Source organism: Rhinolophus hipposideros (assembly GCF_964194185.1).
Source record: "Rhinolophus hipposideros genome assembly, chromosome: 6".
Lineage (NCBI taxonomy): Eukaryota > Metazoa > Chordata > Mammalia > Chiroptera > Rhinolophidae > Rhinolophus > Rhinolophus hipposideros.
The window spans coordinates 62,614,447-62,758,625 of record NC_138052.1 but is presented as its reverse complement, the minus strand read 5'-3'; the positions used below and the strand labels follow the sequence as shown (position 1 = coordinate 62,758,625).

Genomic DNA, 144,179 nt, shown 5'->3' with positions numbered 1-144,179 from the left:
ATACAAGGGCATTATAGACTGTGTGGTTCGTATCCCCAAGGAGCAGGGAGTCCTGTCCTTCTGGCGTGGTAACCTGGCCAATGTCATCAGATTCTTCCCCACCCAGGCTCTCAACTTTGCCTTCAAAGATAAATACAAGCACATCTTCCTGGGTGGTGTAGACGAGAGAACCCAGTTCTGGTGCTACTTTGCTGGGAATTTGGCATCAGGTGGTGCTGCTGGGGCCACCTCCTTGTGTTTTGTGTATCCTCTTGATTTTGCCCGTACCCGCCTAGCAGCTGATGTGGGCAAAGCTGGAGCTGAAAGAGAATTCAAAGGCCTCGGTGACTGCCTGGCTAAGATCTACAAATCTGATGGAATCAAAGGCCTGTATCAAGGCTTTAATGTGTCTGTGCAGAGTATAATCATCTACCGAGCTGCCTACTTCGGTATCTATGACACTGCAAAGGGAATGCTTCCAGATCCCAAGAATACGCCCATCTTCCTCACTGGATGATTGCACAGTCTGTCACAGCAGGGCCTGGCTTGACTTCCTGTCCGTTTGACACTGTGTGCCGCTGCATGATGACGCAGTCGGGGCGCAGAGGAACTGATACCATGTACACAGGCACACTTGACTGCTGGAGGAGGATTGCTCGTGAGGAAGGAGGCAAAGCTTTTCTCAAGGGTGCATGGTCCAATGTTCTCAGAGGCATGGGTGGTGCTTTTGTGCTTGTCTTGTATGATGAAATCAAAAAATTCACAGAAGTTATTTCCTAGTCCCCTCCCCCGCCCCGTGAACAGGCATGTTGTATTATGGAACATACCTTGAGCGTTCTTGACGGACTGTTGACTGCCTATATTTATCAATGGCAACTATTTTACCGCTTAAAAATGGGAAGCAATAATATTCATCTGACCAGTTTTCTCCTAAAGCCATTTCCATGATGATCATGATAATGATGGGACTCAATTATATTTTTTATTTCAGTCACTCCTAATAAATAATACAATTGAAGAAATAAAAAATATCTGAAATATAAAAAAAAAGTAATTGCAAAAACCACACTTACTTTTGCACCAACCTAATATACTCAACATCTCCCACTTTAGTAATATTACTAAGGCCTTTAGTCCTTGTGAACTTTAGCATGTGAATTTAATGACATCTATTTGCCTACTCAGGGAGCTTTTTGCGTAATTCTTTGTAGTTGTGTTTCAGATGGGCAAACTAGCTGGAGAGCTAAGTTGTGGATTGTTGGAATAAATAATTCTTACATTTCTATTATAGTTTAAAATGTACGGTAGGACATTAGTTACTATCTGTTCTGAGGTGAGAAACAGGGTGGAATCTAATTATTTCTGATTCATTGCTGCAAAATAAATAAGTGACCATTCAGAGAATGGTTAACAACCTTAGCTAATTTACGTCCTCAAATGTCTTTTCTTTGAACCAAGTGATCCTACGACCTTCTCAATCAATGAGTTAGAATGAGACTGAGACCCTTCTTAGGACTCTTTCCCACACTGCCACTTATCACTCCTTTTATCATGGCTAAGATCAGTCTGTAGATGAAGCAAAAGTCTGTTAAGCCTTCCTATCAAAATAATCTTATTCCTGTGTTAGGATCTGACATTTGGCTGATAGAACTGTCCTTTAGTGACTTGAAAATCTGGAGTCTTAAAGAATTCCCTGAGAAGGGTCACATCTTCAAGTCTTTACTATCTGATTTCTTAGAGACATTAGGACGATTAATTGAGGTCAAAGTCCTGATAGAAAAGATGGAAGTTCTCTTTTAGGAAAAGGCTTGTTCTAAGAAGGGAGAGACAAGCAGGTGAGAGAGGACTAAGACAAACTTCATCTACTGGACAGTGTAGCCTGCAATTCCAAGAAGTCCCTGGCATTTATTATCACCACCCTAAGGAGACCCCAATCCAGCCTACACACATTTCACGTTCCCTCACATAAACCAGTGAAAAGAGCCAAATTATGTTGTTTAGATCTCATAGCTCCTCTCCTTTTATACCATTAATTATGTAATTCCACGGATGGGATAGTATTGAATCTTATCCGCTGATGCAGTGTGAGCCCTTGCCCAGTACCTAGAATTCCCTAACTGCTGTCATCTACAGCCTTGTTTCTTTTAGTGGCCTATGGACAAGTATCATTAGCATTTCTTAGAAATATTGAATCTCAGACCTCACCCCAGGCCTGCTGAATCAGAATCTGCATTTTAATAGGTCCCCAAGTGATGAGAATGCACATTAATGTTTGAAAAGACTTATTAACAGTTCTTGGAAAGCTAAGGAAGCTCTAAGGACTTCTGTACCATCTCTCAAACGAGCACCTAGTATATATATATATATCTGAACTTGGTGGTCAACAAACATTTGAAAGCTTTTATCACTGAAGAGTGAACTTCTAGCATTCCTTCAATACTAAACAAAATTGAATTGGATCACTCATAGAAATACAGGCTATTCAGGAATGATTGATGAGAGTTCTAGCCTGTTTTTATCGAATACTTCTCCCTTGTGCACAGCACAGCCTTCTTCCCTATATTTAGTTTGTTTCGCGGTTACAGTGGAAGACTGAGCCTCCAGCTCTCTCTGCTTTTATATGCTATACATCCAGGCTGCCCAATAACAGTGCTAATTACACAGACACAGTCTTTGTTAGTTCATCATTGAATACTTTATTTCATATCTAAGGGACTTTAATATTTGAAATAATTCTGTATTGCTTAAAGCACTGTGTAGTCCTAGAATCCTAACATCTCAGAGTTTTGCCTATCTCTTCAGGGTATGTGTTAAGTACACCTCTTATTTGCTGCTGGAATTTCCACCCAAACACCCAACAACTGGTCATCTTTCTTCTGTTTGAATACTTCTAAAGACATGACACATACCTCCTCTTGCATCAATCTCTCCTAGGTTTGAACAATTCTAATTAGTAGAAGTTCTTTCTCATACTGGATTAAAATGTGTCAACCATCGGTTTTTATAATTATTTATTTATTGCAGTTATTAATTCTGCACCATATTTTCTTTAACTGATTAATGTATTCTTTCTTGTTACTAGGAAAATTAGGAACCAAGACACAGAAATATTACAGTAGAGTTCCAAAGCCATCAAAAAGCACATGAAGAAACCAAGACTAGAAAAGGGTTCCTTTCTATGTAATTTATAGTTCTGTTCACTAGACTGTCTGCCAAGAAATGCTGTTCTGTGACCAACACTATGATAATACAAAAGCAAAAACATCAGTCCCTGGGAAAGATCATGGATCAGGGTGTGGTAAAAATCCAGAAACTGTCCCTCCCTTCTTGGGTCAAACATCTGGCAAACATCCTGGGGTAGGATCTATTGCCAGAATCCACGATGGGGAGCTGAAACGTTCCCACAAAGGAGATTTGACTCTCTGGCAGCCGGCAATTTTCCTTTGTGAAATGGGTGTTCCTGGCACTCCATAAAATTCCTCCCTCCCTCTGCACTCTTTTTTTTTCTCTCCACTCCCGTACTCCACACCCTACTGCACACACCCTCCCACTCCTACATCAATAAAACCCCTCCCTAACGTACATTCTGCACACACACAGGCCCCCACAACTTCCTCTGCAAACACACCCACACCTCTCTCAGACGCACACCCAGACAGCACAAAGCTTTCTGTCTCATCCCTTATCCTTTCCTCCACTCAGCCTTGTCATAGCACCTTAAGCCCATAGCCACCACCCCTACTTCCTCCTCTTCTCATTATCTCCTCTATTTGATTTTATGATTTTCCTTTCCTTCATCCCAGCCCATCCCACGTTGCTCCCTGGGCCTGGGAATGCTGGCACTGTAATCCTGCTCTGCATATTTGTAATCTGGAGCTGTCACAAGCAGGAAAGTAGTCAGCCTACGTGTGCCTGCCTGTTCTCCCACAGCTAGGCTGAGACGGAGGATGATGGAAAGAAGCTGGCAGTCAGTCCTATTTCTGGGAACTACGAAAACTCTTTTGTTTTCCCTCTTTAAATTCCTGGAGGAACCGGTGTAGGCCCTACAGTAGTTACCAGCATTCCTCCTTCCCTCTACCTCTGTTGCACATTTTCCCATCCTTTCTTCAGATACCCAGGCAGTATGGAGCCTGTGATGGCATGGCTCACATCCTGTCCATTACGACAATTCACTCAGGGCTAGGAGACCCCGCAGAGGATATAAAGGACAATGAAAGAGGGAAATAAGATTGATTATATTTAACTAGAACATTAGGTAATGTAAATATATGCTAATCCTCTGGAATCTACCTATGGATGTAATGCTGAAAAAAATACTGAACCTCTGAAATACAGAAGATCATCAGTTTATAGTATTGTCATGCACTGTAGCACCTGATAGCTTCACTAGGATTTAAAAGTGGTCTTCCTGGGCAAATGATTTGCCACAGTTGCCTGGGTTTCTTATTTTTCCTTGGTGAGGCAGATGGTAGTTTAACTAAATAAATATTAGGAACAATGGGGGTCCTTTTTTCTTTCCATACTAAGAACACATGAATTTTTAATAACAGCTGCTGTTTACATGAACTGAATATTAAGCATAGCCTACCACATTGCATTGGACATTAAACAAGCAAGACAGATACTGTTTTTTTTTCACTGAAAATTTACCACCTAAAAAAAGATCATATCAATGGGACAAGACAAATGTAATAAATAGCCAGGAACAGCTTTGATCACTTTCTTTTCACATTAAATAGAAAAAAAAATAACCAGTGAGTCCCTGCTTTCCAAAGAATAAAGTCCTAACATACAAATTTGGCAATCAAGAGCCTGCTGGGAGTCCTGTACTCCTTTTCAACTCTGGCTTCCATTTTTCCACCAGCAGAGTAGTCCATACACTGGACTCAATGATTCCCAAACAGTCTGGGCTTTCCCACACAAGGTCGAGGCCAAGGGTCCTGGCATTTCTAAATGGGACCCCTCCCTCCCAGTTCCCAGCCCAGTGAGTTATGCATAATTTTGTAGTTGCTGAATTAACATTTGCTGAAGGTAAGCTTCATGAGAACAAGGCAGTTATAAATAGTGCAGAATTAAAATTTGCACAGCTCATTAAAGAGAAGGTATGTCATATCCTCTTTGCCTATAAAGTGCCTGCCTTTTCCTAAGCCATCGCCCTTTAAACATTCTTGTTCACCAACACTGTTTTTCCGTTGTCATAACTGCCCAACAATGTTAATAATATATTTCGTGGCTCTAGGATGTGCTTATTCAACTTCACATGTCCAGGCTTCACATATCTTTGGACTGGATTTTACCAGAGACTAACAAGTTGCTATCCCCACACGTATCCAAAACACACAGAAAACAAGTCAGCACAGCACAGGTAGAGACTAGAACCAGACCCCCATAAACTAGTTAATTCACCATCAATTTAGTATGCTGTAGAAATACCACCTTCAGGTGTGCATAAACATTCACGTTTCGTTAATTTTGTCTTCCTAGGGAACAATTTATCTCTCCCATCCTCTTAATGTTTAGCTGCATTTTTTTTGCTTCCTGTTTTATTTAATATCAGTAAAATTTATTAATATCAGGACTATCTTCCATCAACAAACCTTGGAAGTTTGTGCTAGTTCTAGGAATCATTATTTCTAACCCTATGGTTCAGTTAATATAAGGGTTTTATAGTAACAAATGCAACCTGGTTAAACAAGTTGTCAATAATTTTACATGGCAATTAGCATTATAAAAAATAAATCAGAAACTCTCCACAGTAATTGTGAATATAGGTCACTAAAATTCACAGATGATCCTTTAATACTCTTTTTAACCATTCATTTCAATTTCTGCATTTCTCCTAACCAATACTTTTTAAAAATCAGATTCATATAAAAGAGCAATTTTAATTTAATCTCACCTATTTGACCACTTTATATAATGAGTTAGAGGTACTAACAAGCTGTGAAATGGCCTATAAGAGAACAATGAAAGAGAAGATTTTTGAATGCTTCATAAACTGGATAATAAGATCATGTACAAATGACAGTTTAAAAAAATTAAACTTTTTTTTTAATCTTTAGTATTGAACTGTAAAGTAATTCTAAGTTTAGTAAAGTAAAAACATTTTTTAGAAAAAGTAAGTTATTTTATTACACCGGATATTTCAGAATTTGGGCTTTGAATTAAATTTTTTTGCACAAAAGCTTTGCAGAGTTGGGGCTAGAGTGGGAGGGAGGAAGAACCATTTGTTGGGCATGATGGGAAACTGACATTCTGGGAGCTATTGTGAAAACAGAGTACAGAAAATAAATTAGTAGTTGCCTAGGGCTGGAGGTGGGGTGAGGGTGGGGTGGGGAGGTTGGGGGAATGGCTAAAGGATGTGGAATTTCTTTATGAGATAATTAAAATATTCTAAAATTGATTGGGTGATGGATAAACAACTCTTTGAATATACTAAAAGCCAATGAATTGTAGCTTTAAATGGTTCAATTATATGGTATCTGAATTATATTGTAATAAAGCTGTTAAAAGAAAGACAGACTCAGTAAATGTTGGGTTTGAGAATTTACATAATCTCATCTAACGCTTTCTAATCTGACTCATTCCACTCCAGTTTTGAAACCACTTTTTTTTCCCCTTTCATAAGCATATAAATCTTAACTGCTCAGGTATATTCAAGCCAAGAAAAATGTAAAAGGTACTTGAGTTCATGAGATTTCCTCTGGGGAACAAGCAGGGGCTTGAGTAGCAAGCCACTGTAACTTTGACCCAATTTCTATTTATCTTGCAACAAGTTTAAGAAAGATAGAAGTTTTGTTGCAGGAATAACTGTGAACTCCATAAAGAAATTCACACAATGATGTAAATAATTTAAAAATAATGCTATAAACTTTCAAAGACAGCAGAAAAATAAAGATGGGAAGAAATGCACCAGGTTTGAATCCAGCTCTGCAACTTCCCAGCTCAATCATGTTAGGCAAAACACTAACAATTCTGAGTTTTGTTTTTCTCTTTTATAAAATGGAGGCTTTCATAGTATTCAAGGTTGTTCTGAAGATTTAGAGGTAATGTATACAAATGCCTGGCATATAGAAGGCAGTGAATGAATCATAGTCATCATTATTGTAAAGGACATATATTGAAGCTCTAACATTGGACCAATATCTTAAGCATATTATTTTATTAATCCTGAGAATACCTGCAGCAGTCAGGATAGGCGAGGTTATGTTGCAGTAACAGACAATCCCAGAGTCTCAGTGGCTTAAAAAAAACAAACCCCAAAGTTATTTCTTACTCAGTGTACATATCTATCACAGGTTGACTTGGGACTCCACTCTGTGCCGTTGTTATTTTAGGAGTCATTTAAAGAGCTGGTGTGATCTGGAATGTTTCTGATCACATGGCAAAGGGAAAAAAGAATGTAACAAATCACACACAAATTGTAAAATGTATGCCTGGAGATGACACATGTTACTTTTGCTTCTATTTCACTGGCTAAAGCAAGTCATGTGTCCATATTTATCTTCAAGGGATTAGGGAATTACATTTTTAACGTGTACATGGAAAATGATAAAACAGACTGTTTGTGAACAGCCTTAACGATTACCATGCAACCTTGTGATGGAAATATACTTGTCTCCTATACAGCTAGGAAGTGGCAAACTAAGAGATTCAAACCTAAGTCTTGTGTTGTCTCCTGATCATTCCATCAAAACCCTGAAAACTGAAAATATTCTGCCCACAAAGACGTGTGAATATGTCTCCCTCCCCACAGTCACAGAAAAAATGTGCACATTTTCTTTGGGAACAAATTGGTACTGCCTTCTCAGAAACCAATTTGGAACAAAAACATTATAATCATAAACTGTTCACACACCCTTTGACCCAGGAATCCTAGTTCTGGGAATTTATCCTAAGGGAATCATCCCAAGAAGATGAAAAAATTATACTCATGAAAAGATCTATAGTGACATTGTTTATAATAGGGAAGAACTGGAAAGAATCTACATTTTTGACAATAGAAAGAGTTAAAGAATGCATTGATTATATACTCTATTACTGTATAATTATGAACACTACGTAGTAACATGAAAAAAAGCTTTTGATATGTTAACAAAATAAAGTTTTTACTACATTGCAACTACATGATAGATTTGTGTGGCAAAGATTGCTTACACCCTCCATATTTGTTCTCCCCTTTTTCCTTTTAGTAGAACCCATATCCAGTGTAAGCCACACAGGGACACCTAGCTACAGACCACATTTCCCATCCTCCTTTGAGTCCAGGTTCTGCCACATGTCTAGGTTCTCGCCAATGGAATATGATCAGAAGGAATGTGTGCAACTCCCCGGTGTTGCCAGAAAAGTGGTGAGACCTACGTTCGCCATGCCTTATTTCCCCCTCCCTCTAGAAAGGAAATGGCAATAACTGAATCAGTTACCTTAGCTCCAAAGGTGAAAACCACGTATTAATGGGAATATGATTTTTAAATTTTTCCTAAGACTTCCTTAATATAATTTTTATTATTTAAAGAGGTGAGAAAGTATTTTAGCTCTAGTTTTAGTGCAATGAACCACCAAAATTTTACTTAAATATTGCTTTCCTAAAAGAAAATTAGATCCTCTCATATTGTGAAGACATTTGAGGAAAACCTCACACACACACACACACACACACACACACACACACAAAACAAACAAACAAAAAAACGGAAAATAATAGAGAACCACATGTAAATGACACTTTTGCCCCAATCTGGGAAATATAATTTTGAACATCCAGAAGTGATCAGGGAGCATGACTGAGAAGGCTGTGGATGGGCAAGGCACCCTGCAGTGCTGGCAGTTGAAATACCAGGAATCTGTACAGCCCTGGGGCAACGGGAGACTGTCAGACTGGGGGAGAGGGATGATGTCATCGTTACAGTCTATTAAAAGGAAGAAGTGGGAGAAAGGAAGGGAAAAGAGACAAACCAGTTATTGTTCAATTTTACCAGTGCCTAATTCCTTTTCTTTTCTTAATGCTACTATGGAACATAATAACATGTATTAGCTCAAGTAAAGCCCTATGGTGATCTGGGAATCAGCATAATTCTAAGTATCTACAAATGCAAAGCCAGGAAAATATTGCATTCCTGGAAATTCTTAATAGAGACTCAGATTCTCATGGCTACCTGTGATTTTAAAGGAAAAGGGTTTCACTTCAAGTGAAAGATATATGAATAAGTAACGCTTATTGAGCACTTACTATATGCCAGACACTATTCTAAGTATACATTACATGCATTAACTCAACCCTCCAAAATCCTATTAGACACATACTATTATTTTTATCCCCACCTTACAAAAAAGAAAATTGAGCTACGAAGTACTTAAACCATTTTCTTAAGGTCACACAGCGAATAAATGGAAGCCAGGTAGTCTGCTTCAGAATTTGAATTTTTACCCGCTAGCTACACTGCCCTAATCATGAATTATTAAATCCAACATAAAATCAAGACTTCAGATAATGAATTTGCTAATTGGTCTTCTTTAATGCTTAAGTCAGCCTTTCTCGGAGTATATATAAAATAAGTGACGTATTGATTTTGTTTGAAATGAATTACATGGTTGTTACTTAAACATGTTGTAAAGATTGCTGTTCACTCTCAAATATTCATTGTCCTCTCTCAGATTAATAAAACTCTCATTTTAAGCTGTTCACCTAGCTAAAAGGCCACCATTTGCAGCCATGCTTGCAGCTCTGTGGTCATGTGACTAAGTTCCTCACAATGAGACTGAAATGGAGATAGGATGGTGACTTCTGGGGAAGTCTCCCTAAAAGGGCACTACTTTCTTCTCCCTCTCCTCCATCCTGCCGCTTGGGGTGTGCATGTGCTGGCTCGCACTCCCTGATCTGGACTCTTGCCTCAGCAAGGTCAGAGCAAAAGCAGAAAGCAGCCAGATCTTTGATGATGATGAAGCCACCGCTAGCTTTGGCTTGCTTTTATTTTTGTTTTTTTTAAAGAGTGTAATCTAGCTGTTTAAACTACTATCTTGGGGTCTCTGTTAAGTTACTTATAGCTGAACTTAATCCAAATTCATATATAAACCTAATGTTACCCAATTTCCATTCAGATTTGGGGGACAATATCATTTAAAGACAGACATAGAAATTTAACTACTTGTAAACTTAATAAGGAAGCAACTGAAAAAGACTTTCCCTAAATGGCTATCAGTCCTTATAATGGATTTTTATGGCACCTGTTTAAAAGGCTGTGCTTCCCAACCTTTTTCTTGACATAGCACTCAAAGAAAAATCATAATAATTGTACAGTACTGTGTAAAATAATTAGATGGCTCTTGGCTAGAGGCTACTGATCCAACGGGTTTGCTTGCCCCAAGAAATGTGGGGGTCAATTCCTCAGCCTCCCACTTCCCACCCATTCACCACAGACTAGCTTTAATGGCATTACACAATGGGCAGATTGGTTTTCATTACTATTAGATACTTGTAAAATTTGAATCTGGAACCCATTCAAAAATCATTAAGGCTTAAGAAAAGTCAAGTGAGTAAACTATGTATTGTACTTTATTGTTGGAAAAAAGTGGACTCATTACAAGTCTAGTCAGATTACACAAAGGGCATTTCTTATTTCACATAGAATATTTTTTGGATGATTTTTTTATTCACATGTACATTGAGTTTTCCTTTTATATCCCAAGAGTATTGGAAGGGTACTTGTAAGTCCAGGGAAAGAAAAGGGTTTCAAAGAATATCATGCTGCTGAAATCTTTTATCTGTAAGAGGAGAGAAGGGAACTTTTATTGATCATTTTCAAACTACCAGGAACTTCCATGTGTTTTTTTCATGAACTCGTTGTAAGGAAGATGTTAAAAAAATTTAAAGATAAAGAAGGTGCAAGCTGCACAGCCAAAATTCCAAGACCTTTCTAAGTGTCTACATGCCTCGATTCATTCCTGCTAATTAATTGTTTTTATTTTTATTTAAAAATTTTCTCAAGTGTAATGTCCTCCCAAGTCTACAAAATTAAGTGGTTTCATAGTGCTTACAGTGGCTATCAACTCCAGTCCTGCTCCCCAAAGGAAACCACTCTTAAGCTTTTCCCTTGTGGTTTTAGGGTGGTTGTCTCCATATTTCAAAAATAATATGCGGATATTATCATTTTTCTTTCCAAAATTGTTTACATTTTCATCTAAGTTATAAATGTATAGAGTTTAAAAGCCAAACATAACTCTTTCAAGTCTGTAAGAGGAGCGCCTTTCCCTGCACAATATGCAAGCTCTAGTTCTGTTTCCATTCCCCAAAACAACCACGCTCAGCTCTTTCAGCTGTCTCTTCTGGTATTTATCTGTACATTTCTAACTGCTGTTTCTTGATTTTTCAAAGTTCTAGATATTATCTACGGCTCCCTTGTATGGAAGATATGGATTTAGTCTCTTACACCCTCCTTTTAGTTTCCCAATAAGTTACATCACAACGTTTTTCTCAGATCACTGTTTAGTTTTTACATAGTTATGATGATGTAAGTATTATTTCAGGCTGAGGCATGTACAAATTAGTTTTCCCTGGAATTGATGACTATCTCATTGTATCTGTATGCTTGCTTTTCTATGTACCTGTCAAAAATTAATTCCCTATTCTCTTCCAGAAATGTAAATCTCTCAATACATTCAAATTCATGAAGCATTATACTGGTATAAATTTCTTTATTTTCTTGGAGACATCCTTCCTGAAGCCCTGCGTCCTCCTGCATCAATCTGAACTTGTTGCTCTGTAGGCTTTGTGCAGAACTGCTATGCTGAAATTACCTTCACAATGATCACATGGATTCCCTTTTCATCTCCAATGTGATGAATGCCCTATTTCTTGGATCTCATGTCTTCCTCTTTCCTTTCTTTCCCCTTATTTTTCCAGATCATATTCTACAGTAGCTTCCTACAAAGATACATGAGAGGTAAATTTTCTGTCTGTTCTTTTATGTCTGAAAAATATCTTCATTTTGCCTTCACACTTTATTGACAGTTTGGCTGGATGTTACAGTCTAGGTTAAAAAAAAATTATCCGTTATAATTTGTAAGGCATTGCTCCATTACTTTCTCGAGTTCTATATTGTTGTAGTTGAGAAGTCTGATGCATTCTGGTTTCTACTTTTTAGTATAAAACTCATTTGTTTTTCTTTTTCTGGAAGATTTTGAGATTCCTTCATTATTTCCAGTGGTCTGACTTTTTTATTTATTGTACTGAGTACTTGTTAGGCACTTTATTTATTGTACTGAGTACTTGTTAGGTACTTTCAATTTTGAGATGTATACCTTCCAGTTCAGGGAACTTTTCTTGTATAATTTGTCCTCCATTTCTTACTGGAGCTCCTTCCAGTCAGATATTGTACCTGCTGGACTGAATTTTTAAATCTCTTTTGTTTTATATTTTGGTTCTATTTTTACCAGGTTTTCTTTAATTTATCTTCCAATTCTTCTACTGAAGTTTCTTTTATTATTATATTTTTAATTTCCAAGAGCCCTCTCCTGTTTTTATCTCCCTCCCTCCCTCCTTCCTTCTTCCTTTCCTTCCTTCCTCTTCTCCTCCTCCTCCACCTCTTCCTCCTTTTCCTACTCTCCTCCTTCTCTCTCTCTCTCTCTGTCTCTCTATCTCTCTGTCTCTCTCTCCTTTTTGTCTAACAACATATCTTTTTCCCCTCAGTTTTATTGAGAAATAATTGACATACATGACTGTATAAGTTTGTCATATAACATAATGGTTTGATTTTCTGTATTTCCTTAAGTGTTCTTTTATCATAGCATTCTGCTTTTATTTTATATATAAAATTTTATATTTTTTGAGGCTATAAATTAACATAGAAATAGTATTTTTTCTATTCTCTATAGTTCCCTCTTGTATTCTATTTTCTGTTTTTCATGTTGAATCCTCTCTTTTAGGTTAGAGGTTGCCTTACTTACTTTTAACCATTTTTTATAATAAGAATTGATTTTCCATCATGTCACAGTCCACACACACATACAGACAAGTTTGCGACCTCATCCTAGAAAATGTGCTATTATACATAGCTCATTGCTGAATATCAGTATGGTCACCTTCCAGGTACTCCCCTTGGGAAGCTATACACCAATGCCAATGCCTAGTCCACCCTTCAAAGCAATGTTGGAACTTTTTTTCTGGAATGGCCATCAGAGCTGTCATCGTATTACCCTTGATGTCCTGAATGTCATCAAAATGTCTTCCTTTCAATATTTCCTTTATCTTTGGATAAAGGAGTCATTGGGGGCCAGATCAGGTGAGTAGGGAGGGTGTTCCAATACAGTTATTTGTTTACTGGCTAAAAACTCCCTCACAGACAGTGCCATGTGAGCTGGTGCATTGTCATGATGCAAGAGCCATGAATTGTTGGAGAAAAGTTTGTCTAACTTTTTCATGCTGCCTTTTCAGCACTTCCAAATAGCACTTCCAAACTTGGTTAACTGTTTGTCCAGTTAGTACAAATTCATAATGAATAATCCTTCTGATATCAAAAAATGTTTGCGACAGACCTGTGATGCACCAGTCAGATCCCCTTCAATGAAGAAATGGTTGCCCCAGTCACTGAGAGTGTAGCTGGTGGGCAATCTTTACTGTCAGGCCCTTCAGGGGCGCCTCAGTGCAGAGAGCTGCCAGGCCGAAAGTCACATTTCCCAGGATATCCACATCTAGTAAGGGGGAATGTATTAATTTGCTAGGGCTGCCATAACAAAATACTACTACAAACTAGATGACTTAAAAAACAGAAATTTTTTTTCTCACAATTCTGGAGGCTAAAGCCCAAGAGCAAGGTGTCAGCAGTTTGCTTTCTACTGGGCCCTCTCTCCTCGGTTTGCAGATGGCCATGTTCTTATCCTGTCCTAATATGGCCTTTTCTCTGTGTGTGTTACCCCTGGTGTTTCCTCTTATAAGGACACCAATCACATTGGATTAGGGCTCCACCCCGAGAGCCTCATTTTAACTTAATTACCTCTTAAAGACCTATCTCCAAATAAAGAATAAAGAGGATAAAACCCTGGCCATCTTGGCCTGACTTGGGATGATTCTGAAGAGCCATTCTAGCTTTAGTATTTCCTATGGGCTTGGCTAAAGAGGTCATTGGGCCTTGACTCATAGATCCATTTCTTCCTTTGCTAATGCCAAGGGCATGACTAAATAAACATTCTAAACTCTCAGCTCTGTCTCAGAGTCTGCTTCCTGGGGAACCCAACCCATAACAATGTTCTTATGACCCATTAAACTGATTCTAAAATCCACTAATTGTAACTGATTTCATAACTCACCGTTTGAAAAACACTGGCCTGGGGGTTAGTTGCCTGATTAACAGTGATTTGTGTGGCAGGGGGCAAAATACAGATAATCCAGCCATTATCACTGCAGACTTCCAATTCATTTTGCTATTTATATCCCCATACCTACCCATGTCTTCTCTCAGGCCTGATTCCTCTGTTACTCAGGTCTTTCCTACTGAGTGTCTCCAGGAAATAATCCTTCAATCTCCTATTCTCTTGGGGCAGGAGAGAGGGAGCTGCTGCTTTTCTGTGCCTCACTGTATAAGAGTAGTTGACTATTCTATATATAAACCTTCAACTTATCTCGTGCTATATGCTCCATATCTCATCCCCACTCTGCCAAATCTGGTGACTCCAAGTCCTGAGCCTTATTTCAGATTCTTCAAGGTGAAATATCTTGCTTATTTTTCAGTATCCCCCACTATGCTATTCTTTTTCCATAAATATTTGTTGAAATCTCTCGTCCACGCTCATAACCCCTCTCCTGGTCTTTACTGAGAGGAGCTATATGCCTATGTTCATTCTACCATCTTTAGCTAGAAGCCAGCAACTAGAAATTTCATAGCAATCATCACCACTGTAGCTGTGGAATGGCCTAGGAGGTATTTGTTTCTTGCATTTTGCGCTTTGCTTGCATCTTTTTGTGCAAGGAGCTTTTTATGTAAAGAGCTTTGCTTCATACAAGGATATAAAGTTAAATAATATAGAAATCCAATTTAAAAGTTCTTATGAGTCATGAAGAGCTCTAAGATTAAATACGATACATGAGAAAAAGTGATAAATGCATAAGGGAGCAAATCCAGCATTGTGGAAATTTAAAGGAAAGAGTAGTTGTATTCAAAATGAAGAGTAAAATACTGGTGGATAAAAAGTAAACTAAAAAGGGCCCTAAGGCTTAGTGCTGACAAGAGAAATTGCCAGGGATAGGAATCAATTTTCCGGTCATGGCCTGAATGGCACTATATGTGAGGCATGGTACTATACCTTGGAGAGATAAATGAGAAGAAATGGTGCCAGCTTTCTTTTGAGGAGTTCCCATCAATTATAATACTGAGAAAGCCAAACAACAACAAAAAATATCAACACAAATTCAATTGTGTACTCCTTAAAACCCACTATTATGCTCATATTTCCCATTATGCTCATACTTCCGAAGAGTGGATTTGTAATATTGCAGAATAGATTCTGTTCACATTATGTGGCATGTAATCTGAGCTCTTTGAAGAGATAAAAATAGTTGTCATGAATGGGAAGAAACTCCAATGATATCTTTCTAATTCTTCATACTTTGCAAACTGAGAAAGTTTGGGAATGATTCTCTAATGCTGAAATTTTAGGTATACCAATATCAGGGTGAGGATGATTTGGGGAAGGCCTTTCTGGTGGCCTTAAAAACACCCACAAGTAGCAGAGGCTGGCCTCCCCTGCTTCCCTGGAGCCAGCCCCACAAAATGGGAAGGACTTGGCAGGGCTCTGTTGAGTGGGCTGGCCCTTGTTTCTGATGTTGGCTCTGGAAATTCTTTGGCATAATTCACAGCCAATTAATCTTGTCAGGCAGACTGTTGATTCCAGCTATAGCTCAGATGCTGTCATTACAAACATCCATCTGAGTGAGCCATTGTCTTGTTGGGGCACCCATTCACTTCAAAATGTGAATAAAACATTTCAATTTGGAGAAAATATAAGGGCATCTGTTTTCACTGCAAAAAGTTACAACACTCAAAAGTGCACATACATTTTGGTAGCATTTTCATAAATAGAAAATCCAATTGTGTATGAGGGAATATTGAAAAACTAATCATAAAAGAACTGTTTATCAGCTACTCATTTGTGGCTAGAGCCTACTAATTAAAAAAAAATCATAATGGTCATTGGAAAAATTGTTCTTTTTTCCCCCCTAAGCCATTATTGTGCTTTGGCTGCTGAGCAGTAGGGAGTGTGAGTACGTCTGTCTATCTGTGTGAAGGAGAGAAGATGAGTGGGTGGATTTGTGGGAGAACAAAGGCGAGAGTAGATAGTGGGTGGCAGGTCACTGAGTGTGTGTGAGCAGGCCGGGCCGTGAGTCAGCCGGGAGTAGGAGGCCAGGTGCACAAGGGTGACGAGTGGGCCAGAAGAGAAAACGGTATAAAGCCATTTTGTGAAGGTTTTAAGAAAATATCTATGGAACCGTACAAAAAAGAATTAGAAAACAATTCATTAGCGATTCTAATTCTAAAAATCAAAAGTTGCTGATGATGCCATCTGAGAGTCATTTTGAATTTTTAAATTATGTTTTTCAGAATTATTTTTGTTGTTATTTAGCCTGATAACTCATGATGAAACTGCCGATGTTGAATTGATGAAGAATGTTTCAACTTCTGTGCAGTTTTAAGAGTGATCTCAGAATTGCCTCCATAAACAAAGTGGCCCAAGGCGGTGCAAGGAGATGAGCTGAAAACTGATGGTTGAAGTGAGCTTCAATTTTGCATCTAAAATAAAACTTACAATCTCAGGTAGAAAGGGGTACTTTTTTTCCCTGTTAGCCAATGGAATTGATAGTAAGTTTCTTGTGTAGCTATAAATAGGATTTTAAAAATCTGCATTAACGTGTGAAACTGACTCATAACATTAGGGCTCTTTGAAAGAGGGATCATAGAGATCATTTTGTTGAACAACCACATCTACAGAATGAATTAAACTGAAACTCAGAGACAGAAAAGGACTTGGCCAAGGAGTGTGGTGGTGAGTCCATAGAGTTTGGCAAATGAATGAGTCAGGCAGTCAGCAAACATGGATGGGATACAAGGGCACTGGTCCCCACCTACAGCAGCCTCCTGGAATGAATGTGAAGGAGAAACTAGGAGACAGAAGCCAAGGAGTGTTCGTGACTCCACTTGGACTGGCACAGCTGAATTCAGACTAGGAGGAGCCCCGCTCCGGTGCTGCAGTGCATATTTATGGGTAGGTAGATGGGAGGGAACTGGGGACGTCTCGTCAGCTATGTAACAACTGAACTTCCTGGCTGGCATGTGGCCTTATCAGACTGGAGCTTAGCTAACGAGTTCATGTCCCATTTCTACTGGGTGTAGCCTGTGTTTTCCCTTTGAGCTGATTCAGACCTGCCACGCTTCCTGCGTGCTAAACTTCCCAAAGAGGGAGCGGGTCGTCTCCTTTCAGTCAGCCCAGTGAATCCCAAACCAAGGATTTCTTGTCTTTCTCTCCCCTTTTATGGAAGTCCTTTATTACCCTTTTAAAACTAGCTTTCCAAGCAAATGTTTTCTGTGCATTGAGGACATACAATCAAGGGCAAGATGAAACAGTGGGCAGCAGTAACTACACAGTAAAATAAAAAAAACTAAGGTTCCATTATGTTTAAAAAATAAAATTGGTGGCCTCTGAGACTCTTCTAGGGGCCACCAAAGTAGAAAATCTATCTATCCACAATATAATTAAGTAACTGAATTCATTATATTATGAGCTGTGATGTTATTTGTAATACTGGTATTTGGGCATTTGTTTTGCAGAATACATAAATGCCTGTATTTGATTTTTAAGAAATAGACACATATGGTGCTATGGGCTGAATTGTGTCTTCCCCACAAAAATAAATAAATAAATAAATAAAAAATTAATATGTTGAAGCTTTAACCCCAGTACCCCAAAATGTGATTATATTTGGAGATAGAGTCTTCAAACAAGTAACCAAGCTAACATGAGGTCTTATGACTGGGCCTGAATTCAACCCAATTGGTATTCTTATAAGAAAAGATTAAGACACAGACAACACAAAAGGAAGACCATGTGAAGACACAGGAAGAAGTCAGCCATCGAGAAGCCAAGGGCAGAGGCCTCAGAAGAAACCCTGTTGACATCTTGATCTTGGACTTCTAGTCTCCACCACCTTGAGGAAATAAAATGTCTCCTGTTTAAACCACCCAGTCCATGGTACTTTGTTATGGCAGCCCTAGCAATTCAATACATAGTTTTCATTATGTCCCACACTTGGCCCTCAGGAGTTCTCTATCTCAGAGAGGGTTAAGGTTCAAGACAGATTACCCTCTCCTACTTCTTGAGTCTTCTCAGGTAGGATGATTGGAGAAGGTCCTGTTTGAAATACATCATCCTACGTGAGAAGGGGCGGGCCAGAAGAGAATGAGTAGTACTGAGGAGAGCAGAGAGAATCTGGCCCCCAAGAAAAGGGTGTGCGGGCTCCTGGAAAAATGGCGGTAATGGGGTCTGGGAAGCTTCCTTCCTCCTTCTGTCCAATAACATTAAAATGCTTCTTAATGAGTACAGCTCTTTTCCATATGAAATATTAGTTCACTGTGTAAATTCTCTGGATACCTTTCACATAAATGATTTAGATTTCTGATTTCTAAAAACACTAAACTAATGATATTGTACCAACACAAATACAGTTTTTCAGTACTTAAAAATAGCCTGGAATATGAAAACTAGTATTTGGATTCCTAATGCTACCCAGAACTCAGCCCATTAAACTTACAGTTGACAGGTTTAAATCAAAGTGGTTATACCTCCTACATACCTGGAGGATCAGCTATGTGAATGAACTGAATTCACAGTAAATTCAAGGCACTATTAACCAAGAGCCAAATTTAACATTCTTTTTGTTAATAGATGTAGACTTCTTGCCCAAAGTAAGCTCTCAGTAAATATTTCTTGAATTAAAGAGAAGATATCACCTAAAATCAAGGTATCACCAACAAATGGCATATTTGTCCAGAAGTTCAAAGATTTATGCAGGTGTCCATCTTGTTTTTGAAAGAAGGTGATCTCTAATGGTTAGAGCAAATGTCATATTTTCTTTAATTTTGGGTCATATAGGCTGTTAGACTATAACTTTTAAAAAGATAAAATTGACTAACATGGAAAATAGTAAACGAATACGAAGGATGATTTTGTTACATTAAAAATAAGAGAGCAAGTACAGCATTAGGAATATCGTAGTAACTTTGTACAGTAACAGATGGTTATTAGACTTACCATGGTGATCACATTGTAAGGTATATCCATGTAAAAGTACACTATGTTGTACAGCTGAAATTAATACAATATTTTATGTCAACAGTAATTTAATCTTTTTAAAAAATGAGAGAACCATAAGGTGTTAAAACCAGTTCAGTGAGTATTTAAGGACTTAGGAGTATGAGTATATCAGCAGTTGACTAAAGGAGGGGAGAAGTGTGATCTGGAGATGGCAGTTAGCCTGCAGCCACTCTGTTTATTATTTACCTCTGTCCACTGCTCCCAACCCTCTGAACCATTCCTGTCCTGGCAACGGGAACTGCTTGACTCCTGCCTGCAAGCTCACACCTTAATTCAGTATTCCTTCCAGGCTGGAGAAATGGAAGCAATTCTTGCCTAAACGCTCTAGGACTCAGCAACTAAGACACCTGACTTTTCATTTTGCCCTGAGCTTAGGCATCCGTGCTTTCCAGTGGCCTTCTGCCCTAGGTCTTGAGTCTGGCCCACATAATATACACCCGAGTTGGTAGCTGCCTTAATCCCTTTGTCTCAGTTGCAGTCTTAGACACCTAGCTAGAACTGCCACTCCCTTAGGATTGAGCTCCTGTCTCATTCTCACCATCCTCCTTTCCGGAAACTGGTGACTTGTCCCTGAATCCCAGAACAAAGGCAATTCTGCAACTCCCTGACAGCTTTCTCCGTGCCAACTACCTCCCTGGAGCAGCCAAACCTCATCTACTCCTGGACCCTCTGCCAGGGATCAGGGTACCCCACCCCACCCACCTCCCCGGACATTCGTGTCATTTTTTATGACCCTTTGCCAATAACCACTTGCCTAAATCACCCCCCTCCTTTTGTTACAATTTCTCAAGATACAGTTGTCCTCTTAATTGCTAAATCTTAGTAGACTTTCCTCTGGCATTGGACACTGCTGATTACTTTCTCCTTGAAAGTCCTCTTCCCTTGGCTTATGTGACACTCTCCTCTCCTGGTTTGCTTCTCGGTTTCTGTTGTTTCTTCTGCCCTCCTCTTAAGTGAAGGTGCTCTTCATGGTTGTGCCCTTGGCCCTCTTCTCCTCTAACTCTCCCCACTCACCTTGGCAATCATAGCCCCATCCCTTGGCTTCCATTAGGACCTATTTCCTTAAGAGCCCCAAATCTTCCTCTCCCGCCCACATCTCCTACCTGAGTGCCAACTCTCCTATGATTGTATGCATAACATGTCTTGCACGTGCTTCAAAATTGCTTCCATACAAAATTCATTATTTTTCTTTCTAAGCTTGTATTTTTTGTTGTTGTTTTCCTACTCTCAGTAAATAGAATGGACATTCGCTCAAGCCAGAAACCCCAAATCACTTTTGTGGGCAATCGGTAACCAATTCCTATGGATTCTAGCTCCTTCCCCATTGCCACTGCCTTGCTTTTTATACCCTAATTACTCTGACCTGTCTGTATTTAACTGGTCTTGCTGCCTCCCTTCCACTATCTTTCCTCCATACTGCCACCAAAATAATTTTTTAAAAACTGTTCGGTGCAATCCTTTAGGGATTGTTCAATCAACTTAGTGGATTGCATTAACTTTTTCTGGATGAAATAGACCAGAACAATAATGATAAGTATAAGAATAAGTAAAGGTTCATCAAATTTTTATTCTATATATATGGAGAGAGAGAGAAAGACAGAGAGAGAAAATGAGAATGATTTGAAATGACTTTTGATGAAAGAGAAAGAAGAAAGTGCCAAAGCAGGACTGCATTTGAACATCAAGAAGACAAAAATCATGTCTACAGAAGAAATACATAACTTTAACACAGACAATGAAGACATTGAAATTGTTTTTAAAAAATCAATTTTGCTTACCTTGGTCATCAATTCAAATGGAGACTGCAGCCAAGAAACCAAGAGAAGGCTGAGACACAAAGGGCAGGGATTGAATAATTAGGAATGGTCACCAAAAGCGAAGCTGTGTCATTAGAGACCAAGGCTAATATCATCCACACCCTCGTATTCACAGTTACTATGTGTGGATGTGAAGTTGCATGGGAAAAGAGACTGATAGGAAAGACATTGATTCATTTGAAATACGGTGTCAGAGGAGAGCCCTGTGGATACCCTGGACCCCCAGAAAGATGAACAAGTGGGTCCTGGAGCAAATTAAGCCTGAAATACCGCTGGAGGCAAAAATGACAAAACTGAAGCTATCTTACTTTGGGCACATCAGGAGAAGGCAGTATTATTTGGAGAAGACAATAATTCTGGGAACATAGAAGGCAGCTGGAAAGGGGGAAGACCAAGTATGAGATGGATTGACTCCATGAAAGAAGCCATAGGTGTGAGCCTACAGGAGCTGAGCAGGGCTGTTGAGGACAGGACACTGGACATCATTCATTCATAGAGTCACCAGGAGTTAGAGCCGACTCATTGGCACATCACACACACACACACACACACACACACACACACACACACATACACAGACATATGTTTGCGAGTATATATTACATATATATAAAATCTGTGCATGATTGCCATGTAAAATGTATTTCTTACTATAGATTATGATCCAAGAAGTTCAAAGCCATTCCTCTAAAACACAAAACTGATCAAGTCACTTTCCTCCTTGAAATGCTTCATTGGCTCCTCAGTGTCTACAGACTGAAGTCCAGATATTTAGCAAAACCTCAAACTCCCATGATGGAGCCACAGCTTACTTCCTTCCATTTCCTCTGCCACTTTAGGAGTACATGGTAATATACCAGGAGGTACTAAAAGCCACTGGAGAAATAGTCTAGGTCTCCCTATAAAACAAATTTACTTGCTGGAAAGTATGGAAAATACTCTTTTTGTATTCAAATAGCACAGATATATTGCAAAGTAGAATTTAAAAGTTGCCTGTGTGGTGAACACACAATGTGATTTATAGATGATGTATTACAGAATTGTACACTTGAAACCTATGTAACTTTACTAAGCATTGTCACCCCAATAAACTTTAATTTAAAATAAAGAAGTTAAAAGTTGAATGAATTTTAAAGTAAAATATTAGAATGTACTGAAAGAATCCCTGGAGATATGGGACAGGATTCTCCTCTCTGCTGTTCAGCATTGGCATTGGAGTGGCACTACGACAAGCACCAGAAATGCTTTGCCACTGTCCTTTCACATCTACCATGAATCCAAGCTACTCATGTCCAGAAACATGAAGGTATGGGGAGACCACATGGAGCTACTCTGTAATGTGGGTCACACACAGCTCACTGCTCAAGTTGACGTAGCTCACAAGAAAAAGCAAACCACAGGGTCTAGAGTCTGAAAACCAAGGTTCAAATGTCGCTCTGTCACTTATAGTCTCTAAGGAGTGAGGCAAGGCTCTTAACCAAACTGTGAGAGAGCTCTGTCTGCCTGCTTCAGCTGTCACCCCATGGGTTTTCAGGAAATATGAGACTGATAGAGCTGGCTAGGCAGGTTCCACTTCCTCCCACGCGCTGTGCAAGATTCTCTCCAAAACTGACCCTCACTGAAAGAGTAAGCAGTAAGTCCTCCCTGCTAAAATCTTATATCAAGTCATTTAAGTCCTCTAAGCTCAATTTCTTCTCCAAAAGAATGGACTCATAATATGGACTCACTTATATTATCTCATTTCATCATTTTGAGGATGAAATGAGATAATATATGTGAAAATACTGTGTAAACCACACCTCCTCTATTACAGTAAGGTTATTCTTTTTATAATCGTCAGTTTATAATCCGTTTTGTACCAAAGTTTTATATAAACTTGGATTCCATTAATACTTAGAACACCTAATTTCTTTAACTGGTTTGAGGACACAGAAATTTTCTCTTTTTAATTGTATCAGGAGTAGAGTGAAAATACGCTGCTCTAAAGTTCTCAGAGGATTTTATAACTTATAAAGAGAATACGTTCCCGAAACCTTGTTGAACTTAAAACAAAATTATCAAAGCTTAGGAAGTTATTAGCAGTTTACCCTTTCCATTATTTGTGAAACTGTGGATTCTACTTAAAGAAGAGAGTATTTTAAATCTATGGTGCGGTTTCTGGGAAGATGACTACAGCAGCAGTGTAATTTTGAATTCAAATCTCAATATAAAAACACAGAGTAACAATGTAGCAAAATAAAAAACCCATGGACAACAGGTACACTGACACTAGGTTACAAGGCATCCACACAAACTTCAAAATACATGTGAGTGAAGGCAAACCATCAATAGCCAGAAGACCTGAATCCTATCAGCAGCTGAGCAGGAAAGGCAGAGAAGCAGCGAAGCGTGACAGACTTTGACAGACTTGAGAAGGGGAGATGCCCCGAAGAGCAATGACTATTTCCTGGAAAGCAAATGGGTAGGTTTTGCCCATCCAGTCAGTGGTGAGTGCAAGGGTCTGTGACAAAAACTGAGGGTGCCTAAGCAGTCTAGGCCTGTGAACTCTCTCTAGAAACTGACCTGCCAGAGCTCTCTTCCAGGACAGAGTGTTTTCAAGAGATTGGTATGAAAACTGAGCTGGACAGATAAAATACAACAACAGAAAGAGAAGGCCCCGATAAAAGTCAGGGAAGGGAACGGAACCAGGAAATCTCACCAAGCAAGCTGACTCCTCTTAACAGTACATGAAAACAACAGAAGAGGGAGCTTATGAAGTTAGTACTCAAAACCATATCGCCTACTAAAAGTTTTGGTAAACCATTTCAACATCAAAATGAGAAACATAAAAGTATTGAAGCCAAATACCTTGCAAAGTTATTTCTAAGAAAAATAACGAACAGAATAATACCTATACCAAAAACAAAAACAAAAACATGTTCACAGAAAGAATCAAAACTGTAATCTTCTATCTCCAAAGAAGTTAAAAAAACACTGTAAAAAATGATACAGGACATGAAATGAAAACACTAATCAAAAATTTAAAAATTCAGACAATTTAAAACTCTGCCACCGAGGTAGTGGAATTCCGGAGACAATTGGACATTAAAAAAAGAAAAGTCATTTCAAAAGTGACACTAAACTAGAAAGAATACAGAGCAAACACAATAAAATAGATTGTGCCTGAAGAGAAACGATAAAAAGAAGGAAATTTTTTAAATAAAAAGGAAAAAGTAGAAAACATTTGAGAGAAAGTAAAAAATATTGAAGATTGACAAAGACAATTCAACTGCAAATTACCAAAATCCTTAAAGAAGAAATGCTAAACAAAGCGACAAAACAAATACTGAAAACTATAATTAAAGGGAACTGCCCTTAAATAAAACAATATGAAACTACATATTGAAAAACCACACTATATAGCTGAGAATATTGACCCAGAATAATCAACACGAAAACATATTTCTAGTAAAATGAATAAACTTTAAAGAAAAAGAAAATATTCCATAGAATATCCTGTCAAAATTAGCAAGTGACTTATAGGTAAGAAAAGTTCTTTTTGACAGCTATACTTTACAGAATAACATATTTAAGAGACACAAGGAGTGAAATGGGAACCAAGGATGTTATATCCTGAAAAACTGACTTTCAATTGTAAAAGTCACAGAACAACATTTGTCAATAGGCAAGAACTCAGAGAATATTGTTTTCATTAGCGATTCCTGAAGAAACTTGAAAATATGAATTTTAGACAATCAAAATGATTAAAGAGACATCAATGTAAAGACTGGTGGTATACATTAAAGCATAGTTATCTGAAGAACTAATATTTAATGAGTTAAAATAGAATATGGTATATAAAGGCTATATTCTCAGGTAATGTCAATATAGTACAACTATAAAAAACATGGTAGGAGTGGAAAGAGCATATGAAAAATATTTTAAGCTGTTCTCTGTAATTATATTGCTGGTGGTAATATGTATATTGTTATTCTGAGCTTTTTTGTACCATATGGAATAATGTAAATGTCTAATTATGAAATATTCTAATTTTGTCATCTAATGTATCCCTGAGAACCAGAAATCTTGTTATGAAGGAAAAGAGATATAGTTGTAGTAAAAGTACAAAAAAGGCTAAATAAAAACCCCCATAGTCCTGAATTTTCATTGGAAATACCAGTATAATCATCAGGTATTTTATCTGTAATATTATATCTACATGTATAATTATCAATAGATAGGTAGATTTCCTAGCTATGCCACTGAAAAGGCCCCAAAACAATCATCAACCCAGTGGCAATAAGCATTAGTACCCAGATTGTGGTCTTGAAATTGTAAAAGAAATCAGGATTTTTGGAAACATGACTGATTTCATGTCTGTGGCAGGACATGTACAAAATGAACCTGGACATTTGGTATTAAATACCAAGGAAGTTATCAGAAATTTCTAGTGTGTTTCAAAAGGGCTCAGAAGCCAACCTGAAAAGAATCCTGCTGGCCAAACATATGACAATTTGAGCTTAAAAAAAAAAGTTGCTATTGATTGAAAACTTATCAAATATGTTGAAATTATGAGTTCATGATAATATTTTTTAAAACAAAAAATTGGTTATCGTTAGGGGAGAATAAGGAACCAATTTATTCTCTTGAAAACTAGTAAATAGAGGGAAAGAACCAAGCACTTATCCTGCCTTTTCTGTATGAACTGTACTGCTGGGTAACCACATAGTAGATGAGGAGCTGTGTCTCATAAAAGGATTCCAACTAATACGTGAAAAAGACGTAGTGAAGTTTGAATATCACCACTTGGTAACCCCCAGTTAATTAATGGATCTAAACTTCAACTGTTAGTGATACCACAAAAAGAGAAACTTCATTCCTCCGAAAAAACACAACACAACCCATAGTCCTGCCCAAAGGGATAAAACCCAAGGCCAGTGAAGCCTCTGAATTCAGCTGCCAGTTTGCAGGAAATACTGAGGATAGAGGAACATGCCACAATGCACCATGAGTATGAAAACAGCAAACTCCAGGTTGTGGGAAACTCTACATAAATCAAACAGCTTAGGTTCTTCTCTAGGTAAATAATAAGAAAGAGAGAGAGTGGAAGAGTGAACATGTAGAATGAGAGGGATTTAAAAGACATATCCAAAAACCATTTTAATGGGCAAAACACAGTGTCTGTGGAAGAGCACTGGGGTCGTATAACTATAAAGAAACACACGGAAATGATTGCTGGAAATCAGGATCGCAGGTACTTTGTGGGGAGGGAGGGAGTTTCAAATTAAGACGAGACACATGGAGAGCTTCTGGAATAGGTGGAAGATTCTGTTTCTTGATTTGGGTGTTGGCTATGAGAATGTTTGCCTTATAATAACTCATTAGGGTATGCATTTGTGTTGTATTGTTTTCTAAATCTTTAATTTTATAATAAATATGATTAAAAGTAACAGAAACCTATTTCACATAAAGGATAGCTATCACAACAAAGAGAATTTCAACAAGATTCTCTCATGTGTGTTATTCAAGACTGATAAAATATTAAAAAGAACCTATCATATTTCCAGTGATTATTATACCTGACAAAGAGTAGAAAGAGGGAAAACTAGAAAAGGCAATAAAGAACCTGATGAAATGGAAGGTAGGAAGAAAAACCTCTTAATCCTAAAATAAATCCAAAAAATATTAATGGGTTTAGGTGAGCTTTTTTCTATAAAGTGGGCTTAGACTTTACATAGAGGAATAAATCTTTATAAAGCCTCAATCATGGGGAAGGTCTGGCCCTTTGAAACTCAGAGCCTAAAAATTTTCTTGATTTATTCTAACCTTGTGTTAATTATTGCTAAGAGAAATTAAGATCCTTAAATATTTAATGGATTATTTTAAACATCATTGTTAAGCAAATTATCTTTAAGTGAGGAAAAAAAAGGAGTGCCACCTTCTCATGAATGTGCATTTCTAGGGACACACCTGCAGAGTGGTTAGGACAGATGGATTCTAACCTTAAGAATGCAGGCTTGAAAAGGACTTGACTTTCTCCCCCTTTCCTTCTATTTTCTCTAGTGTGTTAATGGCTTCTCCTGCCCATCATTCCAAGTGGCAAGTGACCTACTTAATTGAACTCTCACATTAGACCATCCAGATTAGTCACTGCTCATTCTTCTCCACCCCTCCTTTTTTCCCTGCAATTCCTATCCTCTCCTTACTTTTCACATTATAACTCATACTCCTTTGTCTGTTTCTTCTCTTTCATTATTAAAATAGAAAAAATTGCTATTTAGGAAATTGAATACTTTAGAATAAAGATGTTATGTAAATCTATTAAACAAGATCAATAGAAGAAAATACGTACTTGGTATAGAAGCAATTCCCATTCTGAGTCAATGTGTAAATTTCAAAAAAGAAAACACATTTATCAAAGTTCAGAATAAGGAATAGAACTCATTTATCAAAGTCAGCATAAAATTTTAGATTACCATTTTCAGACTCTGAAGGCTTTAGGAACGGTCAAAAATATCACCATAGTGATTTTTCCCTCCCTGTTTATTGCTATTCCAGTTTTTGTCTTCTATGAAACCACCTCCAACCATGGAGGCTGAAAATGCCAGACACCTACTCCACCACACTTAGCAAGGACCTGGGCTAGTCACCTGCTTATGGGATCTGCAAGGGAGTCAGTCTGCTGACAGGATGAAGGTGAGAGCTCCTATACTTCTCTAATCAAGGAAAGGAAGGGGAGTTAGTGCCCCCTCTCTACCTTTGGTCACAGTTGTATGAGGACACATACAGTTGTATGAGGAGCCTTTTTCATTTAGGAGGAGAACAGCTTAAAGACCAGCAAGCTCTGGTGGTGGAGCAGAAAGCTGCAAACCCTCCACAGCTTTCATATGATGCTTTAGCTGCTGAATCAGCCTGCTCTGGGACTTACTTCCCTGGGACATAATAAATGTCTTCATTGATTAAGACACCTTTGGTTGGAAATTCTGTTACTTGTAGTTGGAAACATCCTAAGACACACTCTGATGACACAGGTAGACTTCTTGACCCTGTCGATAAGGACATGGCCTGTAAATCACAGCAAACAAATGTAATTGGTGGGGTGGGGGGGGGATTACTGAAATGTATTAATAGTCAATAATGATTATTCTTTTTCATCTAGTTTTACAGACTTTGCTTAATGCAAGCAAAAATATATCTCATTTCAGGCAGATAGACTTTAGAGGCAAAATATGATTAATAACATTAGCAAAAATTAGAAGTATGTTAGAATTATTATTACTTCCCACTTTCCATAATCTCCATTGAAACATGACTAATCTAGAAATTATGATTTTATTATTGAAATAGTTCAGAACAGATAGACTTTCTTGTGTCAATTTTCTTCATAAAATAAAATATTATGTTTATTACAAATAAAACGTTATAAATTACTTCCCAACAGTTGCTTACACTTTCTTTCCACTCCTATGATCAACAATAACATCCTGGAAAATAAAGGAGTCAAAATCTGTATAACAACTCTAAACTACTCTTGGGTTTATGCAGATACAGAATACAAATAGACCGCAATATTGGAAATAGAAACTAGTGAGATGAGAGAGAGAGAGAGAGAGAGAGAGAGAGAGAGAGAGAGAGAGAGAGAGAGAGAGAGAGAGAATACAAGCAGAAGAACAAAATATGAGACTCTGTTATATTTATCTCCATCTCACAGCCCCCACATGCCTTTTTAAAAAAATATTTGAGTTCTTTCTAAAAACACATGAAAGAAAGTAGGTTGAAGAATTTTTCTGGATAACTGTGACCAATGGGGACATTCTGAAGTATGTGATCAGGCACTGAAAGCAAGAGGAGAAAAATCCCTGTTTTAACTGAATTGAAGGGCTCCTGAATCATACAAAAATCTTTGTCATTGTCAATAAATGACTAATAAAAGCAATTAAAGAACTTAAACAAAAAGAACATCGGCAGTTTATAGCTTTCTCTGAAAGAAAAGAGTTTCAAATATAATTATCTCACTATAAATTGTTTTAATAGAAATTATTTTGGTTAAGGGAAGAAAACCCCTAGATTATAGAGAAAAACAAGTTAAGAAAAATGAGTCCTAAGGGTGTGTTTGCAGCAAAGAAAACTTTGGCAGAAGTTCTTTAGGAATCAAGTGAAGTGGAATGGAATTGGATGGGGTTCAGGTAAGAGAGAAACGATGCTGGGAAAATGTATTTACAGTGTAAGCCTAAGATGACTCACGGCAATTTAAACTTATTTCCTTTTTACTCTTTGAAAATGTAACAATTAACTGGTGACTGATTTTCTGTATCCTAATTCCTTAAATTAACTCTTACAAAGAAAGCTGTAACTCTTTAACCTTCTTTGCTTCAGAGTAACCAAGCACATCAGTCTTTTCCCATATATACTATTTTCTAGCCATCATTGAATAATCATCAATCACTTTTGAATATTTTTTCCCACTACTAATACTATGGTCAAAAGACTATTTGCCTCAGAATCATAAGACATATTTCTAGTAAATATTATATAAATAAGCTTTTGCTTATTTATCCATTATGACAATGTTTGCCTTTTAATTAGGTATTTGAGACCTTTTATATTTAATGTAATTATTGGTTTGGTTGGATTTGAATCTACCATCTTTAAGTTGTTTTCTGTTTGTCACTTTTTTCTTATTTTCTTGCCTTCCTTTGGATTTTTATTGTTTCATTTTACCTCCACTATTGACTTATTAGTTATATCTCCTTTAAAAAGATTTCAGTGGTTGCTCTAAGGTTTACAATATACATCTTTAATTCATCACAGTCTAACTTCAAGTACTACTATGTTACTCACGTATAGTGAAAGAACTTTATGATGGTATACTTCCATTTCTTTCCTCTCATCTTTTGTGATATTGTAGCCATTCATTTAATTATACATAAAATTCCCATGGTGCATTGCAACTATTTTGCTTTTATATTTACTCTTGTTTTTATTATTTCTAGAGCCATTTTTCTTTGTGTAGATTCAAATTTCCATCTGCTGTCATACTCTTACTGCCTGAAGAACTTCTTTTAACATTTCCTGTAGTGAGCATCTGCTAGAAATGAAAAAGGAAAATGAGATATTGCAGCTGGGTATAGAATTCTGGATCGACAGTATTTTTTTCTTTTACTACTTCAAAGATGTCACTACATTATCTTCTGGCTTACATGGTTTTTGACAAGAAGCTTGCTGTAAGTTTTATCCCTCTGTTTGCATTGTGTCATTTTCTCTGCCTTCAAGATTTTCATTTTATATTGTTTCTATTAATTTTGGAAAATTCTCAGCTTTATATCTTAATATATTTCCTCTCCCTCATCTTTTCTCTCCCCTCCTTCTGAGACTTCAATTATATTTGTGAATCCAATTGATGTTGTCTCACAGTTCTTGCGTGCTCTGATTTTTCAAAAAAATTATTTTCTTGCTTTGTGTTTCAGTTTGTCTAATCTTTATTTACCTCTTTTCAAGTTCACTGCTCCTTTCCTCAGCTATGCCCAGTGTTTTGATAAGCATATTGAAGCAATTCTTCACATCTCATAATGCATTTTTAGTTCCTAGCATTCTCATTTCACATTTTTAATAACTTCCGTTTCTCTGCTGAAATTCCCTATATGTTCACAAATGTTTTCCACCTTTCCCACTAGATCCTTTAACATATTAATCATAGTTCAACATCTGGGTCATTTCTGAATCTGGGTTTCTTGATTGCTTTAGCTTTTGATAATGGATTTCCCCCCCCTGCTTGTTTTGGTGTCTTATAATTGTGATTGTATAACGGATATCATGTGTAGAAAAACAGTAAAGACTAAGGTAAATAATATTTATACCCAGAAATGGGCATGCCTGTTCTGTCAGAAGAATAATGTGGGTGATTGAGTCAATCTAGGCAGGAGTTAAGCTGACGTCAGGTTTTATTGTTGTTATCATTACCTTAGGTGTACCACAAGATTCACATTTTCCTGCCGTTACCTTGTACCGTGTTGGGCCTGGAGTACTGGAGAGTTTTTCCTCAGTGTCCCTCAGCTTTCACCAGTTTTTTTTTATACAGTGTTATAGAGGGGAATCTCTTCCCACACTCTTTCTCCTCCTCAGAAAAAAACTAGTGTTGCTTATTACTGATGCTTGGCTTGTAGTAGGGCAAAGGGGCATAGTGCTGGTCCAGCCTTGGTCTTTGGTAGGTCCTCTGTACCTGAGCCTTAGAGGTGAGGCTTTCTCAGCATTTCTGACCTTCTGACCCATTGCTGCCAAATCCCGCTTTGTGTCTGGTGTGTGGAGTGAGAAAGAGTTTCCTAGCAATACCAAATCTTTATATCAGTTCAGGGCACTGAGCCTCAGTGTTTCCTGCTGCTTCCCCAGAAATAGAGGGTTTGTGGTTCTCTCTCTCTCCCAGAAGCAGTGGATATTTGTCATGGCCCTGTTGGGGTAGTGTTTTCTGCCTCTCTCCTGGTGGCTTAAAGTTTTCATATGAGAGAATGGTTTAGACACATTAGGAGAGGTTTCTTGATTGTCCCCTAAAGACAGAATTGTCACTTTCTAATATTCTTGTCATATCTGGAAAAATATTTATTGCAATCCCACAGAGAGTAATGGTGTTTCAATTTAGTTTCTTTACTGTTATTTATTAAGGATGTACTACATGAAAAGCACTTTAAATGTTAACTTAGTACATTGTTGCCTGTTCTTTAGTTCTCTACATCTTCAGGAAACCACATTTGTCATTCAAGAACTGTTTGTATTGGCCACTTTCCATAGTACCATGCAAAATTAAACTAAATCAAAATGAATGTGGTTGGGGGCGGGGGGGACATTGTGCAAGTGCAAGAGGCAAGTGTACACCTCACACTTCGATCCAGAGTTCTGCTGTTTCTCTGGAGACAGTCTGCAGGGCCAGACAAGATGGGAGTTCAAGTAATAATAGTGTACTTGTAAAACATCATTCCCCAGAAGACTCCCTAACAAGGAGATTTCTGAACTTTCTAAAATCCATATATGGGTGTACACATGGTGCCAGGCGTTTGAGAGCAGTTGGTTAAACCTTATTTTGAAGACAGGGCAAGTCTAGTGAGTCCTACTCAGACTTTCAGGGAAAATGAGGCTGAGCTATATTTAGATGATTGCTGTCATAATTGGGTTGTCTGAGGTACATCAGCAGACCAGAATTAGAAAAGGGATATGACCTATTATTCTAGTAAATGTTTAGTGTGAAATATTGAATCATATTAATGGATTTCCAGGGCCTGAGGAGGGTCTGTACTTAAAAATAAATAAAATACAGTATAACATTATTTAAGCCTCCAAGTTTTATACTAATCAATAGTAAGGCCATTCAAGATATTTTCCCGTTCTACTGAAATTTTGTATTAGTTTTAAGTATACAACATAATGATTTATGTATATATTGCAAAATGATCACCAAAATCAGTTTAGTCAAACATCCATCCTCTCACAGTTACAAATTTTTGTGTGTGATAACTTTTAAGATATGTTCTTAGCAACTGTCAAGTATACCACGCAGTATTGCTAACTTTAGCCACCATGCTGTATATGACATCCCCACAACGTGTTTATCTTGTAACCAGATGTTTGCTCCTTTTGATCACCTTCACTCATTTCACCCAACTACTCCCGCCCCCCTGCAACTACTAATCTGTTCCTTATTATTATTATTTTTTTAACTGCAAGGTAATTTTAAGGGATATTTTATATTAGTGAGGGGACATTTTCCAGCTTCTTTATAACGAAATGTGGTGTTTATGAGCTTAGACGTACAAATCAATGTTATTTAAGCAACCGAATCGCCAATTTCTTATTGCTTGTTACAAACAGAAATAAAATGAAAAAAAAAAAAGGAAAAATAAAGAAACTGATCTACACACTAGTGAGAACTCTGAAAATTGAGCCCTAAAACCCCTCAAGTCATCGGTATGGCAAGTTTTAAGCAAAATTCAGAGGAGTGGCCCCTCCTAACCCACAACCTCCCTGGCGCAGAAATTGGTGGGATGTGTCCCAAGCGTCTGGAAGAGAGAACGAGGCCCGAAGGGCTCGGAGGCCCGGAGGGGCCGGGAAAGAGCTACCGAAGCCTTAGAGACCTTGGCCAGCGGGGCCCAGCTGGCGCGGGCGGAGGCGGAGCATCAGACTGACTCCTCCTTCTCTGCTCAGGGGAGGCGGGGCCTCACCCGTTTCGCCCCGCCCCGTCGACCCCTCCAGACCACGCGCCATTTCTGTTACTCCAGACCCTACCGGCCCCCAAGGGCTCTTGGCGCGGTGGGTGGCGCGGAGCTGACCCCGGGGCGGAATGAGGCCACCCCCAGGGCTGTGCTGGCTGCTGCTCTGGCTGCAGCCGGTGGCCACACTGCACGCAGGCGCGGTGCGCGGGGAGGCGGCGGGCGCGGCGGCGTTGTCAGGTAACCGCGGGCCCCGGCGGCGCGCGCGCTCGCGTTCCCGGGCTCCCGGGCTCCCGGGCTCCCGGGGCACCGCGCGGTGGCTCCCACTGCTCGGGGCGCGAGCTCCAGGGCGCCGGGTGGGCGCTTGTGGTCTGGCGGAAGGCTCACCCCGCGGGCGCGGCCTGTACTCGGGGCAAGCCCAGCCTCCGTGTCCGCCCGGGCTTCCCCGATCTCTGCTGACACGGGACATTTTATAATTTTAGGATTAGAAGCGATCGCCAAATTCAAAGCCTGGCCCAGTGCCCTAGTTTTACAGACGCAGCATCCTAAATTCAGAAATGTTTTGATTTGTCCAAAGTCACTGGCACAGCTTTGGTATGGTCACATCCATTTATGTTGAAAACTTGATCACGTCCCTGTTGCTTTGGTCTCACGACTAGAGAAGGTGAGAGCTTCAGCTTTGGAATCGGATTGAAATTCCCCTGCCCCCGACCAGCGCTGTGAGCTCGAGCAAGTCACATAAAACAGATAATTATACCCCACAGGACTATTGTGGTGTTTAACGTGTACAATACCTGGTACATAGGGAATAAAAAATTGTAGTTGCTCCCAGTGTTGTTTTGGTTTATCTGTGCGGTGCCCGCAAGGTCCTGGCACAGAAGGGGAAGTCGGGACTTGTAACTCCAGAACTGCTACTCGTTTGCGTGAGTTTTTACATTTCTATTTCATTTTCCCCCCATAAAATCATTTACAGTATTTCCTGGAATCACAGTCCACCAATTTCTCTTCAACTCATTGGCTACCTCTGACTGCAAGGGAGGCAACCAAGTGTGGTCTTTCAGCCTGGTAGCTCCCCCCCCCCCCCCAGTAAAATCAGGTTTCTTTGTTTAAGGATGAACACAATTAATTAGATTTTGCCACAGTTGCCAACTCGGGAATCTTGGGGAATTATTTCACACCAGTTTTAACTGAACATTTGTTGAGTGTGTACTGGGTACTAAGCAGTGCTAATAGTACTTCAACTTCATTTTTATTTAATACCCATAGTAGCCCTGTGGGAGGGTGGGTAGCTTTTATAAATCCATTTTTACAGATGAGGAAATGAAGGGTTAGTAGTAAGAAATGTGACCAGTATATACTGATGAAAAAATAAACCACAGATCTGTCTAAGAAGGAAGGTCTCTGAGCATGGCAAAAACCAGAAAATTGTAAGTAATCCTGGAGGAACCTCAGTCATTACATTCAACCACCCACCTGTAGAGTTACCATGATCCAGGCAATACTCTTTATGTATCATACAGGTGTAATCAAACAATACAGTGAATGTTTAAATAAAAAAAAAATTATTACAGTAAAAGACACATTGCCATTAATCCCCATAAAAATAATCCCTTTCGCTTTGAACACCTTATCCCATCATTCTTGTTCTTGCCACTTTCTGAAGCAGTTCTGGACGTCCTCTTTTGTGAGTGTCTTTAGTTGCACTGTCATGGCTGCCTCAATGCCCTGAATCAATTAAAAATGTTTACGTTTCATGGTCAATTTGACTTGGGGAGGAGCCAGAAATCACATGGTGCCAGATCCAGTGAATAAGGTGGATGAGTTTACACCGTAATGTTTTTATTTGACAAAAGTGATGTGTGACATGGAGCCTTTCCATTGTGATCACAAAATATGGTGAATGCTCCTGCTGAGTGCCATCCAGTATAAAGGCAGAGATCTTCAGTATGGGAAGCGGCATGTAGAATCTTAGTAGCAGTGTGTGACAAGTTTCAAGTTGTTCAGCTAAGTCAGTCGGGTGTGAGCTATGATTGAAAGTGTGTTTTAAAGTGTACCTTAAATCATCCTCCATCCTCCAGCTCTGTGTCACACATTACTTCTGGTATATGGCAATTTCTGTCAAATAAAAACATTACGGTGTGTCCTCATCCACCTTATTCACTGGATCTGGCACCGTGCGACTTCTGGCTCTTCCCCAAAGTCAAAATGATTCTGGACATTGAGGAGGCAGCCACGACAGCACAACTAAAGACATTCACAAAAGATCACTTCCAGAACTGCTTCAGAAAGTGGCAAGAACGATGGGATAAAGTGTGTTTGAAGCAAGGGTGGGGGGGTATTTTGAGGGGGATTAATGGCAATGCATCTTTTACTATAATAATTTTTTTTTCAATTTAAACATTCACCGTATTTTTTTATCATACCTCTTAGTTTTCTCATCAATAAAATGAAGATATTCTATTGCTGAATAGTTCCTAATATTTTCCTCACCTTTTTGTTTGCCTCAATGAACCCAGTGTTTTTCAAGTTTTTGTGTTACCAGATTTAGTGTTAACAGTTCACTTCTCTATTTTGTTAATCAAAGGCAAACATTAATGCCTATATTCTGCCTGCGACATGCGTGATGCCCCTGATATGATAAAATTCTAGCCTACAGCTAAAAAAAAAAAAAGGGCAATTTCTGAGCCATATAGCAATAATTGCCATTCCAGATAAGCTTTACAACATGAAGCATCCTGGATCACGTGGTATGCCAATGACACTGCTGAAACCTCTGGAATACACACGATATAAGAATCATTGCTCCTCTTAAAAGTCTCACTTTTAACAAGGAACCCTGAGATCAAACAGCTGATACTTTTTCTCATAAAATAGGGTCCATCTATAATGTGAGAGGCCTTGATTGGCTGACACTTCCTGTTCTAAATTTCCATCTTGAACACACACACTTCCTGCCATGGAATGGAGAACATCCAGTCCAAGACCAGCTTTCTGTCACCCCGTGTCACCCTATCTGGAGAAAAGTCAGAGGCAGTTGACACACAGGAGGGGCAGGTAGTTGTCTGGCTAAGAGGACGGAAAACTTCAAGCCAAGAGTCACCATGGTTTGCAACCAGTGGGTGAGGTTCCTAGAAACCATGTGTTGTCCTGTGAGGAAATTAAGGCCTCTGCATTGAATACCCAGGCTTGACCTAGAGCAATAGGGCATTTGAAACCACAGCTTTCAGATTAATCTATGGAAAAGAAAAATCAATGCTTGAAGTTGAAATCCTACCTGAATATGCATTAGCATGGGCTGATTTCAGTTTCATTCTCTATGCATGTTCTTAGAGAAATAAAAATCAAGGTTTATATACAAGTCATGTTAAAAAAAAAAAAAGAAAAAACTAGGGTTAGTAGAATAGAGAAATTACTGTTGTAACTGGTGCTACTTGCTAACTCCTTTGACAATGAATTTACAAAATAATACCCAGAAAAAACCTTTTTCCTTTTGAATTTTCAGGAGTTAAGGTATGTTTGTGTTTTGCTTTTTGTTTTTCCTATTCTTCTCCTTCCCGTTCCTTGTCCTAAAAGAAAAGCAGTTATAGGAGAAAATGGCAATCTAATTTCATAAGCGATTTTATTATTCTGTTATAGTTTCACCTGTAGATAATATTTTTTCCCATATGACGGCCATGTAAGGTTAAATTATCAGGGGAACATTGCTGAATTATTTTTATGTTGGAGTTTAAGATCTGCTAATATTCAAGCAGTGTTGGTGCTTTTTAGTTTTAGCATATTCTATAAGTAGGTTTGTCGTGCGGGGCGGCCTGCGTGGCCTCCTGTCCTGCTCCCCACAAAGGAACGCAGGACATGGTGAGGCCAAAAAGGAACACCCACGGAGCCATGATAGGGGAGTCATACCAATATATTCTCGCTGGCGGCATCCGCTCTCTGCAATCCGCTCTTGCTAGCCCCCATTTTCCTGCTAGCGTAGCCATGGCAGTTATACTAGTGGCCAATGGCTCACTGGTTACAGCTGACGGCCAACTAGCCACAGCTGATGGTCATCTGATCACAGTTGATGGCCATTTACTACCCGAGCCAGCACCTTTCTATGTGAGGCCGAGAGCCTGGAAACTGCTTTCTGGGGCCCTGTCCCCACAAGGCTTAAGTTTTATCTGCCCTTTTCTGAAGTTTTGACTGAATATTTTTACCTTATGTTTAAACTCTTGAACTTAAGTATATTCTTATGCATTTAGGAAAACTAATAAATGACAAAAGAACTACAAAGGAATAGTTTTGAATATACTAGTTAAAGCAGATTATATGCAGCTGTACCTTTTTAAATACGATGTATAGTCTTAAATTAGATTAATTCAATATTTATAAATTGAGTAGTATTTCAAATGAACTAAGGGATCACTTTGGTTAAGGTAACCCTGACTTGAATCGTTTGGTAATGTAAATAATTGTGCTTTGTCTTAGCAGTTGGGGCACAACTGTCCAGAAATAGACTGTTCTCCAGAAGACAGGTTTATTGAAATGATCAAGAGAGCCTGCCAAGGATGGCAGGGAGTTAAGGAAGGGCTGCTTAGAGACGCAGCCTTGAGGAGGTAGCCTTAGTAAGGATGGCATTCAGGATTGCTCCCCAGATACTCCTAAGTGCATGGGAGATGAGCCAGAGCTGGGATAGCCCACACTTCCAGATCTTTCTCCTGATTGGAATCAAATACCTAAGTTATGGGGCACCCTCCAGGGTGGAGACATATTTCAGCCCTACGTAGTAGAAGCAGTAGCTCTCCCTAGGCAGCTATTCTCTTTCGACCAAATGAATGATGATTATTGCATTTTTATGACTCCCTAGAAATCTTTGTTTTCTGGATTGTATTGTAAGGAGATTTTTGATACTGTGATGTATTTGTGTTTACCTACATCTACTACCAGGAAGTTCTGTCCTAGAGGAATGAACCAGCAAAGATTGAGGCCACATGAATAAAATGACACCTGCAAACAGGCGTTCAGGTTCACAGCTTTCAGTGTCCCGTCTTGAACAGGTGACAGGGTGCAGATGAGCAGTTAAGCTGGCTACATTTTCTACTTCCCACCCTCAGGTGGCGATAGAGAAAGTAGAAACTGAATAATGAAATGTCTCTAGAAGAAGATTGCTGAAGGGAGAGAGGCCTAGGAAACACATAACCTTTATAAATAATCTAAGATAAAAAGATCCGGTTCTCTCTAGGAAGGCAGTAGTAGGCCAGCTGTGATAACAATCTTGGTTGTCACAAGTCACTGTCTTACGCCTCCTCCAACTAGCCTATGGCTTACGGTTCACATGAATTCGCTTAGAGCTAGGCTTGTGGCTTCTTGTGGCTGTGAGTTTCTAGTTTCTTAGATATTTAGGAATTCTTGCGTGGGTTGATTGAAATGCATTCATCTCAGGAAAGAGGTGATAACAATGAGGGCAGCCAGAGGACACCATGAAATGTTGACACCTTGTCTATAATGGCTCATATATTGTATAAATTCTATATCAACTTCATCTCAAAGCCAGTGGCCACTCTGGAGAATTCCAGGGGAGACACTGTTTACAACATGCTTTTATTAGTGTTTCTACAGGTATCAGTCAGGGCAGCCTGTCTCTATTCATACTTTCCTTAATCTAGTTGTGGACAGGTGAAATTCAGAGCCAGTTCTTTTCTTCTAACTGGGAGATCCCTTACACAGCATACACTGTGGTACCATATATGGGTAAAACAAAAACAAGCTTAATGCCACCTCTTGCTTCTCCCTGCTGTCCTCTATCAGCTGAGGAGTAAAAAGAGGGTCCCTCGCCCAGGGGGATAGTAAGGGTTACAGCTCTCAACCCTGTTGTTCAGGTAAGGGGGAGGTGTAGCCTGTGAGTTCTATGGGTGGGGTGGCACTGTCACAGGCTGGACGGGGTGGGGTGCCCTGTCCTGTCGGGTTGCTTCAAGGAGTGCCAGAGGCACTTCCTTTTACAGTGCTGACTGGCACTGGACAGGCTTTTGCAAAGATTGGTGAGGCTTTCACTGGCTTGGTTACACAAGAAAAATATTTAAGTGCTGGGAATCCTGAGTGTCCCTAACCATGGAAAGACAAGAGTTAAATTACTAAATACAAATGTAATATGAAGAAAACATAAAGCAGAATAAGAAGAAAGCAGGTGAAAAGGGTTGGAGTGTGCCATTTTAGACAGTGAGGTCAGAGAAGGCCTTCCTGAGAAGGTGACTTTTGAGCAAACAAATTATCGGAAGGAACGAGCACTGCTAAGATCTGGGGAAAGCAGGTTGCACGTTGAGGAAACAGCAAGTAGGAAAATTTGAGGCAGGGGTGGCACGGCATCTTGAGGAAAGGAGGGTTGGTATGGCTGGAGCAGCCACACAGGGTGTGGGGACAGAGTCCCAGAGAGCAGTTTCCAGGCTCTCGGCCTCACGTGGAAGGGTGTTGGCTCGGGTAGTAGATGGCCATCAGCTGTGACTAGTTGGCCATCAGCTGTTACCGGTTAGCCATTAGCCACTAATATAACTGCCGTGGCTACGCTAGGGGGTTGTTGGTTGGCTGGTTGGCAGAAAAGCGGACGGCAGGCTGCGGATCGTGTGGCTCCTGCTTCCTGTGTCTCCAACTTAGCCGCCAGCGTGAATATAGTGGTATGACTCCCCTATTTATGGTTCCATGGGTGTTCCTTTTTGGCCTCACCATATCCTGCGTTCTTGTGCGGGGAACGGGACCAGAAACCCTGCAAGACACAGGAAAAGTGGAGGAGAGAATGTCAGAGGTACCTGGGTCCTTGGAGGGGAGGGTGGGTTTTATTATGGGTGCGGTAAGAAGTGACTGGAGGGTTTTGAGGAGGGCAGTGATGCGCTCTAATTGATATTTTTAAAAGATGTACGTGCTGACTAGAGAATAGGTTGTGGGGAGAGTTGTGTGCTCAATTCTGGAAGCAGGGAGACCAGCCCGAAGGCCATGATGGTAATCCAATATGCAAGAAGACTGTGGCTTGGACAACAAAGAATCCTTTACTCCTAAATTCAACCTACTGCAGGAAACTGTACTGAAATTGCATCATCTTGCTCTTAAGAGTCACAAATATCTAATGATTTTGGAGACAGTCTTAGGACCAAATTGGAGAAAAAAATACAATTTGAAGGTAGCATTTGTTTGCAAAGCTCAGGCCCCAAAGGGGATATTCCCTTAGGCCGCTAACAAGTGAGAGGGTAGTTCACCTTGCTTGTGGGAATTGATTCAACCCTTGAAGTAATGAGCGCAGTAGGAGAGGGGAATGCAGACACCTGCAGGAAGGCCCCTAGCCCAGAGCACAGTGTGGTATGAAGAGTAACCCTGATGAAAGAACTGGCTGGAAGTTAAGGGGCTGCTGGGGCCTGTGGACCGGAGACCTCATGCTGTTCACCTGCCCCACTGGAATGTACCGCTTTCCAACAATGGGTAGGAATTCCTCTCTTAGGAGGGACCCCAGCATGAAGTTCTCAATTCTAGCTGCCCAGTTTAGCCCTGTTGCTGCTCACATCCCCACAGGAAGCTGGGCGGAGGCAGAACATGGGATATGGAAGGCGAGTCCGGAGCCCTCCCATCCCAGCTCTGCTGCTCACGAGCTGTGAGGGCTTTTAATGTGCCTGAGTGTGTTCTCATCACAGTTGCTCAGGCTGCTCCAGGGTCTACACTGCCTTCTTGGACATGCCGTTTTACACAGCCAGCCGCAGCCCCTTGATGTCCCTGTGGTGCCCTCTCCCTGCTGCAGCCCTTGGCCAGGAGTCATTGCATCTCACATACAGCCAGGAATGCACCTCAGCACCCGTGGCCTTGTGTGTGGCTTGCACCAGTTCTGCATTCTCCTTTTGGCTCTTGCATATAAAGAGACCATGCAGGAATGCATTTTTAATTGTTAGTATCCGTATTTAACAGAAAGCCTCTAAAGCTTCCTTCTCGTGCCTTTTTGAAACCTGCCTCTTAACCTGGATTCTTGTATTTGCATCTCACACTCTCCAACTCTGCAAATTTGTTGGTATATTTAAAAACATGCGTTTCCTCAAAATGTTAAGAGGAAAGATGAAATGATTTGACAATGTCACAGTGGAAGATACTGGCTCTTCGTGTCAATTTCCTGCTTTGGTAACGGTGATCTCCATGCAGTCGTTTCGGGAGGTGGTGGACACTCACATTGTCCTTTCTCCAAGTCTGCCTTCACTTTCTCGAGCTCAGTGCTAAGGACGTTTCTAGCCAGGACGGACCTACCTGAGCTTCGTCAGCTTTATTCCAAGTGGGTGTAATTGTTGCCAAGTTAATGCTGGTTATCCACTCTTCCCCACCCATGGGGAACAGGTTGTTCTGGCTTCATTTCAGGTTTTTCTGGAGAAACAGCTGACCCCTCTTTAAAGGAATGTGGGGGGGAAGGCCCATTTCTCTGTGTGCCCATTAGTAGTCCGTGTTCCTGGTTCCTATTGACAGATGTGGTGATATCCTGGATCTAGAAGAATTTATGACTTTCATCTCACTTCATTTAAAATTCAAATACAGCAGCAGAAGAACCCCATTACTTTATCATTTTCTTGTGGCATTTACTACATTTACCATCTATAATAGAGCACCTGTCTCTTTCTGTATATTATGTTGTGTTGTATTATGTATTATTTGTATATGACGTATAACACATATTTATACACACACGGGTGTATCTTCACCTGCCTCCAGTCAAATTTCCCCTGTACTGCAGACCTCTCCATCTTCACTTAGTCTCACCAACCTAAACTCAGTCTGTCCAAAATCGAACTCATCACCCTCCCCATTTCCTGCGCACCCTTGCTTCTCCAGTATGCCTTATCTGGGTGGAGGGTGTCCCTCCCCATCTCCCCACTCACCAGAACCTTCACGTCATCTTCTTGCTCTCCCTCATCTAGTGAATCTCTAGGTCTGGGGATTCCACTTCGTAAGTGCTCTTTAACCTGCTCTTTCTCCCTCCTACTGAGGTTGTTCATTTCTTGCCGAGATTGCTTCAGTAGCCTCCTTGGTGGTTCTTCTGCTTTCAGTCTTCTTCCCCGCTAACGTTTCCTATAGCTTACAGAATGTTCTTTCTAAAAGATAGCTGTGTTCCTGTCATTTCCTTATTGAACTGGTTATTCTCTCTGTTCCCGCAGATCCATTCTCTGCCCTTCGCTCCCCTGGGCTTGTATCTATGGATTGTATCACCTGGGCTTCTTTGTCCTCTGGCTTCCCTTTGGGTTTGGTGCTGTCAGGAGGGCAGGAGAGAGAGGCTAAGGTACCCATAGTGTCACCCCACCATTCCACTGTAGTTCTGGCAGGGATTGCATTCCATTAGACTACTGTCACCCATCCCCCAGTAGCTCCGGTAACATTCTGTCCCCCCCTTTGCCATTGCAGGTCTAGGGGTGTTGAAGGCTTCCTGCTCATATTGGTGCTTTATTGTTAGTGCCTTAACCCTGCTCACAGCTTCATTGAACTCTTTTCAGTTAAACCCTTTTGAGTGGCAACAGTTTCCTGCTGAGGATTTGATACCTAAAATCCTTCAATGCTCTGCTTTCAGCACGAAGTCCACACTCCTTAGTGTAGTAGTAACCACTGCTTAGCTCTCTAGCTGCAGATGTTGAAATGTCCTCATGTATTCCCTGCACTCCATCCGCATGATTGGCTGAACCACTTCCCTAATTTCACTCATATCTGTAGTTTTGTACATATTTGCTACCCCTACAACCTAACTCCTGTGTTGTTGCCTCCAACTTGATTCTTCGGTGCTTCGCTCACATTTCCTCTTACCTGGGAAGCTGCCCTCCATTCTTGTTCTCTACTTCAGGATGGAAAATGAGCCTGTTCTTTGTGTTCTTTGTGCATTGACATTGGACTGTCATTTGTAGTCTGTCTCCTGCTCAGTTGGGAAGAATGGGGGACTACTAATTGCCATGAAGAATAATTTATTGGTCATGGAATATAACAATAGTTACCATTATTCCTGTGAATAAAAACAAACAAACAAAAAGATAAGACTCTGGGCAATTACATATTTGGGAAATATATTCTCTTTTCTATTTCTCAGTTTCAAGGTGTAAAGCTTTGAAAGAAATGGATTTAATTAAAACTTCTAAGTCAGACTGTTACTGCTACAATCAAAATTCCCAAATGGAATGGAAATACATATGGTCAACTGTGGAGGTAAGAGCATACTTTTAAATCATGTCTTAGGAACAAGGAATTAAAATGTACTATTTCTAGAATACAAAGTAGCTTTTGTATGAGTTAGAGCTGTGTATCAGTTGAAAGCTGATTTGGGATCATGCATAGGGGCTCAAAGGGAGGGGTTTTTGGGAGGGGACATTAACGCTGCTGCATGCTCTTCATCAGCCTTTACCAAACCACTCAAATAAATGTACTAAGGGCGTACAGTGTGCTTGCTGTTTAGACACAACTCAAGACAACACTTTCTCACTTTCCAAAATAATTACTATCCCAAGCCCCTCTATATAGAAATTCTGAAGTAACCTCTGATCCTAGGTATGGCCAAGATAGTAGTTACTCTTGATAGCCTAGTACTTGCCCTCATTCAACATTTAACAAATATTTCTTGAGCACTTACTAAGGAATTATTCTAGATTCTTAGGATACATTAGTGAACAAAACAGATCCCTGTTCCTGTAATGTTTACACACTCAGGGGTGAGGGTAGGGTGGGTAAGACATAAATGTGAAATAAGAAAATTACAAAACTAGTAAGTGGTATGCAAAAAGGAAATGTAAAGATAACGTGGAATGAGGGAGATGAGGGGCAAGTTGCAGTATTGAAAAGAATGGTCAGGGTAGAAGGTGACATTTGAGTAAGATGTCAGTGAAGTGAGTGAGTTACCCAAGAAGGTATCTGGTGAAAGAGTATTCTAGGCTGCGGGAATAGCTAGGACATGATATCAGTAGACTCATGATGTTGATTTATACCATTACTAATAATTTATACTCCCTTGGATCACTTGGTAGTTGGCATCTGTCAATTTACAGTTTCATCACTGTAAGATGAGTATTTTCACCTCTGTTAGGAATGAATATTTCCAGCAGATAAATTAAGACTTTGTAGAAATCCTATTCTTCATCAAACTTTTATCCTCCTGTTTTATCATCCATTGATGATGCTCGCGTAAATCAATTATCATCATGATGTTTGTCAAAGGGTGATTTTCCAATTCCATTATTCCTTCTACATTAATTGGCATTCTCCTATAAAGAAGACTTTTTCCTCCAGTTCATTTATATCCGCATAGCTTCATGGATTGCCAGCTCATTCAATAGACTACAGTCCATTGTTTTTATTATTTATTTTGATATTCACATTGTCCTAGATTTGCCAGGAGGAGCCTCTTCAAACTAGCTCCAATGGCCTTTGAACTTGTACCCGTCATTTGGGCACTTCTTTACGTTTTGGCAAATAAGATGTTCCAGGCTTAGCTCGTAATTTCTTAGAGCCACCTCTGGAATCATACATTTTGCCAAGGAGCATTCAGTGTTAGTTGTGTTTAGTTCTACTGAGATATCATTGTCATGTGTGTACACACACACACACACACACACACACACACACGCACAACTGCACACATCTCTATTTGTATTTTTTTGAAAACCATGTGTTCTAATCTTCGGTACTACTAGGTTTATTCTAATCTCTCTCCTTTCCATATTTGTAACTTCCTTCTCTGAAAGTGAGAAACCTGGTTCCCATTATCCTCAATATATTTATTTGCCTAATCCTAGAATATACTGAAAATAATTTCAGATCTGCTAAGCCATACCATAGTGAAAAACAAACCTACTAACAGGTTTACAGTGTGTTTTATCTTTAGTTCAAGGGTACATAGTCTAAATATTGTGCTCAAATGTTACTTGGGTTAATTCATTTTCACACATCCCCCTTCGATATGGTTATGTTATTTATTTGAAATATATTTGTTTTTATTTGTTTCCATTTCAGGGTTCCCCCACCTATCCTGGTTGATTTTATTATATTTTTTTAGTATGTACAATATTATTATGGCTGGAAAACTGTGCAAAAGTATTCTCAGAGACATGTCTCTACCCCTTATATTCCTCTATCCATGCCTATCAGACCTTTGTAGGTCGTCTTATTAGTTCCTGGTATATCTTTCCTATGTTTATTTTTGCAAGGTAAGCACTGATGCATATTTATAAGTCGTACTTAAAGCCAAGTCTAAGAAATGAGTTTAGATGGAGAAGAGAAGAAAACCAATACTGAGCCTGGGTCAGTCTTATAGGAAGAGGTCAGGAACAGGAAGGGGCCAGCAGAGGAGAGGGAAGGAGCAACAAGTGAAGAAGCTGTCCGGGACAAAAGTGTAACAAGGAGAAGGGAATGATCGGGAAAACCGAGTAGCGCTGGTGGATCAGATAAGGTGACTGAGACGGAATTGACCCTTCGCTTTAGCAACATGGAGGGTCCTGGTGATGTCAAGCACAGGATGTTGAGAATGAAAGCCTGATGGATGTGGGTTAAAGAGAGAATGGGCAGAGAGGAACCGCAGGTGGCAGGTATTGGCCACTTTGAAAAAGAATTTTATTGCAATGGGAAGCAAGGAAATGGGGTGATAGCTGGAGGAGAAAGTGGAGTCAATAGGAGGCTTTTTTTTTTAATGGGAAAAATATCATATAGCATATCATATCAATAGCATATGTGTATACTGACAGAAATGGTCTAGTAGAGTGGGAAGAAGTGCTGGAGGGATGTCTCTGAGTAGGCAAAGGTGGATCAGATCCAGGGCACAAGTCAGGGGCTTGCCTTCAGAATGGAGCATGGAAATCTCAGGCAGAAATTTCCTCCCCACAGGCCAGAAGCCTGATGGAGGCTTCCTACGGATACTGATGGACGGTTAGGGGGATAGGAGCCGGTCAACATTTTCTTCTGTTTTTTTTCCATTTTCAGTGAAGTAGGAAGGATCATGAGCCAAGAGTGAGCGGGGAGAGAAGGTGTGAAATCATTGTGTAAGAGAGTGGAAGAATGACTAGATAGGAATGTGTGGTGTGATTGCCTGCAGCTTTCAAATCCTACTTCAGGTTCACAGTTCCGGGTTTGACGTGAGACCACTGTGTGTTTCTCCAGCACAGTCAGTGACACAAGTGCAATAATGGAGTCAGTGGAGGGTTGGATTTTTTTCAGGTGAGTGTGACAAAGGAAGAGGGGTGCAAAGGAGTCAAGGGTACATGTAAGAGAATGATTTCTAATGATGAGTCATGGAATTTAGCTGGATAAGAAAGGGCTGAGGACATCAAGAGGGTTAGGAGCAGGATAGAGATGCTTGATCTGTGGTGGGGTCAAAGGCTTGCTGGGGTTGGGATGCTAAAGGGGGCACGCTGGCAACATAGGAGGTGGTGGTCAGTCAGTGAGATGCATGAAACGCAGCCTGTATTGGGAGCTTCAGTTTGGGATGGACAAGGTCAAGAGAGTGGCCGTGAGAGCGCTTAGCTGAGGTGGGTGGAGGGCAAGAGCTAAGAGGGGAGGATCACGGGAAGCGAGAGGCGAGTATCAGAAGGAGTTCGGTGTGTATACTGTGTATGTTGAATCCCCATGATGTATGACAAGAAGTAGTATTGGAGAGAAAGCAACAGTGAGCCAGGGCCTAACATCCAAGAGAAATGAAGGGGTAAGTAGACAGACAGTGGGTCATCTCACCTGGTGCCAGAGAGTCAAAGCTAGTGCCCTCACTACGCTTTTCCAAGCTTGCCTTAGTCTTGGACAAAGAAGAGAAATAGAGAGGGTCAGACAAAGGCAGCAGCAGAGTGGTCACTTAATGATAACTGTGTTGTCACAGTCTGCTTGGCACTGTAGCTAGGGCTTTGTTGTGAGACTTGAGTAGGACGTGCGGTTGGGTTCTGGTCCTTCTTCAGGAGGCCTGGTGAGAGGAGCCGGAATCCCATCTGGTTAGCTGATCTAGAAGAAGGGCTCACTTTTTCTCAGTCACAGTAAAAAATGGTAGAGATATAAACCCTATTCTCATTATGTTTATAACCAGATAGTTGCCACCGATTACTTACTATCTCATCTGTTTTCACATGTCCCTTGGCCACAGTAACCTGCCAGAAGAGGGAGTTATGCCAACCACAACTCATGGGAACTAACATCCACTTTCAAAAATGTCTGTGCTCCAGTGTGTGTAGGTCTGTCTCTGGCGTCAGAACAATACCACGTGCATTGGAGTGTGCTTTACTCGACCAGTCTTGGGGTCTTTGTACTCCTCTGCTTATGCTTTTAAGAAGCGTTTAAGAAGTTTTAAACTTGTGTTTATGGAGGTGTTCATTGTTATTTTATAGGTGACAATGACCAGTTCCAGCCTGCTCAGCGTTGTATATATCACAGAAAGATACAATTGCCAGTATCCAGAAACCTTTCTATCTTTTATCAAATGTGTGATTCATAAATTTTGGACACCGAAGGAGTCTAATGAAATAACCATAATCATCAATCCATATGGGGAGACTGTGTGCTTCTCTGTGAAGCCAGTCAAGAACTATACAATACGCGTGAATCGAAACAGTAAGTCTGTTTTTGTTATACTTGACTTTCTGGGTTCCATTTTTCTGGAGTGACTTTTCAGTATGTTGACTTTCCTCTTTATTCACCAACACTATATTGACACAAAATCTTTGTTTTTTCCAGTTGTAGATTTCAAACTCTTCCTTGTGTTTGTGGCAGGCATTTTCCTCTTCTTTTATGCAAAGACCTTGAGTCAGTAAGTATTCATTTTTACTTTCTTAACTTTGTGAATCAGTATAGGACATTTTTGATGCTATGCTAAATATTCCCACACTAGTCTGTAGTTCTTGCTTTAGGTTTTGCAAACAATAGGTCTGACGATCATGCTTTAAAAGCCCTTAAAACCAGTAAATTATTTGTATAGTGTATGTAAATATTACAGAGTGCTTTCAAATGCATGATTGTGTATTACATATTAATATACATTATTTTATTTGATTCTCTTACAACTATGTAAGCTCTGTATTATTGTTCTCATTTTATAGATGAGAAAACAACATCTATCATCACATGACTAGTTCTGGCCCCGGCTAAGATTTATACTCAGGTTTTCTGATGCCAGATGCCTTCCTCTCTCTATTACATTCAGTTTACCTCCTAGATTTGTGGCCCTGATACAGAAGGTTGAATTTAACAAATATCTGAAAAACATATTATCCTGATATTTTGTTTCTTATAATTTTGCATGTGAAAAACAAATCTTTCCAATAATATTTTACTTCTACTTCTTAGCTTACTCTTCTTAACAACATCGTTCATTTTTGAACTTTTTCTTGTGTTTAATGTCATCCATGGTCCTTATAAATGGATGTTGCTTATATAGCTTGAAGAGTAAAGCTTGGACTCAAAGAAGCTGGGCTGAAAGCCTGAATACTCCAGTTAACAGATACTAACATGGGGAAGGTCTTTAACTTCTTGGTGCCTTAGTTTCCTCCCTTGTAAAATTTAGATACAGATAACTGTTTCATAGGGCTGTTGTGGACGCATGTAAAGCTCTCAGACAAGTGGCTGCTACATGATAGGTGCTCAATAATTATTGATGGATCCGATTCTGAACGGAAGATAACTGAGACATTCTGTTTTGAGTTAGTGGCAAGCTATTTACTATAAATTTCAAAGAGATACTTCATTTTTAAGAGTATAGGATGTAATGGAAGCTGTCATCTGAGTTTTCTTCTTGGCATTCTTTATGGCTACTGTGGTCAAGTCAAACATGATTTTAATACTGAAAGTGCAACTTGGCTTTTAAATGGCTTTTATCTGCTTGCCTTGACAGAAGCCCTGCTTTTTATTACTCTTCGGGGACTGTGCTAGGTATTCTAATGACATTAGTCTTTTTCCTGCTGCTGGTGAAAAGGTTAATTCCTAAGGTAGGTATACTATACAAATGAATAAAAAATGGAAATTAGGAATTTTATAAAATTGATCAAATTAATTCACCTTGATTATTACATTTCCTAATTCAAACTATATTTCTACATTGCATAAACTGGCTTTAAAATGTACCATTTTCTAGAGATTCCATTTTTATTTGTTACTATATGTAGGCTTAAGTATTTAGTCTTGGTGATACTTTGTACTTGAGAGACATTTATTTTCCAGGTAATGTGTTTTCCTTACAAGTGAAGAGGGGCTGGTTGTATGCTAAGTGAATATTTCTTTTATCTCGGCATAGCTGAGGAATCTCATGATGCTGAACCATCAGAGCTTTGAATAAACAGCATTGCTGCATCGGGGGATTTTTTCGTTATGAATAGTTCCCTGGAACAGAATGCCCTGCTCTGAGTTCATGACAATAATGTTGCAGTTACTCTGGTTAAAGCTTGCTATGCCAGCATTGTTCTGAGATAAATTTATTCTTTAGAATAGTGCTTCTCCAGCTTTAATGTACATACAAGTCACCGGAGGATCCTGCTGAAATGCAGATTCTCATTCAGGGGTCTCTGGTGAGGCCCGAGACTCTGTATTCCAGCAAGCTCGCAGGTGATGTCAAAGCTGCTGGCTCATAGACCAGTCTAACCTTAAGTGAGACTCCGGAGAATACTGAATGGACTTCAGTGCAGTTTGATGTAGAAGTGTCTCATAAAAAGGCTGTGTTTACTTCTATTTTTATGAGAGTCAATGACCCAAAAACTGTGTCATTTATTTTCTTCCACACACAGTATAGCACCTTTTGGGCTTTAATGGTTGGTTGTTGGTTTGCTTCAGTTTATGTGGTGTGCCAACTGATGGAAGATCTGAAATGGCTGTGGTATGAAAACAGAATATATATATTAGGTAGGTAAATTTTTTAAAAATACATTCTATGATTGGTAAAGCTGGAAAGTACAACTGGAGGTCTTCTTTTGACGTTTCTCTCCAACATCTAAATTTTCATTTTGAACTAAGAAGTGCTGTTAAAAATAATATTTTATTCCCGCAGTTGGTGATTTTAGTTCATTCGATCTCATTTGGACTATTTCCCTATGACATCCTTCTTAGTTTTGTATACCAAAGATCAAAAAACTATTTGCGCCTGCTGGCTGCATATGCTTTTGAATTGTGCTGAAGCTCTGACCACATCTAACTTTAATGACAAAAATCCTGTAAAATGTAGCTCTTTATGTCTTTTTCATGATACACGAGGTCAGACAATTAAGTTCGAGAACTCATCCTAGAAAAAGTGCTACCTACCTCATTGCTGAATATCACTCCAGTCACCTTTGAAGTCCTCCCCTTGGGAAGCTATGCACCGACACCAATGCCTAGTCCACCCTTCAAAGAAATTTTGGAATTCTTTTTCTGGAATGGCCATCAGACCTGTCATCATATTACCCTTGATGTCCTGAATGTCTTCAAAATGTATTCCTTTATCTTTGGGTAAAGAAAGAAGTCATTGGGGGCCAGATCCGGTGAGTAGGGAGTGTGTTCCAATACAGTTATTTGTTTACTGGCTAAAAACTCCCTCACAGACAGTGCCATGTGAGCTGGTGCATTATCATGATGCAAGAGCCTTGAATTGTTGGTGAAAAGTTCAGGTCACCTAACTTTTTCACGCAGCCTTTGAGCACTTCGAAATAATAAAATTGGTTAACTGTCCAGTTGGTACAAATTCATAATGAAAAATCCCTCTGATATCAAAAAAGTTTAGCAACATCATTGCAACAAGTTCGTGAATTTACTTGTCAGACCTCGTTTTCAGTATGAAAGATGAGAAATCTTAAATACAAATGGTATTTCATTTTTAAGAGTATAGGAAAACTTGACCTTCAGAAGCAGAGAGGCTAAGAAATCACTTGTTCTTCTAATTTCATATAACCAAAAAACTCCCACCTTTTTCTCATTGTTTTAATTGGAAAATAATAGAGAAAGGGAGAACTGATTTTCTTCTAACTTCTAACCCCAAATTTCTCACATAAATTCTTCCACCCAAAACAAAAGCAATAAATAATTTTTTGTTTCACTTTAAGATTTTGTTTTTAGCTCATTTTTCTTTTGATGCTAAAGTATTTTTAAAGTAAATTACCAATATCATGGTAAGTTCCCCTAAGTATTTCAATAAACATTTCTAAAAAACAAGCATTTTCTTGTTTTTAATAGTTATATAACTATTAAAAATTAATAATTACGTAAAATCATCTGTTACCCAGGCCAAGTTCAAATTTCCTAAACGTTCTTGATGGTTTGTTTGTATAAGCTAGGATATAGTGCAGAACCACATTTTGTATCTCTTATGTCCTATAAGTCTCCTTTAATCTGTAACAGTTCTTTTTCATCACAGTGATATGCTGAAGAGACCAAGCTAGTCCCATAGAATGTCCCACTTTTTGGATTACTCTGATTATTCTTTTGTGGTATAATTTAAATTTTTCTTTCCTCATTTTCTATAAACTAGAAACTAGATATTGAGGCTTGCTTAGAGACAGATGAAATGCTTTTGATGGAATACTTAAGAGGCGACGTGCACTGCACATTGGATCACAATAGGAGACGCAGAATATCTTATCGTCCCTCCATTAGTAGTCCTGAAACTGAGCACTGGATTATAAGGGTGATAGCCTGATCCCTCCACTGTAAAATGATGTTTTCCTTTTGTTACTAGAAAGTAAAAATAAAAGATAGGGTTTGTAGCAGACTGTGACATTCTGAGGTTTATTCTTGAATAAAGCAATCATGATAATATTTGCTCTTTTAGGATCTGGACTAAAAAAATAGACATATGTTATAATAATTTATTATTGTAAAAGTCTGCCTTGTATCTCACATGGAAGGAATAATTAGACTTAAGTGACCTTTTCAGTTTTACTTCATTGGATAAAGAAAACAGAAATGAAAGTTTTCTGGTATGTTCTTAGCTCTAAGTCGAGGCTCTGGCAGGTTTTTCACATAAATTTTCAAGTTCAGATTTGTATTAGTTTACATTCTTCTGCTTTTACAGGCTATGTCTTGATAGTTGGATTTCTCAGCTTTGCTGTTTGTTACAAACATGGGCCCCTTGTTGATGAGAGGAGCGTGAATCTCCTGACATGGACACTGCAGCTCCTTTCCCTGCTTCTGATCTATTACGGGGTCACCATGCCTCAGTTCGCGTATGCAGTTATGTTCCTCATCCTGTTATCCAGGAGTCTGTACTACCCCATGAAAGCGTTCAGTTATATGAGGTGGTATGTATCTTTTCTTTTTCCTCATAAATTTGACATTTTGAGCTCTGGCTTTATTTATTGTTTTAGGGAATTTTTGTGGACATATCATCTTTAATCTCATAATTAACTGCATTTCATCTGGAGATTTCCTTCTGAGAGGGGGAGGATAGAGACCTTAAGCATCTGTTTAATCTCCATTGCAGTCTTTCAGAGTATACCACCCATTACTAGGTAATTATAGCTCACCCAGAAGTCACTAAAATACGTGGCAAAATTACTTGGGTGCTGGGTTGCCTAAAATTTCTACTTTCATTCTACATTTCCTTTCATTAGGGCCAAACACTGCTTTAGAGGTATTTGTTTGCTTATGAGATAAGAGTTAGGGAACAGAAATGAATCATAAATGATTGAAAGATATTTATATTTAGGACTGTATTTGCTCTTAGATTTTAAGGCTTAAGCCTTTTGAAAGTGCAGAAAGATGAGGTAACTTCTGTCACTTTCTGTCATCAGCTTTCTTATGTCTCTCCTCATTCACTGAGTCTTAACACCTGCTTTCATGTTAGGTACACAGATAAAGGAGATGGTCCCTACCCTTGCGGTGTACTTGTTGAGACACACATACATAATCATATCTTTGAAATGTTAAAATAGGCCAGCTTAGGGACCATGGCATATAAAGAAAGTTCAGGAAGGTTTCTGATGAATCTTAGTGAATCAAAACAGCCAGATGAATAAATATGCAGGGAGGACTTTCCTGACAGAAAGCCCCGTTTGTACCATCGTGAAGCAAGCGAGATGGGCATGAGATGGGTCTTAGAGGCATCACTAGGCCGTGCTAAGGAATCTGATCTGATCTTGTATGCGGTGAAGGAGGTAACCATTATGCATTTTAGTCAGTGCCCTCTGACTGCTTCCTAGGCAGGAGTTGTGTGCCCAAATGCTTGGGGCCCTGGCAGGTACTGAGGGAGTGATGCCCAGCGGGGTAAGGCAGTGGGGTGATCAAGACGACTATGGGAAATTTCATAATGTAGCTTCATCGAATAGGGGGCAATTACCACTCAGCTTGAACTGATTGTTGCCATGTGGAAGTATGGGCCCTGCCTTGCCAGATCTTCTGGTTTTCTAAAAAAGCTGGGAATGTGCATTAGAATGTTAGTTCATATGATTTTTAAATGTTGGCAACTATTCCGAAACTAAAAATACATTGAGTAAGCAAAAATCAAAGCAGCGGGATTTGGCCCATCTATGTTGTGGCAGAGGGTGGATGTAATGCGGAGGCTCTGGGGTAGACCAGTCATCAGACATCACCGTGGTCCAGGCAAGAGAGGATGAGGGCTTGGAGTAAGGCATTGAGACCGAGGCTGGAAGAGGGCGTTGATAGATATTTCTCATGTAAGCTTGGCTGTGAGGAAGGAGACTGTGGTAACTGGTAGTTATGGATCTGGTGACTCCATGTGTGGCAACATCAGGTTAAAAATACGCCAGTGACATGACAGTGCCCCTAGGCAGAGGGGGTTGGTTTGGTGAGGCCAAAAGACAGCGGGGCCAGGTTGGAGGGGCTGATGCTGGCTGCTTCTCTGCCCTGGCTCAGAGGCAGATGGTGACTGGGATTCCCAGAGGTCCCTCTGCCAGGACGCTGCTGACCACTTACCATCCTCCAGGCCTCTGGTCATTTACCAGGTTGCATCCTGAGGAACCCAGGACACAGTTGCATCCTCTCTCCCCTTAAACATCCAACTGCCTTGCCAAGAGCAAAGTGTGTTCTGTCACCTGCACGGTGGTTCATTCATGCACTTGCTGTGCATTCCATTAATATGAACATAACAATCAAAATGTATTATAACTTCAACGTTTTATTTTGCTAGTGAATAAGTCTATGAAGAACCAGGAGATAAAGCAGGAACTATAGGTTAAATAATATATCAGAGAAATAATACCTTAATTTGTAGAGTACTTTCTAGTTTGCAAAGAGCTGTTTGAGTATATTTTAATAATATATGGTAGCTATTTTTTTGGTTGTCATACTTGTTGAACACTTACTGTGGGCCATTCACTGTGTTAAGCATTTACACAAAATATGTCATTTATTCCATACAGTGATCTCATCAGGTAGATATTAGTGCTTTTATTTTTTTATATAAGCAAATTGAGGCTCAGAACCATTAAGAAATTGCCCCAGTTCACACAGTGGGTGAACTTCAAAGCTAGGACTGTGCCCCCATCTTCTGCTCAGAGGCCAAGGCTTTTCCTGTAGGACGACCAGGCTAGGTGTTCAGAAAAGGAGAAGGATATAATGTCAGTGGTTCAGTGAATCCAGCATATCAACCACTAGGCGAGCTTTAAGTTAAAAGATTTCTCAGGTCCTAACCTTGAAGAAAATATATGTTTAAGACATCTGCTGGTAATTATGATGCTCATTCAGATTTGGGAATCTTGATTAATTAATTAAATAAAATTAATTAAAATTAAACTACCCAACAAAATTTTTAAAATCTTAATATATCAAATAATATTAAAACCTTATCATCATTACCATTTTCATGAGATTCTTCCCTTTAAGACTTTCCTGGTTGGAAAAAAATTCCAGTCATGAACCCTTCAGCATGTAGCAAAGGAAGGATTATTATAAATTATTGAATATACCTGATTTACTCCCTCTCTCTAGGAGTAGTCAGAATCACCGCCACTAGGTGGAGGCGATAGCCCACCAGTCGTCCTTTTCTGTCTAAAACAAGGGGTGAGTGTCCTGCTGGGTCTCCATAAAAGGACATCTCAAAGGCTTGCTTCTGTCAGTGCCCAGGAAAATCAGCAGGCCAAGCATAAAGAAGCCAAACTTTTAACTTTCTGATTGTGTGGTTAGAAATCACTGAGGAAGAAAAACACAACATACCTATTGGAAATTGATCCTCAAATGCCTTAGGACATTATTTAGGATGGTTTCCAGAAAAGCAGAAATGTTGGGTCCAAACCATGTTCCAAGTACCTCGGTTACAGTAACAACAATAAAAAAAGTATAGTGTGATATAAAGGAAATAAATAAGTATTACTATTACTGTCAAAGAAATGTATTGTCAAAATCTGAAGGGTTGAATTGAATGATCAGACGTGGCCACGAATCTAGCAACCCAATACCACATGTCTTAGGAAAATGAAGAAATGGTTTACGTCAGAAAAGCTGGCAGTTTCGTATCTTACTGAAGATGAATACAGGGAACAAGCTGATGCTGAAACAAGCAGTGCTCTGGAGGACCTGCGCCGAGCCTGCCGCAGACCCGACTTCCCGACGTGGCTGGCCATCTCCAGACTTCAGACTCCAAAAAAGTAAGCCCTGGGCAGCTCCTGGGACCACAACTCGGGTTAGAATTATTGGGAAAATACTATAGTGGTTTAGTACAGATATTTCAGATTAAAAACAGACTACTTCCTGGATCACAGATGATGTAGAGGCTGTCAGAGGTTCTTCTTCAGTGCTCTGACTTGCACAGTACAACTGCTAATGTCAGAATAAATATTGATCTGATGTAGAATTTCCAGGTGGGAATTCCCGCCCGTTCTCAGGAATTTTTTTTCACTTTCCCATTCCCAAATCCCAAGAAAAGTTGGTCAGGAAATTGGGAAAATCGGCTCCTTGAACCCAGGTGGTTGGTAGTATCAGCTGTCACTTTGTGGAAACGATTCATTGTGGAGAACAGAAAACAGTTTATATCTCTGGATTCGGGAACAGGAAAGCAAAAAAAAATTCCTGAGAACGGGTGGGAATTCCCACCTGGAAACTCTTAATCTGATATGTTTTACAGGGAAGGCCACAAAGATAGCTTTCATACGAGAAGGAGAAAGATGGCACGGGATATGTCATCTGCTTCTCATTCTACTGATGTGGGAAATAATTTCTAAAGTTCACCAAGAAAGGCATCACTGCTCCAACATCTTTCCCTTACTGCTTTCTCGTCTTCATAGCTTAATTCAAATGACAGTGCACTCAAAGATTGAAGGGGGGGAAGTATGACACTAAACTAATGAATAAATAATAAATCTAAACTAAGAAGAGAGGAATTAGGAAACAGCATTGGGTGTGTTTAGCAGCACTCAGTGCATGTAAGTCTGGTGCCCACTTCTCTACCCTTTCCATGAATATCTGGAAAAGGATCACATAAGCCATTCCCGTTTTTACACCCACCGTGTAAATGCCATTCTTCTATTGCCACAAAGTCCAATTTAATGAAAGAGGATGCGTAGTAAGGGAACATGTTCCAAGTAAACCTTTCTGTGATAACATTAACTTTATTTAAAACAAACAAAAAAACTTAATAGGTTTGCAGAATTTGTTCTTGGAGGAAGCCACTTGTCTCCTGAAGAAATGAGTCTTCATGAAGAACAGTACGGCCTTGGAGGTGCCTTCTTGGAAGAACAGCTCTTTAACCTGAGTACTTCCTGACGGTCTACCGCTCATGGACTTCCTTCGGGACATGGAAGTGGGTACAGGGCAAGGAGCCTGTTCAAGTGGTTCTAGGGACCAGTGGCAAAGGCTTTTGCTATGGAGAAAAATCAGATTGCACTGGAAAGGAAAACTAAACTCTATTGAAGATAACTGATCATTCTTGGCCAGTTCTGCTATTTATTGTACAGTAGGTGGCCACCGAGATTCTATGACAGTATTCCAACTTTGCCTGAATGAAGACTTTCATTAGGAACAAGGGAATTCTGTTGATCTTCAAGGGGCCAGTAAGTATGAACAGGTGCTTCGTCAACTCAAGGGCCTTAAATCCTTTTAATCCCCCGAGCCTGTGTCAAAAGACTGCATTGCTCTTCCTGTATGTTATTCATAAAGGTGCTGGCAGAGACCTGAGATATGCGGGACCAGTGTTTTCCAAAGTACAGTCCACAGATGCTTATAGGCTTTAGTCATAAAGGGATTCTGGTCAACTAAGATTGATACAAAGTTAAAAAAAATGTACCGTAGGACTTCTCAGAACCTTTAATAACACTGACGCACACTGAATCTCCTAAAGAAGAGAAATTGTGTGTAGCAGTTTCTGACTCAATTTGACCACAGAACTATTTTTCATGAGATAAATATTCCTTGGAACACATGTTTGGAAAATGCTCATGATGGAGAAATTGAGGTTCGGGGAGGTCGAATAACTTATCCAAGACCACAGAGCGATTTAAAGGCAGCACTGGGTCTAGACCCTCAGCCCTAGCATTGCCTACGCCTCAGGCAGAAGGGACCTTTAGAGGTGAGGCAAGAGATCATCTCCCTACAGCCTTGGGTCTCACAATATTGGTGACTTTATTTTTTAATAATGGCAAGCGAGCTATTTGATAATTGTGACAAAGAAACATTTCCTAAGATTATATTTTAAAGTTTTGAGAAGACTTTTGTAAACATATATAAGGATTAGAAATTAGAATTACTTTCTATATATTTTTGTATGTTGAAATCGAAGCCATTAAACCTCTTGTGGCATTTTGAGTTGACTGGTCCATTTTTAAAAGTTGCTTAGTTTTATATGTTTGTAACTTTCCTACAAAACAGATTTATGATCTTTATTTCCCTATTGAACTCTATTTAAGGGTGTATGGATTTGTGATCTTTCTTGCAGAGAACAAATCTTTTCTTGATTCATGATGATAAACTCCAGAGTAAAGTGAGGGACCAGCTGAGCTTTGACCCTGAAGAAAGGAGGCCTAAACATAGGTCTAAGAAAAGATCTGAACATGCAATCTAAGGGTTAAGTGTTGCTAAACTGATTCTCAGTAAGAATCAAACCCAGGATTTTTTTTTTTTTTTTTTTTTTTTTTTTTTTTTTTGCTGCAATCGAATCATAATAGAGGCATAAAGAAGGAGGAATCTCAAGAGAGGTTAGGCACTGCTTTTCCTGGGCCAGATTTAGTAGAGTTGTTTACTCATTTAAAATTTTCTAGATTGATTTTTAAATATTTCTTCTTTAAGCGGTGTGTGTTTTACAGGTCTCTGTTTTTGCCAGATACCTTTTCCTGTTAGGAGCTTTGCTATTTTTGTGAAATGCACCAAATTCAATCTGTGTTTTCACATAGACTCTGATTTTAAAAATCAAAGAAAGTATCTTTTATTCAGATTTATGATGATGATGTTTTATAAGTGTAAACAGTTCTAACATCATTTTTGTTATAGCTCAATCTGATCTTTTTTTATGTTTATTGGTGATATATTATAAATATATCAGATGCGTCAGTGGTTGTGCTCACCGTGTTCGTCTCCCCAAGAGGCAGTTTGTGTCCTACAAAATGTGTGTGTGTGAATCACAGAAAACAGTCTGCTGGAGTTCCCAGGGCGCACATCCCAGCCAAGACAGCTACTGGGTTTCACCTGTGTCAGGGTGAAGAGGTGCTGACAATAGAAGGAAGCAGTTTTTAGTGGGCCAAGCTGGGTGTAATCATTACAATAGCCAAAGAACAAAGAAAAGAGCAACAGTCTTCCAGGATGTTGTTTTGGGTGTTCAGTTTTAGAAGAAATCATGGATTTGTCATTGTCTGTTATACAAGTACTGTAAAACGCGAACAATTAAAAGCATTACTTGAAATATATTTGGCATTATTTCTGTTGTTAATTTGATTTGGGATTTATTATAGCACTAATCACAATTCTAATCCCCATCAGCAATAAGACATGCCATGTTTCCCCGAAAATAAGACCTAGCCTGACCATCAACTCTAATGCATCTTTTGGAGTAAAAATTAATGTAAGACCGGGTCTTATATTAATTTTTGCTCCAAAAGATGCACAAGAGCTGAATGTCTGGCTAGGTCTCATTTTCGGGGAAACATGGCAGATAACTCCCATAATAGATCTTTTTCCCCTCCTTTCTCCTTTTCTCCCTCTCCCTTCCTCTTTCCTTTCTTTATTTAAAGGCCTATAAACAGTTTAAATGACCTTTCTATAAAACAGCTCTGCTCTTCACAGGTGGTTGAAAGTTGGCTTTGTGCTTCACACCACCAGAGGTGGGCAATTAAGGAACCTAGCAGAACCCTTTGTTGTGTTTTGTGTGTTTTTTCCAGGATTTTTTTTATTAGTTTCAGGTGCACAAAACAATGTATTAGCTAGACATTTATCATTTATATCCCTCACACTGTCAACACCCCTCCCCCATCCACTATCCCTCTGACATCGTACACAGCCATTACATTTCCACTGTCTCTATTCCTAATGCTGTACTCCGCTTCTTGTAACTATGTATATATAATATATACACACACACATATATGTTTATATAAATATAGTTGACAGTAACTAGGTGAATGATGGTGTATTTACTGATTAATAGAAGACCAGTGAAAGAAAAGAGTGTGTGGGGAGAATCCAGAGCTGTCCTTTGTTGAGTTTTATTGCTTATGCTGCGTTCCTCACAGAAGCTTACTGTTGTTAGCTAGTTGGACTATTGGATACCCAAATGTGTGGGTGAGATGTAGTGTAGGTAGCCATGCTTAAACAATTGTATCATTCAAATGGTATTTTTTAAAAGATTTTAAAACACGTTTTACATATCACAAAAAATTCTTTGTGAATTAGTTGTATGGTTTGCCAGTAATACTTAGGGCTGAAATTATAAGACAGTGTCCATCTGACATTTAGGACAATATTTAAGATGTTTTAGATAGTATGAAATTTGGAATAGATAATGGATTACATCAATGTATCTAAACAAGTGGATGAATTAAGACCCCTGAAATGATGTCAAGAAAAAGGATCTTATATTATTCTGTATGTGATTATTCCCCAGAGTTAGAGAAGTATAATTTTTTAAGCCAGCTTTTTTTGTCCAACTGATAGAAGGATTCTGGGCATAAATAACACAATGGATGTGGAATTTCGAAGAAGCCTTCAGTGAGCAGTATTTTTAGGTGATTCCAGGAGCAAGCTGCCTTCTGAGAGACCCCACATAGTGGCATGACATTGACGAATTAACCATATGGATGTGACTCTTGGCCTTACTGATTGAGAACTTTGATTTTTGTTACTGCACCGTAAGACCTGTCTTACATTAGCCAATTCATATAGTCTGTCCATTTAGTGATTCACTGCCAACCATGTAACTGGCATAAGGATAAAAACAGTTGAATTGATAACAACCAGCACATATTCTCTCAGAAAACAGATCCAAGAGGGGTCATATTGTAGTAAGAACATTGCATGGTGAACAGAAAGAAGAAAAAGGAGTTTGCTATATAATTCACATTTAATGTCATCAGACCAAAATGTCTAATGCAAACACCCCACAATGGGACTAGCCTTGCTAAAGTGATGGGAGAGCCAGTCTGTTGGCAAAGATTACCCCTGCCAACTTTTTCCTCTCTGTGACTGCTAGTTTTCTAATCTTTTGTTATTGATCAATAGCCATATCCTCTTCTAGTGGGCATGTTTTTCATTCAGATAGGTTAAAATCTTGTCTTTCTCTGGTCTGGGAATTGAGTTATCTAGTTGCATATTTTTGCTATGATCCCTGAATGTGCTATCTTAATAGGTCACCAGAGATTTAGGATGAGTATATTACTTACCAGGATAAATCTTAGAGGTTCATTTAATGGGATAGCTGCTTGTGTTGTTTTAATAATTTGGGGAGGGGGATGTTTGTTTCTAGATTTGGTCCATTAAAAAAAAATAAGTGATCAAAAGGAGAAAGGGGAAGAATATCCGTATTTATTGGAGATCTATCAGCTACTACACTAGCTAGTTTCTGTGTCTCTTCATTTGAACCTCATAACCACTCTGTAATGTATTGTAGTATTTTTCCATTTTACAGTTGAAGAAAGACTCAGAGAAAGTACAACAAGGTTGCCGAAGAAATATAGCTAGAGATAGAATGAGAATTTGAGCCCCAGTGGGTCAGTGCCTATAGACTCTCAACTTCCTTGATTGCCATCTTTTTAAAAAAAAGTTTGTCAAGGAAGTGGCCCCATGGCTAATCCATTCAAGAGATACCACATCTGTTGTTCTGCACATGTCAGTCATGTGTCGTGTAGTTCTGTGTACAGGAGGTCCTGGTCCCCAGCAGTGCTTCTACACTATCCAGCAGTGGGCCAGTGCCCCCGCCTCACCCAGTCCATCACACACGATACTTTTGTAAAATACACTAAAAATCAATTAGAAAAATTAAATAAAGTTTTAAAATACGTACCAAATATAAGCCCAGTGCCAATGTGATGGGACGTCATGGCAATGTCAAATTGACTTGCATGTTTCAAAATGCTTAATTTCTATTTCGTCACACTCCAGAAATAGTTTATGGACAGCACCAGCCCACGACCACAGCTAGAGTAACACTGGTCTAGATGTTATTTTTCAAGACCCCATTGATCTTTTTAGGGAAAAAAAAATTCCTAACCTTTTTAAAGTACAATTTTACAGTTGAAAAGAATGGTACCCTCAGCTATTGGGGAAAGAGCATGATATATAATTTGTTAAATGATTATATAAAGTTCTTGTTTACACTTGTTGACACCTTTTAGAAGAAAAAGAAACATTGCAATTGTAGAACAAATGTCATAACCTCTCTGCATTCTTGGCACACTATGGAATTGTCAGTTAGTTGACATTTTTTTCCCATTCTCTTTCACTTACGTTTTGCTTAATTTTGTCTCTTAACTCATATCTCCAACCACTTAATGGTGGGAACTGAATGTTTTATTGCACAGCTTACTAGGTATAGGTAAACATATTTAACATAGCACTGTAGTTTGAGAGAATGTCGTATCATAGGTTTAAATGTTAACCAAATACTAAGAGAGCTAGGCCCTGGTTGGGGAAATGAGACAGCAGTCCTCTTGCCACAGACTATGCCACACAACAATGGTGGTATTTATGGAGTGTACATTATGTGTCAGGTATGTCGTTTAAATATCAAAACAACCTGTAAGCAGACACTAATCACCTTAATTTTACAGAGGAGGGTCCTGAGCCCCAGAAAGGTTATGTGTGTATGTAACTTCTCACTGGCAGAGGTGAGGCTCAAAGCCAGACAGTGGGACTGCAGAGCCAGCACTCCTACCCCCAGCACCATAAGGTCCCTGGGTTGCCATCTAAAAACTGGGACCTCCTTGGAGCCACAGTGGGGCAGGTGCTGCCTCAACCACCTGAAGCGGTGGGAGCTGAGTGAGAGTTAGGGCCCATCTGGACTGGTCCATTTCTACCCCATTCTAACTTTCCAGTTACTCTCTTAAGCCACACTTTGTCCTGGCATACGGTAAATCACTTGCTGATTTGAGAAACCACCCCTTTTCTCTCACCCCTTTATTCTGTCCCTATGCAGGTACCAACCTCTCCCATCTCCCCAATGGTTTGGAATTCTTGAGCCAGGTATTTTCAGAGCTTTGCTGAAACAACAGTAGTGGTTTAGGGCTTTAAAAGTAGCTTTGTCTTGTCCCCATGTACTAAAGGACAGAAGAATTCCCGAATGGAAGGTCACCTTTGACTTCCCTACTGTCAACTCTGTCACAGCATGCCCTCATCTTCACAGAATGTTAACTTAAGGGTCTGTCTTTTCACACTGAAGATGAGGAAACAGGCCCTGAGATCTCCCAAAGGCGATTTCGTCCCCTGTACCTTCAAGGTTCAATATGGTAGCCATGAACCACATATGGCTGTTTAAATGAGAATGCTATTTCCTCAGGTGCACTATCTACACTGCAGGGCTGACAGTCCCCTGCAGCTAATGGCTACCATTCCGGACGGTGCTGCTCTACAAAGTTAGCTTTGGTCCCATCACTAAGCTGTGTTCCCTCCAGAATCCTATTGAAAGTGGGGATAGTGATAAGGACAAAATGATCTCAGCACATAACAAGCACCCAGTAACTATGTAACTATGGGTGTGGTTCACTGCTGAACTCCAGATCGGCTGTAAGAAATACTGCTGAAGTGATGTCCCGGCGCCTGCAGCAGCTCCACCCCCAGCAGTATTGGGAGAACTGCAAATCCGAGGGAAACGCTTAGCTAACTGCTTCATGTGGCCAGTAAAGCAGCACTGTTCTTCCTATGATTTGTTTAGGCTTTACATGAGGTTTACTGGCTAATGGAGATATATGTATTATAATGTATTAGTCTACTTACGGCTTTGAGTAATAGTTTAATAATTACCAACTAACTTCTTTGGATCCACACAAGCTTAGCACTTTGGGCAGTTCACTTTTTCTACAATCATAGGGGAAAGAGTATGAAATAAGTCATTAAGGCAGTGATTACCAGCCTGGGCTTTGTGACACCCTGGGTATTTCCATGGAATCTCAAGAGGGGTTATAAAATTCTCAAATCGAAATTTAATTTGAATTCACTTTAATATTTTTTAAAATGCCACTTGGAAGAAAGGAAGAAAAAGTCACAAAGTCCACAAACCCATGAATGTGTCTAAAAGGCTGGAAATTACTGCATTATTGAATCAGCTTTCACAGTAAACGTTGCATAACAAAGCCCTGTTGAATCTGGTCTTATCCATTACAGAGTAAAGTACTTCTATTTTTCTGGTCCCATCTTTATCATTTAAGAAATGTTTAAAAATGGTATTTATTTTTATTTCAACATATCAACTGTGCATTTCCAAAACAGCAGGCTTTTCAAAGGAGTAAATCAGAACTGTAAACACAAGATACAGTATAAGTTTTTGACTCCCTACAGGTCAGTTTCACAAATCCACATACTGTACATTCATAGGTGAGGTTCAGCCTGTCACCCATTTCTTCATTTCTATAATTACATAAGCATAATAAATACATCTGATTTTTAAAGGTCACTTAAAATGAGTCATGATAATTTATAGTACAGTACATTTCAGTTCAAGTGCAAAAGTAACTATTTGCTTAATTCAATTTCTTTCCGTTATTTTATTTTTAAGCTGTGTTTTGTGGTGAAGCTAGAAATCCAAGTGTAGAATTTCTTCTCCCAGATGCAGTTTGGGGCAGAAGTATAGTATCATGGAGAAGCCCTCACTTTACAACTGATCCTGTTTAATCAGGGTCAGAGGGTAAAGTGAGTTGCTCCTTTTTAACTCCGTTCTTTCCTCTCTCCTATGCTCATCCACAGCTATTATACACACTATAATTGACCTTCATTCACTAAAGCAGTATTCCCTTTCCATAGCCCTCCCCCAAGGCTTCCTATTAACCTTAGCTTTCATTTTTAGCAGCAAGCGTAATGTGTGATGCACCCAGCCATTGTTCTGACAGTAGCTGTCATGTTTACAGTAGCATACCCACATCTGAACTGTCCAGTGTCTGACTGTGTCCTCAAGGGAAAGAATACACTGAGATGTGTTTCTTTAGTCATTGGAAAGTACAGTTACTTCTTATTCCTGTCCTTTCCATTCCTGGTTTCCTATTCAACACCTTTTACCCCTCACCAAAAACAAAACAAAAACTGACCCACTATGTAATTTTTAAAAATTGCATCCCTTTCCCAGGCACTTAAATCTTATACTGTTATTTGTAAATAGTACTGCTAAATTAAAGAAACTCTTAGGAATTCAGTGATTTTTTAAAAACTCCATCAACTAAGTAGAGCCTGAATCACTATAAAATTATAAATAGTGATATCGGCTATTTACAGTATCAATATATTTAGTAAACCCTCGTCTACCAGGCCACAGGATACTGAGTTGGTTAGTTTATTTGGAATATTCCTTCCTCTGATCTTAAAGCCCATTTAAAACAAAAGGCATTTTAAAGCTCAGCTTAGCTTGCAGTTGTCAATAACAGCTTTTGCTCAAAGAATTGACTATTTTCATTATATACCATACACATATAAAAATATATTTGCTAGAGATATGCCAAGTTTCTGATTATACTTTTTCCCTTTTTTAAACAAAAGCATATACTCTACTTTTATCTGCTTACTGTATTTAAATCTTTTTAAATGGTTCTCATTAAGAGGAACAAAATTATAAGTGTATTCTGTTTCTTCCCAGTTTGCATTAAGAACCAAATAATTAGAATAAATAATCAGAATAGGGATTTATATCAGCACTTACCTTGAAACACTTTCTTTCCCTCCACTTACTTAGTGTAACTGCTGGTTTCAACTCTCCCTGCCCTGGCAGAGAAGTCCTGTAGTCCTTAACCTAACCAACCAAGTCCTCATTGAACTCCATTTCCCTTCAGTGATTCCGGTGGGAGTATGGAAGGTAAACTGTTTCTGCCAATATGTACTGTAGCTCCTATGTGTGTGTTTCCATGTTAATGAGTTCAGGTATTTAGAAGCGTGTGTGGTGCTATGCTCCTCAAGGTGAGGCATGTCCGGGGTTGGGGGCACCTCTGCCTCTGTCCTGGCAGAGGAGCCCTGTTCCATGCAGGGTGTGAAATGAGCAGAACCCCTCAGTGTCCCCCAGAAACAGGCTGAGCCTGCTGGTCCTCACTTTCCTTTGCAGTCTGGTCCACACTGGGGAGAACAGGGCTGCTCTGCATCTGAGATGCTGCTGCTTGAGGGGATGGCTGATTTCTGGATGGGTCAGAGGAAATCTCACATGGGACAGGCTGTGCTCCACCAGCTGGAGAATCTCTCCGATTCTCACTGGTCTCCTGGAAGGAAAAAAACAAGAAATGCCTCATGGTCAGTGCTAGCAAATAAATGCAACACTTTTTATATACTTCCCAATAAGATATAGGAAACATGGGGAGATCATCATCAAGTGACCACTCCAGGGAACAAGTAATAGAAGAATAAGGATAGAATGAAGGTCTTACCTTTCATCTCTTTTCCTACGTGCAACTGCCAAAGCCGCATGAAAAATACAAACACTGTAAGCACACATATCTTGTGGGTAAAGGAACATTACTACCAAAGTGCCTGTTACTACTAGGCAAACAATTTACATTAACAAATATGTACTGAGTCCCCACCAGCCATTGTGGCAAGTCACTGGGCAAGCAGCATGGCATGGAACTCAGGCCACTTGCTGAGACCACAGAATTCAACAGTTGCTAGGCACCTTGTCTAACAGGAAGTAATGCATTCTCCATCTCAGAGACAGGGCCACAAAAGAATATCCTGAAATTAAGAGCCCTATATACATTTGAGATTTTAAAGTATACAGTGAAAATTAAATAAGACAGAACATCCACATAAAAAAAGGGAATGTAAACAAGCACTTATGTAAGCAATTGTAAGGAACTGTGAGTACACACTCCAGCAATCACCCCATGGCATCTCTGTAAAATGCCACACTGCTGTATTCCATGCCACAGTCATTTTTACAAATCAGGAAACATATTTTTAAAATGCATTTTCCTCTGAATCAGTACCTATCATTTCCAGTAGCTAAGCACCAAAAAACAAATGTTATTTCTGTGATTGATTCCAAAATGTAAAAATAAATAAATAAATAAATCTTACTATAACAGCTTCTTAATAAAAAATAACTAAGCCATACCAGCCAGTGTTAAAATTAACATACCAGAAAAAAAAATTAATGATAACTAAGCCCGACAGGCTTCTGTGAAAATAAGGATGAGTGCCCAAAGTAGTGAAAACATTGCTATTCAAGCAAGAGATACCATCTTTTCTTTTGCTTCACCTCCCTGATTCACATCCTTTATATGCCCCTCTCACCTTGATATTCTCCTTCATGACTAAGCAGAGGATTTGTGTGAGTTTATTATCTGGATAAATAAATAGGATCATGCATAGACCAGAATGCATTATGGTTATCAATGAAGAATGAGATTTAGTTTAAATTACAGAAACATTATGTTAGTTTACAAAGTCATGATAAAGGTAGTTCAAATTTTCAAAAATAGAAGTTACCCAAATTACTTTTTACGTCTTTCCCCTTTATTTCCCCCTGCAAACTACTCTAGGAATAGAGCTGACATGATGCATCAAATAAAAGGAAATGATTAACATAAACACAAGGAAGTGGACTCATTACTTTAGCCAAACTGTTCATAGAAGTCACACTTAATCATTTTCCAAAGGCAGAATATAGCTTTAGTTACAATTACCCACACTTTTATCAACATGATTTACTTGGAGAGATCACACCTGTTCGGACAAGAAAAACTACACTTTTTATTTTTCATGTAGGGCCTCCAGCAAAACCACACTTCCACTGAGTTAGGTGTCATTATTAGACCCACACAGTGGCTCAGGGTACTCATTAATTCATCAAATATTTATTAAGATCCTATTATATATAATGTCCCCACTAGAATTTTAGAATCACAGCGATTAGTGCCCCCAAAGCAAGAACCATATATTTTTGCTTTGCAACTGCAACTTGTATCTGACAACACTGAAATTTTCAAGAAATATACAAAATTAGAATAGATATATTCAACACTTTCAAGAAGTGTTGTCTTCTCTGTGAAACCTTCCTCAACTCCATAAGGTAGGATTTTTCCTCTGTGGAATCCTGTACACACCCCATAATGCACTTGTCACAGAGTACTGACATTATTTGTCTGCATGTTTGTTTCCCCCAGCAGACCTTCCATAATCTCACTGAGTGAATAACTGATGACTGAAACACTGGGCACACTTAAGGTAGGCCAGCAGAGGAGCTTTACCTGTAACGGCTGTGTCTCAGAAGCATGGCTGTCTCTTGTGAGCTGTATCATCTCTTTAATTTGGTAGAGTGCGTAGACAAAGGTCACCCAGGGAGAGGAACTGACCCCCCAGGCTGGCTTGTTCACATCCTCTTGTTCTTCCTGGTGCTTGGTTTTCTTGGGTGGAAGTCTGGGCTCAATGCGTGGCATGATGTCTTCTGTCTGTTGCTGTACCAAGTCGATGGTTGCTATGGGAACAGGACTTGATGGAACAGGAATCCTTTCTGCCAACATTGTCTTGTCTAGAGAGAAAATCATGTTTGAATCATTTTTTAGTTTTCTACACATTTAAAAAACATAAAAATAAACAACGAAACAAGCATACAATCCCACAAGCCCATTCTAGTGTGGTTGGCAACGTTAATAAATTGCTGTATACCAAAGGCTTCTTTACTTGATCCAAGTACTGAGCAAGTGAACATGAGGTTTCTCTTCCAGGGTCTCTTTACAGGATTTAATACACATTAACTAATACTTATTTATAAAATGTATTGTTCATTTTGCCCCACATCTGTGGGGCAAAGGTTACAGTGAATGTTGCCTTAGGCCCACTTACAGTATGAGATTTTAAAGATAAACATCAAAACAGGAAAAGCCATGTGATAGCTGTTTTTATTGGCCTTTTACTGAAGGCAAGGAGACGGAGGGTATATGAGAGATATGATCCAATTAAGATTATAAAAGAATAAGAATGAGAAAAACCAGTATTGGTCTTTCTTTCTGAGTGACTTGTTGGGATTAAAATCTATCTCTAGGGTTTCTGTAACAGGCTAGTTTTCCTAACAAAAGCATTTCAGGTACTTGAGGCAAACGCCAGTCAAAGGACAGGACACAAAAGAAAATGAGCTCCATTCTGGAACCTAAGACCTCAGCAGGAATATTTCTATTCTACTGGTTGCCCTTCTTCATAAAACTAAACAAAACGAAAAGTTCATTTAAAAAAAGAGTTCATTAAAAAAAGAGTTGGAAATTTGTTCTCATTTAAACATCATATTTGATATAACCTTCTTTCTCTATAACAACTTTAATGAAGGCTATGCCTAATTGATGGAAAACTTCAAATTTAAAATTTAGACATTTTTTCAAAGGAAGGTATAATAAAAGCATGCAGATTAATACCACTGCCTATCTCTAGTAGTGAAGTTACTGTATAGTCTTATACCTATTTAATTTAAATTTTAAATCCATTTAGAATACCAGAGAAATTTAAAACCAATACTTCCCCCAGTACCTTATACCATAAACCAAAACAAGAATATCCCAAGCTATGTAAGACAACAATCTTCTTTTCAATACAATAGATAGCTCCTCTCGAGCAACAGTACACGAGTCCGCTGATACACCAGAGAACATCGAGCCAAGTAGTTGTATACTCTGCAGTTGTATACTCTGTTGTATACTCTGTCGCCATCTCTGGTTTCTGAAGGATATGCATGGAATTCCCCACGGCTTCAAGCTTTCGAACCACTAAGAAAGAAGAGATATGTTTACCTTCTTCTTCATCTGGCACTGCCAGCCACTGGATCAGGGCAAAGAGGAGCAGGATGACCAGGCAGGCCATGCCGATTCCTCGGAAGGTTGCAGCAGCCCCTGGAAAACAAACAGCACTCTATAGAGTGATTCCAGGAAATGCAGGTAGCGTTCATCCAAAACAGTCACTGTGCTAAAGTTCAGTACAAAGGCAGCAAAGCTTGGGATGACCCAGAGAATGGCAAATGGCCATTAGCTTCATCGAGTGAAACACACACACGGCAGAGTAGGTATCAGGAGACCCAGGTGCTACTACTGGATGTGTCATTGGTCACATTTTAAAACTGCATTTATAAAGGACTGTATCTGGGTGTGTTTCACCATAGAATTCAGTGGTACTCTCTTTTTCATAAAAACCATTTACCTAACTATTAAACAGCCCTACTAATGTGTAATTGGAGCAGCGGAGCTCAAACAGTGCTGTCAATTTAGACATTCCTGGGCCCACCTTCCACAGATGGCTGAGCAGTTAAGAGCCTAGAGCAGAATAACCTCATCTTCACCTCAGCCCCTGTAATTCCAAAAAGGGAGATCTGACAGGGCTGACAGACTGTCGTCGTAGATGTAGTGACATTACCAAGGCCAGCATATTGCTGGATTTTTCTGCTTCAGGATCTCATGATGGAATACCAATGATGTTTTCTTTCCTCTAAAATTATTACCAGCAGGTTTAGGGTAGTTTATGTCAAAGCAAAAGCCCATTTGTTTACCTCGTTTGTCTGGCTCCTTTGAGGTATCTTTAGCATCTCACTAAGCTGTTGGTCAGAGAAGTGTACACAGTGACAGGCTGGCTGGAATCACCTTACCTGAAGCACACTGCTTTACAGTTATGACTACCATGAAAGGGAGAAAGAGAATATGACTACTGGAGTTGAGCTTCTGGCAATCTTCAGTAATAATCTGAGTGCTTACTGAGGTGTTGCTGAAAAATCATTAAGTTTTTGTCACAGTAGAAAGGGAAAAAGAGAAAGCCATTCTTACCAAAATAATTGACTAACACGCCCCCGATCATGGCACCACAGCCTCTCCCCAAACCCAGGTGAAGGCCCTGCAGGATGCCCTGAGCAGACGTCCTCAGCTCGGGGGGAACAGCTGCACTCAGGTAAGAAATGCAGGCTGCCCAGATGGCCGCGTGTGTCACTCCTGGAGAGGAGGAACAGGAAGGATTGTCTGGTCAGCACTCCTTAGGTTATTCTTTTTTCAAACATGAGCTCTTCATTTAAAATACATGTATATATACACATATATCTATACAATAAAGATGTTTATTTATGGTAAAATATACATAATATTTAGCACTTTAACCATTTTTAAGTGTACATTAATAGTTTAGTGGCATTAAGTACATTCACAATATTCTGCAACTATCACCATCACCCATCTCCAGAACTTCTTTATCATCCCAAACTGAAACTATCCAATAAACAGTAACTTCCCCCATGCTTTGGGAACTATCATTCTACTTTCTGTTTCTGTGAATTTGAGTACTCTACCATGTTTCCCCCAAAATAAGACCGGGTCTTACATTAATTTTTTCTCCATTAGGGCTTATTTTCAGGGTATGTCTTATTTTTTTCATGTACAACAATCTACATTATTCAAATAGTCATATCATCTTCTTCTGGAACATTGTCATAACGTATTAAATGTGTCCGTCTGGCTGACAATCTTAATGGGGGCTTATTTTCAGGGTAGGTCTTATTTTCGGAGAAATACGGAAGGTGCCACATATTAAGTGGAATCATGTAGTATTTGTCTTTCTGTGTCTGGCTTATTTCACTTAGCTGAATGTCTTTCAAAGTTCATCCATGTTTCAGTACGTGTCCAAATTCTTCCTTCTTAAGGCTAATATTCCCTTATATGTAGATAACACATTTTGTCTATCCATTCATCTCTTGATGGACATTTGGGTTGTTTCTACCTGTTGGCTAGTATTGTGAATGCTGCTGCTGTGAAAATTGGTGCGCAACTATCTGTTTGAGTCCCTGCTGTCAATTCTTTTGGGTATATACCTAGAAGTGGAATTAATAGGTCATATGGGTAACAATATATCTAACACTTTGAGGAATGCTTAAGTGGTTTCCACAGTAGCGACACCATTTTACATTCCCACCAGAAATGCACAGGAGTTCCAATTTCTCCACATCCTCACCAGTAGGTATTTTCCATGTTTTTCATAGTAGCAATAATGGATATGAAGGGTATCTCACTGTAGTTTTGATTTGTATCCTTAATGACTAGTGTGACGCTGAGCATCTCTTTTTATTGTTGTATTTATTGGCCATTTGTATATCTTTTCTGGACAAATGCCTATTCAAATCCTTTGCCCATTTTTAAATTGAATTGTTCGGTTTTTGTTTTCGTTGTTTTTTTTGGCTGTTGAGTTGTAGGAGCTCTTTATACATTTTGTGTATTAACTTCTTATTGGGCACCTATTTTGACATTAAGATTATTTCCAATTTTTTCCATTATAATTAGCACCATGATTAACACTGTTGGAGATACTGCTTTTTACATATCTTAGATTATTTACATTGGTTATAATTCTACAAGTGGGGTTAATGATCCAAAAGATATAGCTATTTTTATGCCTTTTAACACATAGTTCCAATTTGTTTTCCAAAAGAGTGTAGAGACCATTTATAATTATTCATTACCAGTTTCATTATTTCTTCATTATTTATTAGGAAGGAGGGAAGGATAAAGATAGCAGGCTATTTTAATGTACAGCAACTGTGCATTGTCTGAATTTAAATATTTATTAAAGCACTGCTCTAACTGTATTAAAAAGATAATGACACAAGATATACAAGAAATATAGAGAAAGGAAGCCAAACACAACACTGCAGAAAGTCATCAGCATACAAGAGAAGAGAGCAAGAGAATAAAGGAGAGAAAAACTGTAACAATCAGAAAACAATAAAATGTCAGTAACTATATACCTATCAATAATCACTTTAAATGGATTAAATGCTCCAATCAATGGATGAATAGATAAACAAGATGTGGTACATATATACAATGAAATATTAGTCATAAAAAAAGAACGAAATCTTACCATTTGCAACAACATGAATGGACCTAGAAGGTATTATGCTAAGTGAAATAAGTCAGACAAAGATAAATACAATACGATTTCACTTTTATGTGGAATTTAAAAAACAAAATAAAACAGACTCATAGGTACAGAGCACAAACTGATGGTTGCCAGATGGGAGTGGGGTTAGGGGATGGGTGAAAAAGGTGAAGGGATTAAGAAGTACAAATTGGCAGTTACAAAATAGTCATGGATTTGTAAAGTACAGCATAGAGAATATACTTAATTGTAATAACTGTATATGGTGTCAGGTGGGTGCAAGACTTACCGAGGGGAATACCTTGTAAATTCTATAAATGTCTAACCACTATGTTGTACACCTGAAACTAATATACTGAATGTCAACTGTAACGTAAAAAGAAAAAAAAAAGGAAACATCTTGAGTAAGATACTTAACACTTCTGGATTTCAATTTCAATAAATTATAAAAAACAAAAGATAATGACACAACAGGTTTTACAAATGGAAGGGATTAAGAAATCATCTGGTTCTGCCTAGATTAGTCATGGACTTGCTCCCTGAAAAATAATCTCATTTGGAGATAATATCATCAGAAACTTTTTTTTAAGTGCAAAAACAATTTTTATTTATACTTAGCATTAGTTGTTAACATTCTAAACTAATCTTTAATGAAAAAAGAAAATTTTACTGCTTGATCTTATGCAGACTATGCTAGTTTTGTTTTTTTCTTTTGTTTTTTAGTTACAGGTGTACAAAACAGTGTAATAGATATTTATCATTTATGTCCCTCACAAAGTGATAAGCCCCCTCCCCCAATCTACTACCCCTCTGACATCACACACAGCATTGCATTTCCACTGTCTCTATTCCTAATGCTGTACTCCACTTCTTGTAACTATATATACACACACACATATATATATACATTATATATATATGTGTGTGTGTATATATATATATATATATATATATATATATATAAATATAGTTGACATTCATTATTGCTCAGCTTCAGCTTCAGGTGTACAGTGCAGTGATCAGGCATCTACATCATCCCTGAGGTGGTCTCCCTAATGAGACAAGTGTCCATCGGATACCCTACAAAATCTTTACAACATTATTGATTATATTCCCCAAATTGACTTTTGTATTCCCATGGCAATCTTGTGGTTACTGATTGTGCTTTCTAATCCCCTCACCTTCCCCCTTATCCCCACCCCCATTCTCATCTAGCAACTCTCAGTTTTTCCTCTATCTCTCAGACTATTTCTGATTAGTTCATTCATTTTTTTCTTTTCTTTAGATTCTACATATAAGCGAAATCATATGGTATTTCTCTTTCTCTGTCTGACATCTTCCACTTAGCATAATGTTCTCTACGTCCACCCATATTGTTGCAAATGGTAAGATTTCATTCTTCTTTATGGCTGCGTAATACTCCATTGTATAAATGTACCATGGTTTCTTAATTCAGTTATCTACCAATTGGTTGTTTCCATGTTTTGGCTATTGTGTATAGTGCTGCAATAAACACAGGGGTGCATAAATTTTTTCGAATTAGAGTTTTGAATTTCTCCGGATAGATACCTAGGGGTGGAATTGCTGAGTCATAAGATAGTTCCATTTTCAGTTTTTTGAGATACCTCCATACTGTTTTCCATAGCGGCTGCACCAATCTGCAATCCCACCAACAGTGCACAAGGGTTCCCTTTTCTCTACATCCTCGCCAGCATTTGTTGTTTGTTGATTTATTGATGATGGCCATTTTGACTGGGGTGAGGTGGTATCTCACTGTGGTTTTTATTTCTATTTCTCTAATGATTAGTGAGGTTGAACATTTTTTCATGTCTGTTTGCCATCTGTATATCCTCTTTAGAAAAATGTCTCCATGTCCTCTGCTCATTTTTTAATTGGGTTGTTTGTTTTTTTGGAGTTGAGTTTTTTATAAATTTGGGATGTTAACCTCTTATCAGATATATCATTGGCAAATATCTTCTCCCATTCAGTAGGATCCCTTTTTGTTTTATTGATGGTTTCCTTTGCTGTGAAAAAAAACTTTTTAGTTTGATGTAATCCCACATGTTTATTTTTTCTCTTACTTCCCTTGCCCAAAGGGATATATCCGTAAAAATCTTACTCCAGGTAATGTCTGTAATTTTTCTTCTAGGAGTTTTATGGTTCCAGATCTTATATTTAAGTTTTTAATCCATTTTGAATTCATTCTTGTATATGGTGTAAAGACGTGATCCAGCTTCATTTTTTCACATGTGTCTGTCCAGGTTTCCCAGCACCATTTATTGAATAGACTGTCTTTACTCCACCGTAAATTCTTGCTTCCATTGTCATAAATTAAATGAACATATAGGCATGGATTTATTTCTGTATTTCTGGGCTCTCTCTTCTGTTCCATTGATCTATGTGTCTGTTTTTATGCCAGTACCATGCTGTTTTGATTACTGTAGCCTTGTACTATAATTTGATGTCAGGTATTGTTGTACCTCCCACTTTGTTTTTATTCTCAAGATTGCCGAGGCTATCCAGGGTCTTTTATGGTTCCATATAAATTTTTAGGATTATATGTTCCATTTCTGTGAAAAATGTCCTTGGTAGTTTGACAGGAATTGCACTGAATCTGTATATTGCCTTAGGCAGTATGGAAATTTTAACGATATTAATTCTTCCTATCTATGAGCATGGTATGTGTTTCCATCTATTTGTATCTTTTTTAATTTCCCTCTTAAGTATCTTATAATTTTCTGAGTACTGATCTTTTACTTCTTTGGTTAAATTTATTCCTAGGTATTTTATAGTCTTTGAAGCAATTATAAATGGGATTGTTTTCTTAATTTCTTCAGATATTTTATTATTGGTATATACAAATGCAACTGATTTCTGCATATTAATTTTGTATCCTGATACTTTACTAAATTCATTTATCAGTTCTAATAGTTTTTTCACGGAGTCTTTAGTGTTCTCTATATATAGCATCATGTCATCTGCATATAATGACAATTTTATTTCCTCATTACCAATTTGGATGTCTTTTATTTCTTTTTCTTGTCTGACTGCTGTGGTTAGAACGTCCAGAACTATGTTGAATAGAAGTGGAGAAAGTGGGCAACCTTGCCTTGTTCCTGATCTTAAGGAGAATGGTTTTAGCTTTTCCCCATTGAGTATGATGTTAGCTGTGGGTTTTTCATATATGGCCTTTATTATGTTGAGATATGGTCCCTCTATTCCCACTTTCTTAAGAGTTTTTATCATAAATGGTGCTGGATTTTGTTAAATGCTTTTTCTGCATTTATTGATAGGATCATATGATTTTTATTTTTCATTTTGTTAATGTTGTGTATCACATTAATTGATTTGTGGATGTTGAACCACCCTTGCATACCAGGGATGAATCCCACTTGATCATGATGTATGATCTTTTTAATGTATTGCTGAATTCTGTTCGCTAATATTTTGTTGAGGATTTTTGCATCTATGTTCATTAGGGATATCGGCCTGTAGTTTTCTTTTTTTGTAACGACTTTGTCTGATTTTGGGATCAGGGTGACAGTGGCCTCCTAAAAAGTGTTTGGGAGGCTTCCCTCCTTCTGGATTTTTTGGAATAGTTTGAGGAGAATAGGTGATAATTCTTTTTTGAATGTTTCGTAAAATTCACCTGTAAAGCCATCTGGTCCAGGGCTTTTGTTTGTTGGGAGCTTGTCGATTACTGTTGCAATTTCCCTGGTGGTAATCAGTCTATTCAGGTTTTCCTTTTTTTCTTGAGTTAGCCGTGGAAGGTTGTATGCTTCTAGAAAATTGTCCATTTCTTCCAGATTGTCTAATTTGTTGGCATATAGTTCCTCATAGTAATTTCTTAAATTTTTTTGTATTTCTGTGGTGTCTGTTGTCACTTCTCCTCTTTCATTTCTGATTTTATTAATTTGAGTCCTCTCTTTTTTTTGATTAGTCTGGCTAAAGGTTTGTCGATTTTGTTTATCTTCTTTAAAAACCAGCTCTTGAATTCATTGATCTTTTGTATTGTTTTTCTGGTCTCTGTTTCATTTATTCATCAGAAACTCTTAATCTATGTTTTGGAAAATTAAACTAAAAGATTAATATAAATTTAAGATTTAATCTGGCTTTAGTCTGCTTTTAGCCAAAATGGAATTAACAGCGACTGGATTTACCTTCCTTCCTGAAACAACCAAAACTTGGACAAAATATATGAAACAATAGTTCCCAAGATACGGGACATCAGCAACAAGGACAGTAATTATTTGAGAGACAGAAAACAAATGAGGAGCCCCAGTTTACTACCTGCTTAGAGTTTGAAAGCTGGAAGGCATAGAGGAGGATCCACTGAGTTGAGGAGGTGGAGCTGTCAGTCCGGGGAGACCAAGGCAGCTAGAGTTTCAGGTGAGAGTACCAGAGAGGAGAGAGCTTCACAGAGACGGACTGCAGAAATCTGCAGATGATTTCCCTCAATATTCAGCAGAGTACTGATCAGCAAAAGCATGTGTAGAAACTCTGTAAAGCCAGGGAAAGAACTATCCGAAGGCATTACAGAAACGGTACTCAGAACCCATAGGGGGCCGGGAATAGTACTGGTTTCATCTGCCAAACTGGAAAAACTCATGATTCCTGGGATTGGCAGAGTACTTAAAAGGGTCCTGTGTTAGTATTATGAAAGAATTAGACCTCGTCTAAACATTGCTCTGGTCCCACCCACGTAATTTTTAAAAGCAAAACCTTTAAAGGATCATACTGTTTCTAAGTAATTTAGCTGTGTGCCAGACAAAGCTCAAGAATATTTATAGGCATACAAAGAGATCCAGCACCCAACAAAGTCTGGCAAAATTCACAATGTCTGACATACAATCAAATTACGAGGGATGAGCTTACTTAAGTAGATTTCAATAATGGAATAAACATAATTTTTACTGGTCACATTAGATTATATGTCCCATACTTAACTAAGAAACAAAATCATTTTTCTTAGGCTTATACATGTTTCAGTAATCATTTCAACCAGGTTATTTTTGAACTAGAAATATGGACTAGATGATTAGAGGTACTATGCACACTTACTTAATTTTCAGAGAAGTAAAAAAAAAAAATATTTGCTTTCTCTGGCTAAAAATTTTAGTACCTTAGATAATGCTGACTTTCTCAGAACTGCCCAAAGACACAGCTTTTAGGTTGGGGAGCTGGAATACAACATAGTCTAACTCAAGCTTAAGCACTTTATGGTTACCAGATTATTGCATATTTTGGTTTAAGCTGCCTCAAATAACTTATAGAATGAAGTAGGAGCATAAATAAGTGATTAAAATACACTTATATTTTTACAGATGTGCAGTGGATGACAGGATCGTATCTTAGGAAAAACGCTATCTTATTAAAGGTTCAACGTTCAAATTTAGTTTTCAGATTTTTTTCACATATGTATCAGTTTTTGAGATAGAACTTCCTGTGTTACTCAAGAGCTTTAAAAATTAGAAAAGAGAGATCATAGTATATTTTGCAGGGGACTGTAAAATTAAACAACAAGCATTTATAGTATATCATCCTATGTGCATGTCTCTTGGAGAATTCAAAAAGTATAAGGTACAGTCTTTACATTTAAGCGTTAAAATTAAGTCAGGAAGTAAAACTAGTATTTGTAAAATAATTGGGCATCAATTAAGTGCTAAACTGTGTAATACAGTCCATAAGTTTGAGAACAGTTCAGAACAGGAAGAGCTAAGTGTGAGATGCAATTGCCAGAAAAGGATCCTTGGAGCAGACGACATTTAAAATGACTTCTAAATGGAAAAAATAATGTCTATTTTGAAGAAACATTATATAAGTACCTTTAGTAACTTTTAGCATGGGAGTAACAAAGGATAAAATTGCTCTATTACAATTTATAAGACTATTCCAATTAAAAATTAATTTTAACAGTAACACAAATTACTTTCATATGCGAATTTATCAACTGAAATGTTAAACTTAGAGCATTTGTCTATCTTACATATGCATGTGGCAAGCTACTTGTATTTCAAGGGTTAAACCAGACAGAAAATTTCTAATGTGGATGATAGACTAGAATCATGTTCTGAATTTCCAATCAGATAAGGGCATCATAGTAATCCTTTCATAATTTTTCCATGTTCTTCCAGAACATAAGAAGAAGGAAAACATGGTTCTTACTCAGCTGAGTAGGCATATTAACAGAGAAAAGCTTCATAAATGTCAGTTCAAGCCTTCCTACTGGAGATATTATAAAACCGTCTTTCATCAAAATCTTAATCCGGCTCCCACTGATCAAGCATCCTGCAGAGAAAGACCTGACACAGCCCTCAATTTCACTCTTAAGTACTTGAGTCATTAATTCAAGCACCTCAAAAGAACCTCTTTAGTTACAGCAGCCCTGGGCTGGCCTCACTTTCTCCTTAAATACATTTTAATAGCAAGATCTCAACGTCTTGCAAGGATTCACAACCAATACCCACATAGGAAAGAGCATAACAAATCTGGGCTTGATTTTTATCGAAAGTGTATACTCCTGACCACAATCAGGAATGTTTAAATGCTTCTTGTACAAAAGTAAAAGAGAAAATTCCCATGGTTTTTTTCAAATGCAATCTTGAGAAATAAATATCAACTATCCCACCCTGCCCACCCGCCCATATCACTTTGTCTCGTCCCCTTCAGTGGCCCACTAGGTGATACGTGTTCTCATGCTGTCTGGGGATAAGGCAAGGGGTGGCAGGATGAACAGACAGAAATCACTTCTACGTTTTAAGGAAACCCTCTTGTGTGGCACTGGTTGGGAATCAAAGAATGGAAGTGCTGTATCAAGTTTGTCAAGATGAGACCCAACATCTCACTCCCCAACTCTCCCCCTCCTAAGCCTAGATCTTTGGTAATGAGCAGGTAAAAATTCCAGTCAAGGGATTTAGTGGCATCTATCATGACAGTGGGCTTGCCCTGTAATTAAATCATTTAGTGTTTCATCATCATCATTTCTCGTCTTTACTGTGTCCTGAGTAGAGCTGCCTTAAGCACAGGGGCTTTAAAGTCATTTGGACAAGGCTTGTAAAGGTGGACGAATCCAGACTGCTAAAAACAAATCTTTTCAGTCAGAAATATGTTCCTGTGATGCAGGATTTATTCCACATGGATGATTAACTATTTTCTGTAAGGTTGGCATGGGTCAAATAAAGGCAAGGGATCAGGGTTTTGATGTACAGCCAAAATACTCAGCACTCACTTGCACCAGAGAATGAAATCACCTCCTCCAGTTTTAGACACAAAGAGCTCTGTGGAACTGGTCACAGAGCACTCTGTCAGACACGGAGACCCTGAATGTATAGGTCCCCCTTTCCACTTGCTTCAGATCAGTAACTAGGTTTCTATCAGCACGGGGAGAATTAAGTGAAGCACACAGAAGGAACTGGGGACTGCCACAGGAAACAGAATTCCTGATTCGATTCAGAACATGGCCAGCTCCCTCAATCCTGGGATAATTGTCCTGAGATACACATGAATATTATAAAACAATGTCCTGGGTCGGAAGCTTGGAATGATAAATCCACTGAGCCCCAGCCCCAGCACACCACTTAGATTCCCTGTCGGTGCCATTCTGCTTTCCACTTCTGAACTTTGGCACATGGCTCTTCTCTACGCCATAATGCCTGCTCTCTTTAGGCCACCCTGTGGATTCCTACTCACCCTTCCAAATCCAGCTCATAGGTGATTTCCTTGGGGAATCTTTCAATAGTATCTTCATCCTCCCACTCCTTAATTCACAAAGTTAATTGTTCCTTCCACGGACCACCTTCTCTGCTACCTGGCACACTTTTCTGATTCCATCTAACACACTGTATAGTAATTATGTGTTTACACATCTGGGTTCTGGAACAGATAGTGAGACCTCGAGGCCTAAGTTAATATATGGGTTTTTTTTTTAATTACATTCCCAGCACCCAGCATGCTGCCTGATTTTTAGCAGCTATTTAATATAGCTTTGATAAATTAACAGGAAAAAGTTTTTCGATTCACAACAGCATTTGCTTTTTCCTTCTTATAAAATTCTTTTGTTCCTTTAACCATTTCATAAAAAGTCTTTTCTCTTTTGCTCTCTTTTCTTGAGTCACTTAAGCAAACTGTCCTTTTCCAGCTTCATATTAAATTAAAAGGAGAAAAAATATATGCATATATTATTACAACATATTTCTTCTTTGCAGACATACCAATTTGTTATTTTGTAAAGATTCTATACATTGTGACATAGCAATAAAGCAGTTAAGTCAGGCGAGGATCCTACCTCATAGAACAGAATAGGCACTAGAGATGGGAAATCCTAAAAACTGTGTTGCATATATGAGGTGTGATCAAACAATATGGTGAATGTTTAAATAAAATTTATTACAGTAAATAACACATTTTAATCTCCCTCAAAATACTCCTCCTCGCTTCAAACCACTTATCACATCATTCCTGACGTTTTCTGAAGTAGTTCTGGAAGTCCTCTTTCATGAGTGTCTTTATTTCATCCTCCATCATGACAACGCTCCATGTCACATATCGCTTCTAGTATATGGCAATTTCTGTCAAATAAAAACATGACGGTGTGTCCTTATCCACCTTATTCACCGGATCTGGCCCGTGCCACTTCGGCTCTTCCCCAGTCAAAATGATTCAAGACATCAAGGCAGCCACGACAGTGCAACTAAAGACACTCACAAAAGAGGACTTCCAGCACTGCTTCATAAAGAGGCAAGAACGATGGGATAAGTGTGTTCAAAACAAGGTGGATTATTTTAAAGGAGATTAATGGCAGTGTGTCCTTTACTGTAATAATTTTTTTATTTAAACATTTACTGTATTGTTTGATCACACTTCATACTCTGTTACTGCACAATTCTTTCCTGCAGTTCATTTTTAGTACTTCGTTATTCTTAAATGACGTAATGCTAAGATGTATGCCCCACCTCAGTGTTCTTCCAGAGTTCTAATTATTATAAACAATAATTTATTGTAAGACCAAATTTCCATTTTCTATAAATTTATCAACAAAAATCATGTTTCACCAAATACACCATTGCATCAGACCTGAGAAAAGCACCTTTAAAGTGTGTATATATTTGAATTTTATAATTATGATGGAATTTAAATTATATATCCTTTCAATTAGGATAAGTTTTTCTTCCCCCATTGCCATGGTGGGATCTGATGAAGGGGCTTGCATTTTGTTTAGATATATAACTGTGACTCTTTCATCTTAGATATCATGATAAGAAATTAATTATGTTCACTGTGTTGCATTGGCACCCTCAGGGTTGGCGGAAATGATAATGGAAACCTATAAAGCTAATGAAATTGTATATAATCACAGACTGTATTTAGTACAATTCATGACTGAGAAGCCTGGGCTGTCCCAGAAGACCTCAACTCCTGTGACCTTGTCCCAAACCTTTGTTGTAATCATAATGCCAACCACCAAATGGTTTCGCCAAGGTGCTAACAGGGGTTTTCGTGATATAGTTTGGATTATATGAGCTGACATGGTAATCAATGAGCTTAGAACAGATATCCATGTTTTCAGTGCTCTTAAGCCACATTGCAAAAGCCTCCTAGGAAGTTTTTCAAAGTTATATGTTGATGGAAAACAGTGCATTGAAGCAAAGAGAACTCAGGTCAGTATATTTGAGCAAAGATTTAATGGGAAAACAGGAGCCTGACTATAGTTATAAATCACTAAATGTGACAAAAAATAACTGATGGCATAAAATAATTATGACAATCTTTTGCATTAAGTGTAGTTTTATACCTACAAAAACAAAACACCAAAGTCATTAAAAGATAAATATTATATTTAAAACCATCTTTGGATATGTATGTCTCACGATTGTTCATGAGAGGTTATTCTAGAAGCCTCTCTGTTTAATTACAAGGGTGTGGGTCAAATCCAGCTTTGTTTGGCTCAGCAAACACAGAACAGCATTCAGAATAACTGAAGAACCCCTCCTCCTGATGTCACCTCTTCCTTAACAACCACTTTAAAATCAGATAAAACAGTAGGTCCACCCTTCCTTTGTAGAGTCACATGCTGAATGAAGGTCATGGAACTTTTACAAAGTCATAGCTCAGTTAGGGAGAAAAATAATTCTAATTCCAGATGTTAACTTACCTTGAAGAACTTCCATGGGGAGAACAGTCCAGGCATTTTCCAGATAGGAAATATAAATATAGCGAGCTGTATTACATGCCAGGCCAATATACAGAACCCTGAAGAAAGCAAAGAAAAAGAAGTCAAGATCCCAGTATCTGATACAAAATGTGCAAATCTTACCCATATTTTCCCTGCCCAAACCATCCATCATCCAGCAGTGTTCCATACTCAGGAGTGGGGAAGCTGAAGGACAAGTAAAAAACCATGAACTCCTAGGAATAAGATTTCTTCTAACATATCTGCCTTCAGCCTTTCAAAATGCTTGTTAATATAAAAGCGAATATCAGCCTTCGTGAAACTTAATTAGCAGCGAGACAATGTTTTTTTTAAGATAGTCTGGGCACACTGCCATCTGTAATGACATTGCTGGCTTCCTCCCAGGTGGCTGTAGGGTAAATATGCCTGGGAGTGTAGCCACTTCACTATGACAGGGGAAGGACAGGATAAAAATGAGAACGTGAATATGAATGTGGCCTTACTTGCAGTACCCAAGACACCAAGTAGTTTCAAGGAGACTCTCAAGGTCATCAAAAACTATCATCCAGTGATGAATAATAAACTATTTGGAAATCAAATACTTTTTCCTATTAGTTCAATTGATATAGTGCATTTAACTTTTTGTTTGTTTGTTTTAGAAAAAGCATGAAATCATATGCTCACTTTCCCCCTCACAATCTCTACTAACCAAAATTATGAGTGAAACCAAACAAATGAAGGCCCAAAGTAGTGCATCCAAGCGTAAGGTTATGATCTCTTTCATTCTGAACTGGATGGGCTGGTTTGGAAACAAATGGTAGCTGCTTCTCTGTACAAAAAAAATCAGATGGTAGGGATTTCTCTTCCTTGATTGTTTTCCATTTTCTGTTAATTTTCCTAACCTTAATGCTTTTCTTGTTTTCTAAATTCAAGTAGGTGAAAACTAGAAGGTAAAAGAAATAAACCAACATGAGAATCAGTGGTATTTTCATAATCTTGCTCAACTATATTTTTATATTAAAATCATTCCTATCAATATTCTTTTTCCAACATTGGATCAAGGAAAGGAAGTGCTTTGAGGCTTCATGCTGGTATTAACTACAAACATGGAACAGAAGGATGGGGGAAAGACAAAAAAAGGGTTGAGGAATGGGATAGGAAATGGATATTAGAAGGGATTTAGGAGATCCTCAGTATTGAAAAGGTCTGGGTTATGTTCTGTGGACATTATGTTCTTTGTACTTGTATGTTTAGAGGACAAAAGTATATGTTTCAGTCCTCTTTGATAAAAAAAAAATATTGTTGAACAAACTTGCTACAGATCCATCAACCAGGGTCTTTCTGCTAGGAAACAAACAACAAAAGCCCACAGGAAATTAAAATGCAACATACACTACACAAACACACAAGTTATGCAAACCTATGTCTTCCCTTTAAGTTCTAAACCAGCTCTGTTGATGAGCTCAACTTAGCCTAACTTAGGGATCAGCAAACCATTTTCTATAAAAGGCCATACAGTAAATAGTTTAAGCTTTGTAGGTGTCTTGCAACTATTCAACTCTGCTGTTGCAGCATGAAAGCAACCATAGGCAATATGTAAATGAATGAGCATGGATGGCTGTATTCCAATAAAATATGAATTATGAACACTGAAATTTAAATTTCATATAATTTTCATGTATCATAAAATATTATTCTTCTTGTGATTATTTTTCAACTACTTAAAAGTGTAGAAACCATTCTTAGTTCATGGGCCAGAAAAAAACAGGCAGTAGGCCAGATTTGGTCCGTGGGACATAGCTTGCCAACCCATGGCCTAACTCACTAGTTCTATTTAATTTTGGCTGTATGTCAGGTTTACTCAGGTAACTGTTAATCACTACAGATGTCAAGGCCCACACCACTCTCAATGAATATCTCTAGTGCTGGCACCCAGGCATTGTGCTTTTGAAAGCTCCCCAATTATTCAGATACTCAGCCGGGGTAGATAGCCAATGGTCTAGCTCATTCCAAGCAGCTCCCAGTGATACTTTCCCATAATCCCATCCTAAAAAAATTTAGTAATCCATCTTCTTTGTGTTCATATCGCCTATCCTTACCCTTTCTTTTAAGCCCACCTCTGAATCAGGGTTACCATGACAACTGTTATTCAATCCAGCCCATAGTCCAAAGGTCCTGGCCTAAAGTAACCCAGAGTCAATCAGCCCAGTGTAAGAGGTATACTGTATTATGCCTTCAAACTTCTACTCATGTGGAATTCCATCACAGGATTCCACAACTTCTGGGACCCTTAAGTTTCAAATTGCCACCAACAAGTCAAGTGTCTATGAGCTTGACATGTACTTCACTTCTTCCCCCCACATTCGAATCTCACAATTGATAGTCCTTCTGGACCCCACAGGTACCTTAGAGGAGAAAAAGCAAAATAAGAAGCATCTAGGGTAGGCTACTTTCTCAGAGCCTCACTTTCCTCTTTTATCAAGTACAGATAGTAACATCTACTCTGCAAGCTTGTTGTGATAATTACAACCCAGTGAGTTACCCCAAATAAGCACTCAATAAATGGTAGCCTAATATTATTATTATTATTATTATTATTATTATTATTATTATTATTTTAAAGAAGAGAAACCAAGTAACCTTCTGTTTTCTGACAAAAACCTTTATTCCAGAATTCCAAAAGAGAGAGGAGCGCTACATTCTTTCCTCACCAACTATTATTCTGGGGAAGCCAGTGACTTCAAGAAATCAGCAAAGGTAAGATGATGTGCAGAAAGAAAGGCAGCATTTTGATTTATAAAAAGGGAAAGAAGTAGACATGTATTCATTGAATAGTCACTGAAAAATATCTCAGCAAACTAAGGATCTTTTTAATAATCGAGTGGAATATTTAAACTGCCATGTTATTCACTGTTCTAGGCTGAATTGTGTGTCCTCCATCCCCCTCCCCAAATTCATATGTTGAAGTCCTAAACCCTAGCACCTCAGAGTGTACTTGGAGAGAGGGCCTTTGAAGAGGTAACGATAGTAAATTGGTGTCACATGGGTGGGGCCCTAATCCAATATGACTGGTGTCCTAATAAGAGATTAGGACACAGACACAGGGGAAACACTAAGACAAGCCAAGGAGAGAGGTCCTCAGAACACATAAACCCCGCTGATACCTTCACCTTGGATTTTTAGCTTCCAGAACTGTGAGAAAATACATTTCTGCATCAAGTTTTTTTAAGCCAAGTCTGTGGTGCTTTGTCATTGCAGCCTTGGCAAACAAATACATTCGCTCTCATGAAATTAAGGATTTGCTAATAAAGTGGAGTTTATAATATTTTACTAAATCATCTTCCGGACAACCCATTTCTTTATGTCGAATATACAGCGCATGTTCAGGGACCTAGAATCTTCCTGGCCATTATGAGGTGTAGAAACATAGAAGAATAGCCTGAAAAATGCCTCTCTGTCAGATACAGATACGTACTGAACACCTATAATGAAAAAGCTCAGAGACAACACCATCCCTTTCCTATTTCACAACGTAAGTCAGTAAGGATACAAGTAGGCGTAAAGGAACTCCTCTGTAAAGAGGGATAAAACTGGGAGGGAGCAAATGATGCAGCAGAAAACACTGCACCGTGGAAAACCCAAATCACTTGTCAAACACCTTGATTCTGTATTTGAGCAAAATATAACAGTAAGAGAAAAAATGTTTCTGAGATTCTAATTTATACAACCACAATTCACAGGATACAATAGCCAGGAAAAATTCGTGGTAGTTTTATAATAAAACTGGTATTTTTTTCTTCCAGACAGATGGTATTCAAATATAGATACAATTAACTGTGAATCATTCTGCAATTCCTAACAGAGTGTAGGTTAGGTATGATCTCTACTTTTCTAATTTTAACCATCTGTAATATGGCTAAATGCTGCTCCAAGAACCCCTCTAAACCACAATGAACATGGATTTTGCTCAACAAACACTGAGATACCATTATATACCATAGATTATGCTAGACTCAAAGGGAATAAAAATCCTCTTTGCCTTCAAGGAACTTACAGTCTCATGGGGAGACAGACACATAAGCAAGTAAGTTAAAATATAATACTCTAAGAGGTGGGCACAAAGTGCAGAGGCCCTTAGCTCTCCCCATGGGGATTCAGGGACACCTGGGTTAGAAGTAACTGAACCAAAAAGGTGGGAAGAGCATAACAAGCAGAGGGAACAATGGGAACAAAGGTTAACCATAAAACCCCAAATGTTTGCAGACAGAGAGGGTATTAAAAGATATAAAAAGGATCAAAGTCTAAGGATTTATGAAAAGATGAGTGAACTATTCCAGTCCAGATTCAATATGGAAATTATTCTTTATTCCAGAGCCAACACAGGGTATGAGAGCAAAAAAAGACCTAAGCAGAGTTATTTTACAGTGCTCAGATCTGAGAGACAAAAAAGCAGCACCACACAGAGAGAACCCAATCTCAGTCCAATGAGGAACTGGCAGCAGGCATTCTGCAAAGCCTCTCCTACTGGAGAAACATAAAAGTTCCTCAAAAAAAAACAAAAAACCAATAAAACAAAAAATCCCACACCACTGGATAAAAACAAAATACCCTGGATGAAGTCTGTTTTTATCATTCGGAAGTGGAGTATTTGCAGATAGACTAAAAATTCTCTGTAATTTGCATTACAAGCCATCACACAAAGATGCGCAGGTTCGAGTGCACACAAGTGTTGCTCAAAGGTATGGTGGGAGATGAAGATCGACTAGCAATAAACCAAGATTCAGAAAGCAACACTCCAAATAGGTTACAAACGACTCAGGCAATTTCCTTAGCTACACTTGGCTAGAGTTTTCATCAGTTCCTAATGAGAAAGATTGATCCCATGGGCAGCCAGCTGGCTCAGTGCTCATTAACACCAGGGTCGCTGGTTCAGTTCCCGTGTGGGCCAGTAAGCTGCACCCCCCGCTCCCCCGCAACTAGATTGAAAACAATGACTTGGCATGGAACTGATGGGTCCTGGAAAAACACACTGTTCCCCAATATTCCCCAATTAAAAAAAAAACAAAGGCTGGTCCTTAATACCAGACACTTGCAAGACAGTCTACAGTCGGCCTCATGTAGGAAGCAGGTGAGGTTTTCTGAATGGTAAACAGTATGTCTCACTCTTAGGTTACGTTCCATATCATGCCCAGGTCAACCTTTTATGGTCTATATAAAGTTGTCATTTAAAAAAACTCCTTCATGTATTGTTACAGATGTCTTTCCAGACCAGACAGACATCAGCTGCTAATTACAGTCAAGATTCTGGTGTCTGATGTAAGCATTCGATGTAATCAGTGCCACCCTCCCCAAATGAAGCTTGATTTCCAGCATAATCACTTGATTTCCAGCATAATCATTCATCGTACTGATGACCTTAGTAAGACGATGTTCCCTATAGTCAGTTGAAGAAGACAGGAAAATATGTATCTAAATTCTTCAGAAAATAATTAAAATATAAGGTTAGACCTTCAAAGAGTTAAATTTTAGTCTAGAAAATTCCTCTTTTCTCATATCCACCCTCCCCCCTTCTTTCTACCATCCTCCATGATGTAATGTTACTGTGAATGTCCTGCCAGGATTTCTCTGCTCCTCTAGCCGAATAGGGTTTTGTTGTAACAGTCTAGAATCTATTGTCCTCTTTCTCCTTTCTTGTCCTCTTGTGGTGGCATTTCCTGCCATCCTGTGCCTCATGCCCAGGGCTGGCTGGTTTGAAAGGATCATAGCTGGCATTCCTTGGAATTCCTACCCCAAGCCAAGTGGCCCAAGCTACCATCATGGTAGTTGTGTTTACCCAAAAATAAGACCTAGCTGGACCATCAGCTCTAATGTGTCTTTTGGAGCAAAAATTAATATAAGACTTGGTCTTATTTTAATATAAGACCGGGCATAATACAATAATATAATATAATATAATATGATATGATATAATATAATATAATATAATATAATATAATATAATATAATATAATATAATATAATATAATACCAGGTCTTAATTTTTGCTCCAAAAGACGCATTAGAGCTGATGGTGTAGCTAGATCTTATTTTCGGGGAAACACGGTACACTCTTCTCACGCCACAATGGTAGTAAAAGCAGCCAGACAGAGGGGAGAAGACGTGGCCACAGAGTCAGTGACTGACCAAGTGACGTGCTTAGCCATAAGTGACAGCTAATGCCATATTTCTCCCTTTTTCCAAGACATGATTTCTGGCACTGGTACCTCTAATTGTAAGCGTCCTATCCTGGAAAGGGATCACCCCTTCCAAGAAACCTTCCCAGATCTCCAAGTACAATTGATCCTACCTCCCCATTCCACTGTTATACTCCAGAGAACTTGTCACAGTCTACAACTGTTGCACACAGAAGATTTTGAGTTCCTGGGAGAGAAGGACAGTGTCTTTTTGTATCTTTGTAGTCAAAAGAAGTCTGCCTTACTCAAGTACTCAGTGAATCTATAGTAACATAATTTAATGTAAACTGATAAAATATGAAGGCAAAAAGAAGCACTGTTCTCTTAAAAATGGTGTTTCTCAATTGGCCACCATCATTTTGGATGGTACAATTCTTTATCATACGGGGCCCACCCATTCATTGCGGGATGTTTAGGATCCCTGGCCCTTATGTATTAAATGCCAGTCTATGAAACAACTGAAAATGCCTTCCACACATTTCTAAATACCTCCTGTTGAGAACCACTAGATGAGTCTCTTAAAACAATGGCTTCCTGGTCATTATGTCATGAAATGTCGTGTGTGTGTGTGTGTGTGTGTGTGTGTGTGTGTGTGTGTGTCCATATTCAAGATATATTAGTATATAAACAAATCTAGAAGGAGACAGGAACCAAAGCATGATCAATGGTTATTTTGGAAATTTGCCTTTCACTGTCTAAAGAGTATATTTCTGTAGATTTTGAATTTGTATAGTGAATTATGTGCTTTTTGATAGTTATATTAACAATAAAGATTTAAAAGGTGAAAAAAAAACCTTTTAAATGGGAAAAACAACCATAAAAAATAGGAGTTAAAATAATAAAACACTGAAATAATTGTGTTCTCAAATTGTTTGAAAGTATCTTTGTTTGTGTTCCACACTAAAGAAACCAAAACTGATGGAAATCATAGATTATAGGTGTGTTTTAACCCCAATCAGCGGAATTATTTTCAAAGGACAAACATGGCTCTACATCAAAAGATTAACAGATGTTTTTATATTTTTGTGTTCTATAATGTATATGTTGTAAATATGTTATGATTTATCATTAATCCACCAACCACTAATTACATCTAAAGAAACTAAAAGTCATGCAGAATAGTATGTATAGCATTCTAATATTTATGTCAGAGAGAGAGAATTACATATACATGTATGCACTTACATGTGAACAGAGTATCTCTGGAAGGATATCACTGATGGTCTCTAGGGAGGGGAACTAGAGGCTGTCTCACAGGGTCGGGGAGAGATTTTACTGGATATATCTAGTACTCTGAATTTTTTCCCCCCATGTGTATATCTACTTTCTCAAAGAATGAGGAGAGAGCAGTAACTGTGTTTCATGAAGTTATATAGGCAAAGTAAATGATGTATGATGTTTGACCTATGGCCCCCCAACCTGAAGGTATCAGTGTCTAGGTTTCTATATTGCCTTAAAAACAATACAGCATGCTAGCTAAGTTAGTATTCAATATTATTCCTATCTCGTGAATCTGTTGTGAGATTGGCTATGAGTAAGCCATCCAGTCATACAAATAGGAAAGGCACATGAAATAATCAGCATTACCATCATCATATTCTTTCTGGACAAAGGAAATGGCAGTCTGTGGAGACAGACTTAAGAAAAGCACTGGTTTGCTTCATGAGCCGCCTCGATCATCAGAAAAAATATGTAATACAATGGGAACCCTTAATTTAAAACTGATTACAGAAAAAAAGATTCTACTATAAAACATCTTTCCTTGTAGCCTATCTGGCACAACGCTTTGCCTAGCTCTCTGTCCTCCAGCCACATGAATGACAAATGGACCCACTGGGCCACTGTCCCCACCCATCCCTAACTGTGATCTGATGTCCAGATCTCACTCAGCAACTTTGTATGTGACCACAGCACCTTATAGCTCTTCTCACAACCCTTATCTCAGTTGTAACCACACGACAACCTGACGGTATGCTCCACACAGGGTGAGGTCTATTTCACACAGTGTTGGCTCGGTTTTCTCTCCAGTGCTTGATCATAGCGGGCACTCAATAGATATTCACAAAGAGAAAATATGAATACTTTAAATAAAACATCATTCAACAAATATTTACTGCACACTCTGTGCTAACTGCCAGGGATACGGTGGCAAACAAGGTTTAAACATAAATTATGCACATATTAGCCTTATAATTATATACATATATACACGCACATACCTGATTATGGTGTAGGAATAAGTGATCAGCATGGGAAAGAATGAACTGACTTATAAAATAGGCCTAGAACTAGGATGATAAAAAAATGGATGTCCATATTTGGCAACATTTTTGATTAATGTTAACAGGCTATGCTTGAATATAAATATTAAGTCATTATGTGGACAAAAATAACTTAATGAATGGCTGACTACAGTTTGCTTATTTGGGGAATCCTGAAGCACCCATGCAGCACATCCTCAATACATGTGCACAAGTAGATAACCCTGTTCGTGAGTACCCACAAGCCTATCTCACCAGAAGAGTAAGTTAGCGTACAAGCCACAAAGCTCAAAGAATCAGTGGCATAGCCAAAAGGATCACCAGTAGAGATCCTGGAAGCCACCAAGCTCCTGTCACCAAGCAGGTATAGCTGGTCATTGACCCATTCTTGTAGAACAAAGCATAACAACCACAGTGTATGTCAGAAGAGTGAATGGCAGAAAAGATTCAATTAGCTGTGTATGTTTTGTGCAGCTACTGATACTCCCTTTACTCATTTGGCAAGAAAAGGAAAAGGTAAAAGTGAAGTCTGAGTCTCTGCTGGTCTTCAGTCATTCTTTATTTTGCTGCTTTCAAATCTTTCCTCTCCATGTAATTGATAAACTAAGAGTATAATTATGGTAACCATCAGCCAGGTTCCTGTGCTGGTTCCTGGCCATATTTACACCTCTCCATTGTTCTTTTAGTTTATCTGTATATTTGTCTTAGATCGTGTATATATCCAGGTAGAAAAGTAAGGATGTTTAAAACAAAATAGAAGCTTGATTAATGAAACCCAACCATTCGGAAGACACAATATGCTGTTTTGTTGTCATAGTTTCCATTTGGGTAAAAGTCAAATGAACACACACACACACACACACACACACGACTTTGTTAAAAAATTTTCTATGAGATAGCCTGAGGTATATGTAAAATACAAATTCTATAATTTGCAGATAAGAATCACTGACATTCGGCATAGCAATTAACTTGAAAAAGACCTCAAGGGTTTTAGTTGAACCTAAGCTAAATTTGAGGGAAATGAACAAGTTCACCAAAATTCAGGCTGAAAGAATATCATGACTAAACCAAAAGGAGATAATAATCCCATTGTTTTGACTTTGGCCAGACCATAAGAGGAAGTGGGAACAATTGAGAGATGGGGGGAGGGGGAGAGAAGGCAGAATAAGAAGGGGGAACAAAGGGAGAGTCTGGGATAAGATGTTCTGGGGAAAATCCCTGAGGGAATTGGAGACCTGTAGGAGGGACACTGAACTATATGAAGGGCTTTTCTGCTCAAGAGGGAGAAGGCTGTGTTAGCCCAAAATACAATAGATAATGTTGTTTTAGCTGCTAGGCAGAAACAAGGGAATGCAGCATTCTTTTCAGTTGGACTTGATCCTGGGAATATGAGAGCCTGGACCTGCCTGGGACCTCCAGCATAGGCCTGGGCATGAAGCCTACCCAGTAGGAGACAGAGGAGATGGAGAGACTCAGGTTCGGACTGCAGCATTTGAGATCTGGTTATAGCTACACCTAAGGCCACTTGCTAGACTTTTCAGTTAGACTTAAGCCACTCTGGGTAAGATTGTCTGCCACCTCAAGTGAAAGAGTACTAAGTGACATAAGATCTTAATCTACCTTGTAAGCAAGCAAGTTCCACGTCACCAGAAGTGGCCAAGCCTAGGCAAAATAACCATCTTCCAAGGATTAGGAGGAAGAGACTTAAACTGGATGAAGCTAGGCCTATGTGACTATATTAGTTTGCTAGGACTACTGTAAAAAAAAAAAATACCATAGACTGGGTGGCTTAAACAATAGAATTAATTTTCTTACAATTCTGGAGGCTAGAAGTCTGAGATCACGGTGTGAGCAGGATTAAGTTTCTTCTGAGACCCCACTCCCTGGCTTATAGATAGCCATCTTTTCCCTGTGTCTTCATGTGGTCTTCCCTCTGTGTGTGTCTGTGTCCCGATCTCTTCTCACAAGGACAAAGGTCATAGTAGATTAGGGCCCACCCTAATGACCTCATTTTAACTTAAATGCCTCGTTAAAGACCCTGTTTCCAAATGCAGTCACATTCTAAGGTGCAGGGGGCTTAGGACTTCAATGTATAAATTTTCAGGGGACACAGTTCAGCCCACAAAAATGACCGCCAAGGTTACTTACAACTCCAAAATTTAGTAAAGAATGCCAGTATATTACTCAGGAGCCACTGCTCCGTGGACCATAAATAAACCATGGACTATCAGTGGTCGCTTCTCTGGGTCTCTAAAGTCAGCTGTACCCTTAGAGGAGGACTGCTAGCCTAGCATTTGTACGATTTAATCCAATTATATTTACTCATTTATGTTATCTAGGAGATGGCTATTTACTTTTCTAGTGGTTGATATAAAATGAAAGGTTTTGACAAACAGTGCTAATTAATGTGTTTTCACATGGGCAGCACAGTGAAGAGGTGGAATCCATGACACAGGCCTCCTGGGAGTGGACTTGTCCCAGGAATGGTCACAACTGCCTTGGTTATACTATAGGGGTTTTGAAAAGATCAAATAGACATGTAAGGGAAAACTACGAAACATTGTGCAAATCTGTAACCTACCATTAAATAAAACGCAAATATTTCAGCTAGAGCAGCCAAGTCTTTTACAAATTCTGTCTGAGCTAGTGCATGGAGAAATGTCTCCAGTTCAGGGTTCTAACTTCCATTCAAGTCAACTGGCTTTGAAGAAAGAAAATTCTCTATACAGATCCCAGCAACTACTATCATAAATCACATTCCCCATCACTGGCTAGATAGCCTGTTGTCATGGCGTGGCCTGGATGAGTTTACATGAATGGCTTTGTGTACGTTTCTGAGTTGTTAGGAAACACCATTCAAAGTCTGAGTCCTTGAGGTGGTGGGCAGGTCTGATGTATGGTTTTTCACATATTAAATCCAACCAAATTCGAAAATTAGGTCATTAGAGTCAGAAATAAAAGAAGCCACAACATCAAGTCCATCCCTCTTATTATAGAGAGATAAGGAAATAGAGGTCGAGAGAGGTAGAAAGGGGCCACAGAGTTGGTTGGCCAGTAGAAGGTCAAGGTCATTGCCCCCTGGCCCTACAGGACTGGTGGAGACTGGGACTGATTGTGTTAGTATAGTTATGTTTCTGATAATAGCTGTGTACTTGGATTAAGAATGGTGGATGTATGTTTGAGTTGGCTTTAGAGGATGGTTAACATTTTAAACTTTGATGAATCATTAGGAGCAAGGGGGTAAGAGGAAAGTAGAAAAGCAAATGTCACTCAACAGCAGCTCAATATCCTAGATCGCAACAGAAGAGTTTACCAAGAAGCAAAATTTTATGTTAGGAGATAAAATGGGCCAAATGACAATTTCTGATGAGGCAGCGCCAGAAAGCTCAGGTGCTGGTGCTGAGGGAGAAAGCAGCGTAAGCCAGGACTTCTGCCCTGCGTGCAGGCTGCATGTGGGCTGCATTGAGAGGCAAACTTTGAAAAATGTAAAAGTGCTCATTTTCACACACGCAAAAAAACTGATGATCACTCTACCTTAAAAATCTTGTTACACAAAGATTTGCTAGAACACTCTACCTGTATTTGAAACCCATTTCTAACAAAATCTCATTAACAGAATTAAGAATAATTTAATAGTAATAACTTAATTAATAATAGAGTAATAGTAATTAATGGTAACTTGATTAAGGGTAAGGAATTAGTAATGATGCTAGTTTTCACCTACTCTGATGAACACCAACATTACTATCTGATATATTGGAAAAAGCATGGGATTTATAGGCCTGAGACCCCGGACTGAGTCCCCACTCCACCACTCGGAAGGGTGGACCTTGGCTAAATCGCAGCAAATCTAAGTTTCTTCCTATGCTTTCATGGTGGATCTATCCAACCAATCAATGTACATGCTACCAGGAATGCATATTATGCAGAAAAATCAGTTTTCCACTGCTGGCCTCACTCCTAGTGTCATCCTAATGTTAGGCCACTGGTCCTTCTTGTCTAGTGTCCTCTGAGTCTTAGAATCTTTAGGAATCCCAGCCCTCTATAACCTCCTCAGGCTCTCCTTGCTCTACCTACTTAGACATGTGCCTTAGTCTGCTCAGGCTGTCACAGCAAATACCAGAGCCTGGGTGGCTTAAACAACAGAAATTTATTTTCTCACAGTTCTGGAGGCTGCGAGTCCCAGGTCAGAGTACCAGCACGGTTGGGTTCCGATGAATACCTTCTTTCTGGTTTGCAGTCACCTGCTCACTGTGCCCTCACGTGGCTGAGGGAAAGAGCTAGAGCAAGCTCTGCAGTGTCTCTTCTTATAAGGACACCCACCCCATCATGAGGGCCCATCCCCATGATCCTATCTAACCTGACTTCCCAAAGGCCTCAGCTCCAAATACCATCACACCAGGTGTTATGGATTTGGGGGGGCAGGGCACAATTCAGTCCATAGCAACATGCTTCTCTATTCTTCATATCCCTACTCTCTAACTCAGTGAGGAACCTACCCTGGGGCTCCATGAACCTTGGCTGCAGGTTCTCAGGAGCTCCACCCCAGGCCCCCAGGAAGTAAACATGGCCTTTCCACCAATGGAGGATATCTGGCTCTCATCAAGCCACTGTAAAGTGAATATAATAAAACTTAAGTGTTTTGCAGGGTGGTTGTAACAATAAAAATATTTATGAAAACTATAAATTGTAAAGCCTACAATAATAATATTTCCATTTACTTTTATTGGTGATTAAGAAATTAGAAATGGAAACAATGATTTTGTGATTTAGCCTATCAGGAAACTGAGCATAAAATTGTTCCCTGTAAAAGATGCAAGAATTTTCTCTGTGGAATAAAATATATCCTAGCTATTAGTAGTATTCCTGAGGCAAGGCAATAAAAAAACAATTCTCCGTTCAGGCATTTGTTATTAAAAAAATAATAATTGATTTGTTTGCCAGTCTAGTCTTGGTTTATTTTCCTTCTAAGTTTACCCTGCACTTACCAGATAAGTACTAGGCACAGAAAAATCATACCTAAGCCCTTATGCTATTTTGGGCATTGTATTCCCTCCAGCATGGGGTTTTTCCAGTCCCACTGAAATGCAGGGGTTCCCGTTCCTAAGGGGGAATAGAGGCTCACTCTATGATGAAGGCCTTTTATTATGAGGGAACACCATCAAGAGGACATTAGAGATATATTCATCGAGACTTCCTGTTCTGGCTTAGAACATGCTTAATAAATACTTATTGAAGAAGGGAATACCAACAGTAATAATACTACCTACTGTTTATAGTTGAGCACTCACTATGTGTTATGCATTAGCTGATTAATCTTAATAAAATAACGATGCTATGAAGTTAGGTACAATTGTTACCCCAATTTTACAAATGAGGAACCTTAGGCTTAATGAAGTTAAACTGCTGACATATCCAAGGTCAGACGTGGTAAATGTGGGTTTTCAATCTAGGTCAAGCGCACGCATGCTCTCTTTATAGGTAAACTGGGAAAAAGAAGAATAAAAGGAAACAGGATAGCCACCAGACTACCCAGCACTCCATCCAGGGCTTAGGAAGATGACTGGCTTCAAGGCTAGACTAATGTGCTCCCTTTTCTTTCTCATTCTCCTAAATGGAATGAGAAACCTGGCCAACATCCCACAATCATAACCAAGGATTACCGCCAACACTCCATCACTTAGGGTCCCTCCTCAGTGTACTCAGCAGTAGCATGGTTCAAAGATAAAGAACCTAGACAAATGTAACCTAACACTGATTCTTTCTGATAATGTCTGAGTTTTAATTCTACATGTTATCTTTTTAAAGGAAAGAAAACATTAAGTTACTTCTTGTCTGCTTATGGATTACTATTCAAAGATCTTTGCAGCAGAGAAAAGGCAAAGAAAAGATGCTGAATACTGCAGAAACGAGAATGGAGTGGTATTCTTGCTTCCAGTCGGAAAGGCTTTGGAGAGGTAGGCCATGAAGTAAGCTTCTAAGAACATTTCTTATCCACAATTCAAAGTATCCTACAAAATTATATAATTGCAATCTACCAAATATTTCCATGGATAAGTGGAAATATAATTAGCCAGATTACTTAGGTTTTTGACTTATACAAAAAAAAGCAGTCAATTGACACTGTATGACTCAAGATATTAAACAGCTGGTGCAAACACACATACTTGGACTCACTGTCAATATGAAACTTTATAATCTTTGGGACATCACTTGGCTGTTTCGGTACCTTGGTTTCTTTTTATATAGAGAGAAAAATATAATTACTACACAACTCAGAGTTGTTTGGTACAGTTTGAATACAATTCCTAATGAGATACTGTAAATTTGCACCTGATCTCATTTTAAAGAGAGGGGAATGAGACCTGAAGACATGATAATGATATAAAGTAGACATTTAATCATTTATATTTATGCTACTTAAGGAAAAATGTGTGGGCGATGTGCATATTAGGGGTGCAAAATTTCAATGTTTACTTGATATATTTGGATCCAGTATGTCTCTTTAAACATATACAGCTATATACACACACACGCATATGTACTTGGTTCTTCTACAGGATAATTGATCCACGATAAGTAGACTTAAGCTTCAAGCTATTTTCCAATAGAAAATACTAAAAAAAGAGTTGAGAATAATGTATCTAGTACAAAGAATTGAAAATTGTGAATAGTTTGCCATATTTCCTTAAAGAAATGAAATATTACAGATAAAGTGTAGGTTCTCCTTGTCCTCTTTGTTCCCTGTCCCAGTTCCCTTCTTTTTATGTCCTGTCCAGAAAACTAGGGCTAATAATGAATTTGGAATGTATTTTTTCTCTCCAAATTTAAATGTCTTTCTATACATGTAGGTATGTCCATAAAAATATGTTTAACTTTTGAAATGTGTCGTTAAAATTTGCATAAATGTACCAAACTGCATCATACTAAAACTTGCTTTTTTCCCCATTCAACTTATTTTTGAGAGTTTTCCATGTTGACATATTGATCTAGTCTCTTCCTTCTTACTTCTGCATAATATTCCATCCTTTGACTATACCATATTGAGCGTATCCATTCCCCAGTTGATGGATATTTAGATTGCTTCTCTTTTCCACTATCAGAAAGGTGCAGTAAGCAAGTAAGCATCCTTGTACACATCCTTCTACACATGTATAAGAGTATGTCCCGGTATATACCTTAAAATACAATTTTAAGGCCATAGGAAATGTCCAATTTGAGTAGTACCATAGGCCGCTGAATTAGTCTTCACAGTTGCTGTCCAGGTAATGAATTTGTGGGGGCTGTCTTTACTCTTGTCTGGTGCGTACATCAAAGACTATCACCTCGACCTGTGAGACGCTGAGGGGGGCCGTCCACAACCACAAAAGCTACAGCTCAGATGGAGTTCTCTGCTCTTTAATTCAGTGAGTGCCTCAGTCAACGCAGCCACCAAAGGTGGAAGAGAAAACAAACCAAATATGACACCAATAACTAAACTCCCTGGCTTCACTTAAACTACTTTGCAACAATGGCCTTTTGTTCTGAACTATGAATAGCTCAATTATCAGTAATGCTGTTATTAAAGAGTCAGCCTAATAGCTATGACATAATATGGTAATATCTTTCTTTGCAAAGATGTTCTTTTCAAGGGACTATAAAAACCAAATTATACTCTTTCAGTTCTTGATCATAAATTCTTCTACTTTTGAGACTCTACAGCTTATAGTTTAATAATGAGAATCTTTATTTGAAGTAGCTAAGAGGCTCTTCCTATAAAAATGAATATCTAAGTCTTTGAAGGTAAAGAGGAAAGGAATAGAAAAACAGAAATTTACCCATGTACAAATAATAATAGCTACAATTACAGTCATTCTGTATGCCAGCTATGACAGCGATGGTAGCTTATAGTCACCAAGTCGTAAAAAAAGGCATGAAGAAGAACATAAACAATTTACAGTCATCATAAATTAGGGGGAGAAAATTTCAACTTGACCGAAGTGGTTTGAGGGGGAATGTTATTTTGAAAGCCACAAACATCTTAACTTTGCAGCCTTAACGATCTCTACACTTCTAACAGTATAGCAAGCCACTGTATTTTTAATCAGATTCAATAGGTCTTGTGGTTATCAGCAACATAATGTATCAGAAGACTGACAGGGTAACAGTGAAAAAAAAAATGAACTGAACTCTTACTATATGGCAGTCACTGTTCTAAACAACTGCTATGTTTTATGTCATTTAGTCATAAAATAACTAAGAGGTAGGTACTACCCTGTTTTCCTGAAAATAAGACCTAGCCGGATAATCAGCTTTAATGTATCTTTTGGAGCAAAAATTAATATAAGACCTGGTATTATATTATATTATATTAATTATATTAATTATATTAATTATATTATAACCCAGTATTATGTTATATTATATATTATATTTATTATATTACATGTTTTCTATTCTATTATACACAGTCTTATATTAAAAAAAGACCGGGTCTTATATTAATTTTTGCTCCAAAAGACACATTAGAGCTGATTGTCCAGCTAGGTCTTATTTTCGGGGAAACACGGTAACACTATCCACATTTACAGATGACAGAGATACGTAACTTGTCCATGGCCACACGGTTCCAAGTGGGAGAGCCAGCCTCTGACCCAGGCTATCTGACTCCAGCTGTGTGTGTAACCACTGTGTGCCACTGCCTTTCATGAATAAGGACTGGAAGAAGCGTTCCCCTAGGAAGAGTGGCTATTTCCATTCTCTACTTTTCTTTCCATTTTTATGCCTTCTGTTCCCTTTATGTTTTTCTTTCCCCTAATTATGTCTCTGGTCCGCTTACACACACTCACAGAGGTGTGCCTGGTTCAGACGATGGCATTGAAGCACTGAGAAAGTCAATTGCTCTTGAAGCACAATGTAGACACAGGTTACAGTAAATACCATACATCACAATCCTCATAGCACAGAATATTCTTAAGTATGAGGATGCTTACTTTAAGCAATAAAACATAGACCAAAATTTCAGCAAGATCAGAAACTTGGAGTAAAATTTTGGACACAGTCGTTCGTAACTGGTCTTCTTCAGCCCATTTCTCGTCTTCCATCACAATCCATGCTTGTTGATCTTAGGCAGGTTCCTGGATTTAACCGTCCCAGATCCTGTATCCCCAGTGCTAACCTCTCCACTATGCTGCAGGCTTATAATATCATCTGTGCTACACATTCCCATCTGGACATTCCAACTTCAAACTAAACATACCCAACACTGAGTCCAATGGCTCACCCAATTCTGTATCTCTGTCCTGAATTTTCTATTGGATTTAGTGGAACCGCCATACCCACTCTGGAAACGTGGAGGTCTCCACCTCACTTCCTACATCCAAACCATTCCGCCAATTTTACCTCCCAAATCCATCACTTCCCCAAACTGCTATTGTTGCAGTTTAGGCCTGCATCACCTCTCACTTGGACTATTTTAACAACTTTTTCAGTAGGCTCCCTGCTTCAGTTACCTACTGCATTGGAAATAAGTGAAAAATCTATGGCCCTCCTCTGCTCTAAACCCTGCTGTGGTTCCCTCTTGCCCCCAGGATAGAGTACATGTTCCTCATTCCAGCACCCATCTGGCTTTCAATCTCCCCTCTCATTTCCAATCCCCATCCTTTTATGCTCATCCCTAAATCCTATTAATCTGGGACTCTCTAGGTCTAAATAACTGTTCAACTAAATTGAACAATATACAAGGTTTTGATTTTTAATAACACAGCATAATACTTGCTCTTTTAGAGCATCATAACTTATAATTTCAAATTTACCATAAAAAAATAAGTCTTTAAGATATTTTTATTGTGGTAAAAGTCATTTTTAAAGAAGAAATAATACTTCCTTAAGAAATGAGAAGGAAAAAAAAATGTTGGTTAAGGTCCACCATCTTTTTGGCTTTTAATCAGGAACTGAGTTATTCTTTTTCCATTCTGTTCCTTCATTGTGGTGACAGAAGTCCTCCTAAGCAGTTAAGGATTGTGTATGAGTCAGGATTTAATCAGAGAAACAGGTACCAACCAATCTATCTTAATTTGGAGACTTTGTTAGATAGGTAATCGAATTGCTGAGAAGCCTGAGTATGCTGAGAGAACCACAGGCAGCCTCTACAAGGTCTAGGTTAGAAGGATGAAGGGAAGGGTTATGTTATCTGAGCTCAGGGTCACCCACAATGGACAAAGCCATAGTGAGATGCAGCAGCTACCGTATCAGAGATTCCTCCTGACAGGGCGGAGGACTCCTGAGTTGAGAAGACACGAGACTCTGGGGAGCAGGGCAGAGTACCAGAGAAGAGACAGCTCTGTAGACAGAGCTGCAGAGGGTTCCGAGTCTTCAGCTGAGTACTGATCCACACATGCAGGTGAGGAAACTACCGAGGCCAGGGAAAGAACCAACTGAAAGGATCAGAGGGAACAACCTCCAAAGCTCACACAAGCAACTGCATGAGCTAGGGTTTCCTCTCCACTCTCCACCTCCAGCTGTGCCTCCCCCAGCTCAGTGCTTGTCAATTTTGGCTGCAAACTAGAATCAACTGGGGACCCTTCTAAAGTATGAATGCCTCGACACACCCCGAGAGTGTCTAATGTAATTGGTCTGGGTGCAGTGTGTGCATTGGGAGTTGTAAAAGCTCTCCTGGTGAGTCTAATGGTTAAATACCACCACGTGAGCTGAACCCAGGCAGAAGCCAGGAGACCAGGCCCTGGGAAAAGCAGCCTGCAGAAATCAGCACTCTGCCACGCATAGTGTGGAGAAGCTCTTAGAGCCAGAGGATCCAGCATCAGCAAATACGGCACAAAGAAGTGGGTAGAAACAAGGCAGAGTATGAGGACAAAGAAAGAAAGACGGAATGAAAACATGACCATGATCCTCTCCAGATCCTTCAGTGGCTAGCTCCAATTCAGCTTACTCTGAGCGGCCTTCCCTAATCACACAGTGTCCTCCTTCTTACAATGCTAATTGCTCTTCCTCCAGTGACAAAACATTTATCCCTTACAGCCTCCCATTGTCCTCAGCTGGCAGCCCAGTATCTTTATCTGTTCTGCGTCTTCCTGCAGTGCCCCACCAGCAAAGCCTGTGTTCTCCTTCTCTCACTGTTTAGATTATGTCTTTCCTTCTTTCCCAAACTTGACTGCCTAGCTCATTTGGATACTTAGCTACAATTAAGTAGTAATTAATGACTAATAATGGCTAATATAGTACCCCTTCCAGATAACATTTGCATGGCAAAACTGACCTCGAGTGTAAGAATTTCTTGGCAAAGTCAGAGTTGATTGAAATTTTAGTGTGTCCCTTAAAATGTAAATAAATTTAAATCAAATAATATAGGTGATGGCCTAATATTAGATAGTAATGATTTTCAAATTTATTAATCAAATGATTAATTGCAATGCATTTTGATCACAACCCTACCCATGGCTGTTGAAACACTCAGCAAGGTGAATATACCCTTAAGATTCATTTACAGTTCTAGTTAAAGAAGTCTAGTTTTTATCTTTACAAAAGTTAGCCTAAAACTATACTTGCTGTAAATTCCAAAGTCTTGTGATTTCAATTCAAAAGAAATTTACCTGTTTTTAGTGGAAATATTAAGCATTATCCTGTTTGCTTGAGAAAGCCACTGCTCAGAGAAGGACAAAATCCAAGGTTAAAATCAGAAATCATTTACTCTGTGCGTGTGCGTGCGTGCGTGTGTGTGTGTGTGTGTGTGTGTGTACTTAGATTAATAGGTTATTCCCTGAAAAACTGGGACCAAACTATAGGAGCTGTTAAAAATATTAAGTGGATCAAGATTAGACATGATATTTAAAAAATATTTTCTGGTATGAATTTTTATAAAGAATTTGTGGAAAATCCACTTTTGACTACCTTAGGGTATTTGCACTTTTTATGGCAGTGCTGACTCCTAAAACTCCCACTGTGACAGCCACAGCATACTGAAAAACCATACATGCATATGTCAAAGCCCCAGAGAGAGCCCTCATGACCCTATAAGGACAACAAACTACGAACTCATAGAAAGATAATTCCTCTTCATCAACTATTTAGTATATATTTTTTCAATGAAAAGATTAAATTGTCACCACCATACTTTCTAACCCCCAAGTCTCAACCACTACCATATGACTCGGTTCCCAAAAGTCTCACCAAAAACACCCCGTATTCATTCTACCTGATTATGTGGGTATAATCTCATTGCAGCTATCGGAATCCTTTAAAGGATCATTTACCAACAGAGGTAAATGATCACAAATTTATGGAATCCTAGTAGGCTCTTGGGAGCAACACTGTGACCATAAGAGCCTTCTTCATCCATCACACTATTAAATAAAAGAAGGAAGATGCTTTTGGCCCAGAAAACCAGAAAATTAAGTTTAAGTAAGCTTTAGGTTTTCAGTAATGAATAACTAATAATGCTTAGGAAAGAAAATCACAAGTGTAAACTCATGTAATTTCCAAAATTAGTTGTAAACCCGCTAGGATTTTATCATGAAAATATATACCTCAGACAAAAGGAAAAGACAGAAAAGAAACTTTTTTAGCATGTGAAAATAACTTAACAATTTCTTTGAAAATAGAACCTATCTGCATACTCTGTACTGAGTCAACATTCAATTAATGCTATTGACCTAGGAACTCTCCTCATTGGTAAGACCTAACTTTGGTTAGGTCATTGGTACCTTTCTGGAAGTAAATGTGATTTTAGTAGCTGAGGTGAGATCCTGCTCATACGCCAAAGCTGAAGTGTCTCATTCATCGTGGTCAATCCACACGCTCAGAGAATGTCAACATGACCTGGACAAGGTTAAAGGGTATTCCAAGTCCTTAATGTTACAAAACTATTTGCAGATTGTTCCCACTAAATGTGCTGTGGGGACACTGTGGGTCTGGGAACCGTCCACACAGTGCCTGACTTTGTTTAGTGACAACAAAGGGGTCAAAGACTTGAGAAACAGAAGGAACTGGGTATACCGCCTAAAGCTAAACCAAAAGAAAGAAGGGAAAAATTCACAATTGTTTGGGGAAAAGAATGATTCTAAGTTGAAACTTTAAATTAGAAAATATTTCCTTCAGTTAGTCAAAGAGAAATTAAAAGAAACAGATCAATGTTTCTCAGATCTTGTCAGTGTCTATTTCTCCCTTCTAATTTCTGTGGTGAGATCCTGCTATCTACTAAAACTACTAAAACTACTAAAATAGTAGTTTTAAAGATTACCACATACACACAAACACATGCAGTGTTTTAGTTATGTTATGTTTAGTTATGACAACTTCCAATTTAGGAACAGACATGCCATATTTTTCTATGATGTAAGAATGCTTATGTGTAGCTGGCTCTATCGTAGGGCCAACAGCAAAGCAGAGAGTTATAAAGAGCAAGGCTGTTGGATCAACTTCATATAAACATTAATGGTGAGAAACATTAGAAGAAACACTAGGCATTTAGATCTTTTGAGTGAAAGGATTACATGGAAAATTTTAGGTAGAAGATTTTTAAATGTCCCATTTCTTCATGGCAGATAAAAATGCAGAAACTCATGTAATAATCAGAAAAAAATTATATAAGAAATTTCCTCCATGTAACGTCATGGATTAGGGATTGTGGTGGGTCACATCACAGTCTTATTAATGTAACAGATGTCTTCATACACCATATATTCAAGGTCTGTGTCAGCAAGCGGCTGAGAAAACCATAATCTTTGTCCACTTAAGCCCTTCTTCATAAATGCCTGAGACAGGTGGACCCTTCAAGGTCTATGGATAATACAGTTCACTAAATTGGTGCTCCTATACCTCAGAATATTTACTGTAAGAGTCTCTTAAAATACAGAGAGGAAGCAGCATATTTTGTTTGTTTTCGATAATCCAACTTGGTTCATTACTTCCTTCCTTGTTTCTATTTTAAAGAGAAAGCACAACAGAAAGCCCCATTCCTACCCAATCCTACCCTCAATACAAATTATTACTATCCTGTAAATGTGACCAAAGGAGCTATAAACTAGGAAATGATAAGGTTCTATTGCTATGGGGCAGGTATAGTAAGCATGTTCTTACCTGATGTGGCCGATCAATTCAATAAGCTTGTGACTAAAAAAATAAGCTGTCAGCTCAGACACGTGACTCAGGACTGAACACACCCCGAAGAGGGTTGTGGTTCCATTCAGATCTTCCAAATGCCAGTAGAGAAATGTGAACACGAAGCCATAGCCAAAACCCATAAACCAAGCCACGAACAACACTGAGCCATACTGCACGCTGCAAAGCAGTCTGATTAAGTCCCAAAAGCTGAAGGCCTGTGAGTGGCTCGTCGTGGTTGGTGTCTCCTCAGAGGACTCTGTGGAGCTGTTCCTCTCCACCTGAGGGATCTCCACCTCTTTCCCTTCATTTTCATTATTTTTGAAGTGGTTGTAGCGGAACCGGAACTGAGTAGCCACGATCAAGGCCATAGTCATGAGAACTCCAAAGACAATGAAGACGATCTGGTAGTTGCGGTACTCAGGGGCCTTACACCCCTTCCCGTCAATGAGCACGTCTATGTGGGTGTAATCAATCCCGATGCCCACGGACAGCATCGCCAGGCCCCAGCCCAGGGAGCCCCACATGCGCTGCAATCCATAGCGGTCTCTGTGTTTTCCCAGATACTGGAGTGTTACTGTGTCCACAATGGTGACAGAAGAGGCACTGAAAAATTCTCCTATTATGACAACTACCAAGATTACCAAGAATATAGCTTCTACTTCTTGTTGATCATAAACAAGAGTGACTTGGTCAGAAGGTAAAGATTTGGTGGTAGTGACAATAGCAGTGGTTGTTGTCTCCCTGGTTACATTTCCTGGTGGGCCAAGGGTTGCTGTGCTTGGGCTCAAGGTCAAGTCCATAATCTGGTCTGTAATTTCATCTGTCTGAGGTTGCAGAGTGGGTGCACTGGTCTTGCTTGGAGCTGTCGTAAAGATGACAGCTGTGCTATTGGACCCCGTTTCTAACATCACTGGCCCATTGGAAAGAAGCAGGTTTCTTTTCTCACGCGTTCTTGGTGAAGTGATCATGGAAGAGATAATAGAAGAATTCGTTGGCAGGATCGTCAGCAGGTGACTTGAATTGGTGGGGCGAGCTGTTGGGGGTATCTTTGGTACACATCTCAAGGTAGCAGGTTTGACAAATCCAATGCCCAGATTGAATAAAACCCAACAAAAGAGAGAAAAGAGGAGGACAATTTTGCCTTTTTTAAAGCGATCTGCAACTACACCCCAAAAGGGGGCACTACAGAATTCAATGAAGTATCGAATACCTACTAGCAATCCACTCTGGCTTGGTGACATTCCCAGTTGTTTGTAATACACAGGCAAAAGTGGGTAAAGAGAGCCATATGCAGCGTAAAAGAAAAAATAAAAGACCTTGGAAATTAGAAGATCATTGTTTATTTTCACACAATGTTTCTCTATCCAGTCTATATCCTCCTCAGGAATAGCTGCTGTTTCTGTGGAGGAGGGTGTTTCATTTGAAGGTGGTTCTGGTTCCCTGGAAATACCATTAAAGGGATCAGCAAGCACATATTTTCTCTTCTGTTCCTCTTCATCATCAGTTAAGATGGCAACTTTATCATCTGTCGCCATGGCTTGTCACCACCATCAGAAAGTTTGAACTTCAAAATTTTAATTGTTGATCTGTAAAGTAAAATTTAAAAGATGGCTTAGTAATGAAATTGGTAACATTCAAACATAGAGTTTCGTCTTACAGGAAACTGAGGAGTTTCAAACTATAGCTGCAAACAACAATTGTATGAGAGAAGTCTCACCATTTATCATTTTCAGCCACGCAATACTGATTTTAAAAAATAGCTTTAAAAAAACCAAATATTCTTTGTGATCACCGACTGACTACCCACCAATGTCAAGTTTATAGCTCAGGTTCATTCTGAATCTTCTCATTGATTCCTACACAAAATGTATAAATGATAGGGATTATGTCTAAACCAAATATAGGGAATTAAAAATTGTATTTATACTTCCTTGGTTTTAGTGTTCAAACAAATCCACTGCACTGTGAAGTCTAGAATTTTCAGAAAATAAAGGTAGCTAAAACCATTCAGTTTCTTGGAAAAAATAGGAAGAAACTCTTAACCACAACCCCAAATTCAATGAGAAACGGAGCCAATTACACCCTTGCAACAGGACTTGGTCTCTACAGGCATGACAAGGACATCCTGGAAAGGAAACAGCCTTCATGTTGATTATATTACATTCATTTCTCCAAATATGCTCTTATGGATTGCAGTTTAAGAAAATATCAGAAAAGAAATAGGTAGCATTTGTTGAGCACTTACTCTGTGCCAGGTAACATTTAAAGATCTTTATATGCATTAGTTCATATTCCTTATGATATCTCTAGTATCTTCTCCATTTTGCAGATGAGGAAAATGAGGCACAGTGAGTTTAAATAATTCATAATTGGTAGTCAAATACTACAGGAAAAGAATTGTGGCCCCACTCCTACCCCCACCAGTACCACCAATAAAGGTCAAGTGGGGAGCGTAGACTTCCACCCTCCCCAGGCTAGAATGGGCCACCCCGATCCTTCGGCTGAGGTGGTGTCAGAGGAAGCCAAGTAAGGAGCTAGGACTTTCACCACTGCTAGGTGGCGATGACCATATCCCCACAACAGTGTCAGGGGAGGCCGCTTGGGAAGCCTGGACTTCCACCGCACCTAATAACAAGGCACCCTTCCCTTTCCCAGCCGGGGTGGTTTTAGGGGAGGCCTAGTGGATAGTAGGACTTTCACCACTGCCCAGCACTAACAAGGCCACTCCCACTGTGGTGTCAGTGGAGGCCATGTGAGGGCAGTACTGAGGCACTGCTACCCAGAGGCACTCCTACCCTACCAGCCAGAAGTATCAGTGGGGGCCTAGTATCAAGCCAGAACACCCATCTCCACTTCATAATAAGGAGCCATTCACCATCAGGTGTCAACATAGGCTGAGTGGGGAACCTGGAATTCTACCTCTACCTGGCAGTAATGAGGCAGCATCTCCCATTCCCTTGCTAGAGCAGTGTCAGAAAAATCCAGCTAAAACAGAAGGCATGAAACAGATCAGAATCTCACAGTACCCAAAATGTCCAGGTTTCAATAAAAAATAGTGTATCATACCAAGAACCAGGAAATGAAGGTGGACAATCAATAGATATCAACACTGAGATGATAACAGAAATGTTAGAATAAACTAACAATGACTTTAAAACAGACATCTTTAAAAAAATGCTTCAACAAGCAATTATAAACATGCTTAAAGCAAATGAAAAGATAGAAAGTTGAAGCACAGAAATAGAAAGTCTCAGCAAAGATATATAATATATAAAGAAAAACAAAATGGAAATTTTAGAACTGGAAAATATAATAACCAAAATATAACAAACTCAATGGATGGACTCAAGAGAAGAATGGAGGAGACAGGGAGAATCATGAACTGAAAGACATAATAAAAATTACACAATCTGAACAACAGTGAGAAAATGACTGAAAAATATTAACAGTCTCAAGGACCTGTAGGACTATAACAGAAGATTGAACATTCATGTCATCAGAATCCTGGAAGGAGTCCTTGAAGAAACAGACTGAAAACTTCTCAAATTGACAAAGGAGATAAACCTAAAGATTCCAGAAGCTAAATGAACTCCAAGCAAAAGAAACCCACACCAATACACAGCATAGGTAAACTTTGAAAACCAAAGACGAAGAAGAAATCTTGAAAGCAGTGAAAAAGGAATCATAACTTACCTATGAGGGAAAAACAATTTCAACAATCACAGATTTCTTATTAGAAGGAAGGAGAACAATATTTAAGTACTGAAAGAAAAGAATTGTCAACCCAGGATCCTATATTCAGAAAAAAGACAGTCCAAAATCCAGAAAACTACAAAACAATGTCCCTGATAAATACAGACTCAAACATTTCTTAGCAAAATATTAGAAAATAAAATTTAGGAATATATAAAAAGAATTGTACACTATGACCAAGTGGGATCTATTCCAACTTGGTACAATATTTGAAAATCAATCAATGTAATCCACCATATCACCACACTAAAGAAAAAAAAATCATGATCCTAATTAACTGATGCAGAAAAAGCACTTGACAAAACTAAATACTCATTCATGAAAAGTCTTAGAAAAATAGGAATAAAGAGGAAATTCCTCAATTTGATAAAGATCACTTACAAAAATCTGCAGGTAATAGTATACTTACTACTGGTGAAAGACTGAATGCTTTTTTCCTAGGATAGGGAAGTAGACAAGACTACATATCTGGTCTTACCACTCTTATGTAACATAGTATTGGAAGTTCTAACCAGTGCTAAATAAGGAAAGAAAAGGAAAAAAAAATGCATGCAGATCAAAAAGGAAGATATAAACTGTCTATTTGAAATGGTCGGCTATGTAGGAAATCCCAAGAAATCTCTAGAATCTTCTAGAACAAATAAGTGAGTCCAGCGAGTTCACAGGATACAAGATAAACATACAAAAAAAATCAACTGTGTTCCTATGTGCTGGCAATGAATTCATGGATACCAAAATTTAAAATACAGTACCACTTATAATTGCTAAAAACATATAAAAATATTTAGGTATAAATTAACAAAACATATATGGGACTTTATGCTGAAAACTACAAAATGCTGATGAAAGAAATAAAAAAAATTAAATAAATGGAGAGACATACTATGTTCATGGCCTGGAACACTCAACACAGTAAAGATTTCAGTTCTCCTCAAATCTGTATATAGGTTTAACACAATCGCTATTAATATCTCAGCAAGCTTTTTTGTAGATATACACAAGATTATTCCAAAAATGTTATGAAAAAGGAAAAAGGAATTAGAATAGTAAAGCAATTTTGAAAAAGATTTATTATACAGGTACACATTGATCAAGATTGTGTGGTATTGGCAGAAGCATAGATCAATAGAACAGAACAGAGAACCCAGGAATAAATCCACAAATATTCCCGACTGATTTTTGACAAAAATGCAAAAGCAATTTAACGGAGGAAAGATAACCTTTTCAACAAACGGTGCTGGAGCAATGAAACATCAATAGGTAAAAAATTAACATCAATCTAAATCTCATGCTTTATAGGAATATTAACTCAAAACAGATCATGGATTTAAATGTAAAACTATAAAACTTTTAGGAAAAAAACTTAGAAGAAAATCTTCAGGTTGTAGTGCCAGGCAGAGAGCTCCTAGACTTAACACCAAAAGCATGATTTATAAAAGGAAAAATTAATAAATTAGATTTCATCAAAATTTAAAAGTGTTACTCTGCAAAAGACACTACTAAGAGGATGAAGCTACAGACCAGGAGAAAATACCTGTAAGCCACATATTCAACAAAGGACTATTATATACAATATGTAAAGAATTCTCAAAAATCGACATTAAAAAACCAAACAATCCAATCAAAAAATATACAAAAGACAGGTAGAGACATTTCAACAAAGAGGGTACATAGGATATATAGATGCAAAAAAACATATGAAAAGATGTTCATCATCATTAACCATTAAGAAAATGTAAATAACATGGTCTATCACTACAACCTGTAAGAAAGGCTAAAATAAAAAGAGTGACAATACCAAATTCTGAAAAGGATACAGGGAAACTAGATCACTCATGCATTTGCTGGTGGGAATGTAAAATGGTACATCTCTGGAGAGCAGTTTGGCAGTTTCCTATAAATCTAAACATTGACTACCACATGACTCAGCAATTGCACTTCTGGACATTTATTCCAGAGAAATGAAAACTCATTTCATACAAAAAAAACTGTACACAAATGTTTATAGCAGCTCGATTCATTAATAGTCCAACACTGGAAACAACACTGATGCCCTTCAATGGATGAATGGTTAAACAAACTGTGGTACCTCTATACCATGACATATTATACAGCAATAAAAAAAGAACAAACTATTGCCCACTTAATAACCTGAATGGATCTGCAAGAATTATAAAAAGTGAAAAAAGCCAATCTCAAAAGATTATATACTATATGGTTCCATTCATATTATCATACTTGGGATGACAAAATTGTTGAAATGGAGAACAGAGAAGTGATTGCCAGGGGTTCAGTAGGGAGTGGAGGCAGGAGGGAGGTGGAGGCGGCTACAAAAGGGCAACAGGTGGGATCCTAGTAGTGGCAGAAACACTCTGCATCTTGACTGTATCAATGTCCGTCAGTATCCCCGTATGCTATTGTACTGAAGTTTTGTAAGACGTTACCTTTGGCGGGGAGTGAGCACAGGATACATGGGTTATCTCTGTACTATTTCTTACAACAGCATGTGGATCTACAATCATCTCAAAAGAAAAAGGTTAGTTTTAAAAAGCCCGAATAGGGGTTAGCCCTAGGAGTAGTGACTGGGAAGGGTTCTGAGGGTGCTGATGTTTTTGTATCTGGGTCTTTATTATATGATGTCTTCACTATATAAAAAGTCACTGAACTATATTACTCTTCAACAAAAAATGAACTTAAGAACTTAGAATATGAAGAAGAAAAAAGGAATAGATGAAAGTAGGAGAGAAAAGAACAAAAATACAGACTCACTCAGAAAGTCAATATCTAAAAATACAGTAAAGTCCAAGAAGAGAAAATAGAAAAAAATTAAGAAAAGGAAACATTTTAATTCAAGAAAAATTCTCAGAACTAAAAGATATGAGCTGTCTGCCTGAAATGAGCTACTGGATACAGCACAATGGATAAAACACACCCTAGTCAAAGCACGTCATCAAAATTTCAGAACACTGGGACAAACAGATAACCCCACAAACTTTCAGAGAATACAGTGTGTCACATACTAAGGATCAGGAGCCAAAATGGCTTCAGATTTCTCAACGATAATATTGGAAGCTATAACCAGCCAAATAATCAAGTATATGGGTAAATTAAAGACATTTTACCTAGTCAATTTCTCAAAAATATTTACCTTTCATAATACCCTTTCACAGGTTGTGCTCCACCAAAATAAGAGAATAAATCAATGGAAAGTAAGACATGGGATGTAGGAAATAAATCTAAGACCTAACAGGGGTGAGAGGCAAATGGAATACAGGCAAGACAGTGACTGGGATCCCAGGATGACAGCTGTGCACCAGGGGCAGCCAGCTTCTGAGGTAGGTCTGCAGGTTCCAGCAGACTCTTTGTCAGCAACATGACACTGACAAAATACCCATACATCTGAACTTAGACAACTGGTGAAGAGTTTGGGGATGACTTAGTGGTAAGTACAGAAAAAGTTCAGTAAATAAAACACTAAAAGAAACAAAAAGTTACACAGGAAAAGAAAAATAATCATAGTTTACTATACATCTCAGCTGCGATTACTCATACTAATGTAAATAATGAATACTGACCTAACCAAAATTGCTACATAATTACATTGGGAAGATAGAGAAATAAGAAGGTTCAACAGACAGAGTTGGGGCAGGAAAGCAAGTTAATTTCAATTTATGTTCCATAGTGAGAAGACAACAAACAGATAATGCCTACATTTAAAAATCAAGAATTAAGAATACAAGCATTTTATTTAAAAACATACAGGTGAATATCAAAATAATCGCCTACATGACAGAGAAAATAGCTGCCTCTGGGAGGGGAAATGAGGAGGAAAGGCGCAGAATCTGTTTCTGTTTTTATCAAGCCTTACAAACTTTTCCAGTTTTAAAAATCTTTGTACATGCATAACTCTGATTTAAAAAATAAAAATCAAAACTAAAAAATAAATGTGCGATCATATGAGCTTTGGCTTTGTAAAAGGCCATAATTAAAAGCAGCTACTAGTACCCTCTGTCATAGACTAAAAATAGTTTTCAGAATTGTGCAGAATAAATTCTGACGGCATGAATTCTAATCAGATGGCCTGTAATGAATTATCCTCCATAAATCAACTGAGACTTTATCAAGTAGGTCAGAGTAGGACACAAAGTCCCTTAAAAGGGCATAAGTCCCTGAATTATCTAAGTGAGGATGAAGAACCCATGCCGAAATGCTGATTCAAAGCTGTACAATAGCTTACATGAGGTTGCTGATTTAAACCTCAGTAGGTAACTTTCTCCCAAACCAGTCTTTCCTCTCCATCTTATTCAAATGATTTTTGATTATTATAAGGTTATGGGAGGTGTCTCTTGTTATACAAATCGAGATGTTAAGTAGTTCTCAAAGTATCAACAAATTCTAAGTAGTTAAGGAAATGTCCCTGTAATATAACATTCAGTACCTTTTAGATGACTGTCACATTCAGTAGGTTTTATATGAATTTCAAACCTAAAAATACAAACAAATCTTTTAGCTTCAATTCAGGACATTAATGTTTAGACTCAATATTTTCAGGTCATATTTAGGTTTTGATGAAAAGGAACCAAAATAATTACATTATAAAATAGTAACAAAATAAAGTGTAATTATAGTCATCTGTGTAATCACAGGATCAAGGACAAAAAGAAACAACTGAACCCTTCCCCCCCAAAAAAACCTGTATTTTAATAAAATTAAAAATGTCCCAGAGTAGGGCATGCTTTGGCTGACTTAGATTACATTTAATGTGCCATAAGAATCGATAGAACAAATATAAAGAGCAGTAAAAAATATTTATATGCTGATGAAGTATTTAATCTGTTTACAAATCAAGGGGAAATTTTTGTTTATTAAGTATTCCACCAACATGAACCCACTAAGCTAATACTTCATTTTAGACTTGAATCTTAAAGTTTCGTGTGTTTTTTTAAGTTCAAAAAGAGAAGACATTTCAAATTATACACAGAATTAAACTTACAAACTTCTTTGGAAAATCTGTTGTAGGTTTGCAGTTAATCTTAATTGCATAAAAAGGACGTTTGCTTATGTTTTAGCAAAGCAGAAAAGTTTTCTCACTTTGTACTCTCTAATGATAGTAATCAACACCATTACTCTGAAACCATAACACAGCCTTTGAAAACCTGGAGACACATTCTACCAGTACCTACACTGAGTCATTCAAATAGCAGGTATTTCTGAATTGTTGATGAGACGTGAAGAAATTAGTCTTGTTAAAATTGATAGCTTTATTAAGTAGTATTTAAATTAAAATTGTTCAAATATACATGGAGTTATCCAAAACTATATGAGTATGGAAAGGGATTCAACTTTTGAAGAAAAAAGACCCTTAACTCTGAATACATTATATTCTTAGCAGGTATGGCCTCTCTACACATTGTGCAACTAGCTACTGGACAGGGATGCCCAAAACTTGGTCTTGGGCCTTAAAGACCTGCTTTATAGTTGACAAAATGAGTCCAAAACACAAGTAACATTTAAATGATGAGTCAGGAGTATAACAGAGTTCAGAGAGCCCAAATTTCAGATAGGCATTGTCAAAAGTATGAGGGACTTAATCTGAACCCTCAAAAATATGTAAGATTTGCTTTAGGCAAAGACAATGGGAAAACTATTCCAGGAGAGGGGAAAGAAAAGACAGGAGATCCTTACAAGGTTAATACTGGGGCCTACGAGGCTTGCAATAGATTACAGACGGCCTTAAACATCAAGCTGAGGGATGATAGAAAAGACAAAATGCTATGTTAGAGAGTTATATTGAAGATACAGACATTCATTTTTTTAGTCTAACAAATATAAATTTAGCACCAACCATTAGGTGGGATGGGTGCTTGGTGATCAAGGATTCAAATGGTGAAGATGCAGTCCCTTTTATCGAGTCCAGTTGTGTGTGTGTGTGTGTGTGTGTGTGTGTGTGTGTGTGTGTGTGAGTGAGAGAGAGAGAGAGAGAGAGAGAGAGAGAGAGAGAGAGAGAGAGAGAGAGAGAGAGAGAGAGAAACACAACCACAACACACTGTGCTAAATGTTAAAACTGGAGCAAGCCCAGGTCAGTGATTGACACAGGAGTCTCTAGAGTGGGGCCTTCAGGAAGCCTTAAAGGATGAGTAAGAGTCCCCCAGAGGAGGAGGAGCAGGTGAGGGCCTGATCAAAGGCCTTCTACCCACTACTCAGGGGTCACCGAGTAGGGGATGAGAGACAGGCAGACACTGGAATCCCAGCTCTGTCACTGACCAGCTCTGTTGTCTGGGAAAGCCACAAACTTCTCTAAATCTTAGTGTCCTCATCTACAAAATGAGGAACATGATATTTCTGTTTGGTTGGGGTAGCTTTGAGGATGAATAAGCATAATGTGTGTTGACTCTTAGCACAGTGCCTGATACATAATAAGAACTTGTAGGTATTAATATTATTTATTTTGAGCCCAATGGGGAGCCACTGGAGAGAATGAAACAGGAAAGTAGGAATGTTCACATTTGGATTTTACAAAGATCATTATGGCTTCAGTGTGGAAAATTCACTGGCAAGGTTTCGCTACTGCAACCCCTCCTAAGGATTTCCTAATCTTTGAACTTTTATTTTAGTGTACTAGTTTTATCACTGACTGTAAGTACTAATATCCGGTTATAATATTTTTAGACGATACTGCATGAATGATAGCTAATGTAATCTTTTTTAACATCTGGAAGTAGAATAAACTTGCAATATTTTACTGACTCCTTCCTCTACTACTGGCGATTGCTCTCACACCTGAGCTGTTATAGGATTTATGGGTAATTTTATTGCCCTTTTTATAGCTACTTCCTGTCTGGCCAACTAGATTATAAACTCCTTCAGGGAGGAATACAGTACTTAGGATATTGTCTTTTACTCTTGTAAGCTCTCAATAAATATTGAGAAAAATTTTGACAAGCAACTGATGACAACATAAAGTTTTACTAAAGCTTAATGTGACCAGAGATTAATTTTAAGAGGTACAGAGAGAAGTTCCACTTGCTCTGCTGGCTTTGACAAACCAGTGCCTCTTTGAACCCCTTTTCTGGAAAATTGGGGGAAAACACACAAATCCAGGTCGACTGACTCACAGAGGGATTCTGGGACTTAAAAGAAATAACGTATATGAAAGCGTTTTGCTAACTCAAAAGTGTGCTAACGTGAACATTTGGTAGAGGTCTTATAGTATTTCTTTAAAACCCGGGACATTATTTTGCAAGTATTCCAAAAGCATTCTTTGCAAGTAAGTGTTCTAGAATTCTCTGATTCCACCCCTGAACTAGGGTAGCATTTGGTCCATCAATGTGCATGAATTTATATTCATATCCATCTCTATATCCACAGGCTAATGAGGGGGGCACGTGTTCACTAGAGAACATATTGTTGGATTTTGGATTGGAATGACAATTATCTCTAGGCAAGAAATAACTATTCATTTAAAATATAGTGCCCTGTAGGAACATTTTAATATTACTTGTAACATAATAAGTATGAATGAAAGGCACTGAAATCCTAACATATTTCTCTTCGGCCTGCTAATAGGGTAAAGGGAGCAAATTATTTTCATCTTTTTCAGGGAGAATGGGGGAACAACCTTTAACCCTAAAGGTGGTTTTAGTTAATAAAGCCAAGCAGATTTTCACTTTCACTTTGTAGAAGACAATTAAATATCAATAAAAAAAATTTGTAATTTATGTCTTTAGAGATTATCAGCCACCATGGAAGCAGATTTCTATTTATTTGTTTTGGGCTTTTGATTAAATATTGTGCCAATAGCCTATAGTATAAATTTGAAGCAGGCCCCAGAACCTCATTTCCTTCTACTTCTCAGATCAATTTCCTATCTTAAACAAGCTCAATGTGAGAAACAAATAACAGTTCATATATTACAGCATGAAAAATATGTTTTTTAAAAGATAATTATATCTTGTGAGTTTCTCCAACAAAAACAATCCAATAGATGTTCAAAATAGGAAGTGAAATTAATTGAATACAATGCTGCTAATACTCTGCATCAGTTTGTCAAGAAGGAAGACAATGTAGAAATTTAAGGGGGTCACGGATGCTTTGTAAAAGTAGAAGCAATGCATAGTCATTTCTCTCTAAACAAAGATCAATAGCCAGACAGAGCAATGAAATTGTTTAGAACAACCAAACTAATGAGCAGGCTGAATATCCAATATTCGTTGTATTTCTATTGCTGAAGCTTAGAAACGTGTCCCCATCGAAAGAATATTAGAAATAGTGGTAGTGCCCAGATTACTGAACCAAGAGTACTGAAAGAACCTACGGGTTACAGAGTGCATAACTTTTAAAGGAAAATTCTTTGTCCTTTTCAGTCTGGGGTGCCAGTAACACATCTTCCAAGACAGCCCTACACAGAGCTTCCTACTCGCTCTCTTCCAGCCATGCATCGGGAGAGAAGCAGCCCCTTGCTTCCTCCAGGGCAAAGGCTGCAACCTGTGGGAACCATGGAGTTACTGCCAGTGGTCTCCGAGAGCACTAAATATAGCGTCACACATACACATTCTACTCATTTTCAAATATATATTGATGCTATCACCATACTTTTATTTCTCTAATAAGTGTTAATGCAATTCTTATTAACTTTCTATCTTTATGCATTTTCTCAGATAGGGGACTCTAATGAGGAACTGTTTTCATGAGGGAGCCTGGGAAATCTAGCAACACTGAAACGGTTATCTTCAACCCCCTTGTAGGTAACAGAATAGGTACAGGGTTAGCAGAGGAGAGAAAGGGGAGGGTGATACCTGGTCAGCACCAGCACAGGCTAAGGTAAAAGTGGGAGCCACAGTATGTTATTATTTGAAAACTATCTCTACTATCAAATTATTTACTAATTTAATGAATATAAATGCAATCTTATTTGTTTGTCAGGAAGCTAACATGGAAAATGTAAAACACATCTTCAAAGCATAAAACAAAGGATTTTTAAAAGGATATTGAAAGCAGTGATTTGCTTAAGGTTTTTACAGAAAGATTTTCCTCAATAAATTATTGCTTGCTATACACTTTAGAAGCAATTTATATTGAATAATATATATTCTATATTAGTATAATGAATAGCATATGTTACATATGAGTATAACATGTAATATAGTATAATATATATTAGTAAAAAGAAAAGACACTCCAATTCTATTAAAATGTTGTTTTGGTTTATTTTAACCCTAGTTATGTGAATCCCTGTTTTATACACACAATTTTTTTTAAAAATCTTTTCAGAATAGGACTGACTCGGGTAAATATAATTAGTATAGGACTATAGGTCCAAGATCTAAAAGTACTAGGAACACAGAAAAAGCAGACTGTGAACAATAATATAATTAGAAATAAAAACACAACTCCAGGTATTAGTAATATAACATTAGGTTATAGCACTAATACATTATTACATATGTAAAATAACATTATAAGTGCTTGATAATGCTTATTTGACAAAAGGCTGGTGTTATTATTTGGCATTTCTGACACTTAGGCACTGAGGACGTTAAGAGGGTTAAAGAAAGTACAGTGTATCCATTAAGACAAATCATTTTTAACAAAAATTTATAGGTGTTTCTTTCTCGTCTTTTATGAGTTTACAATTTAGATCAAAATATAGACCTTAAGGTTCAAAATATAGACCTTAAGGTTCAAAGTTTTTCTACAGACATGTAGTTACCATCAATGATTTTTACTTATATCCCTTAAATATAGTTTAAAACAATTTACATCCTAAGCACATTCTAGTAAATATAAGCTAAAATAGTTGTCGCATAGGCTGTTAGGACTGATAAATTGAGTTACCATGTGCTATCAATTTCTTTCAGAAAAAAATATTTATCACCTAGCCTATTAAAAAGATTTGCTGTAAAGGCCATACCAATACTTTTGAAAATGAAAATATTCAATGCTGGTGAGGATGAAGATTGACAGGTACTCTCATTAACTGAGAATCGAGTATAACCTTTCCAGAAGGCAAAGATTTAAGTGTAAGGAGGTTTATTTCAGCACTGTTCATAATAATCAAACCAAAGTAAGGAATCAGTAATAGGAGCAGTTTTAAATTATGTTATATCCATATGAGAGAAAAACAGAACCTTATATCCATGGAATAGAAAAACAGAACTGAAGAGAACTTAATTAAAAAGAATTAATAGAATACGGGGAAATGCTCAAGCTCAAGTGAAAAAGGGGACACATACTTCTATGTATTTTAAGTTTATATTTGTAAATCTATGTGCTTCATAATAAATATATTTTAGAAAATGATGTGAAAAAAATAATATCAAAATATTATTAGGGGTTATCTCTGAGAAGCAAAATTAGGAGTTACTTTAATTTTTTTTTACACTTTACTGGATTTTTCTTCAATGAGCATTTATCACTTTTAAAATACATACAGGCATGACTTCATTTTATTGTGCTTCACTTTGTTACACTGCACAAACGTTGCATTTTTTACAAGTTGAAGGCAAGACCCTCCACCAGCAAAATGATTGAAACTTGCTTTATTGTAGTACTCACTTTATTGCAGTGGTCTAGAACCAAACCTACAGTATCTTCAAGGCATGACCTGTATTGTTTTAAACACAAGTCACTCGAGTGACAGTCTGAACCCCCTTGATCCTGGAGTTCCTGAAAGGTTATGGGGAGTTGCTAAATTGTAGTTTGCTTATCAGTACAAACAACTGAAAGAACCTGTTACAAAGACTTTGAGATAGTCTTAAAAGAGATTACACCTTCAATATACAGGAAACCTCATTATATAGAAAAGAAAGTTAAAATGTGTCATTTTTACCCTTTTGAAGGTTTAACAATAAACTCTTTTATTCAAACTCCCTCATAAAGGTGAGTTTGGGTTTCATTTGTACATTAGAGACCAATTCCACAGAAATTATTTTGAAATAGAATTAAAAAGACACTCCACATTAGCTGCAGAAGCTTGCCTATGCAGGCGCAGATGGGTGCATTTCTTAGAAGTCACAGACAGCGTGCATGTCACTTTGTATCCTGGGACTTTATGTGCTTAGTGTAGGGGCTTCCAGCTTCACTCTGTTGATAGAGGCCTTGTTTACCTCGGGTCCAAGTGTGTTCTACCTTAACCTTGTCCCTAAAAGTTCCCAGAGGAGTTATGAGATGAATTCTCCACAAAGCTTACAGGGACCCACTCCTCCCTTGTCCTGGGCGCGCTGGCCTTCTCTCTGCTCTTCATCGCACCCAGCTGTGCAGTGAGGTCTCTCTCTACGTAACCTCATAGGGAGCTGACTACAGCGCAGGCTCCTCATTCACTTTTCCTTGGCACACTTATTCCACAAATCAGGCTTGCTGAGAAAACATCAGTTCCTCTTTCTAGTTCTCCTTTTATCTTCTGTAAAGCCACTCAAACCTCCCCCTGGCCACTGCTGACTCATGATGCCCCTGTCTCCCCCTCTCCCCCTCGTCCCGCTCTTGGTCTCAGATCAAAATGTTCCTCACGGTCATTAAAAGTGGGACTTTCCTGTTTTCTACTTGCAGAATAGCCCTGAATTTGTCTCCCCTTCTCAGCTGCTCCCCAGAACAAATGTGAAAAAAAGCTGCCGCAGTCCTCCTTGAATCAATCCTATTTCATAGGTCTGGAATATGGTTTTTCTAAGAGCCTAGATTTCATCCCATCTGAACCACTGTCTCTTATTCCACCCCACATCCTAAAACGCAGCAGCATACCAGGCCAGAAGGTGATACGGAGCTCTTACTGGTATTTCCAAATCTTAACATCCCTGCGACACAATCATCAGCACCTCCACAGCTCAGCCACATTTACACTGTTCTGGACCAAGGCAGAGGGAGGCTACTTTTAATACACACAACACTTGCAGGTAGTTTTTGTTGGTGCTGAGGTAGGGGTGTGTGTGTGTGCTCTCGTGCTATTTAGAGCCACAAACTAGCAACCAAAGTTGCAATATCTATAGCAAACATATGTTAAAATACAGGCTCAAGGTTTAGGTGTTTCATATTTTTTTTTATTTGTTTTGTTTTGTTTTTCTGTTTTGGACTCGGCACCAATAAATCACTGTCTTAGTAAATGACTCTGATAGTTTCCAAAAGCTGTCCAACCAACTAACTTAAGTTTGATAATACCATTTTACAAAACAGTAAATAAGGATCTTCTAAATATGGAGAGCGGAAAAACAGCTACAAAGCAAATGTTACTGAAATCCAACAAGAGGGCTAAGTACTAGATAATGTGTCATTCAGGATTTAGGACAAATCAGGCTGACACAGGCCCTTCTTACCCTCCATAATGCTAGTATAGTAAGCTATACTAGCATTAGACATAGACAGCTAAAGTTAATTAACCACAGAGAAATTATATCTAAATGGGATGTTCTTGATGGAGACATTAAGGTGTTTTCATTGCCCCACACATAATTCACATCAGATGTATGTGTTTGCTTGTCCCAGGAATCCAAAATGCTGTGCTCTGGGAATTCCACATTAGTTTTCCTCTGAGGAAAAAAAGTTTTACCTAACCTGGCTTTATACTAGGGAAGGATTTTGCCCTTGATTTCTGGGTTTAGAGAGAACCTATTGGGTAACAGAGCTTCCTAAATTAATAGATAGATTTTTCCCCTGCCAAAAACATAATTAGAACTCTGAATGAAATGTTGGATGACACCTAAAACTGTAAGAATATCTCTTCTGCAAAATAATTGTACAATTACCATTTCCTCAGGATTGCCTATCATATTTAGAATAAACTAACGTTATTCAGATTTCCTTCATGTACAAAACACAAGAAGCATGTTTTCTTGATTCTGAAAGGTTTTAATGTATTTGGTTTTGGATTTCTAAATCTGAGCAGAGAAACGTATCAATTTTTAAGGATTCTAAGCAATGATTTTTGTTACTATTACATAAAACTGAGAATGGTGGGATTATAGATCATAAATATATATGTGCATCAGACTAGATTAACTTGACGGTAACTTGCTGCTCCTGAAATTATATGATTAAAAATAACTACACCTGAACTCATCCAAAATGCCATAATTTCATGAAATGACACAGCAGGTAAATGTACTTCTCCTATTCCTGTCTTCTATGTAAAGAACACTTATGCTTCCCAAGAGTCACCAGTAACTAACAAGAGAAGGAATTCTTACCACCCTAGCCTAGCAGATAAATTGGTGCATGCATCAAAGCTTTCTTATTGAAGAGGAAAACTGGGGGTGCTGCAAAACAAGCTATAGCCACTGTTAGATAAGGGAAAAATCAGTCACCTAAGACTCTTCAGCTTTTGCTCCCACACCTGCAATTCCCAGAATACCACTTTGCTTTTTGATCTCCTGAGTTTCATCTCACTTTTCTAACATTACAAAGTTTAGGCACATTCAATTTTTTTTCTTTATTTTAGATTTGTAGGAAGTGACTCAATTCTATTCTTTTTGTTTTCCTTTTTAGTTTACACAATAAAATAACACATGCTTTTGCAATTTTTTTAAAGCCTAAACATAATTTAATAAGGTAAAAAGTAAAAGCACTCTCTCTTCTCTTCATCCCATTTCACTTCCTTTAGGTAGCCACTGTCAAAAGTTTGGGGACAATGAGGTATATGTATGCCTGTATGCAGGTTAAAGTATGTGCATATTATAACTTTCTTCCACGTTTTCCTTTTTCCACTTACTATATATATCTTGATTTTTTCCCTAGTCAATGTACCAAAGCAGGTAACAAACACATTTGTATTACTGCATGTCTCCTTTTCCTTACAATGAGATTACTAAATCAAGATTTACTGAATATCAAAAGCAAAACGAAAAAACCTGTCAGCTTAGTACTAAATATATCTTTGGTTATGTTAGTTTTCACACTTGCCTTCGACTTTAAAAACAGTAAGAACATATGGGTAAATACACATGCGTTAATATATATGCACTCTAAATATATATATTTTCTTACATAGGTAAATGTCCCATATGTAATATATGTACATTGAAATGAAGTTAATTTTCAAAGAGAAGAAGCAAAGGAAGGCACCTGTGTAGGTGATGAGGCTTAATGGGTCCTGAATAGGTTAAGGACACCATGTGGAAATTTCCTGGGCTTTAGATCCAGAGACACAGGGTTGAAAAGATTGTGTGGTTTGTGTAAGTTCCTTAACCTTTTTGAGCTTCCTTTTTCATCATCCACAAAAGTGGTAAAAGACTTATCTTACAGAGATTTAGAAACAAAGTGTTTAAGATGGTGTCTTGAACACAGTAAATACATAAAAAGTGCCTTATTACTCTTACTAATCCAGAAACTATACATAATAGATGGTGATCCAATACCTTATACCTGTAAACCACGCTCTTTTGTTTACCTGTTTGCCTTCCTGTTTTTATATTTACCTTATTTGTATACACATAAATAAATTACTGTAAACATGCCTAGTAGCTTTAATGAATTATTGAAATATGATCCTCTCTCCTCCTCCTCCCTCAGAGTGGCTTGCTTTGGGCTCATTAGCAATGTCCCAGCCTCTTGCTGTGCAGTTCTAAGTTTTACTTACAACTTGTGACAAACACAAGCCATCTGACTTCCACTAAATAACTGAAAACATCTTCCATGTCTGCTGATGGCCAGCAGCTTAGAGTGTCAGAAGCTGACCTTCCCGATGATGAGGCTTCCTACCCTCTTTGTACCTCACAAGGCCATGGCTGACGCCTACCCCTTCAGCCCGCTAGTGGCCACGGCTTGGGAAAGGGATGCTGGTGCAAACACCAGCGATCTCCCAAATCCACATGGGCTTTTATCAGATGTTGTTGGCCAAATGTATGTCCACCCACCCTTTACATTCATCTACATTGAATATTTAAAGTGCGATGTCCACAAAATCTTAAACTTCTAGTACAATTAGGGGAAATGTTGGGCCACTATATTAACCAACTGTCTCCTTTTATGTGAAAAAACTGATGCTTAGGCGCATGACAGGCCCAAGGACATGCAGCTATTTAGACAGCAGTTGGGATTAGACCCTCTAGTCTTTGTGGGTTCTTTCCTACAACTAATAGGCAAGGTTTTATCTGTTGCAGTAGCTCTGTAAGGTGTTGATTAAATATTTTTGGATGAAAGGAAATGTTTGTGGCTGTGAATGTGTGTGGGAGAGGCAAAATACACCATGTGCTGGCCTTAAGGGTAATTAATCCACCTGTCTGTCCACGTGGGTGTGGGACAAATGCGGGGGAAAGTTGCATTAGGAATTTTTCACCATCCTACTTAAATTTACAGGGGGCTGTATAGGGAATAGTGCCCAGAAGGACTAGGAACCCCCATTACTATCTCAAAAGGACACTAGGACATGTTAGACCAAGCTGAAGAAGCCCCGAGGTGGGAATTTCTCCTAGGATGGTAGCAGGCAAGGGAAGAGGTGGGTGTTTTTTTGTATTTATTCACCTAGGGAAGCAGACGCTGTCAGTTTCCTCCTCGTACCACACAAGTGGCCACGTCCTTATCACTGGGGCTGTCTGGTGCTTCTTGCCTCCTCCTTTCTCTCGAGGATGTTTATGGCAAGGGCGCGAGTGGGCCTGGGCCGAGACGAGCCTGGGCCCCCACCCCCCTCCCCGGCTGCAGCGGGCGCCCGGCGAGGGCTCCCCGGGGCAGCGCCTTTGTTTTCCCGACTCCAGTTACGTTTGCGGAAGTGCTGCCTGCGCCCAGCGCGCCGGGGGTGCGGGCTGCAGCCTCTCCCAGCACCCCGCGAAGATGACAACCGACACAGACGCGGAGGGGAGGGAGGGAGCCGCGGGCCAGTGGGGCTGGAAAGGGAGACACGCACACATACCCTGCTCGGGGCTTCTCCTCTGAAGCCCCCTCCCCGGACAGCAGGTGTGCGCGCCGGCGTGGGAGTCTCGGGCGCGCGGCGGGGCTGGTCCCCTGCCGGGGAGGCCAGGGTGTGGCTGCCGGGCCGCCCCCGCCGCGCGCGATCCTCCCCACGAGCCAGGCCTGACTCACCTGCTGCGGGCGACGGTGCGGCTCAGCTGCGCAGGGTGCAGAGCGCCCTCTCCCCGGCGCGCGGGGCGGCAGCTCGGGGCGCCCGGGCGGCGCGCACCATCTCGGGAGGGGAGCTGCTCCCCCGGGGCTGCGGCGGGCGGGCGGGCGGGGCGATCGGGAGCGGCGAGCCGAGCGCGCCCACCGGCGCGACCTGCTCCTCCTCCTCGTCCTCCGACTCCTCGGGCCGGGCCTCCGTCGCTCGCACCGGCTGGACCCGTCTCAGGGCCGAGCGCCGAGGACCCGCCGCCAGGTGCAGCGCTCCGCCTCCTGCGGCGGCTGCGTCGGCGGCTGCTCCTCCCGGCGTCCCGCCCGCCCTGGCGGCCCCCGGGGACCTGGGGACCCGGCCCTGCCGGGGCCGCGCGCCGAGGAGGGGACGGCGGACCGCGAGGTGCTGGCCCCCCACCCGGCTCCCGGCTGAGAGGCCCCCTCCTCCTGGGGAAATGCTGCAGGCCTAGCTGCGGGGGGCGGGGCGGGGAGTAGATGGCCGCCTGGCTGGGAATTGTAATCATAATACTAGGCGTCGTTTACAGAGCGCTTATTAAGCGCCGAGCGCAAGGCTAACGCCATTGATGCGTTATCTCCGGGTCTCTAGCCCCATCCTTGGCAGAGTGTCCTCAGTTGACCCGGCAGAGAGGAAGTGGGCCGGAACGCGAGGCACACACGGGGTTTTCGGGACTCACCGGGAAAGGGAGGCGCGAGACTGAAGCAGCCTTTCAAACTGGGAAGGTGCTACTGACGCCTTACTGAAGAGGTAACCATGTGTGTCGCACCGAGAACGTCAAGTTGTATTTCAGATTAGACACGCAGAGAGGGTGGGAAGAGTGGAGCTGGATGCAAAAGGTATCCTTCCTTCTGCACGTATTTTTATGTGGCTGTGATGGGCTCCTAGGTTTGCCAGATCCTGTTCTCGTAGCTATGGTCGTGTTCTGGCAATAACAACAATAATGGCAGCTAACATGTATGAACATTTCTCATACATGAAGCACTGTGTAAGTACCAGTTATGCCTTACCATCATCCTAAAAGGACAGGTAATGGTATTATTACCATTTTACTGAGAAAACAGAGGCTGAAATTTAATGTGCCCTATCCAAGATTACTAATGGTAAAAGGGAGAGAAGTCTTCTTTTATCTCCAGGTTTAAGCTCTTAACCACAAAATCATAGTGATGACAATTTTATAGGCCCTGAAGCGTTAGGATTTGCGGTCCCTGTTTAGGAAGAATAAAACAAAATTACAAATACAGTGTTGCTCTGGCCCCACCTGGAGCCTGGGGAAGGGTCCCTGAAACTTAAGCTACATTAGCCTCCTGATAAATCCACTTGCAATACGGATAAAAGCAAAACAATTAAAGGCAGTGAGTGCTAAAGTTTCAAATGAAAGAGATTAAAGTTGTTGAACTCAGAATGACAGATTTTGGTCTGGTGTGGTCTGGAGATAACTTCACACTGCATTATTTGACACTGAACAGCCCATAAAGACCCAAACCATTTGGTAGCTGTCATAAAAGAATTATCATTCTTATCCAGACGTTAAAGAAGGAATCTTTTAAAAAAGAAAGACAAAGAAAAGGGTCTAACATGGTTCAGGTCTGTCCTCCATATGAAGAAGGGGAAGCAAAGCAGGAAGAATTTGTGAAGAAAAGGTAGTTCTTGACCTCCAGCTGCTCAAAGGCAGCTCCATGTTGAAAAGTGAAGCCAGATTTCCCTAAATTAAAGCTGGCTATTATGTTTCAAAGAGGACAGGACAGCCTCAAGGGTCAGCATAACAGAAAATGTTTTAATTGGCCTTGTTAGGGCATGAAGTTTTTCCTGGCAGCCTTTTTCCTTTTCAGTGTAACTAAGGAGAAGATGTAAACGTGCATAAAGAAAAAGTGATCTGCCACTCCTCACGCATCTCCCTCCCGCTCTCTGTGAGGTAACTAGGGGGTGTGGTGTAGAAATTAGCTTCCAAGTATATTGCCAGGCAGGCTATCCCAGAGGCCACTGCACAGAAAGGCTCAAAGACAAAATTAAGATGTTGAAATCACATGGCTTATTGCATCAATTTAAAATGATGCAGAGTAAGAAGCTGGAGGAAAGAGAGAGGATAGATTAACACACTTAAGATAGGTAGGTATAGCAGGTGGTATGTTTTATGAAATATTCTTTCCCTCCCTCCCTCCCTCCCTCCCTTCCTCTCTCTCTCTCTCTCTCTCACATCAGCCTTCCCTTTGCTGATGGTGTGGGTACAAGGAGCAGCACTGAGGTTGAATAAGGGGGACTTGCAGACAGTGTATGCCTGGTGCCAGAGCCAATGTATGCTTTCTCTGTTGAGAGACACAGGAGCAAAAATGCCTGACCATAGTTGTAGCTCACCAGTTAGCCTAATGAGTAGCTATGGATTTCATCTGCATTTCTCAGGCAGAGGACAAATGGAAGCTGTACAGGTGTGTCATCAATGAGTGGTCATTTTAAGCCTTCCTGAATATTGAATACCAAATATCCTTCATGAATATTTACTGTATCAAGAATATTTGGTACCTACTTAGACCTTCTTTATGTTCAGCTCCCATATGCACTACTTACTTTATTTCACAAACTACTTCTACTTTCATTTCTCCTAAAGATGTTTCTTATATCCTTTGGCAGAATGGATTATTCTTAAACAACAAAGCAAGCACATTACAGTAGGTGATAATAAGAATGATAACAGCTAACACTTGTGTAGGTCTTACCCCGTGCCAGACACTGTTCTAAGCGCTTAGTATATACTTATTCGTTTCCTCCTCATAACAACCACATGCAGGTAGATACTGTTTTTAGCCCATTTGACAAATGAGGAAACGGATGCCTGTAAACAGGAAGTAACTTCACTAAGGTGACACTGCTAGTGGATTCTGTATTCAAACCTAGGTGGTCTGGCTTCAGGGCCCGGCTCTTAACCAGCCTTCCTGCTTGCTCGTGGAAATGCTTACAAATATGTATATTCACTTACGGAGGAGTGGGGATTTTATTTTTATCCAATGAGGTCACCCACTTTTCTCTCCACCTGCCAGCAACATTGGACACCATTAACCATCCCCTCAAAACTCCCTCTCACTTCTATGACCCACAACCCATCTGGCTTGTATGTTCCACTTGGGTTTTGTTCTAAGCCTTTCTTTCTTCTAATTCTGTTTTCTGTGATTGCTCTCACCCACTCCCTTGGCTTCAATCACAAAATATTTGAGGATGCCCCCAAATTCTCTCTGAGGCAACTTCTCTCCTGAGTGCAGATCCATGTGACCAGTTGTCCAGTGGGTTGTGTCACAGGCACTCCAGCCTCACTAAGTCCCACACGAAAGCTTCACGGTGTTTTGCCCCTCCCCCACTCACTCTGACTCCTGGGTTCCCAAACCATCATCCACCCAGTTGTACAAGGAAGTCCTTTATTCCCAATGTTCCTTTATCCTCACCCCTACACTCAGTATATTAGTTTCCTGTTGCTGCTGTACCATGTAACCACAAACTTAGTGAATTAAAACAACACAAATGTATTATCTTACAAGTCTAGAAATCTCAAGTCCAAAATGGGTTTTACTACTGGGCTAAAATCAAGGTGTCTGTGGGGCTGCATTCCGTCTGCCAGGGTTAGAGGTGAATCCATTTCCTTGACTTTTCCAGCTTCTGGAGATCTGCTCACATTGCTTAGCTCGTGGCCCCTTCATCTTCACAGCACATCACTCTAACCTCTGCTTCAGGCGTCACATTGCCCTTTCCAACTCTGGCCTTCCTGTCTCCCTCTTATAAGCCCCTGTGATTACATGGGGCTCACCCTGATAACCCAAGATAATCTCCCCTCCATTTAAAAGCCTTAATTTAATCGAACCTGAAGTCTTTTTTTTGCCATGTAAGGTAACATATTCACAGGTTCCTGGGATCAGAACATGGGCCTCTCTAGGTGGCAGTGATTTTGCCCACAATACCCATCAAACGCCAAGCCCTCTGGAGTCCCCATCTTTCAAAATACCTCTGGAATCTGTCCCCTTCTCTCTATCCCTGTGCTGTGCTGATCCATAAGGTTCTCTCTCCTCTGCAACCATTTCTGACAACCATTTCTCTGGCCCCTCTGCCTCAATATGTTCTCTCATCCAATCAATTTTCTCTATTGCTGCCAAAGTAATCTTTAAAAACATCTGACCATGTAATTTCTATGCAGCCCCACAGGGTTGTACAACACCACTGGGTACCATTTACATTGTGTTGTGCCTCCAGGATATGCTGCCAGCAGACCTTACTCCTCTACTTATAACCCATCCAAGTCCCTCTTTACTGTAACAAAGAGATTCAAAAGTCCAGCAGTTAAATAGGATTACATTTTTTTTCTCATCTAAGAGTCTCAAGTGGCCCCACCATCAGCACAACAGTTGGATTCCATGTCTGGTCCAGGGTGACTGCCACAGGACTCACTATTCCCAGAATATGGGATGGGGAGAGTATAAACTCAGTTACTTAAATGGAATCCCCTAGATTTGCACACATCCATTCATATCCCCTTGACTGAAACAGTCACATGTCCACATCTGGGTGTAAAGGAGAGAAACAGTTTTTAGCTGAGAGACCATATGGCCAGCTAAATTCTATTACTATCAAAAAAAGGGAGAATGGATTGGGGAGTCAATTAGCAGCCTTCCACAGGTAGGAAAACTAAGTGCTATGGAAGAGAAAAATTGAGGAATGTAATTTAGATCAGAGACTAGGGAAGGCCTCTTTGAGGAAGTAACAGTAGACTGAGATGGCCAGGAAAAAAGCTTTGGAAAGAACTTTTCCCACGGAAGGAGCAGCCTTGAGGCAGCAAAGAGTTAATCATTGGTGACTGGAGCAGAATGAGTGGTGGGCTAAGGGGAAATGTCAGTAGATGAGGTTAGAGAAGTAGGTAGGCGCCAAGCCAGGCAGAAACCTGTGTACCACATAAAGCATTTTGAATTTTAACTTAACATTCAGTACAATCCATCGAAGGATGTTTAGAAGATCTGATTTGTGCTTTTAATATATTGCTGTGGCTGTGTGTGGAGAATGGCAGGGAGAGGGCAAAAGTATTAATAGAAGTGAGACTCATGTAGAAAGTAATTGTTGGTGAGGAGAGAGATGAGTTCCAGTGTCTTGGACCAGAGTGATAGCAGTGGGGATAGAAAGAAATGGATGGATTTCAGAGCGTTTTGAAAACTTAACAGCATACGTAGTGATATATTGGGTGTGGGAGGCAAGGGAAAAGATGTGTTAAGAATGACTCACAAGTTTCTGGCTGGAGCAACTGGGTGGATTGTTGATAACCTTTACCGAGAGGGAGAAGGCTGTGGGAGGCGCAGGTTAGAGGGAAGAAAGGAAGAGCTCACATTTTGGCATAATAAGTGACATGTCCGTGAAACTCTCAGGTGGGGCTGTGATGTAGGCAACTAGGTGTGAGTCCAGAGCTCAGAAGAGGGCTGGACTTGGCAGTCGTGAGCAGTGAGGTGCTATTTGCAATGGTGGGAATGCAGGGGATCACCTAAAGAGAGAATATAGTGACAGAGCTCTGAGAAAGGCCAACATTTACCAGTTGTATAGAAAGAGGAACTAAGAAAGACCAGCCATAGAAGTAGGAGGAAACGCAGGAGGGTGTTGTCACTGAAGCCTACATGGCTAACCCCTCCTTCAGATCACAGATAAAACATTCTGTCCTCCACAGACTAGACGTGTTGCTTCTTAATGGCTTCATGTACCATGTGCCTTCACTATCATGACACTTATCAAATACTGTTGTAATGACTTGTTTTCCATGCTTGACTGTAAGGTCCTTAAAGACAAGGAACAACTTTGTCTTGTTCAACATTTGTATTATTTTGTCTTATTTGTATTAGTTAGCATGTAGCAGTGGTTTAAACAATGTAAAAGTATGTTTCTCCCTCATATAAAAGTTTATGTAAATCGGTGACTCAGTGGTGTTATCGACTTGGGGGATTTATGCTCTTTTGATCTTATCATTCTGTCATTTTCAACATAAAGCTCCAGTCTCAAAATCCAACCTGGCTGCTCCAGCTCTTCCCATTGTGTTCACACTGCAGTCACTGGGAAAGAGAAAAGAAGGAGAAGCCATGTTCCTTCCTCTTAAGAACATAACCAGATGTACATATTACTTATTTTTCAATTCCAGTGGCAGAACTCAGTTGTATGGGCCACATCTAGCTGCAAGGAAGGCTGAGAAATGTAAAAATCCTATACTATATAAAAATCCTATATAAAAATCCTATACTATATAAAAATCCTATATAAAAATCCTATTACTATGAAAAGGGGAAAGGACAGATACTGGGTGCAACTAGCAACCCTGATATGCCACCGTAATTGTATCACTGAACCTGACTGTTGAGATATGATTATATGTGCATAGAGAAAGGGATAAACATCAAGCTCCTAACATTGATTACCTCCCGTGGGAGGAAATGGAGGGAGAGTTGATAAATATTTATTGAATATATGGATGATAATAAATGGTTAAATTCAAGGATGACAATAGTAATGAAGTTGGTTCCTTTTAGCTCCCCTACTATCCTCCCTTCTTTCCTTGGCATTGGCTTCATGGAGAAAGTGAGACTTAACACCGGGCTTAACAGGTGACTTAAAATGTAAATAGACAGAAAGAAGGCTATCTTTTATTCTGATATTTTTTTAGTTTTCTTGAGTTTTCCAGAAGGATGATCATATCAACCTGTAAATAATCATACTGTGGTCTCCTTTTTAAAACTATTATTACATTTACAAAACAATTATACATATTCATGATGATCAACAGTTGTCCACTTGTTTTATCATTTTCTTTACTATGAGTGCTCCTTTTGCTTTACCACTGAGTGTGAGAGGCTGGCTATTACTTTGAGATTACTAAAGTATCCTACTGTATATGTTTAATAAGAGTTTTTAAAATTAGTAATAGGTGTTTTAATTTCCTTCATGTATTTTCTAAGATGTTTTATTGTTGATTCCCAGTCCAGTTACACATCTTATATTGTTTGTGGTCTTCTAATTACGGTCATCTGAAATGCCAAGGAATCTGTAGTGGAGCAGAGAGTTGAACCCTGAAGATAGAAGGAGTATAAAATCAAGTCTCTTCCTTCAAGAAGCTTGTGATTTATTAGCAAAAACATGACTATAAATATGTCGATTATAATAGAAAGTAGCATATGCTGAGTGGTACAGAGATTAGCTTTTCAGAAATATCACTTTCATCATGTTCCACCCCTTCTAAGAAAAATTCATTAGATCCTTATGGCCTGATGCATAAAGTTCCAAATCTTTAACCACCTTCAATCCAACACTAAGTCTTGCCAATTTTATCTCTTTGGTATCTCGACTATTTCATCCTTACACACATACTCTGACTAAGGTCCTAAGGCAACAATCTGCATGATGGCTTCCCTCTTTCCTGCTTTGCATGTCTGTCCAATATAAACCAGACAGTTAAAATGGATCTCAGTTATGGCATTTTAAAAATATACTTATTTTTTAATTTACACAACTTTTATTAGAGTATAAATACATTCAAAAGTGTATAAGTCATAAGGGTAACATTCAATGACTTATAATAAAAACTTTATGTAATCACCTCCAATACCAAAAAATTGAACATTACAGCACCCAAAAAAGTCCCTTTGTGACCATGACAAATTACTGCCCCTTCCTTCTCCTCAGAGTTAGCTATCATTCTAGTTTCTAACCCCACAGATTACTTTTGTGTGTTTTTGAACTTTATATAAACGGAGTCAAACAGTATGTAATCATTTGTATTTGATTTATTTTGCTCGAAATTACATTGCTCTATGTAGTTATTTCATTTCCAATATACAAAGATGCCACTTTTTGTTTTCATTTCTTCTGTTGATAGATGTTTGGATTATTTATATTCTTTGGCAATTACAAATAATGCAGCTATGAACACTGTTACTTTTCTTCTGAATTTCTGTCATACATACCTAGGAGTGTAATTTCTAAATCACAGGATATACAGGTTTTCACCTTCTTAAGTTTCCCAAGGTGGTGCAGGAATTTATACTTCTACTGTCAGTTCTCTTGTTTCATATCCACGTCCTCAGTTGGTATTGTCGGTCTTCTTTTTTTAACCTTTTATTTTGAAATAATTTTATACCTACAGAGAAGTTGCAAAGATGGAACAGAGAGCTCCCTGTCCCCCAGCTTCGTCCAGTGTTAACGCTCTGCGCATCCACACTGCCATGGTCCAAAGCCATTGCTGCCGATACCCCAGCTAAACCCTAATACAGACCTTATTTTGATCTTAGCAGTTTTTCCTTCAAACACTTTCTGTTCCAGGATCTAACCCAGAATTCCATACAACATTTACATCTCCTTAGTTTCCCCCAATCTGTGACAGCTCCTTGTCTTTCATCACCTTAATACCTTTAAAGGATACTAGTCAGGTAGTTGATAGGATAACCCTTAATTTAGTTTTACTGATAACTTTCTCATGTTTAGATTGAGGCCGTATATTTTGGGGAAGGATGTCACAGAGGTGACGTGTGCTTTTCAGGTCATATCAGGGAACACACACGTCATATATCCTGTTACCTGCGATGTTAATTTGATCCCTTGAGTAAGGCGGTGTCTGCTAGGTTTCTCTGCTGTAAAGTCACTGGTTTTTTCCTTCCTAGTCAGCAATATTTGTGAAGAGACACTTTGATGGTATGCAAATACGCTGTTTCTTTTTAAACTTTTATCCATTAATTTTAGCATACATTGGTTATTCTTGCCATCAGCTGTTGTTACTGTGATGTTCTACATAGAGATTTTTTTTTATTTTTCGTATTCCTTCTACATGTATTAATTGGAATTTTCTTGTACAGAAATGTTTTCTCTTCTTCCATACTTAATTACTTACTCAATCATTTATTTATGTCAGTATTGACTCATGGATATGTACTTTATTCTTTGATTTAAAATTCAATACATCATTATTTCCTTTCTCAAATTAGTCTGTCTTTTGCTATTGCATATTCTTTCAGGTTGACTCACGTTTCAGGGTGGAATTTAAGTAAAATTTATTAATTTCAGCAGAGTTTTAAACACATAAACAGGACAATTTTGCCATGAACTTTGCCAAAAAATATTCTAAAATCAATCTTCATATTAGTTGCTTAATAAACTTGCTTTTTTATTGTAAAAAATATATAACTAAATTTACCATTTTAACTATTTTTAAGTGTACAGTTCAGTAGCATTAAGCACATTCACATTGTTATGCAACCATCACCACCATCCTCAGAACTTATTTTTTCATTTTTAAAACTTTTTATTAAAGTATAGAAAAGTGCCTTTATGAAAATTGTACCTTTTCATAAAGGTAAAATTCAATGAGTTATAATAAATATAATAAAAACTGCATAATCACCACCAATAGCAATAAAATGAATATTAACTAGCACCCCAAATATTTTCTTAATAGAATACAAAAATACAAACTGTAAAAGAAAATAATCAATAAATTGGACTTCATCAAAATTAAGAACGTTTGCTCTTCAAGACATAATGTTATAAAAATGAAAAGGCAAGATATAGAATGGCAGAAATTATTTTTAATCATTGATCCCACAAATGACTTTAATGTAGGATATATAAGAACACTTAAAACTCAACAAAACAACCCAATTTTAAAGCTGGACAAAAGGTTTCAAAACACACTTTATCAAAAAATCTATATACAGATGTCAAATAAACACATGAAAAAAAGCTTGGTATCATTAGTCATTAGAGCAGTGTTTTCAACTGATTGCAGTTTTGCCCCTAGAATACCCCAGAAACATTTGGCAACGTCTGGAGATATTTCTGATTGTCACGACCAGGGTGGAGGATACTACTGGCATGTAGTGACAGAGGCGAGGGATGCAGCTAAACTTCCTACAATGCGCAGGACCATCCCCCACCCCCCAAAATTATTTGGTCTGAAATGTCAATAATAATAAGATTGAGAAACGCTGCATTGTAGAAATGCAAATCAAAAGCACAATGAGATACCAATACATGAGAACAAACAAATAAATAGCTAAATAAAAGCCTGAACATTCCAAGTACTGAAGAGAATATGGAAGAACTGGAACTTCATACGAAGCTGGTGGGAATACAAAATAGTTATACCACTTTAGAAAATAATTTGGCAGTTTCTTAAAAAGTTAATCATAAATCTACCCCAGGTATTCCACTCCTCGGTATTTCCCCAAGAGAAATGAAGGCATATGTTCACACAAAGACTTATATATGAATGTACATAGCAGCTTTATTTGTAATAGCCAAGAACTGGAAACAACCCAAATGCCCACCAACATGTGAATAGATAGACAAATTGTGGTTTATTCATAAATGGCAGACTAGTCAGCGATAAAAAGGAACCAACTGCTATATGCATCAATGAATCTACAAACAAACATGGATGAATATTAGAATAATTATCTTAAGTGAAAGAAGCCCAACACCTGCCTCAAAAAAAAAAAAAAGTCCAGTATAAGTCTGTTTATCAAACTCTAAAAAATGCAAACTAATCTATAGGAACAGAATTAGATCAACAGTTGCCTAGGGATAGAAGTGGGGTGGGGCAGGGAGGGGAGACAGAAGAATTACTGAGACATGAGAAAATTTTGCAGGATGATGGATATGTTCATTAGCTTGATTTGGAGGATGATGGATATGTTCATTAGCATTTAGGGGTGGTTTATAAAAAATGTAATCAAATAGTAACTCTAACTACATGCAGCTATTATATGTCAATTATAACTCAGCCAAGCTGGGGAGGCGGGGAGGCTGTGGCTTGTGTTCTCTGTTAGTTGTGTCTTCTCTCCTGGTCACTGCTAACTGGACCACATCTTATTTGTATAAGCCAAATGCAACTCTGCACTACTGGACTGAAAGGAAGTCAGTGCTTCAGAGTAATCTTGACTTAGAAATCTGTCCAGTAGCACTGCCCCATATTGGATGCTACCAGAAGACCTAAGATATTGCACAATGGATTCGGAAATTTCTCTTCCTTGCTATATAAAGTTAATGTTTATTTTTACAATATGTTCTCATTACTAAGAATAATCTGTACATGTTAAGGAGCTAGAAAAGTACACCTACTTAGCACTCATCCTCCACACTCTTGCCAAAGCATCCTTCCGGGACTTCTAGCCATCGCATAAGCAAATGAAAGATGGGTTACACATGTTAGAAAGAAAGGAACAAAATCACATTATTTGTACCATTTGATTGCTTACCTAGAAAACTCAGGCGAATCAGACCAAAGAATTATTAGAATAATAAGTTTATGTAGTATAACAAGGTACAAAATTAATATACAGAACTCAGTGTTTCCCAAATATTAAAAAATAAAAACACTGTAAGGTGGAAAAAATGATACCATTCAGAATAAGAAAGTCTTTGCTATGCTGGTCACTTCCTCTGAACATTTTCTAGTTCTGTAGCCTTCTCAAAGTGTTATTTTGGGAATCAACTAAAATGCATTTAGATCATTATGCCTTTCTGGAGAAGCTGTCACTATGGTATCCAAAGTGTCACTTTTCCTCTTGATTCAGTGTAATGCCTTGGTTTCTACTTCATGCAGATCAGTTGAAAACATGCCACAGGCTATAGCCTGATCCCATTTTGCCACTTGGTTGTCTAGGACTTTACTAATGAGTTAATTTAAGTCAAATGGTGTTTATTAGTAAAAACATTCCCGTTGTTCACTGTGGGACCCTGTGTCCTAGGAGCACTGAGTTCCCTCACTGTGTGCAGATTATGGAACCTTTCTAGGTATGAGAGTCTTTTAATATAAAATGAATGAACCAGGAATTGGTTGTCTTTCAGGTCTCTTTAGCTAAACATTTTTTATCACTTAGCAACACAGTGTACCAACACTGTACACCATGAGTATGTTTTCATAACAATGCATCTAGATCTAACTCTCCCTTTTCATTGGTTGCATAAATACCATTATATATAGACTACAATTTATTTTAATCATTATTTTATTGATGACCATTGAGGTTATTTCTAGTTTTTCATTATGATTAGTATTTTGTTTAAGAAATCTTTGCTTAGTCCAAGGTATTTTCAAATTCATGTTGTGGGGCGTTCAGAGAGACAGAGAGAGCTCCAGCTTGCAACTGTCTCACTCAACTGGGGAGAAAGAAATTGGAGTTTAGAGACTTTGGGCAGCAGCCAATATCTGAGGACTTAAGGTCCCAGAGAAAAGAGGGCTCTCCAGCAGTAATGAGCCTGGAGTTCTTCATGCAGTTCCCCTTCCAGGCTTTTCCAGTTTCTAAGTTGTATATGCTCATGGTAAAATGTTGGGATACCCAGCAAAAAGCAGCTACCATGTTTCCCCGAAAATAAAACCTGGCCAGACAATCAGCTCTAATGCGTCTTTTGGAGCAAAAATTAATATTATAATATAAGACCCAGTCTTATATAAGACCCGGTATTATATTATATTATATTATATTAATTATATTATATTTATTATATTATGTTATATTATATTATATTATGTTATATTATATTTATTATATTACATTACATTACATTATATTATATTATATATTATATTGACCCAGTCTTATAGTAAAATAAGACTATGTCTTGTATTAATTTTTGCTCCAAAAGACACATTAGAGCTGATTGTCTGGCTAGGTCTTATTTTCAGGGAAACACAGTAGGTGGTAAGAGTCTCAGACTCTAAGGAGAGATTTTAACAGTCTCACCTGCTTTTCTTTTTTCGTTTCCTTTGGGAGGTGTGGAGGCCTTGAATGCCGAGTGAAAGCCTAGGAACCAGTAGAAAGTCAACAGAGGGTTTTGAGGGAAATAAGGGTCTGATTAGGAAGCAGTTATACAGTCTTGGCCTTGACTGTCCTACCAGTGAAGAGATTGCAGCAGAGGGAGTTGTGCCCCACTCACAGTCACATGTCACCCACAGCAGCAGAGCTAAGACTAGGACCTCTAGTTTAGCTTTTTTAATCTCCTGTAGGTGCCTCAAGGCCATGATGGCTGTGTGTGTGCAAGGGTAAGTGAGAGGCAAGGAGAGATCTGCCCAAAAGTGGTGAGTTGGAAATTTGAGGGATGAAAGGGTGTTGGAGGCCAGGAAATGGGAAGAGAGAAGGGAGGGAGAGCACAGGATGAGAACAGGACCCCAGAGTTTTCCTTCAGGGAAGGATATGGAAGAGGAGACCTAGAATCAGAAAAGTAAAATGCTAGATGAGTGAGCTAGAGTAGGAGGGCAGGATGGGAAAGATGATTACTTTGGGAGTGGCTGAGTTTTGTGGATTGGCAAGACACGGAGATAGGAACGGCCAGCAGCCAATTAGAAACATGGGTCTGGAGTGTAAAAGAGACTAGGGCTTTTCCCTGTTCCAATCCATGCCTTCCTTTATTCCCCTCTCTTTTCCATTTGAGAATCAAATATGCTTATATAGTAGAAGTTGCAGAAATGGATGAGATCTTTAAGTGAAAATGTGCATAAAGAATTTTTTTAAGCATGGTATATTCGATTCGACTATTTTAAAACATATGTAAAGATAATCTGATTTATCACAAAAATTAGATGTGATGGATCGAATCCCATAAAAAGCGTTATCTGGATATTAGTTGAACCTGTCTACTGCCTGTAGGATTAACGGTAATTAAATGCAGTTCATTCCATGACTGGGCATCTCAAATCCTTCGAAAGCTTATTGTATTGAGTTCAATCGTGCTCCATTATAATATTTGCTCATTGGTTCTGTAATGTAAATATTTAAACTCTCTATTTTCCACAATAAAATGGTACAATTCAAGGAATACAGTAGGCCTCAGAAATTACAATTGGCTAACTATCAGCATATAATTAGTTCTAAAGAAGAGCAATATAATATTAAAACAACCTGTTCTACTTTTTTCACTTATTAGGTTTGAAAGATTGACGCTGTCTAGTGTTGGTAAGGATGTGGGAACTGAACATTCTCAACCTCTGTGGAGGAGCTACAGTATCAGTTGGTACACCTGTTCAGGAGGACCCTTTGTCAGTGGTCACTCAAATTTAAAATGGCCATTTTTGATCTAGCAATTCCACCTGTAGGACTTTATTTTAATGAAATAATCAGAGACATGTTCAAATATACACATTCATCAAGTATATTCATTGGCTTGCTTTTAATTGTGTGTTTTAATTGAAATATACGAATAGTAAACATAAAAAACTTAAGTGTATAGCTCAATGAATTTTTACAAAGAAAACATGCTTATATCTCTCAGACGCTGAGATTACCATGCAACTGGGACCTATACTTGTGGGAAGGAAAGAGGAAGGTAGGGTAGTGGAGGGGAGGAAAGAAGAGGGGAGTAAAGAAACATGATTGGGCAGAGGTAGAAGCTGGACTGAATTGAAATCTCAATGAAGTCTTCACCTACCATGTTTCCCCGAAAATAAGACCTAACTGGAAAATAAGCCCTAGCCTGATTTTTCAGGATGACATCCCTTGAACATAAGCCCTAATGAGTCTTTTGGAGCAAAAATTAATATAAGACCCAGTCTTATTTTTGGGGAAACACGGTAACTCTACAGGGAGCTCTGATGCTGGGATGGCCCTTCAGCGTTATCGCAGGTTGGGGTGAAGCCTTCATACGCAGGCCAGGAGTAGGGAAATAATCTTGGGTCAGCTCGTGAGGCACTTCCTAAAAAGAACATTTCTGAAGGGGGACTTGACGGCACATTCCATTAGTTCTGCTTGTTTTTGAATCATGTAAATGGTATCATATAGTATATACTTTTAGGGTATTGCTTCTTTCATTCAACATTATATAAAATTAATCCATATTGTTTCATTCCATTTCAGTATACCATAACATAATTATTCATTCAGTTGTAGTTGAGCATTTGCTTAGTCTTCAGGTTTTGCCTATTTTGAATAGTGTTGCTGTGGATATCCTTGTATATGTCTTTTGATGTAGACTTACATACATTTCTGTTAGGTATATGCCGAGAAAAGAGTCATGGAATAAGCACATATTCAACTTTTTAAATAATGCTAAATATTTTTCTAAACTAGTTGTACAGTTTACACTTCCACTAGCAATGTAAAAGATTTTTAGTATCAAATTCTCACCGATCCTTGATATTGGTTCAGTTTTAGGTATTCTGGTGTGTGTGGTGACATCTCTGTGGTTTTCTTGCATTTTCCTGATGACTAGTGATGTTGAGCACCTTTTCATTTAAATGCTGTCTTTTGGAAAGGGTCTTATGGCCATTTTTCAATTGGGCTTTCTGTCCTTGTTGATTCATAAGAGTCCTTTGTATTTTCAGGATACAAGTCCTTTGCCAGATAAATATTATAAATATCTTTTCCCATTCTGTGGCTGGAATTTTCATTCCTTTATGCTTTGAAGGAAAATAACTCTGGGGAAATTGACTAAAAACTTCAACAGTCGTTGGTTGTGTCTGGATATTGGATTTTCCTCCTTCTTTTACTTCTCCATATTTTCCAGTTAAGCAGAATGTAATGAAAAGCAAATTTAAAACACAATCAGAGGAATGAGTTATGTAAGGAAAGTGGTGTATTTAAAACATGATGATGTAGCTAACAAACAACCCCATTGGAAGATGTCAGCTAAGACGAGAACTTTGTCCCCGTTTGGCTTTAATGTTACCTCCGTGCCTGTGCAGATCTGCTAGAGACACCTGGTGGAGAGTGTATCAAGTTTACAGGAAATGTTGGAATATACTATAATGTGTTTGAAATGAGAAATGTATGTGAAACACACTCTGGTTCACTTTTCATGTTAGTTTTCAAATACGTAACTAAAAAGATCTTTTAATTCTCAGTTGGAGTAGGCTTAGCTCACCAATGGACTGGATTTGAACCTGACCAACAAATATGACAAAAATTCAGATATAACAACAGACAGTGAGGTTTGAAGTAGAAATGGGTCCGATTTAGGTTAGGCTGTATAATTTGCTGTATACAGGCAAAATGAAAATGTGGGGTCCCTTGTTCAGAAAGCAGGAAAAAAGGTACAATTAAAGATACTAAAAAGATTTTTCCTTTTATGAACTCTCTCTTTCTTTCGCTCTCTCTCTCTCTCTCTCATGTTTATTTGCTACTTAATGTCATTCCAGGTAAAGAAAATTTAAAAATTTAAATTATTAGCATCAATTTTACCATTCATCTTTATATTGCCCATTTTAAGTGTGTATATAACAACATTTAACTCACATGTGGAATCACCAAAATTACACAATTCATTTTTTATACTTCATACATCGATGTATTTTATTCTTACCAGAACAGTGGAAACAGAATACAAAACTAACTCAGCCGTTTTTATTTTGTTTCTTGACATGCACGCATTCTGTCAACCCTCTCTACCTTCAGCTTACTAGCGAGGAAGCACTGGAAAGAAAGGGAACTGCGTGTGGCCCTATTCTTCCATGACATCATTTTCAGCCTATGTGTTTTGCCACACAGGAGAATGACACATGTAAGAAGGGGTATGATAGGTTTCCTTGGTCATTCATGTTTCTTAGAAGCCATTGCTTTCTTTTTGTATTCTAACCGAGTTCCGGTTCTCGGGGGCTGTCAGTGCCTCCACTTAATCATAAATGTCATACACTGACCGTATCCTGGCATTGAGTCTCACTGAACTCCCACACATCAGGGGTCCCCAGGAATTCCCTGCTCACACTGTGAACATTACATGAATGCAATGGGGCTACAGGGAAAGGGACCGGACACTTACTGTGCATGGTGCCTCCATTCACTCCATGCTCCAGTCTCTTCATCTTGACTTACACATTAAACAATAAAAGTTTTCATGATTTCAAGATGGCACTAGCAAAAGCAAGCATGGTGAGTGAGGAGCCTTCTGCAGCTGCAGAAGCCACAAGCCCCTGAAGCCAGCCTAGATGCTGTTCTTATCTTTTTCTATTGTTTAAATGGTTAAAGGGACAAAGCTCTTAATCCCACGTGATCATGGCTCATTTAGGATCAGCAGCATTGAAAATACAGCCTAGAAAAGAAAAATCACATGGAGAATTACAGGCCTTTTGTTACAGAGCCAGAATTGTGGCTAGCCTGATTATCAGATAAAAATAATAAGCAAATAAAACCTTTTAAGAAAGACATCAATGCTTAAAGCAGCTACTTCTTTCCCCTGGACCAGTTTCAAAGATCTATTTTTGCCCACACAAGCTTTAACTGAGTTCCCTGCCATTCTATAGGGACATTTGCAGTTACTCAGGCTTGCGGTATGAACATGTGTCTTCAACCTAAGGACCAAGCCTGGTATAATTAGAGGAGATTGCCACGGTCAAGAATCCCAGAGACTTCTCACAGGTCTCAGGAGAGGAATAACTGTGCTTATGTTTCTCTTATATTTTCATATGTGTTTTTACTTATACGAAGTTCCCTTTCATTATCATCTTGATGAATGTATGTATTTATGGCACTTTTAAATTCTTTGGGGGATGAAGTAGGTAAGAGTTGGAGTAATCTGGGTATAAAAGTCATGAGTCCTTAGTGATAAGAACAAGGGATCTGTGATCAGAGGTCAGACCAAGGACAAAGCCTGGACAGCTCAGTTGGACTACGTGACAGAGATTGCTGTTTGTCCTCCAATTCCTGTTTTCTCCTTCCAGGGGGATAAAACGCCTAATTTTTTGGCTAAGTTCATGGCTGTCCAAAATAGAGACTACGCTTTCCAGCTTCCCTTGTAAGTGTAGTCACATGACTAGGTTCTGGTAAATGAGTTGAAACATGACTTACCCTTTCCTGCTGTGTATTTTCCTCTATCTTGCTGCCTAACATGCAGAGCCTGTTGTTTTAGACCTTGAGAAGAAGGGCCGTGGGGGGCCATGGGGAGCAGTGAGATGGAAGGAGCCTGAGTCCCTAAGGACTTTAGGGCAGGGCTGCCTTTCAGCTCTGGACGGCTTATCCCACCACTTTTATCTTATTTGGGCCCTTGTGATTTTGGCATTTTGCCCCACATAGTTAAACTGCATGCTTAGGGACATAAAGTATTACTGCAGAGTTCCCCTGGCTGTACTTCTTCCGGACAGAGGGGCTGTCTTATGGACTCGACACATAGGTGCAAGGTGTTTTTTTATATGCCTCTCATTATAACATTGGAGAAAGCCCTTTATAGAACACTTATCCCTGGGGATAAGATATAGAACACTTATCTCATATGGGGAGCTTATAGCTAAGGGGTCAGCAGTCATGGCAGAAGATTCGCAACATGCACAGTATATTAAAAGGCAACGATCCTTAGGACCCTACTTAAGGTGGGAGGCAATCCTTCAGAACAGCTGGGCTGAGTTAGAAGTGATGGTAAGCGGAAGCAAGTAGAGTAACAGGTTAAAGTATCAGGTGTAGAACACGTTTTAAAAAGCAGATCTTGAAAAATTGTTTTGTTAGTTAATTTTCATTTTTAAAATGCAAGCAAAACATCTATTCAGGAGGAAAAGACAACTGAGGATACACAAATTTTACTCATTATTTTAAATAAAATAATGCAAGTAAATGTCTAACACAGCACTTGAAGTATAGGGCTCAATACATGTTTGCTGTTAATAGAATATTATGTTATTATAGTACCATAAAAGAATTAAACCTATTAACAAATTATTTGAATTACTGACTGAATAAATTAGGGTCTCAACTTAGTTTGTCATGTTTTTGTTTTCTGATCATTTTTAGGTGGACGGCATTACACATGAATAATAAAAGTCTTAGTAGCTATGTTTCATTGAGCATCCACTATGTTAGAGATGTTTTACATACATTATTTCATTTGTTTCTTACAGTATTCCTAAGAGATGGCATAAATCCTTTTATCAGGTGAAGAAACTGGGATTCAAAGATCACATTGTAGGTGGTGTTGACCCAAGGCCTATTTATTCCAAAACCCACACTCTTTCTCTTGTACCAATTCACACTCTTTCCTTGGTAGC

The 144,179-nt window shown here is 38.8% G+C and overlaps 3 protein-coding genes across 8 annotated transcripts in view; 2 read left to right on the top strand and 1 right to left on the bottom strand.

The window, feature by feature from the left end:
- The window catches only part of LOC308498553 (ADP/ATP translocase 2-like), a gene marked incomplete at both ends in the record, with an annotated part of 908 nt that extends 149 nt beyond the window's left edge, over positions 1-759 (top strand). Inside the window, 2 exon segments of the mRNA XM_081050779.1 lie at positions 1-485; positions 488-759. The exon segment at positions 1-485 is cut by the window's left edge and continues 149 nt beyond it. Of these exon segments, the coding sequence (XP_080906905.1) occupies positions 1-485; positions 488-759 (757 nt within the window).
- Positions 760-33,367: 32,608 nt separating this feature from the next.
- On the top strand, positions 33,368-98,283 carry NEMP2 (nuclear envelope integral membrane protein 2). Of its 2 annotated transcripts, XM_081051960.1 has the most exons (10): positions 33,368-33,565; positions 43,389-43,504; positions 47,650-47,872; positions 47,996-48,068; positions 49,149-49,242; positions 50,035-50,149; positions 52,290-52,515; positions 55,642-55,818; positions 85,508-85,592; positions 97,141-98,283. In XM_081051960.1, exons 1-10 carry the CDS (start codon positions 33,457-33,459, stop codon positions 97,153-97,155), a joined length of 1,233 nt encoding a protein of 410 aa, XP_080908086.1. In that variant the 5' UTR covers positions 33,368-33,456; the 3' UTR covers positions 97,156-98,283. The 2 variants fall into 2 exon arrangements, with proteins under 2 accessions (XP_080908086.1, XP_080908085.1); XM_081051959.1 differs by lacking the exons at positions 85,508-85,592; positions 97,141-98,283 and adding an exon at positions 56,809-57,969 and having other exon boundaries at positions 33,372-33,565.
- Positions 64,017-125,983, bottom strand: MFSD6 (major facilitator superfamily domain containing 6). Of its 5 annotated transcripts, none has more exons than XM_081051958.1 (8): positions 125,182-125,489; positions 105,406-107,015; positions 82,818-82,915; positions 70,573-70,734; positions 69,553-69,651; positions 68,023-68,303; positions 66,202-66,226; positions 64,017-66,036 (listed from the first exon to the last, which is right to left on the bottom strand). In XM_081051958.1, the coding sequence occupies exons 2-8, from the start codon at positions 106,962-106,964 to the stop codon at positions 66,026-66,028; spliced, it is 2,235 nt and encodes a 744-aa protein (XP_080908084.1). In that variant the 5' UTR covers positions 106,965-107,015; positions 125,182-125,489; the 3' UTR covers positions 64,017-66,025. The 5 variants fall into 5 exon arrangements, with proteins under 5 accessions (XP_080908084.1, XP_080908081.1, XP_080908082.1 ...); XM_081051955.1 differs by lacking the exon at positions 66,202-66,226 and adding an exon at positions 113,621-113,667 and having other exon boundaries at positions 125,182-125,441; XM_081051956.1 differs by lacking the exons at positions 66,202-66,226; positions 125,182-125,489 and adding an exon at positions 125,901-125,983.
- Positions 125,984-144,179: the final 18,196 nt, after the last annotated feature.

What these genes read in the sequence shown, in the direction of transcription:
- NEMP2 (XM_081051959.1), top strand. Translation starts at nt 33,457, where the DNA reads ATGAGGCCACCCCCAGGGCTGTGCTGGCTGCTGCTCTGGCTGCAGCCG. An exon ending in AAACAGAATATATATATTAG is followed by an intron (nt 50,150 to 52,289) that starts GTAGGTAAATTT and finishes CTGCTTTTACAG; the next exon opens with GCTATGTCTTGATAGTTGGA. An exon ending in AGACTTCAGACTCCAAAAAA is followed by an intron (nt 55,819 to 56,808) that starts GTAAGCCCTGGG and finishes AAAACTTAATAG; the next exon opens with GTTTGCAGAATTTGTTCTTG.
- MFSD6 (XM_081051956.1), bottom strand. Translation starts at nt 106,964, where the DNA reads ATGGCGACAGATGATAAAGTTGCCATCTTAACTGATGATGAAGAGGAA. An exon ending in GAATTGATCGGCCACATCAG is followed by an intron (nt 82,916 to 105,405) that starts GTAAGAACATGC and finishes TGCTTTCTTCAG; the next exon opens with GGTTCTGTATATTGGCCTGG. An exon ending in CTGAGACACAGCCGTTACAG is followed by an intron (nt 66,037 to 68,022) that starts GTAAAGCTCCTC and finishes TTTTCCTTCCAG; the next exon opens with GAGACCAGTGAGAATCGGAG.